The following is a 144,179-nucleotide window of genomic DNA, read 5'->3' on the forward strand; positions in this document are numbered from 1 at the left end:
ATTCTAAAACCACAAAAAAGCTGAGAACGTTGCACCCTATCTGGTAAACTATTCTCAGTTGAAAATTTAATACCCCGCTGGAACAAATAGCGAAAGCCCTGCTGATTTTAACACAGTTAGGATTTCATCCCACTAAACAAATTTCCTAATGGAAGTCATGCACTTCAAACAGTTGCACAGTAAAGCCATATATATTTAGTTTCAGAAAGGTATTTTGTAATTCATGCATGACTGATGCTTTACAAAAAAAATTTAAAATTAATGTCACTGTTCTGTGGAACCTGTACAAAACATGGTAGTTGGCCTTAAGATCATGCTATTTGTAAAAATACCCTATTTTTAAATTCAGTGGCTGCTAGAGCAAGGAATTATTTTTCTCTTATAATTTTTGATAAAAGCTAACAGCTTAACACTGCAACTAATATAATCAATGTCCAAAGACACATTTTAGAAAACTTCTGTATTATTTTCTCTTCCTCAGCACAAGAGTTCAATTCACTGTTACACTGTTGTCACCTACCAAGCCTGTGACAAAAGCAGTTTGGGAATCTATAGCTCTCAAATCCCAGCCCTGTGCATTAGCAGATAGAGCACGCTGTTTCCTTTTGTGCTCTGATGGAACGTAAGACTGAAGCCCTCTTACAGAAATTATTATTTCACTATAAATGAAGGAATATTACAAATGCTTCCCTGAAGGTGAACAACAAAGAGTAATATGTGAGAGCTTCTTTTGACAGTGGAAGCTCTGTATGAAATGACTTGTGTGCCCAGGAGTACTGCTTACACCTCTGTGGATATACAGATGACATCCTGGTGATACAGCCTTGGTCATTTACTCACTGACAAAACTCTTCATTACTGGAGCATGTTTGCCCTTATTTCTAAATGGTCTCCCTGGCAGAAGTTTGGAAAGAGGCAGAGGTGTACTGAAGTCCTTCAGTTTTCAGCCTAAGGCTAATGCATTCGTGCATTACCTCTGAACCGGCACAGTTAGAGGAGCAATTAATAGGATGCAATGAGAGGTTGTTTAGATTCAATCAGTGTTATAGCACAGAGGAGGAAAAGGAGACTCAGGTTGGTATATTACATACAGGCAAAAGGGCACACTGGACACACTGGGAACCGGGTTAAAATCTTCCAACTGTAGCCATAAAATATAAGCACGCACCAAATTCCTTCTTCTAAAAGAAGACGGAAAGCAGCTTGGAGGCCAAATTCAGTACAGAGTATGACAGGGTAGATTTCTTTCAGCTCTATGAAAGCACAAATCCAAACATTCACATTGAAAAGTCAAATTCAGAAATGCTGTATTTCAAACTGTTTTCACCAAACCAGAAAAAACGCAACCAACCCTTGACAGAGAGCTTTGCTCCTAATTTTCCATCTGCATTTCAGCTCAGAGTTTCAGGCATATCTATTCAATGTTAGGCAAATCATCATCAGAATACCTGAGTGGGATTTAAATGACAATGTGGGTGCAAGTCCCTCCAGTACAGGCAGGGGCTGTGTTATTTGCTTACTTGAGATGCCACATGCAGTGTACTACACAAATGTTCAGATCACAATTGTGTTGGTAGAGCCCCTGAGTGTAGCTCAAATACACTCAGCAGCTCTGCTGGGTTTCTTGATTTATCTGTCCTATATCAGGAAAACATACCATCAGTTCTAACATCAAGCAAACATGCCACTTACACATCCATGTATCCGTGTTTAATAAAAACCTATGGGTGCTCCCATACATAAAACTATGTAAGAAACTTTAGCTGTGTCTGTCTAAATAGGTGTGTCTATGATTTGTAAAAATCCTTGTGACACTGCCTAAAGTCCCAGGTTTGTGCTCTGGCACATCTGTGACAACAGATTAAAACTAGATGACCCAGGTGTCCTTCTGCACCTTCCTGACAGATGCTGCAAGCCAGTGAAATGGACCTAAATCAAAGTTGTGGGCTATAACCCCTTCAGCTGTCAAGTTTTAATCCATTGCCACAAATCTGCTGGATACCACAGAAGCAGTTATATTGTCCAAAAGCACTTTTGTCAGTATAGCTCATTTCACACATTGAACCACTGTAAACTATGCTAGCCCTAGCACTTTTTTGCTAGTATAACTCTGATTCCATTAGTAGGGTTTTATTGGAAAGTTATCCAGTAAAGCTATCTGTAAAGCCAGGTCTTTCATTAGGAATGAAACTGCTAACAAGTTTGACATTTAAATTACTATCACTAGCCAGCTGAGTTATCTTGCTAAAATGAATAGGCCATTTGGACCTCTGCAAGCTTTTTGCTCTCTCCCCTGTGATTCAAGCTGCTGACAGTTTTGTTTCAGGTTTTGTTTTTTGCAAGCAGAAGCCATAAAAACATCATATTTTTCAAAATTCAGAGTATTAAGCCATAGATTCAAAATGGTGCCTGACATGACGTGCTATCATTTTCAGGCCTTCTCCAAGCACTTACTGGCAACAGGGGAAAAACCCCTAGGTTACCTGGAAAGCTACCAGGCTCCTACTTTGCCCAAGAAAATACACTAAGAAGAATCTTGCTGTTAATGTTCAGGTTCTTTCCTATGTGACTTTAGGCAAATATTTTTATTTTCTTTGCTGCTGTTTTCCTCTCTGGTGAACATGTCTAGCTCTCTTCCTCTTACCAGCCTGCTGTGATGGACATTGCAGGTCACTGCATGAGTAGGGAGAGCAACATCCCTCTTTCAAATCCTTTAAGAAAACAAAATATAACAATTTACTCAAGAGATCAAGAGACTGCTACTGAAAACAAACCTGTAAATACATCAGTTGTGCTCCTTCTGGCTGCTGCTCTTATGAGTTGAATCGTTTTGGTTGTAAGCTGCAGAAGTCCTGTTATGACAGCCATAGGGACTCAGCTGAGATTTTGGTTACATGATGGAAAAGGCAACAATGCAGGTGTTGATGTGGATCAGAAAAAATGTACCACGGCAGCTCCTAAGAAAGAACTAAACTGTGCATTTGAAAGCCTGTGAAAGAAGCAAGCTGCCTACTGAAATAAAGACATTTGATCATCCAATAAACATGGCCCTGACTCATCCAAGTGTGCTTTGGGACAGCCCCAAGCTGTACTCAAGCCACGTGATGGTTGTGCTGCTTGTCAAAAACCAGGACAGCTCTATTTGCCTTGGGTTAACTGCCTCACATGTCCCTTGCCTACAAGTGATCTCATATAGCTGTTCATTAGGATGTCAACTTCGTACAAAAAAAAAAAAAATTATTATAGAAAGTAAAAACTCACGGGTTTAAGGATTTGATGGGAGGGAAGGTAAAATATACAGACTTCATGGGTAATCAATATCCTGGTTTCTTCAGAAAATTACTTATTAACTCAATAGACTGTGGATTAGAGTATAAAGGTAATTTCAGATTCTGAAAAGACTTTGAAAAACTAGTGGTTACTAAATGTAGGCAGCAGAATAGTGCTCTTGATTTTGTACATGAAAGGAGAATAAAAGACATGGAAGAAGGCTTGACATTCCTCTTCCATGGACTTTAACACAGACCAGAATTACAGGCCCATCTCACCTGCTTCATGCTTCAAAGAATTATGCCTGTGAATGGAGGCAACCCTGTCGCACATTCTTTCCTGTTTGCTTTCATCATCTGCAGTGTGCTCGTTCAGGAGCTGACTAATGCTGTGTAATTGATGAATATCCACACTCTGGAGCATCATGGTCTGGTAAGTAACAGCTGGGAAGAAAGAGATTCTTGTTAAATAAGTAGAACCAGAATTAGAAGGCAAGGATTTTAACTAAAGCTAGGTCTTCTGATGCATATTTCTGACAGCTCTTTCACTTGCTAAATGCTTCAAGATGTACAAAAATCTGCATTATTTAAGACAGCTGGTTCTCTTTGCCATCAAGTGTTTCTGAAGCTGCATTTTTACAGTTTGAAAGCTACTATGCTAACTTGGTGCCATATATTTGAAAATTACTTGCTAGAACAAACAAACTAAACCAAAAAATACACTATTTTCATTTGCTGCCTTTTTTTTTTTTTAGAGGACATTGCAAGGGTTCTTGAAGGATAGAGAAAAAGGTGGCAGGAGTATTTTCTAAGGGAGATAAACATAGACCAAATTTTTCAGAGTTATGAGAGCTGCAGAGAGTAAAATCACCCACAAGGCCAAGCATAAAGCAGAATAAGGTAGAAATGCAGAAAACAGGTCAGGCTTGCCATAGGGTCTCAAGGGAAAATGAGGAACACGATTAAGCTTTATCCTTTGGGTTCATGTAGCTGCCGCAGATTAGGTGTTTGCTGGGTTTCACCCACACATGGTCAGACAACATTTGGCAGTTTCACTTTGAGATGTCTTGTATTCAAATTTAGAGCCAAATATAGTGGCATTCTCATATCAGAGTCAAGATCTTGATGCTCAGGCCCAGCTCAGAGGGTGAAGAACTGGGGTAAAACAGTGCAAGCCCACAGGTACCAAATCAAAGGAAATAAAAACTCTTTTGCAGGTTTTCTTCTTTCTCTCTCTCTCTTTTTTTTTTTTTTTTTTTATTTTTTTTTTCTATTTCAAAGAGATGGCTCTTGATGTAATACCAAGATATTTGTGCTTATCTCTCTGGGCACAGTTCTCCACTCCCTCCTGCCTATTTCACTCCAGTGACTCTGCTTGCAGAGCTCTCCATACAGCATGTCTGGCTCTTACAGGCTTGATCAGCAGTAAGCATTTTGGTCACAGAGGTTCTGAAACACATGGGAGAAAAACACCATGACAAGTTTGGCTGTTTGTATGACAGGACTAATCCAAAAGATACATCTGATCACGTAACTCTGATAATCAGGCAAGTCTTAATCTCCTTGTCTTCCTTCTTCCACTACAATTTCCTCTCACTGAACAGAGACACTAACAAGGTGAGTGAGTATGTGGGTGGGTGGTGGTGTGGAAAAAGTGCTAGCTCAGCTTGCTAATGACTTGAACTGCTCGACTTCATGACAGATTTTGGCAGGTTTGAAGATCGTGATAACAGTAACTGGCCAATGTTGTATTGTTTCCGTCTAAGCTTTCTGGAACGCATTAAATTAACCTAACATTTTTAAAATATTGTTATTTTTTTCATGTAGTACTTGGAATGAAAAACAGAAGAAAAACTGTTCTTTCACTTTCTACCAAGCCAATTATATAAATAGTTTGTTAAGAAACACTGAGGACATAAATAACCTTTTGGTTTTGTCTACTTCCTTTACTTCCTTTTCATAGATTTGTGGAAAGCTAGGAGTTGAACATTCACTAACATATTTTTTCTTATCAAATAGAAAAGTCTTTTATCAACTTCATTGAATGTCCATTGATGGCAAATAATTACACTAAGAACAATGTAAATTGTTCTTAAATGAGAAACAGATCATTTCACTTTCAGGAAATAGGAGGCCATATTAATGTAAAGATGATACCAAAAACAATTGTGAGTGGAATAAAAACCTCTGTTTATTTACATACACAGCTTAGAACAAAATTTACTGTGCAGCAATTGTAAGGTACATTTTGTTTTTAAAAATACTTAATAGATGTTAAATTCATATCCTAAAGCAGTCTATGGTTAATTTCTTTTTTTCAAATTATTCAATTTAGGAAGCCACTTTAGAATAAGACTTTACGGACTTCAAAGAAAATAACTTGTTCCTTTTTCATGTACAAAGAGGAAGTAAATATAAAAACTAGCACTGGATATCCAAAGCTCCAGCCTTCCACCTGCTGAGATTTAGATCAGACTAAACCACCTTCTCTGCTTGTCTGGCTGTGTTTTCAGTGATAAGAGTTCTTAGAAAGGGGGCTATCACTGTGAGTTTTCAACAGTCACTTGTCCAGTTAAGAAAACCTCTCTTCAACATTCAGAAGCAGCAGACTTTATTATGACTAGTGAAATTATAATTCATTATCAAGTCCTCCAATAGAATCTATTCACCCAAAGAATCATAGAATAGTTTGGATTAGAAGGGCCCTAAAAAGATCACCTAGTCCAGTGCCCCCTGCTGTGAGCATAGACACCTCCCACTACATCAGGTTGCTCAGAGCCCTGTCAAACCTGACCACAAATGTTTCCAGTGATGGAGCATCCACCCCCTCTCAGGGCACCCTGCTCTAGTGTTTCACCCCCCATTTTGGAAAAAAAAATTGTCTTATATCTAGTCTATCTTCAGCATGACCCCCATTGGTGCCTCATGTGCTAAGGACCAGCCTAAGGCATTTGTTCAATACTGCATTTTGTTCCTAAGGAACAGTTCTTCTGGGAACAGGCAAAGTCACCAAGAATAAGTTACTCCTCCAGATTCAGTCATTTCATTGAGTCAGTTTTAAAGAAACCTGGGAATAAACCAGCATGGGTGGCTGAACCATCTGCTGTTGGGCCTAGAGGCAATCTTGAGCAACTGAGGCTATGAATTCTCAGCCAGAAACTGTTTACACCCCACTCCCTGCTGTCCAGAAAAACATTTCAGAGACTCTTTTAAGGTACTTAGATCAGAGGCTGCAAGCAGAGAAATAGCCACACCATAAATTTCAAAAGGTATCAAGTAGCTCAAATATTTATTAAGATTCTCAGGTGGGAATCATAAACTGTGTTGAGCATTATGAAAACATTGAAAGCAGTACTTGCAGTACTAAAAGTGACTAACTTTTAAGTTACCTTGGAAAAGCCTTTGTTAACTACAATGACTACAATATTGGCACACCCTTACATGGCAAGAAAGTAAATACTCATTTGACAATCCACTGAATAACTCACAGTATCTCTGCTAGCAAGAGCAATAGCACTCCAATGTCCACCTGGGATTTTACTCACAAATACAAAGTTGGAATTAAGTGTTGATAAAAATAGAATGTCAAATACTGTCAAAAAGATGATTTTTGTGTAGTCCCAGTGAAAAAATATTTGCTTGGTTTTGATCAAGTGCTGCTTTTTCTCATGTCACCATTAAAGCAAGAAATTCTCAAGAAATATAAAAGTATACATTTCAGACAAACCCTTCCCAAACTAACAGTTCAAGGTCTCACAGAAATCTCTATATATATTGTACTTACTCTGCCATTTTTGTTCTTACTGCTTCTTCCCTTTAATTTTTTTCAAACTTTCGTTCTTGAAGTAACTTTTCATACTAACATATCCTCTGCCCATCATTCACCACCTGCCTTCCTAAAACAATTGAGAAGATTTATGTCTAATTTGCTGAAATCCTGTTTTAATTATTTTCCAATGAGGAGTATAAAAATAAATTTTAAAAAAGCAAAAGATTATTTTTACTTTTTTTTAATTTTATTTTTTTATTTTTAATTTAAAGAATGTGGGTTCAGTTTGGGGGTTTTTTTAATTCCCCAGGTCACTACAACTTTTGTTGCCACAGACTCTGGGACTGTGACAGCAGTTTTAAAAAGCATCTTCTAAACAAGATAAAATCATGCCATACAGCAAACTGAAATAAAGCAATGAATCACATCTCCCATGGGTATAAATCTGCAAAATTTCTTTCGGGCTAGTTGTTTTATACTGATCTTCTGAGTAAGTGGTGGTGGGAAGGGCTTAATCCCCTTTTACATCATTCTTCCCTTCTCCTGCTACTCTCCTATCCTCTTATCATCTCTTTTTGACTGGTAAGACTTAAAGTCAGAAATATTTTCAGGAAGTTTTCATAATGCTGGTGACACTTCAAACATGCTAGAGGGAGCCGAGAGAGAGAGATTAGCTAAGTAACTATATTTGGATGCATTAGCTTAAAAAGCAATTAGCTCCTGTAACAGGAGACCCAACAGATTGGTGCCTAGCAAGAGTATATATGACTAATTCTGTGTGACTGTGTCAAGAAGAGCAGTTTGCCCACCAGAGAAGCTACCATGTTGCTATAAAAGCAACTCACTTTGAATTCACATTTTTGAGCTTGCAGCTGCTCTCAACATTTAGGGATATTTTTTTCGTTTTCTGCTTCCTTTTTTCTATAATTATTTTTGACAACTCCATCCCTCCTACTCAGCCCAGTGCAAAGCAATGCAGTGGAAAAAGCATTGTACTTCCACCAAGTAAATGAGTAGTTGTATATTCTCTTGTCTGTCTAACCCTTCTCCTCTTCCTCCTCCACCAGGAAGCCCCAGATCCAAGATATAATAGAGGCCAAAACCAGAAGATTCACTCTCATAGAAAAAAACCCAATAGAACTCTATTCACTCCAGTGGCAGCAACATCTGGCTTTGCGTTAAAGCTTTTCTCACATCCTACCCACCCCTAGAGTCTACCTGGTGTAAATATACTTTGGACTGTAATATTGGCTGAAAGCAGAATTATTTTGCATGTGGTCCAAACTAGGCCACATCTGAGCTTACTTTACAATGGTACTTTTTCTCATGCAATTGCTTCTTGATTTGATTGTATCTGATGCTGTGGTAAGCCTGAGAAATCACCAAAGGCCTCGACAGTTTGTTCTTTTAGGTTTCCTGACCTCTGGTCCTTGGGAGGAGGGAGATGGAGGATGAGTGAAATCCTGCACAGCTTCGGGTTGCACAGCTCAGCAGCAGCCCAACCACCCACAGCTGTTAAGTTAAACATCTTTATCTTCCTTCTCAGTGGGCCACGTTACTTATGTCTGGAGTCACACATTTTGTATCAGCTTTACATTACCTTTCTTGAGACAGCCTTAGAACACAAATCCATGACTTTCCACCTAACTGAGGCTGGAGAAAATTACACAACTCCTCTTCTTCAGCTTCCCTTTCAGTAATGCTATCAAATATTTTCAAGTCTTCAGTTCAAGCAAGTGGAAAACACTTGAGGCAAGGCATAAGCTCCTGATTATTAAGTTTCCCTGTAACACAGTAGATAGGTTTCTCACAAGCTTAATTGTATTTTTTTTTTTTTAAGTAGTACAGGAAAACTCCTGCTGTAACCTGACACATATTAAGGGAGTGCAGGAATTGATAAACAATACAAAGACTAAAGATCAATTGCTTTGAGAACAACTGATGAGATCATTTACTTATGAAATAGCAGCCTTGACAACGAGGATCGGGTGTCCCTGAGCTAGTTCCTGAAGTGTAACCATACCAGGTAATTAATATCAGCCCTGAGAGAGGCTAACATTTCTGTTCAAATCACATTTCTTTCTTCTATCTGTGAGCTTTTCTGCAGGCTCGAGGCACAGTGGAGCAGAACAACAGGGACTGCAGTCACTATACAGGCTTCATTGTCTGCAGAACATGCTCCTACCTAGTAGTAAAAAAGGCAACAAAGAGACTGCTAGAGGGTCACTAAGAAATAAAATAAAATAAAATAAAATAAAATAAAATAAAATAAAAAATAGAAAAAGTAGAAAAAGAATCCAGAGCTGAAGCACTGGATTTGCTTGCTATTGCTATTATGATTTGGCTCAGAAAACAGAGCACTTTCCAGGGCCGTTTCCAGCCTTCGCAAGAGACTATGCTCTCTGGAACACAGACCAGAGCCGGCTGAGTGGGCTTGCCATGCCCTGTCACACTATTCACAGCAACTTTGCCTTTTTTAGCCTTTACTTTTCTGAAAGGAAGGGTAAAAAGAAGTGTCCTAAACACTTCAAAAATATAGGAAATGCCAACCCAAAACAGCAAAAGTAATTAAAACCTAAGGCCAGCTTAAAAATCATGTTGGAAGTCATACAGCTGCAGCCTTCAAAGGCTTACTTTTTTCTGGAGAGGGGTGGAGAAGAGAGCTTTGATTTAAAAACCACCACCACCACCACAATGGATCATTTGATCTTTTAGTTCCTCCTGTTTTATTTTAATTATTGTTTCAAAGTAATGATTTAAAGTCAATCCAGCTTTATTATAGGTTCATTGCAGGATTAAGAGAGATTTGAAACCAAGCCCAACACCGTCAGCAGAGACAAGCTCAAAATGGCCACTCAGCAAATAAAAGGCGTAACACGCTTGGAGTTTTTTGAGCAATCGGCCAATAAAATCAGGCAGCATTTACAAATATTGTGTAATTTTTTTTTCCCGTGGCAATGAAAATCTTTTAAATTCCCAGTTAATAGGTTTTGTGCCACTTGTGAAACATTTCTTTTCTTTTTCTTAAGAGATCATTCATTCATTTTATGTTATTAATAAATAGAATCCTGCGTATTTCTTCAGTGCTGTCATTACCCAAGCTAAATGCAACGTGTTAGCAACATCATACCATCTGATTCCACTCTTTTTCCAGATTTTCAGGTTCATAAACATCACAATTTTCTAGTTAAAGAGAGTATCAAGGCTCTAAAATATTCATGACTGCACACTCCTCTACATGGACCATATACAGGACACAGAAGGAGCAAGGCTTGTGAACACAATGAGCTTATTTTAAATCTTGCAGAAGCAAACACCTTTCTAATTCTTCCAGATAGATTGCATCCAGTTGACAGCCTGCCTTGGTGGTATTAGAACTTTGTCTAGGAACTTATTATTATTTAATATGGATTAGGTGCCAACCCATTTATTTCACTCCCCATTAAAAGAGCAGTAAATCTGAGATCTTTTATGAAAAAGCCCTGTGTTTTGTTTGTCACAGGTATGAAAAATGCCCCTTTCTCCCTTCCAGAGGTAATGCTATCTAAGTCACAACACTGAACTCCTCAGATCACATCTATAGTACAACTTCTGTTCAGTGCTTCTGGATTGCTGGTTTTGAGAAGACAGGGGAGAGGCAAGTCGAAAATTTACATGTGGTGTAACACCTCGGAAAGCACTATCCCCTTTCCACCATTTCTTCAATGGATGTGTGGGAAAAGAAGAATTGCCCTGTGTGAGACCTGGATCCAATGGTAAGGGAGGCAGGGTATTATGAGGAAAGAGTGTGTAGCACAACAGAGTGGGCACTGGGGCTGCTGAGCAGGATGTCCAGGATGTGCCAGCACAGCTCATAATTCCTCTGCTTCGTTTGGCACAGCTACTTCCCTCTGGTTCAAATGGACAACATTTCACAGCTGTGGATATATTTCCCTTATTCACTTTTCCCCTGAGAGTGTGTCTACAGAGGCTGTCAGGGGCCCCGTTACATTAGTGCTGCTACTAAAGCAAGACAGTACTTACAGAAATGTATTTCAATCCTGAGTCCTGCAGACATGCTTTGGCTACTTTTGTCCACTTAATGAGAATATAATCTAGGGCCCAGCTGGTGTAAATCAGCATAGAAGCAATGAGCCTAAGGAAACAGTGCCAATTTACCTCAGTGAGGATCTGGCCCAGGGGATTCATAATGGATGGAGTTGTCTAGTCAAGAAGAGGCTGGAACAGCTCGAGATGGCTGCATTTCTCCCCCACTTTCACAGTTCAGACAGCTTCTGCCAAATGGTATGAGCAGCTGGACATCTCTTTCAAATCTATATTTAATTCCCTAAAGCTGCACTGAAATGAAGAATCCTACTCACAAGAAAAGAAAAAAAAAATCAATATTTTGCACTGCTTTAGCTTCAAATTTTAATGAACAAGGAGGGCACTGCTGTAGTCTAGGAAGAAATCATATAATCAGAGTCTCAAGGCTGAGGAAAACAAGAAACAAAAAGCATTTTAAAGTATTTCTCTTTTTTTATTGCTTATGATGTAAATGTATTTATTAAACAAATCTGACACCTTTTTTGCTCAAGACTGAGCAGTAGTAGAAAAAAATTGCCATCTGAGAATTGAAATGATTGTGCAAATTAAATGAGACGATATGAGTTATTGTCATTCATGATATTGCCATCCATAGACAGAGATATTATAAAAATAACTGCTTGAATTGGGATTGGACTATTATTAAGATTAATCTTTCCACTTGCATTTTCTCTTTCACCAAAAAGTTAAACAAATTTCAAATCAGTGAATTACTATAGCTATGAATGGAAAATAGAAGTCATTTCAATTCTGATAGAAATTTCCTTTTTCACCTTGCTAATTTAAGCAGAAGAAAGTCTTCTTCAATACTGTTTGGTGCTAAAAATTAATCAAATATAGCTGAGATGCTTGTCAACATAGGGAATGGAATATAGGAAAGAAATAAAGATGTCAGGTAGTGTTATTGATTTTGCTGGGACTATCTAAATTGTATGAGGGTATATTACATTATGGAGTGGAACAGAATTCATGTAATGTAGTGTCTTAGATTATATTTATAAATTCTAGTCTTAAGAATCTGCTTTGAGGTCTCTCAAGTTGAATTCTCACTCTTGTTAAAAAAGGCATCGTAATGGTATGGCCCCCTGGATTTTGTTTACAGACTTGAAAAAACCAAGCTGAAACCCTCAGGTTTCACTCAACTGGATTAAAGAAGGATGTAGATATTTCTGAAATTTTTGTTAGCATCAAGTACAGCATTCCATCAGATTGACATCTGAGCTTTTCTAATGGGTCACATTTTAAAATTAGCATCTCTACCTCTTTTTAATTTTCATTGATAGTCTAAATCAGAATAAGAAATTTGACACCCTACATAACACAGATGTAAGCTTCCACCAGAGACTATAAAAAACATTCACACTTATTTTACAGATGGATCAAACCCTAAAAGCCCAAATAACCCATCAGCCAAAGATAAGATTATATAAATCTCAATTCCTCTTTTTGACATTTTAAAGCTTGAAAGTGGTATTTTTCCTCTTAAACCAGTAGTTCATCTCTAGAAATAAACAGGAAAATAGTTTTTCAGAGAAAGAGGCTCTATTTCTCAATCAGATGCAACTACACTGATATTTTCTGCAGTGAAACAACATCACTTCAAATTTCACCAGTAAATAAACTGCAAGTGCTTTCTGTTGTTTGGAAATAACTTTCACTAAAAGCTATGATATATAGGGTACCCATACCTTATATACAGCACATATTTGAGCAAATGTGCCTGGGCATGTCTTTTAGAACTTGTATTTTCTTGGTATACAAGGGATTCCTAAGACTGCCAGAGCTGGTGTGGCTTTGAAAGGTAAAACTGCCTAAGTATCAGGCAATGAGAAACAAGATTACCTGCTTGACACAGCTTCAAGGATGATGTGCATGCTCTGTTCCAAATCAAACTTCAAAAGAATACCATAATCAAACAAACTGCACATACAAGGTATCCAAGGACAGCACAATAAAGGCTATTTTACAGGGACAGAAGGAAAGGACTGGGAAGCAATATAGTCAACCCTCATGGGCAAAAGGATGTAAACTCATAAAGGAACTGAAAATTGAGGCATCCAAGTGAATTTAAACAAGGTAAAAAAAGGGAGGTGAGTTTCTAATTAATCGCGTAAGTGAAAATTTTATATACCTCCAGACCCATATGGACCAATCAGCTGTTCTTCTAAATGTTTTCTTCACAATTTAGAAAAAAGAGGAAAGTCAGCTATGAGTGACTTGTGTAATAATCCAGTAACTCCGAATTCTGAAGATATCCCACTTTTGGTGACTGCTCACACTAATAGTCTTTTTCCATTACTGTGAGTGGGATAAGATCCATGATAGAGATCTAGAGGACCTAGCCTTGCCAAGCAAGCATTATTCTTTATGAGTCCATTTTGGGGAGAAAAAAAAAAAAAAAAAAACAAAAAAAAAAATCAATCTAGAAAGCAGCATCAGTACAACTGCATCCAAAACCTATTTTGATTTTGGTTGAGTCTAAGAAAATCCAGTTTGGAGGAGCGTTGGGTATTCCCTGTGTATAAGTGAGGTTGTTGTCAGCATGACTAAACATGTTAGTTTTCCAAACCTAAGCATCTTAGTCAAACCAGATAAAACAATACCAAGAGTCTGAAAACTGCCCTTTCAAAAGGAAGAGGTGTGGGTGGGTGGGGGTCAGGTGTGTTTGATGCAGGCCAGATACAGCACAGGAATGTGCAATATCCTGCTTCCTTCAACACCATCAAAGAGCTAGAGATGGTCTCCCTGCTCACAGCTTCAATTCTTCCAGCCAAAAATTCTCCACAGAGGGGACCTCTCTCAGGGGACTGCTCCAAGGCTGTGTTTGGTCATCTGTGCATCTGCTTTTCTTTATGTTCTCCCTTGGGGGATATGTTGTTGTTGTTGTTGCTGTTGTTGCAATTTTCTCTCTAACTCCATATTCCACCACTCAACAGCCCTGTGCCAGTCTACCCCGTACATAGTCCTGAAAAGTGTTGGACACATTTTTAGTTTGGAGACCAGTTCCATGCCATAAAGCAATTTAAATTTTAGTGCTCACTGTGGTATTTATATTTACTTACTTCTGTGTGCTGAAGCCTTGATGCTGCTGGGGGTGGGGATGTACAGGGCATTTTTGGCAAGCACTTGCACAGGCCCCTCCCAGACTGCAGGGTGCTGAGCAGGCACGGCAGCTCCCTCAGATCCCTGGGAGCTACCCCTGCAACCAGCATGAAGCTCCCTGACCAACTCTAACTGCATTCAGAGCAGTCACAAAGATTGCACCTTATGATATGATCCTCTAAGGATATGATCCTTAGAGTTCTGCAGCTTAACACTCTACCTGTAAAGCAGCAGTCATACACCTCAACCTTCCAAAGGTTGTGGGATAGTATCTTAAATAATGTTTGTGAAGTACACAGAAATGTTATTATCAGCAGCAGAGCCCATGCAGAAATTAATAATTGTTTACCCAGAATAGGCTTAGATCTGAATGTACAGCAAACAAAGGGCATTGAACAGTGAAGGCTAGTGATAAAGGAAAAAAAATATGGCCACTTCCTCACCATTTCATGCATGGAGGCATGAGGAGCAAAGTACCAAGTGATTAATAATTGAAACATCTGCTATGTCGTATATGTGCAGGGATAAATTCTAGACTGAATACAGACTATGTTCTTAAAATTCTTATCTGTTCTTTTTTCTTAAATTATCTTACTTCCACAGTATATAGATTTTGCAAATATTGCATTAAATGCAATGCAAATAATACTTGCAAAATATATTTTGCAAATTCAACTGCTTACTAATGGGGTATGATGAATTTCACCACCCAGACTGTCACCCAGTCCAAAACTTGCAGACACCCTTTTGCAGGAAAGTCTTACAAGTGCCAGATAGTTGTGTTCCATTTCCTACATTTGCATAGTTAAGACTGAACATAACCATTTGATAATCTCAATAAAAATAGAAGAGCCCATTGTAGAAGAGAAACAGCAAGAAAACGTCAGTGTCTGAGGGAGAAATTAGGGGAGAACACTGCAGGAGGATGGGGGATACAAAATAAGCAAACCCTAAAGTCAATCTTTTTTCTCTTCCTCTGCCAGCTGCATGCCAGCTCTAATGAGAGCTACAGCTAAGTAGTCCTGCCAGCCCTCCAGGTTGGAGACAGCTATGATGACAAGGAATGTGAGGAATGAAGCACTGCTGCTGCTGTTACATCTGTTTTAAAATCTGACATCAGCCTCTCTTCAAAGCTAACTAACCCAGCAATTTTTGCAGCTATTAACAGAACACACTTGGTATTATTGAACTCAAGGTGCAGGAAAAATCAGACCCAAATCCATCCAGTTTCACAGCTGGATTGTTTTTATTTTACCCCTTAAGATTTTGCTGTCCATACCTTTTGATAAAGGTGGTTGGTTGTTTTTTTTTTTAATTAAGTCCAGGTCATTAAAAAGGGTAGAAAACAATAACTGTGAGCACAGTCTCCAAAAATGTTAGAAAATTCAAAAATTTTGGCCTCTATAAAAGATATCAAAAAGTAAAAAGAATGAACACAAAAGTGGGAAATGAATGGCTGCAACTGGGAGTCCCCAGCTCAGTATGCCTGTCGCTAGCAGCGCATTATGCCACAACAAAAAAAATCAGCAAACTGGAAATTCCTCCTGCTGTGCACAAATGAAGCCAGAAATGACTGTCCCTGCTGCCTGTACAGAAAACATCAACTTCTATGTGATGCTTCACAAGCTGAGTATGTTTGGGTATCTCTAGATGACAGAGAATGAGCAGCAATTTTCATGATTTAGCAGCACACTTTCGCAGCACACTTTCATTTCCATTTGACAGGATGTGGATCCTGTTAAAAGATCTTTTTGAAACCACAGGAGGATCTGAGATAGCCAAGGGGAAAATAATAATAGTATTTTTTTTTTTTTTTTTAAGTTCCAGACAGAAAATGACTGAATGCCACTCACTGATTTACTGCAAAAAACTAAGGCAAATTACTGTTTTTATAATGCTTTTTTCCCCACCAGTTGTTCATGTTTTACCCAGGGCTTTTCAGAGGCAGAATGCTGCCTTTCTGGTCAGCAATTCTACAACTTCCTAATGTGTACATTTGTGTGAACAACTGTTATTAACATAACTGCAAAATATCACATCTCTTCTTATAATGTTATTATGTATATGTCTCTTCTTATGATGTAATTAGGCATTAGGCATGATAAGAGTATTATTAATGAAAATTTATTGCCTTCCAGTATAGTTGCCTCAAGTAAGGTTATTGAACTCTCATATTAGCTGATTGTGTAAAGTGCAACAGCAAGCTTTATGTTTTCTATAGGATGCACAAAGGGTTAAACACAAAATTTAGACCATTGAGCAGAAACCACTACTGCAACGTTACCCACTCTGTGGCTTAGTGTCAGACCATAATCTAGAAGAGAAATTTCAAAGACTTTTTCCTTGATCTAATTAGAAAGTAGAGAGTTTTTAACCATCTGGCAAGATTTTTTCCCTGAATAAATTTCAAATGGAACCAAAAGAATGGTTGACTGTAGAAACAAATGGAGATATCACCACTTTTTTAGAGCAAGTTAGACGATGTATCTTAAGTGAGGGGCTACAGGAAAAGCTTAAACAGAGCAAACAAAAAAAAAAATCCAGTTAAAAATTAGCAGGATTAACATGATAGTAACCCCAAAATTATAAAGGAACTCAAGCAAACTGCTTAAAAAAAAAAAAAAAAAAAAAAAGAAGTTTGTAATCTCTCTTCTGTTAGTCCTTTCATCTGAGGAGTGAGAGGTAGAAAACAGGATGTCAATTTTTTTAGGAATTTTCACAAGGGAGCTGCAGACTTCTAACTGTGGCCATATCTATGGTGGGAAAATTAGAAATTATAGTAAATAACAGAATTAGTAGACATGTGGATAAAGAGTATGTATTTGGGGGAAAATAACAGGAGTTTTCATATGGTTCTGCCCAGCAAATATATGGGAGTTCTTCAAAGGGCCAACAAGTACATTCAGCTAATATAAACTACCTGGCTTTCCAAAGGTGTGCTTTTTACAGTGTCCTTTAGCACATTTTCAGAAAACTAATTAGTGGGGGCATTGCATGGTGAATACCTTCTGAAAGTCAGGAAACAAAGAATAAAAATAGAACAGAACAAGATCATTAAGATTGAGAAAAATCTTATGTCAATGCTGCTCCATACAGTGATAATCAACCAGAGAGAACGTGAGCAACAAGTTGAAAACTTCTGCTGATGATATGGACTAGGAATAGTCCATAGGAAATGGGAGTGAAAGAGTGCAGAGGTGCTTTGCACACTGCATAATAAACATATAGTTTTAGTCCAGTAGAGAAAAATGTAAAGGAATGTAAAGAAATGCTCAAGGGCAAGAAAAATACTAAATTTGTATATATATAAATCATGGGCTCTGAGCTGATTATTAAGAACAAAACTGAGAACAAAACATTCCACTGTGAGGAATCAGAGGTCCCTACATATTAAGCTCTGTAATTCTGTCTCTGCATTTTAAAAAGGACACAGCAGAACCAGAATGAAAGCATGAAAAAGATAATTAGAAATGTGAAAGGGCTTCAATAGAGGTGATGACTAAGTAGAGTAAGACTCTCATCTGGCTCAGAGGGAATCCTGGGGAATTAAGATAAGGGTCTCTAAAACCATAGACAGCAGGAAGAGGAAACATAGAGATCAACCATTCATATTTTCTTTTAACTTAAGTACTAAATGTCATTGAAAACATTGAACAAGCACACTTAAGACAGAGGGAGTGCTTCACTTAGGTGTTGTTAACTGGAATTAATTGGAATTCCTTGACAGAACAGTTTGTGGACCCAGAGTTTACTGGTCTTGAAGAGAATATTAGTCAAGTTCATACAAGGGAATTCCCTCAAGAATTACTATCTGTACAGAAACCACATCTAGCTCATGTCTTTTTCAGGATATTCAAGGGGGAAGGTTCCTTTCCCCCTGACACCAGGTCAGACAACCTGGAAGTTGATAATGAACAGATTTGTCTGAGAGGTCTCTCCAGAGACCAGCACCAGCCAAAAAACAATGCCTTTGGGGAAGAGCAGGAGAATAGAGGGATTTTGAGATATATAATACTCTAGGACTGAGGCAAGGATATTAGAAACCTAGATTTATTATAGAATAAGCTGAAAAAATTAATGAACTCTGGCAATACTAGAATTTTCTATGAAGTCAAGGGAAGATCAGACAAGTCCCTGGAGAAACACCACTACAGGCTTGTCCTGTCCTTATATTCTTAGCAGTAGATATCTTTCAGTGGATATAGCAAATGGAGTTAGACACAACTTTGGTCTGACTAGCTACAGGTATTTTGTTTGATCTGAATTCTGTTTTCATAGCATCCTGCAGGCAGGCAGTGGCACAGCTTAAAGCACATCTCCCTACTCCTGAGACTTGGACTGCTGGGCTCAGGGCCAGCTTAGACAGAGCACAGCTGCTGACTTTGAAAGCTGCTGTGAAGAAAATTAGAAGAAGCTCCAGCAGACACTGCCTCTCCTTCCCTTGGGAGCTGCTTGTAGCTGTGTTGTTGCCCTTCACCTCTGCCTGAGCAGAGATTGCAGCCGTGTTACACCATGCCTGCACCAGGCCATGTACGTCACTGGTCAGAGTTCCTGCTCTGGCCCACAGCTGACTGCTCACTGCATTCCAGGACCTGTCTTGTCACTGTGGCTTCACATGGTGACCGCTGGCCCCCAGCTCTGCCATCCTTTTCTCTGCTTAGCTTGCTGGGCATGGTGGATCTGCCCCCAGCCAGGGATGGCACAGCCCCCGCAGCCTGGAGGCATCTACCATGCCCTGCCCATAGCCCATGGGCCCTGCTGGACCCCAACACAGAGCAGCAGTGCAGAAGTTTGGTCAGTATCTCCTGTTAATATCTAGCCTGGATCAGAAGAACATATCAATAAAACTGGAGGAATTTGAACAGCCAGGAAAACTGCAATGGCATCTTTCAACCTTAAAAGAAATATCTTCTAGCATTCTGTCACAATTCAGAAGAGCTTCATTTATGTAAAGATATCTACTGTGAAATTCCATTGATTGTATAATACAATATTTCCTTTTGGAATTGGCAGCTAAAATATATAAAGCCTTTTATTGTAGGAGACTTGTGTCCAAAGTTAGTATAGAGGAAAAGTGGAAAGAAGGCTAAATACAGGCTGTTCTCTTTTTCTTTGCAGTGCTTTTAAAAAAATGTTCCTCATTCCTGTGCATTTCTTCCTCCAGAAGCACTGTGAGAAATAACTGGAACTATCTGCTCTAGTAGGATAGCAAAATTGCAAAGCTCTGGCTCCGAACACAAGTGTAAAAGTACATTGAAAGCCAAGAAAAAAAGAGAGAAAGGGGAAAAAACCCTCAACTGACTTTTTTTTTTTTTTTTTTGCTTGGTTCATAGCAGTACATATCCCACTAAATAATTTAATGGATTTAATTTTAAAATACTACAATTTTCAAAATGTTGGATCCTTCCTTCTGGTTTGCATACTGGTAGAGTTCATTTATTTGATTTTTTCCATACTTAGGAAAATTTGAATTTTCCTTTTTAGTTTTATCGTGGGAATCTTAACTCATTTAGTCAGCTGACTCCAGGAACCAAGGTTTTAAAAGTAGAACAAACATCGACCAATTAGCAAGAAAGCTCTAAGAGCTGGCAACAATTACAATTGTGAGGACTCTTGGTTTTAGCTCTTAAAGTTTTAAAGTCTGGAATCAGTATAGTTCCCTCATCCATAGTATGATGGAAACAGTAGAAGACTTTTGATACTGTCTCCCAAAACTTATCATTTTCAAACCAGGATAAAATAGTGCAAAAAAAAAAAAAAAAAAAAAAAGTTGCAAAATACCTGTTATGTGCACATGTACTTTAATCCTGATCAGACTTTTCACATTTCTTACTTTCCCCACCCCATTTGCTCTTTTGTTTAATTTTCTTTTACCATTAGGTTTTTTTCATGCCTTGGTAAAACATGTTGCTAGCATTCAGCCAGTGAATCTAGAGTTCAAGGATTTTTCTTTACCGACAATTTAAAGCATTAATTCTATGAAGTCAGGTCTACATATATTATAAAGATTAGAAGTTAAAAATAGATGTGAACAGTTTCCACTTCCCCTAAAAAAGTCTTTTGTGTTCAAGAAAGAAAAAAAAAAGAGTGACTATTAAGAAGAGAATTAGAGAAAAAGACAAAGTTCAGAATAGGCTTAATTTTAATACCTGGTATCACTAGAATTAATTCCACACGAATCCTATCAAAACCAGAATGAGATTTCAGGTAAAGCTTTGTGAAATAAAATTATGTATGTAATTATGATAAATTACACAAAAGGAAAAACAAAGGTTTGTATTAGTAAACCTTGCTCCTTCAGGCATTCCTGCAGATCAGAACTAAGACATGTCTGGGCTCAGGAGAAGCTGCTGCTGCTAACTCAGATGAGTAACACAAGTTCCTTTCCAGTTACATTTAGATGAGAGTTCACCTTTAGTAGCAACTTTCTGGTTTGCCTTTTGTCTTCTGTTGGTAAGTGATATTTGGCTCTTTCCTTCATCCTGCCTCTTGAGTTCAAGTGAGAAGGATAGGCTCAACCTCTCATGAGTATAACTGTGAAAAGTGTTTAGGAACTAAGGTTTCCTTGTCATTGCCCTGCAAGGAAAAATTCAGATACCTGATTTTCCATTTACAATGCCAAAACCTAAACATTATGCCCTCATATAGTCTCTCTACTCACTATCTTTTAAACCACATATTAACAAGACTAAAAGTTTCTTTCCAAAGAAGCCTTGGAGCATTTTGGCTGGCTCACACAGGGGTTGATTTCTTCACATGTAACAGAAATACCATAGTAATCAATCCACTAAGGGAGAAAAATTAAATATTCCCCCAGCTATTCAACTTCTAAAGGATTCCAGCAGTTTCTGAATTTAATTACTGACAAGTTTAGATATGCTGGGAGATTCCAGGGCTGATTTTATGCACTTTCCCTTGAACCTCTCTTGTCAGACTTTCTCACAGTTCTTCATAAATGAAGGCCCCAATTGTTTAAACTAAATTGGAACACTGTGTTTATGTCCATACAGTGTAATACTAAACATAAACAAAATCACATGAAAATTCTTGGTATGAGAAAAGAAGGCGTATCCCCAGTGTAACTGTTTTATCAAAGAGCACGTAATTTATCTTAACATCCAGAAAACAATATTGCTATTTAAATCCAAACAAATTATACTGCAATGTAAAAGAACATACAGATTTATTCTCAATAAAGCAAGTGAGAACTGATTTTTTCCACCAAGTATTCAGACAAGTGACTGTGATACAAATATGTTCAACACTAATCCAAAATTTAAGACCACTGCTGAGGTTCAATTGCACAGAGCAGAGACCATTGAGGAAACTTGCACAAAGTCAGCTATACCAGTGCATGTATTTTCCAAGCTGGGTGGTGTTTGTGTGTACACAGGACCTTTGAATTTGAAATAAGAGTTCCCAGCTACACAGACCTGGCAGCTCTTGGCTTATGAGTACTGTAGCCTGAAGTCAAATAAATTGTTCAAAGACAAAGTGTAGCTGCACATTCATGCTCAGTTGCAAAGGTCACATGTTTGAGATGCAGACATCCAAGAAAAAGAGTGAACAAGAGTCTGTGGTTGGAAGGAAAGTTCTTGAAAATATTTTGTCTTTACATTCATAGCAGAACACTCTGAGTAGAGTCATTTCCCTTTTATTGTTATTAAAACCACTTTGTAATGAAACACCTGAAGTTTCTTAAAATTAAAAAGTAAGATTATTAAAATATTCTCTTTACCAGAAAAAATTTACATTTCTCTTCACTCTTTCCAATATCATTACAGAGCAGTCCTCTTTATTCTTTTCCTTGTACTTAAGTAAAAATGCTGAGCAGGGGAAGATCACATACTCATACTCAACTGTAAAAAGCTGCAAAAATCAAAGACTGATTTCCTGATCCCTTCTCCATTCATCCTTCCACTTTTACTAAAGCTGTGGTCCACACAGCACCAGCAATTACATTTGTGGTCCACTGGTTGAAATTCCAACAAGTGGCAATGACACTCAGGAATCATAGAAAGGTTGGGGTTGGATGTATTTATCTTAGATATGTGTTAACTTGCTCTGTCTGGTTAATAAATTGTCAGCAATCATATTATTACCAGTGAGTTATTGAAAAATACTAGGAATAAGTGCAAAAATTTATGTAGCTTGAACACAGGAGGATTTAAAGGTGTTGCCCTTTGCTAATGCCTATAGTGACAGTTTCATTACCAAGGACAAGAGGTCTAAATGGATGTCTTTCAATGTCACTTGTGTCTTGAACCAAACCATAATTAAACAGGCACTTTCAACTCTGAAGAATCAATGAAGCATGTAACCATGTCTGTATTTTGGTGCATTTTTACAAGATGCTTGATGTACCTACTATGGGGTTATTACAAGGAAACAAATAACTGAACACAAAAGGAATTTTTGTTGCAAGAGTAAAACTCAAATCCTTTGCACTTCCTACATTCCCATACATGAGAGCTCACAAATTGTTGCTGTACTTCCAAAGACCTACATTTTCAGCCTATGACACTGTGTCTTACCCTCAGTACACAAATACACCCATGAATCTATTTGGAGGCATTGGAAACACGCTTACACATGTGTAAGCATGTTTCAGATTTAATGAGCAGTGAAATATTACGTGACGATAACACTTCAGCACAGTTTAGAAACTGGTATGGGGAATGTACATGCACTGCAAGGGTAGTGCTATACTTATTAATTGAAACAAAAATAAACAGCTTCAATATGTACTTCCCCCCACAAAAATACCTCACTGATGGCCTTACTTAATGTTGTGTAAGAACACCATATTTAGAAAACAGCAAGTAGCAGAGGACTATTCTGCTGAGGCAGGTCCTCTCAGGAACTAAAATAGATGTAAAAGGAATTTATTTTAGCTAGATCTTACCTTGCATCAGAACTCATTCTCTGTTAGCAGGAAACAAAGATTAAGTTTCAGTTTCTTTGTGAAGTCAAATTGCCCTCAGCATGAAGATCTGAGCAGGAGAGCCAACTCAAACTGGATGGAAAATCAACCATTTCACCAGTAACTGCTTGCTAGCTGGATTCTCAGACACATCCTAAGATGAGTTTAATTTTTCAACAGCATTAAAATTCAACCAGTATATGGCATGACCTCTCTTCACTATGATGTGCTAATGAGGCAAGAAAAAGTAGGAGCTTCTCCCCACAGACCCTCATCACACAGATTCCTTGGCTAGGTTTGAGGCCACCAAGTGCCCTCTCATAAAAAGAACTTTAAACAGGTGTTATCATCATGAGGATAGAGCCAGACCAGAAGATGAAGTAACTTCACTTGAAATACATTAATTTTGTATAAAGGAGGTGTTAAATTGAAAGAACCAAAGCTGATGCAGGTCACTGAGGTGAGAGTGGAAAAATACCACAGGATAAAAGAAATCCATTTGTTAAAGTTAGGTACTGATGAATGGAAAGAAAAAATACTGTATAGATGAAAAAATGCACAATCAAATGAAAGAGTTAACAAAACATTTGAAACAGGGAACTATGAAAGCATTTCCTATGGGGGATAGCTGGGGAGGATATTACTCTAATTCAGAGAAACATGATTATGTTCTCTTCTTCATTTTTTTCAACCCAGCATAAAAAAACCACTGGATGTTTGTATTGTCTTTGTATGTAGATAGAGGAAACCCTAATGAAAAATAAGGGAACCGATTAGTATATTCTTTAGGGGGAATCCAAATTACCATGGCTACATGGTTCAGTATATACAGCAAGGAACAAGGTGGAATTGTTTCCTTAAACTAAAGGGTTTGGAACTCTGCATGATCTCAGTTTTGAAGCTGCAACTAGGAGACATGATCTAGCATTTTAACTACACTCAGTAGCTATTTTCTTTAGTAGATGGCTTCTCATGGATTGTCACATAGGAGGAACCAGACAAGAGCTGAGCACAGTACAGCCTAAGAAATAGTGCATTGGGATTTTATTGTAAAACCTCTATATTCAAGCTTACAGCAATAAAATAAAATTATAAAGCTGTTGGATGAAAATGAGGTGGAACTCTCCAGTAGGCACGTACTGCAGGAGATCTTAGCTAAAGAACTGGGAATGGGCATTTCCAAAGATTACAGAAAAAGAGGTGTTTGTACACACAGCAACTAAGGTTTCCTTTTGTAACACAAAAGCAAGAAACAGAGACAGGAAGGAAATCACAGGGAATAGCTTGAGTAATAGCCAAATTGCAGATTCAGGTCTGTGTAAATGTCAAGGTAGAGGAAAGAAAGCATGGACATCTCAGATGGAGGGGAAAAGAATCAATTCTTCAATCAAACAAAATTATGTAAGAAAGAGGGAAAAAGAGAAAGGAACTAGCACTTTGAATAAGAGTTTTCCTCCCAAAAGTTATTCTTTCCACCTAAAGTAATGTAAAAATAAAACTCAGAGTCCTAGCACTGCTGGTAGATACAACAAACTGCAAACATTAGCTGAAAGAGAAAAAGTGTAATATAACTAAAACGAAAGGCACAGGAAGAATATTCAGAGAAAAATGTGGTCAGATGGAGAACAATCGCAGATTAAAATTTTGTAATCTTTTTATCTTTCTGTTCCCAGATGAAAAACATTGACCAAAACATTAGAACAAAGAAGAAGGAAGAAACACTAACAAATACTCTTTCTTCCATTTTCACTGAAAGTAATAAAGACTAAAGAATATTAAATTACTGCCAAAGGCAGGAGTTAATGCAAATAGGAGAACTATTTTTAAAGGAACATAAATAATATTAGAAAGGAGCACAGTGTGAAGCTTCTTAGGTGTCAGAGACAGGGAGTGCAGTAGATTCATTAATTTCCTGGGTTCCTTTTAATCTATGCTTATAAAACACTATTTTAAAGCTTCCAATTCTGGAAGTTTTAAAATTCTAATTCTAACTTTTCCAGTTCTGAACTCTTTTGCATACAGAATTTTTCAGATGCCAGGAAAAAAACTAACCTCAAAAATCATGGCATCATCTTTCATAAGAAACTTTTATTTTACCATGACCAGAAAAACGAAGCCTTACTGCAAGGTAAGGGAAAGAGAAATTAGTGATTATAAAGTGAGTATGTATCGTGTGACTGTGGTGACTCTGGTGCTGCCTTCAGTAATAAACAGGACACATAGAAACAGCCATTCCTACAAGATCAGGCTATGTGTGCTGCACAGAAACATCATCCAGACAAATTCTTTCAGAGTGCTGGCGTGGGAGTGCCATGCTCACTGTATCTTTGTGATTCTGTATCCTTGTCCAATATATAGCTGCTGGCATGTTGAGGCAAAATCCAAATATGGAAAAAGAGTTAAAGGGGAAGTACTAGAAATAAAATTTAAAATGAAGGCAGAAGGTCTCTTGTACTAGATCTGCCTTTTAGACTTTTCAGGGTTTAGCTTTCAGCACAGCTCAGAAGCTGTAGGACACTGGAAAATCCTTCTCAGGTCCATTCAAACCATGATCAACAAATATGATCATGAAGAATATGATGCAACTTATGTTGCTTATCAGTAACCATGGTTGATATCAGAGCCAGACTACACAAATAGTTTTGAAGTCTAATTTGAGTAATAGATTTTTGACAATGAATTCTTTGGATTAATGAACTATTTGGATTAGTGAAGGTTAAGGCATTCATTCAGTATGCCTAAGGTTTCATCATTTTTACATAGGTGTATGCAGAGTATAGCTTTTTGTTCCCTTAATTGTTATTTCACTATGTGATCCAAATGGTTTCCTTGCAGTGATCCACTGGGTGATCCACTAGGTTTCCAAATGATATTGAAAGATTTAGAAAATGAGGGTGAGTTTTCACACTACCTGCAGAACTGAAGAAGGAGGTTGACAACCTGAGATGAACATTTGGGCAATCTACACATTTGACCTAAATTAGAAGCTCTTTCTGACAGCTGGAAGAAAGTCTGTGAAGAAGCTGAAAGTGTTTCATTTCAAAACATTTGAAATATAAGTGGAAAACCCCCTATGTTTTCTTGAATAGGAATTTACATATGTATTTTTTTATTTACAAGTATAGGCTTAGAAATTGCCCAAGAACTAGGAACACAGGAGATGCTTAAATCAGGACTCGAGGCTTCTGAGAAACAAAGAACGACAAGAATAATCTGGAAAACTTGTGGGGGTTTTTGGGTGGGTTTTTTTGGGGGGGGGTTTTGTTTGGTGTTTTTTTTTTTTTTTTCTTTTTTTCTCCCTGAAATTACTAATTACTACAGGTAGATTTTGGGGGCTTTTTAACCTAACAATCCCCTTTAGTTTTTGAAAGACATTCTGCTTGCTTGCCCTTTTTTGAAAATTCAGGTCAAGACCAATGAAGAAGACTGTATAGATGGTTACATTTACTTTGGAAAAAACAGATGTCGTTAACAAGAAATTGCACAGAAAATCCTACTGTGAAGTGGGCACTTTCACAATCTTGGTTATTTACAGATTTCCTCAGTGAAGAAACCAGATTGAGGCCCACCATAGGTTTCCTAACATGATGCATTTCTGTGATTTGAGAAGGCTGACCCTGACACCACTGGAATGGCTGTATTGCAGAAACAAGCCATGCCCAATTAATGACCCAGGCCTGGCAATTTTTAAGGCAAAAGATTAAAGGATGTAATTCTTTCCTGGGAAAAGGGAGTACAAACTCTTTTGTCAATTAATGTGAGGAATAATTGAACTTAAAAGCCTAGAAATTAGTTATAGAATCACTGACTGCCAAGTTTAATTACGGGTGGAACAAACATTATGTGCTGGGAAAGAGGAGTTTCCTTTTCTGCTGCCTCTCCTTTCATACAGGCACCAATCAATGAAATGAGAATGACACACAGTTTTTCTACATTTGCCTTTTTGTCAGTAAAAGGTAACATATTCATACATCATATGGAACAAACACGGGGTAGAGATTTTCCACTCTAAACAAAAATTCTTAAATCTTTTGTTAGCACCTACAAAAGTTTAAATGAAGATGCTCTGAAAAGTTCTTTTCCCAGAAAGGGCACACAGTGGTTACTGCTACTACCATCCAGTGAAAGACTGAATTGTGTCTCCACATGAAACTGCTCCGTGCACACTACATCTCTTCCCCTGCTTCTCCTCAGCAAGAGAAGGAATGTATTAAACTTTCTCCAGCATTTCTGGTGAAGAATGCTCATTTACATGCAGGTGTCCCATCCTGACCTATTTTACCTGACCTTGCCATCCCAATAAGGGTTATTCCAATGCCCAATAACTGTTGCACCTTGGAAATTCTGAAGATGAAATAGGATCAATGGTCTTTTCTGAGCGTTATATAATAAAGAAAGAAATTGTCAATGAGTCATGTCTGACTGACCATAATTTGATATTACACAGATATAAAGATGGTACTGTTTGGGCATTAATAGCAATTGAGCATCCCCAGGAAAATGCAACCTACTATGGGAAAGTAAGGATCACAGGACTTCAGTCTCTTTTTCATCTCTGGCTGATATGTTCCAAGTCATATGGCTTTGTAAATTCTTACTGATCTCCATCAACATGTCTCTTTGATGTTTAAAGTCTCAGCTGGAGTCACATTTGTAAGCCAATAGCTCCTTTCAAAATATTTATGTCCTTTGACTCAAAGTTCAAAACAGGGCAAGATTCACTTTGCATAATCACTTTGAGCAAGCACAGTGTTTCTTTTACAACAATTTGAGGGACAGGCATGTGTATTTTAAGACACTATACCTCATGCAAATTTTGGCACCCGTGCCAAAGAACTATAACCTTTCAGTGAAATAAAAATGTGCTCAGTTCTCTTCACAGTGAGCCAGTTTTGCCCTACTGAAATCAGCTTCAGTGATCTGTAAGTTTTCCATGACAAGAATCAGACTATAACAACATTCTGAAAATGGTAATCATGTTTACATACTTTACTGTGGCACCAATCCATACAAAAACTACCTATGAAAAAATACAGTGGACAGAGATGATGATTAGGTCAGTAAGGTTCATTAGCCTTAATCTCACAGAATTTAATAAATAATTACATCCTTCTCCAGAATTTTTTAAGCCATATGTACTTTCTCTAGTAGGAAACAAAATGGTGGATTTCAGTTTCTAGAGCTCTCTGCAGAATATAGATTTTACATATAGCACCAGGGGATTTGCTTTGCAAGACTTTTAGATTTATGATTCCAGTGCCCTTCTGCTTCCTAGGTATTCTTGGCAAGATGCTGAAGCCCCCAACAGGATGTCAGTACTTTGACTAGATGATCCAGAGAGGGTGTGAGACAGATAGAGAGGAGGAGTAGTGCCTTCATTTCTCATCTATTTGCATAGCTCATTCTGTCTGGGCTGCAGGGCTCAAACCAGCTGCTACACGAGAGATGGCAATTGCCACATAGGAAGACACACTCCAAATCATTCCTTAACCCACATTCCAGATACCCCTGCTCTCAAAGCCAGAGTCAAACAGAGGATTATATTGGTGTCAGTTTCAACCTCTTTGCAGCTGAGCCCAAGAGGTGCTGCTGTCTTCCCTCTCTCATTTGCATTCTCCCATCTGTTCATGCTTCATTTCCTGACAGCCCTCACAAATTATTACACTCCTTTCTCAGTCCTCCTCCATCTCCTTCCTTCTCCCATTACAGCCTCTGTCACTGTCTTCTCACTTGCCCTTGCCTTTCCAGACTGCCACAATTCTTCCTCCTTCCCCAGCTTCAACCACCACAAGTCCTTCCCTCCCTTGCTCTGCCTTGCCTCTCCCCACCAGCAGCTGTGCCAGGGCCCAAAGCTTCCTGAACCTGCTGAATTTATGACAAATCTGTACAAATACAGCAAAAATGTGGTGGTCTATAAGCCTTTTGTGACAGTATATGGCTGTTTCATCTCTCACCAAGCATACATATAACCTTGAAAACAAGTGCTATAGATAAAGGATGTGTCATTTAAATGAGATGTAATTTTTATTTTATATTTAAGTTATTTTTTTCATGCATTGCAAAACAAAAGAAATATTTAGGTATTCTCCCAGCCCCAGAAATCTTGCAGAAAATTCTGGTGAATTTCTGGCTAGGCTATTTGAGGAACATGGGAATTTACCAATTATCTTTCAATGTTTTCAGTTTTTTACATTGGAGAACAGTCTACCACACACAAAAAATTTAATGGAACACGGCTTCTTCATAAAATAAATACCTCCACATTATCCTCCCTATATGAAATCCATTAAAAGGCAAGCAGAAAATGCCTAGGCATTTTAGATGATTCAGCAGAGAACATCATGACCACTGAGGTGCCAGAGCAGGTCCAGGTGTACTACAAAGACTGCTTTACATTGAAACTACAAACTACTCTTGTAAGGGGCTACCTTAGAAGACTGCCCAGTTTATTGAGGATTTACCCTGCCAAACTACAAGCTGAACTGATAAATACAATGCTGTGGTTCTTACATCCTATGTACTTTCATCCAACTGCAGCAATACACAAAAAAATTCCACTTTTCAGGACCTGCTTCTGCTTCTCTCCTGTTGCGTCCACATTCCTAGATTCAAGACACAAATTCACTGTGAAGCCAATGGGCAATTTTGTCCATAAGGTAAAGTGCCAGAAGAGAATTTCATGAGGATGTACAAGATCTATTTGACTTGCACATCTCTCTGTCATTCTCTAGCAAAGAGAAATCAATTCTGCGAGGAAAATTAAAATTTAGGAAGAATTGCTGTCATGAAAATTGCCCCTGCTTTATTTCAGAAGGGCTTGTTTTTATCTTGTGAATGATCATATGAGAAGGGCCAGTGGATTGATGCTCTGTGGAACAGATTGCAAAAATACAGAAAAGAAAAGTCTCTGCTTAAGAAATTTCTTCCCTCTGTGATCTGAAGCCTGGTCTGCAGGGGCCTAAAGATTCTTAGGAAAAGTTAATCATCTTAAGATATAGGGATCCACTCCATACCAGGATTTTTACTGCTCACTGAAGAAGGTTGAAAATCACTGCTCTAGAACCCTTTACAAGCAGGTTTTGTCTGCATGGTTGCATTCTGCCAGAACAGCTACGTAAGAGGAATTAACCACGTTTTCACAGCTTGTTTCTCTGTACTGCCCTATAGCTATGTGTCACTATTCTTACCTAAATTTACCACTAGAAAACCCTGGTTTCAGATAGGGTCCAATGAGAGTGTGCAGAACCCACCCACACAGAACTCCAGAAAGTTTGCTGGGATTTCCCACACTGAATCAGGAACAGAAAATGTGTGTGATGTGCACAGCTGGTTGTATTTATACTCCTCTGACCAATCACACATTTGGGGATTTTGGTGTTACAGAAGTTACTCAACTCTCTTTGCTTTATATTAGGTGTCAAGGAAGAAAATTGTACTGGGTTGTAGAAATAAGATGGCATAAGCATCTACACTGAAAGCACTGAAACAGATCCATTGTCATAGGACAGCCTTGAATTAGGCCCTCAAAAAGTAATTCTATTTTGACATATTGAATTTTTGCTTTGATTCCAAGTGAGGAAAAGGGGACTAACATGTATGACATAATTTGACTATGAATACCCAAAAAAGAATTTCTTCTGGCTATTTAATTTGTATACAGTCTTGCATAGGTTTATTTTTATATCTGTGACATCTTTATTTGCTGCTGCCTCTTCCTAAAAACAATAAGCCCTTCCTGTTCTTTTGCAGACCATTGTAAGTAAACAATTCTCCTTTTGGTTTTAAAATTATATTTTGCACAAGAAACATTTGTCCTACATAACAGCCAGTAAATTAAAGAGGACTTTAAATGGGAGATACATCTGCTTATAATATATTGCAAAAAAGTTTATGACTTCCTACATAGTGACTTCTCTACTATTTTACTGTTATGTGTCACAAGCCATTCTGGAGTGATTGAAAAATCAGAAACTTCTCAAGTGCCATATTGTCAAAGAAAATTACAGCAGGCATTTGATGGTGTATGTAGATTTGGACCTTCCCCACTTCCCAAGCTCTTCTTCCACATTGGTTTATGGACAGATTTTCAAAAGAACTCAAACACGGTAGTAGACCACCTTGAAGACCTGACCCAAAACCCATAAAAATCTCGGAAGCTTAAAAAACTAAACATCAGAAACCTAGAAATCCTGTCTGTATCTAGTACCTGACCTAATATTCTTGGCTATCTCTTTTTTGGAAGTTTTCACAATCACTTGAAAATCTCAAGGAAAATGTTGAAACTGTTTCTGCACAAGTCTTACTCCAACTATGTGAAATCCTTATAGTAGTTGGAGAAAATCAAATAGATTTAGTCAAATTTTTAGCCAAATAGCTGTTTGTGAATTACAACTCTTTAGAATGTTTCTCTTTCCTGCATCCCCACCACCACCCACCCAGTCTCATTCTTCTATTCTTCCACTTGCATCACTCTTCAGCTAAAGCTACTTACTGATCCTTCTCATTTTCAGCCCACATTTCAGTAATTTTAAGTCCTATACTCATGTATTTTCTCAGATTTTAACAACTATCATTACAGTCTTTAATTTTCATCTATTAGGCACGAAAGGGACAATTCTGCTTGGTTGAATATGGTGAGAAAGAACTATTTGCTCTTCACCTTCCATTCTCCTTTCTGCCCATGTGGAAGTGGACAGACATCTCTGATCCATGCTTTGTGCTTGTTACAAATGCTGTCCCATTTTTTTTCCAGTTTGAATACCTGCAGGTTTCCTGTGCATGAAGAAATATGAACGCAGCCCTGTGCTTAGAAGAGAAGCAGAGTGTTATGAGACCACTGGAGATCAGTTTTGTTCTGAATTAGAAAAGCTTGATAGAGAGACAGCCTTTGAGCAGAGACAAGACACAGACAGGTTGAGAGAGCCAAGCAGGTTGTTGATCTACAGAAGTAACTATCAGAATGACTTTGTGAAGCACACAGAGCAAACAGAACTGCAAGGCTGGGAACAGAGAAATCAGGCAGTGAGCCTGAACGAGAAGACAAGATGCTCTCTGGTGAATTCCACAGGTTTGTGCTCAGGGGCTGTCAGCACAGATGCAGACCAAAGGTGACAACACAGATACTAGCCATGGAAACCTGACTTTCTAGTGCTGCTATCAAAATCACAGTGGGTTTTTGCTGACTACTGGAAAGTAGCTTCTGAAAGAGCCATGCTCTCTAATGCCAGCCAGTCTGAGCAGGGGGTGAGTCCTGACAACATATCAAAATTACCAAACATACCAAACTTAACAAAAGGAATTCAAACTTACTGCTTTATAACTATCTGTGACCTTACAGCACAAAAATCCAGCTTAACATATCTGTCATGGCTTATCACAACATACTCTGTGAAAACATACCAAGAATATGACAATAGTCAGTCAGCACTGGTATTTTCTCAAGAACCTCTTTCAAATATTAGTTAGGTGGGAAAGGGGAAAGGAGAGCTGCAATAAACTGATACATTTGAATTTCTTATTTTATTTTTGCTGTCTTTAAATACACTCATCAGCTTTTTGCTTCTTCCAGTTTTGTCCTTAACTGCAACTTCCCTGGTACAAGTTTATCACATACTGTGGTGTGGAGTCTAAAAGTTTTGCAGAATTAAAAGTCACAAACACATGCAAGCCCAGAGCACACAAGTTAAAACTAGAGGGTTATATGGGGGGGAAAAAGTGAAAATTGAAGAGATTTACGAGAAGGACGCACACTGTTTGAACAGCTCTTAGCCCTTTTCTGTTCATAGTTTCTGAAGGTGCAGCAAACTGCATGTGGTTTACTGACATAAAAGTAGAATTTTCACATCCATGTCACAGCTTAAAGAAAATAATGGTCCAGCTTCAATTCTATTGAATCCAACTTCATTTTGCCATAGAAGCCAACAGACTGACAAGAGGAACAGACCCCTGCCCAGGTGAGTTAGTAGATCTATTTAGACTTCTACTATATAAGTAACTCAGACTGAGCTTAGCCTCAGGCACTGAGCTGGCAAGTGGCACAATGTGAGTCACTTTCAAATGGCTAGTCTTTCCCTTCCCAACACACAGCTGAATACCCTCATCCATACTACTTGTCAGGAAAAGACCTCAGCATATGGTCCTCCCCAAACTGTGCCTTGGGTCAAACAAGGACGTGGACAAAGTTATGCATTGCCAAAGTCCAGTGCCTGGGCTCAGCACTGTTTAGGGAGTGAGCATGTGGCCTGGTACTGCTTTTACAGAAGAGCAACAGGAACCCACTGAAATGTGACACAAGGGAGGCAATACAAGAATTGGTAAAAAATATTCGCCTCAATTTTAAGAAAAACAGCTGTGAGACCAGGGATGTTATTTCCATTATTTGTTCCTGTGACAAGCTGCTGTCATCATCCTCCCACATGTACCAAGTTTCCAAAATAGAAAAAAAACAAACCAATCATAAATGCAAAAAGTTGTCACATACCTTGCAGAGAGTGTATTTTTCCTATAAAATTTTTTTTGCCCGATACAACAAACTTCTTTCCTCAAAGAGATTTTGTTGCTTTTCCCCTGTTAAATGAAAGTAAGGTGGAGCCAAATGGAAGAAGTGAGCAAACAAAAAATAATGAAAAACCTATTCAGGTCATTTATCCTTCAGACTTCTACAAAGTCCAAAATAAAGTTGTTATTTGTCATTGAATATCTGCATGCAGTAGGCCACTTACTTTCACATAGCATGGGGCTCTTGAATGTTGAAAGCAACAATTGCCAAAACTTTCCCCATTAATTTCAACTGATGAAAAGGAGTTTGAAGTTGTGGATGTTCCATCTCTGGAAGTATTCAAGACCACATGAATGGGGCCCTGAGCAACCTGGCCTACAGGAAGGTGCCCCTATTCATGGCAGGGAAGTGGAAACTAGACAATCTTAAAGGTCCCTTCCAATCTAAACCATTCTATGATTCTATTCTTTGACTATCAAATGGATTGTATCAAGGAGAGAAAACCACCCTGGGATAAGTCTGGAATGAACTTGTAAAGCCTGTACACTACTGTAAAACCTAGGCAATCTATACAATGGTGTTATCTAAGAGGTAAACTCTTTGCTTTAAGCAGCTGAGGATTTCAAGGGGAACAGAACAGAGGGAATAGTGCAGGGGACAAGCTTCAAGATTTCTCCTGGTTTAGGCAGCACCTTTTTATATGTGACTTCTCAGTCAGAGTCAATGCTCAGGAAATGTTCTCATGTTCTCACTCCATTTCATATACAGTGAATCTGGCTTCAATTTGTATCCTCACTTAGGTTTAGGCAGTAGTGTTACTAAACAAAACAGTGATCTTCTCTTTCAAAATTCCATTTAGGAGCAGAAACTATGAAAGAAAAGGTAATGGCTTTTCTTTCAGGAAAATATACTTTGTAAATTTGCATTTAAAAATTGATTGGGCTACAAGCCTGCTGGTGCTGGGGGAATCATCCAATTTTTCATATGTATAGTAGAGGTTACCTACTGTTCAACAGGCAAAACTGCTGTTCCACTTTTTCCAGAGATAAAGCAACACCTTCTTTTCCACACCAACTCCATCACATGTGCTAGATCCCAAGGAAGGAACAGGAATCTGTATGAGTCCTACACTAATGAACAAAATATAAGATAAGTAGATACGGCAAGAAAAGGTGTCAGGAGGAGGAGCAAAAAGGTGGCTAAAAGCAGAAAACCTCAAGCCTGCAGAAAGATGTCCTTAGGGACAGGTGAGACAGACTTGATAAGTGTAGGGCATGGAGCTGATGGGGCAAAGATACCACAATACAAAACAGTGAGAGATTCAGAACAGAGCCAAGGGGATAAGGAACAAGTGCTAGAGGCCAGACACAGAGTGAAGAGATGGACAGGACAGAAAGGTGAGAGTAACATTGTCAGAACAGCATAGAGTTCTGCCTCAGGATAAAATGCTCAACTTTGTGAGAGTGTTGAAGACCTTACATGTGAAGGAAGGAAAAAAAAACCATTAATGCAGACCTGTTTTGACTATCTTTGCTTGTGCTTATGGACAATTACAGGAAATTTGAAGGGATCTTACAGACAACAAAAATAATAAGTTGAGGGACAATATACTCCAGTGCCTCAGCACATAAGCATTTAAAGAGAGAATTCACAGAACTACTCAAATAAAGGAAAACATCAGATTTTGTCATGACTCTAGAAAGTAGGGAAAGGAAAAAAACACAAGAGGAGCAGATTGGTACAGTTGTTAGGGGTGAAGGGTGTCTTATACTTCAGTGACATCCCACTACATCAGCAGCAGGCAGGGATAAATCTCAATGCCCCTGAGCAATTTTAATTCATTAAAAAATCCTGTTACTGGATTAATCCTGAAAGACTCTTTTTTTGCATAAATCAAGAACCATCAATGCAGAACAATGGGTCAGAGTTTTGGCAAACTACACAAAGATGACTGATTCATGCAATTACCAAACTGTACAGGCTGAACTAATTGGTGATAGAATAATGGCAGGACAAAAATTCAGGCACTCAAATGAATGCTTAGAGATCCCATTAACTTTACAGAGAATCAGAGATGTGGACAGTTAGTGAACAAACCCATATTCAAATAGAGAACACAAACAAAGCAATCACAAAGGTATTTAAGAAGGCAGAGAAAGGAAAGCATGAAAATTTACTGAAAATTCAGCAAAGAAAGACATACAAATACAAAGCAGAAGAGATGAAGAAAATCCAAAGACCAATCGTTATTGAGGGGAAAAAAAGATAATTATGAATTTCCCTTTTTATGGGACCACGTTCAAAAATTCTGACAAGTCATTATGCAAAGGATGGCAGACAAGGAAAAAATGCCCCCATAATGAAAAAGAAATCAGTGACTCAGAGATCTTTGCATGTACATGACATCAGTGAAGTGCAAAAGAGGAAAATAATAAATGGACTCTGAAGTTCAGACTAACACCAGATGCAAAGACAGGGCAGCAGAACAGAGTAAGAAAGAACAGTGGGCATCAATGTGTGTGAAAGGTACAAAGACCTCTTCAGAAGTGTATGTAAAGAGAGAGAAAAATAGCAGAACGAAATTTTTGAATCTCTGATAATATAACAATACCATGAGGCCCAGCATATTAAGATAGAATATCAAGTTAGAAGTAGATAAAGTGAAAGTTCTGGTAGTACAGATATTAGGAAGACATTTAGCAAAAATAAGAGAGTTATGAACCCTGCACATTAAACATAAATTAAAGATGATGTATTGAAAAACCAATGAACACCAATGAAAACCACATTCTATGTGGCTAACACTCTACTGTATCCATGCAATGAAGGAGTGGACCTTTGAGGCAAGGCAGGAACTGAGATACTTAGCGACAATAAATTATCAAGCACCCATTCTTAAGACAATAAAAAAGTTAATATCACTTTTTATGTGTTTCCAGATCACACATTAAATAGCGAAATTTCAGGAAGTGGCACATGATAGATATGAGAAAGCCAAGCACATATACTAAAAATCATAAGAAAGAAAATAGTTAAAAGAATAATCACTCACAATTAAAGAATTTATTCTATACTAAAGCAAAACTCTTCATAATAAAATCAGTACAGGTTACCAAATGAGAACAGATGTCTATTTTGCAGTTTCCACCATAGAAAATAACTAGTGCATGTTACATAGTGCATAAATTCTGCTCTTTCACTTGGAAGCTCAGAAAGCACACAGGAATGAGCAGGAGTCAGTGGTGTACCACAGGGCAGAAAGATCATGCTAGAGCAGAGGAGTCTCTGTCTCTGAGCATCCCAGTCTCCGAGAGGAAAGCAATGGAGCCAATATGAGGAGACTGTGGGGAACACACAACCTCCAAACCTGGTGGTGGGAATACTTGGAGGAAAAAAGATAGTGCTGAATATAGCCAGAGATCAAAATAATTCATTTTTATTTATAAAATGAAACATTAAATCATGCCATTTATCATTTTCTCCTACATGACAGTCATCTGTGATTACACACCCAGACAGCAGTCTTTGGATCCACATTTGCAGTGGAGGGACATGGAAAAGGCATGGCCCAGGGAACAACAGCAGCCAGTTTGAGAGCTGGCATCCCTGTGAGGGGGGCTGTGGCAACCCCACAAGCAATGGGAGCTGAGAGGGGATGTGGTTCTGTCCCTGAAGGCAAGGGTAACCCAGGTTCTAGTTCAAAGACCCCTTGGGGCAGATTAGAGTGAAATGACACTGAATGATTGGTATTTATAAATAATATATAGATGTGCATATACAGGGTTTACCTTGCCCAGCCATGAGCCATGGCCCTGATGAGCCACCCTTGGGTCCATGCCCCAGGCTATGGTCTTGGGCCATACCAGTCCTCAGGGAGGTCCACAATGCCAGGGCTGTGGCTGCCCCAGTGCCTCCAGATTCCTGTCTGGGGAGGTGAGACAGGCCCTGCCTGCCTCTCTGCTGTCACCACCTGGGGAGCCCCTGCCACTCCCAACACTCATATCCAGGGAGCCACCACTGGCAAGGTGCTTGGGCCAGCATTCAGGCAAAAGAAAATCTTATAGGTCCTGCATCCAAGTACCCACCAGGTTTTCCATGGTGGCAAGTCAAGCAGAGTGAGGACAGAGCCTGGAGCCCTCAAACACTGTAGCCCCACTGCTGAGCTGCCATCCTTGACAACCCCATTTATGAGGGGTGGGAACAGAGCAGAAGGGCAGTTTTAAATATATGGAGGTGCACTGTAAGCCCTATTTTATTTACCACTGTCAGTGAAAACCCATTATCTGCCACTCAGGTGGGGAAAGTTCAAGCTGTGTGTTGAAGGAGAGTGAACTATTCAAGTAAAGTCTCAATACCCGTGACTACAGATCATTTTTAAGGACTGGTGCCTGTTACTCAGCTGCAATGTTAGGAATTTGATGCATGGTACACAACACAAGTATGTGCTTACCAAGTTATGCAAAGCAGCCTTACACCACAAAATAAATAGCAACTAAGTCAGAGCATGAGATCTTCTGCCAGCTAGTACTTTCTGTCCTTCCATAACACAGAAATATAAAATGTAACGCTAAGGGACTGTTCTACCATGCTGCCACAGCAAGGGGATAGAAGGAGTTTAGTAACAAATCCTCCAGAGCAAACATGAATGCACCTTCGTATTTGTTGTGCTGGACACTTGCAGAGCAACCTCACTTGTCTCTCCTAACAGCAGGATTTCACACAAGCCAAATGTATTTTACCCCTATGTTCTCATATCATAATATCCTCACTAATGATAGTAGAAAATCTTCTGAGAATCAGGACCACTCTGAAAATAGGCAAGAGAGAAGGACCATACAGAAGCCAAAAGTGGAATTCTTCTTCCTTAATTGTGGACATACAGAAGTTACATGTCCTCTAAACTACTTGCTTACTATGCTCTTAGAGTTATAGACAATTATCTCTGGATGAGGTAACTCTCCTGGAGGCCCCTATTTCTTCCAAGTGATTTCAGGGGGAACCTTAGAGCAAGTTTAGAGTACAGAGTGGCCTTTTTCCAAAATAAAGAATCAGCAAAATCCAATTTTCCCAATGCCAGTCAGAAGAAAAAGCCAATTAAAATTCATTATCTACTTCCAAATAAAAGGTGAAAAAACAAAAAGCTACAAAATCACAGAATGACCAAGGTTGGAAGGGACCTCTGGAGGTGACCTGGTCCAGCTCCTTGCTCAAGCAGGTTGCCCAGGATCACGTGGTCTTGTAACATCTCCAAGGATGGAGACTCCCTCCCCTCTGGGAAACCAGTGCCATTGCTCAGTCACCCTCACGGTAAAAAAGTATTTCCTGACTTTCAGGTGAAAACATCATATGGCATCTTTCTTGTATTCCAAGAGATAATCATAAAAAACATGGGCCAACCCCTTTGTGACAAACTCCCTGTAACAAATAATGGCCTCGATGAAACAAGGTAGTATTTGATCAAGTCTCATTTTTTTTTCTTCACTGCCTACTGCACCAATGTATCACAGCTGATTGTTTGAAATGCTTGAGGCAACTTGTGGAGTTCATGGGGAGTTCATGCCATAGTAATTTATAAGACTGATTATGAAAGAAATTCTGCACCGAGCAAGAAGAGGTTGAGTAAAACAGGACAAATGGCCTGATTAAAGACAACAAGCAAAACCAGAGCAAACTCTCAGGGAAGGGAAAGAGACCACATTTACTGTACATGCTCTGTAAGAGAACGAATTTGATAGCAAGTGAAGGTAGATCACTTTAAAAGGAAAAGCAGTATATTTATATTCACAAAGTCTCCTATATGAGGCAACCCAGTATTAAATTCATATTTTCACTGGCAAACAAGACTGCAACATGACAGAGAAGAATAGTAGGAAAAGAGAATAGTAGGATTTAAGGTGTTTCTCTGAGATTCACTTTCATTTAGTCTTTAGCAATAAGAAAAAATATCTTCAGAAAGTCACGATTAAGAAAGGGATCCAGATCTGCAAACTAATAAAACACTCTCAATACCTTGGAAACTGTCATCACTGTAGGACTACTGGTAGATGACTTCTCAGAAAATATATTTCCAAACAAGTCACCAAGCTTGATGGAATACTTTCACTTAATTTTGTATAGAAATGAGATATTTCTGAAAATAGGCTTGTAAATTCCAGATATTACTTTTTTTCCCATTATCAAATAACCCTGCATTTAGGAGTGCACAGATACACTCCTGAAACACTTCTGCCTTACAGGTCCATCTTGACAGCCTATAAAGCAGGAGCACATGGCTTAGCATGTGGCTTTGAAACGATCATCTTGAGTGATCAGCTTGAGGTAGAGATCAGATCAGTACTGGAACAGCTCTTCTTTTGCTGTTTAAAAGTCCTTGTCAAAAAGCAGCTGACAGTTGTTAGCTTATAACTTTTTTAAAAAAACCAAACATCTAAGCACAAAAACTGGATATCAAAGAACTCCCGCAACAGAAAATGGGCCCACAATTTGAGGAGGACAACAAAACTGATGGAAGGAACATCTTCTGAGAAGCAGCCAAGGACTTTGGGTTTGTGTTGTTTGAATAGAAAGAGGGAGGCTGAGTGGTGAATTCATTGATCTCTACAGCTTCCTGAGGATAGGGAGAGAAGGGTGCTGAGCTCTTCTCCCTGGTATCTAGGGATAGGACATATGGGAAAGGTCAAAGCCATGCCAGAGGAGGTTTGTACTGGACATAAGGAAGCATTTTTACAGAGAGGGTGGTCAAGCCCAGAAGCAGACTTCCTAGAGAGGTGGTTGATGCCCCAAGCCTGTATATGTTGAAGAGGGTTTTGGCCAATGCCTTTAATAATATGCTTTAACTTTTGATCAGCCCTGAAATGGTCAAGCAGCCGGACAAGATGAGCATTACAGATCACTCACAATCTAAAATACAGCTGGACAAGATGAGCATTACAGATCACTCACAAGCTAAAATATTTTATTATGTTCTATTCTTTTCTAAAAAAAGCATTCTTCAGACAGTCCACCAGTCTGATGTGAATAGAACATGAGACAGAAAGCAATAGATGACAAAATAATATTAACATGCCCAGCACAAGATGAAGCAAGTACAAAGCAGTAGCCAGTCCTCAAAAGAAAGACTTGGTATCTTTTGCAGCATATTGCTAAATAAACAAAGGCTTTGTACCAAGACACAGAGGATATGATTTCCCCCAAAAAACCTATTAAATTCTCATGGTTTAGTAATGGTATTCCCCAATTTAGTGTTCTTCCCCAGTTTAGCATTCCCCTGAAAACACTCCAAACCATGTGCTGCTCATTAACTTCCCCCTCCCTCTCCCTCTCTCTCTGCAAAGGGCTGAAGAGGAGAAATGGAGGGGCAAAAGTTAAATCTCACTTGTGGAGACAGGAAAAATTTACTAGAAATGAGATAAGAAATTAACAGTAACAACAATATTAATGACAGAATGTACAAGAGAGGTGAACAATTTACGCATAAGAGCTCAACATGCAGAATCTGGCACTACCCTGACCACTCACCCTTGTGGGCTGGGTTAATAGACCCAGACCCAAGAAGAACACCATGTATTCTGTGGAGTGGCACAAGGTTGATCATAAATCTTAATCTAGTTGGACATGACAGTTCTGTAGTAGAATTTTAACACAAAGAATCTGTACCTTTCAGCTCAGCATTCCCTGAAATTTTGCCAAATGTGGAAGCAAAAACAAAATAAAATAAAATATGAATGAAGTAGGACAGAAGATATCCATAGGAAAATCTCACTCTCAGTTCAATGACAAAAGTGGAAGCAAAGTGTGGAGATGCTGAAGACCGACTAGTGTAATGAGAAAAGAGCTTTTAATGGAGATAAAAAAGGCAATTTAAATGTTTACAGTCACAGCATTTTGTTTTTTGTTGCTGCATGAGAAGCCAGTATTTGTTCAAATAGCAGGGATAAGCCAATTCCACAGCTTCAAAGAAGTACAAGTGAGCAAATTCAAATAATACCATAGAAACAACTCTATGATCACCTCAGTTAAAGAAAATTGGATCCTCCTGGATCACTACGTGAACACTCAAAGTATTGACGCAGAAATCCTAAAACTGATAGAACTGGGTTTAATGCTTTGCTTTCATTTTCTTTTTCCCTGTAGTCATTATCTAATTACAGATGGGATTAGTGTGTTTTCCCACCTTTCTACACTGCACTTTCACTTCCTGCCAGAATTCCCAGTAGTTGATGCAAACTTGCTTCAGCACTGAATTGTTATCAGTTACAGCCTGGTGCAATTCTGGTTTAAGTTCATAACAATCTAATATACTTTTGCAACACCAATCAACATCACTATTCAATGTGAAGGGTGAAAGGGAAAATGTCAAGGTTATTGTTTCTGGCAAAAAAAATGAACTTAAATATTTTTTTAAGTTTTTAATCTCTCTCAAGATTAAATGAGCTCATATATGCTGGTGAGGAGGTGTGCAACATCAGAAATTCAGGGGTTCAAAACTGGAGGCAATCTGCAGGGGTCAGCAAAGAACAAATGTCAGACAATCACATCTAAACACAAGTAGACTACAGCCAACTTCTGTGTCATTAATGGAATTTGCCTTTCACCTGCATGCCTCAGTGATCACAGCACTTTCTCTTTCCTCCTGTAGGAACCATGATAAGATGAGGTAGCTCAGTCACTCCTGCCTAACTGAAGAGTCTGCCAAAAGGAGACTTGACCAGGGCTGACACATGCAGCCAATGTGCCATCTCAGAGCAGATGACTCAACTGAACAGACACTCATGATTGATTGGGTGCTTTATATACCAAAGTCAACAAAAGGCAAGATCAATGAGAAAATAAAACAAAACCTGAGATCAGCTAAAAGCTCTACTTCATGACAAAACATGACAAAACCCAGAAGTCTTAAGATGTGCATCCAGCCTGGAAAGAAAGCCTGTTGCTCATTCAGCATAACCACTGAATTTTGAAATAGACTTAAATTGATTGTACGTGTCCACATCATGGTCCATAAATTTCCTGGCTTGAAGCGGGTCTCCCCATTCTATATAGGTATCTCTTTATTAGTAGCACTATAGAGTGTGTCTATTGTCTCTGCATTGCAAATCAAAACCTCATGTTTACAGTGCCACTACGAGGTTAAAATCATTGACTTCTGAAACCCACGTCTTTCATTCAAATTAGTGATTCTCTCTACTCAATAGGTCAAAAAAGTCTTACTCACAAAGAAAATTCAGATACCTGAAGAGAGGGATGCAGGCGTTCTCTAAATTAAATGACACTGATTTCATTTCTTGTCATGACTACGGGAATTTAAAAGTGCCCTTAGAAGAAGAGTCTTAAGATTACTCTCCTTTGTATAGTTTTGTAAGCATTTACTGCATAGCTGTGGCTGCTACTTAGAAATATTCTTTCACCAATAGATATTTTTACTTACAATCAAGTCAAGAACCAAAAATATAGGATTTTTTATAAAAGCCCAATTACACATATTAAAACCATTAGAAAGCATTCTTAGAAATTGAATATACATTAATTAGAAGTTTGGGGATTCAGTTTTATTTTACTTTCTTGGCATTTTTAAAACTGATTTAGGAACATCAAAAACCTTACCAAAATCTATCAATTAACTTGATAATAAAATGAAGAATAAAATAAATAAAAATGAAGAAAGGAAAATTAATATATATGCTATTTGGACACTTAGCTAGTAGTTATTATATTCCCTCCTGTAAAAAAAAGTTTAACATTCTATTAATAATGCAGAGGGATTTTTTTCACTTTCAAAATTTAAGTGATCCTATGACTGCTACACTGTGTTAGACACACACATTTCCAGCTCCAATAGAATGATAGAATCTAGGAGAGCAGGATGATAACATTCAAGGATCCAAGATTTTGTTCAAGCAGGTCCAAAGAAAGTCCTCTATTGCACATTTTCCCTTTCTTTGAGCAAATTTTTAAAAGCCAAAAAAATGAAGATGACATTTACAAGAAACAGTAACAGGCATTTGCAAAACAAACAAAAATTACTGTTGTTAAAATAAAAGAGACTTTACATTATAGATTTGCATTTCTAAGATATCAGACTATATTGTGCAGGATTTGTTACTGTCTTGATCCAGCTTTTATAATCGTGTGGTCTGGGATCCTCATGATATCCCAATACTTACAGAAATCTCGTAACATATGCCCAAATGGAATCCACAGCCCCTAAAATTTATTGCTTCCTTCCATATTAAATTATTTTACCTGAGCTGGTTTTTGGTGGTCTGGTGGCCTTTTGAGAGAAGTTCCTGCAGAAAAAAATCCAGCAAAAGCACACATTCTCATATGAAGTACAGTAACAATGTACAAAATATTTCTTTCTTAGAAGCAGGAAGCACTAGCAGAGGCAACATTTCACCTGAGATTCCAGCTGCTTGAAGGACTGTTCATGGTGAATGCAAGTTTAATTTCTTACAGAACTGTTCTCTCTTCTTTTTCCCCAACTCTTCCCAAGGTACGACCACAAACTGAAATTTCTCCTATTTCTTCCAAGTGGGGACACGACGGGAATCAGAGCACGAGTTTTGGAGAATATGGATTATTACCTGCCTGTCAACAACCAGCTGCCCTTGGTGTTTTGACTGTGCAAGCTCATGCTCTCAAAATATGAAATTCAAACTCTTTTCTATATTCCCATTAATTCCTACCACAAATAGGTGAAAGAGTTTGTTTTCAACTCCTCTTTGTGTCCTGTAGCAAATCTCTGTGACTTAGATTAGTAATGATTCTTCTGCTCAGAGAAATTATTTCCCTCTTTTCAGACCACCTGTGTCATCTGGAAACAAAGCCAGTGACTAAATACAGACTATAAGTAACCAAAATGGGTATTTTTCAAAGGAGCTGGTGGACCAAAACAGTTTTATAGTGTTTGAGATTAAAAAGAGATAGAAAACATAAGAAGTACATTTTCCCCCTAAATATTTCTATTATGTAGTCAAAATTCAAGACAAAACATTTTCCTTGAATCTCTATGAGCATTGTCTGAGTATTACTTCAGAATAAAGAAAGAATTTGCAAATTTCATTCATTTTTAGTAATAGAAGTAAGGTTCTGTTCCTGCTGGCTCACATGGTACATCTGCAAAGGTATTGGAGGAGAGACTAAATCAAGCTCAATCCACCCTGTTAGTTATTAATTTAAAAATTAAAGAAATACTGACATACAGAAGGACAAAAAAAATTAAATCTCAGCTAACAGGACACTGAAATCTTTGTCAGTCTGCTTGAGCAACTGAAGACCACTAGAAATACTTTTATTTTTTTTTTTCTTAATATTTTCCACTTGGAAAAGATAGTAACAGTTAAATACCTCCAACATATTTGGAAAACAAAATTTGCACTGCAGTTCCATATATTAAAACTTTACATAGGAAGCATAATCCAACCAATGTAATTTTACAAGGAGGACAAGTACGTTGGAAAGCAAAACAAATTCTTAAATAAATTTTGGAATGAAATAGTGGTTTTACTTCAGCCGTTTCAAGGCATCTGCATTTTGATCAATCAGTGTTTCTGAGGGCTCAGCTGAGAAGACAGAAATACATTCCAGAAGTTCTAATGGGAACCTGGCAGAAGTGAAAAGCTGTTGACCCATAAACACAATTGAAACAACTACGATTGGCCAGCATTAATATGAAAATAAATAAAATAAAATAAAACAGATTTTTGCATAATTTAAATCAAATTTGGCAGAGAAGATTGTAGTTTTCATCGTGGAACATAATACTTGGAACCAGGTGAAATTTTCTTTCTCAGGCTGAGTGGGAGATGGGATCAGTGTTTAAACTGACCATTAATTCAAAGAGAGTTCTTCCAAATCACAGACAATCATGAAATCGAGGCCTACTTTGAATTCATGGGAAAATACTTCATCACAGAAAACCTAGAAAATATGACTATGTAGAACAGCACCAAATACCACAAACACAATTAAATTTCTTGTTCTGTTTATCAATGTCCTCTAAGGAAATAACAGCAACAACTGTTGGAACTGTTGCAGAGAGATGGAAAAAACACCCAGAATAATTATTTGGATAGTTCAGGTGTTTCTTTTCTCTTTGTCAAAAACAAGTACTTAAGCATTTTTCAGGCTGATACAGTATTCTAATTTTAGCAGCATTATTTCCCCATCAGAGTGTGAACATATTGATGAGAATATATTAAACACAAAATATACTTCATGTTCCACTATCCACTTAGGAGTAAAAAATCTAAGCTAACTTCAAAGAACTACTACATATTATGGTGTTTTGGAAATTGCATCCCATCAAAATGCTTAACTGTTAGCAGAGAAGACTCTTGAGTACCATATTTGACTTTAATCTGTTGCAAGAGATACACTAATTTCATTAGAAAGACTGCTGCCTGTAGATATGGCTAATAAAAATGAGTTTACATCTGATAAGGCTGTTGAATGTAGAACTTTATCCCACCTATACCTTGCTTGCATTAAATTTATAGATATGTGCATATATGTACCTCTGCACAGATCTATTGACTTGTATATGAAACGTGTATATTCACATATGCATCTGTTCACACATGAACTGGGGGCCAAAAATTCCTCCCATTCTGTTTTCTTAACATGCAACAAATATTAAATAATCCAGAGGGGACAAAAAGAAGAAGTTACAGAAATCTGAAAATATAAATATGTATTAGTCTGGAGATTTTCCTCTCTGCAAAGCCAGGACTGAAGTATTTTTTTCTATCCTTTCTACAATAAGAATTTCTAACAATTGCTTACATGTCTTCCAACTTTTACCTGTTTATATTGAAGCGTTTCTCATGCTTATTTTTCAGAAGTAAATAAGTGATTCTCTCAGAAATTAAACAATATGGTTGAACCACCACGGCAGAGCTTTTTAAGGATATTTCTTACAGGTCCTCTGTTCTTTTGTTCATCTTCACCTGGATCACCTCCAATAATGTTATTTTTCTGTTCCGAATGTCTATTCAAACTAGTTGATAGGTCCTGAATGTTTCCATTTGTATCTCTTCAGTGGTTTGAAAGCTAAACCTATAAAACTCTATCCTCTCTGCTCAGATGTCTACAAAGCCTGAGAGACAAATAGGACTTTCCCTGGAATTGCATCTGCCACAGCATAGTACCTGCTGCAGTGGCAGAATGACTCAGTGGCTGCTCTAAAAAGACCCAGGAAACAGAGCAATGGAAAAAGAAGCAGGCTATCTTAGAGCAAATAAGAAAAACAGGAACTGAGATGTAAAACTAGAAGAGTTGCTGGAGGTGTGTGAGACAGTGTGATAAGAAAGTCAACAAGGAGCTGCAGAGCTGAGAGATAAAAGCCAGATTATCCCTCAGCACTGAATATTTTCTGTGACACTCAATATACCACTGAGCCAAACATTATTCCCGCTACAGATGATCAATGTACAGAGTCTTTTAAATGTCTATTTGCAAACTGATTTTCTCCACTCCCAGGCTCTGAACTGAAGAAGTGCAAAGTACTTTGTAACTAGTGTGGGCTATAAGAACTGTGTTCTGAGCAGAGGAGCTGCTTTCAGGGAAGTAGTTGCCTAACTTCCACGACTTCATTTGTCTGGGAACTAAAAATCTAAGCATCCTTTTTTTGAGGTTTTCTTGGTTGTTTTGCTGTTTCTTTTTTTAAGTCGTAGTTGTAGTTCCAAAAAAATAAGGTCTTGCCCCCAGTTCCATCTGTCAAATGGCCCAGACTTTATAACTAGGACTGGTCTCCAGGTGTGCCTTATATTATCCTCAATCTTTTTCACAAATCTTGTTAGTAAATAATTTGTTTCAGAAAGTGTTAAAATGCAACCAGAAGGGAGAGATGAAGATCTTGATCACACAAGGTTTTCTGAATCAGCAGTGAGATCATTTGAATACACAATACAGGCTACCACCCTGAAAGTCTTTACTGTTACAATGTGTTGTTTTGCTATTTCACAGTATGGAAGACACATTGTATTATATTCACCAGCTGCTTTGATTTGAGAAATGTATGCTATAACCACAGTATCAGTTTACTCATTTTTGTAACAATTCTCTATTTCACATGCTTTACAATCTGATGTGATTGGATATGCTAGAAGAAAATATTCCTTTCTACTTGTCATTTTTGTTGTATCACTTCAGTTAAAAGAAGAAGAAGAAAAAAAAAAAAAAAAAAAAAAAAAAAAAAAAAAAAAAAAGAGGGGAACCTTGTTCTGACTTAGCCCACATCTGCTGACCTTTATGCTATATATAATTTTTTTAAAAGAATACCCCAAAAAAAACCCCACCTAAAGTGGAAATTTTCTCTGTGACTTCATCACATCCACAAAAAGTCCATAGAAGAATGGCGAATATGAAGAATTAATTATGTATATAATTATCACTTCATCAGCTGATACTGTAATCCTGGCAGGAGGGAAGAGGAAAAGAATAAATCACTGGGAAGTTTCAGCTGGCAGCCTTTCCTTACAGAAAAGAGACTCTAGCTTCCACCACCAGCCCATTGCCCAGAGCCTAAGCCATACAAGTGAACACCTTTGTCATACGCCACCCTCATTCCCTGGACCCCCAGAGTCAGTTGTCTTGTAGTAAACAGCTGTTCTGAGAAGAACTCCAGGCAGGTAGCTTATAAAAAAAGCACTGACTTTAGCAAATTGTTTCAGCTAAAGTAAAAAAAACTTTATTTAATTGATTTTGGGGTTTGCTTTTATCTCTGTATACTAGAGACCTATCTAACTATAATAAAGAGCTATCTAATTATATCACTGCAGTCAGAAGAACACAATAAATCTAATATCAGGAAGCACTATAGCAAAAGCCTCTACAGCTTTCTCAACCCCTTCCTGAAACAGTATTCAATCGACTAAAGCATTATTGTGACTTACCCTTCAAAGTAAAAATACTTCCTCTTTTAATCTCAGTAAAAAAATGTGAGCTTCATTATGAAACAATTAGCGATTGAGTTAAAGATGGAAGCTGCCAGCTGAAAAAATGTACAAGGATTGCAATGGGCTTTACTGAATAAAGTAACAGCTTTTGAGTGATGGTGTGAGATATTTGGAGGTTCTGATGCTGATACTGCATTTAATGACTATGCACTTCCCTACAGATTCTCCTAATTTAAATCTGAGCACATTTACATATTCCTAATTTCCCCTTTATCCTGAGCCATTTGCCTCTGACAAGGTGTTTGACACCATCCATATCCCTCCTTCTCAGCCCTACCTATTCCTATTGTTATGTGTCTAATTTCAGACATCTAAATATTTCCTCTGTTGTGTATTAATCATCCAGTAGAAAGGACTCAAAGTGGTCTAATTAATCCAGAATATCAAAGCTATCACATCAGAGAGACACACCATAATTTGTCATTTTTCATATGATAGTTCCTGGAGATAAAATAATTTGTTTAGAAGATCTTATGTGGATATTCCTCTCTATTTCCAAAGTCATAGTGTTCACATAAAACTGATGTCGCTTCATACCCACTTTTATACTTTTTCCTTATTATTATAATATTGTTGATACATGTTTCCATGTGCTTGTGAAGAGGTTAGCTCTGATTGTTTGAAGGCTTCACTTAATTGATTTTCTGATACATAGCTAAATTCTCTTCTGGCTCAAACTAGAACAGCAGCACTGCATTTAATCCAGGCATTTAGAGGGCATTTTCAGCAGAGTTTATTGGTCAAATTCAGCTTTCAGTTGCCATAAACTGAGAGAGACTTAATTGATTTCTGCTAATGTATTTTAGAGTTGCACTTGTACATTTGGGGACCAAATTTAGGCCAAGGACAGTAAGGACTGCGGCCACAAAACAAATGTGAGAGAGAAGTAGAATTTAAATTCAGCAGTTTAGGAGCAGGTAATAAGAAGAACAAGGCAACACCAGGCTGGGTAACCGACCTGTCAAAAAAGCAACCACATATAGGTTGACCCCAGCTCTAAATTTCTAGCACTACCCAGTGTATTAAGCTGTTGGAGAGCATTTTGTGTTGTACCTGCAGCACAGGTATATCCCAGGTTATAAGATTATTAAAAAGCCCCCACTGATTGACCAGTCACCTACTGCTGATAACATTTTTTCAAATTAACTCCAAACACTTTGTTACCACAGTTCCATTTCTAAAAGACAGCTTACCACTTTCCCATGGTGTCATTTACAAAACAGCATGAAAACAACAGCCTCCAGGTGCTGTGAATTTCAAGCTGTTCCTTGTGAGATAAGTGCCATCAAGATTCCCTCATTTAGTTTTGGCAATCCCATATTTAACCATGTTGTTGAGTGTGCTGAAAGAAAAATCTTAAGGGTTTTTTTTTCAGTGTTCATGTGAGTGTTGCTAGAGAGATTACAGAGTGATTATTTTTCAAATTTCCTTTGAAGTACACTTGTTATTTGGTCTCTTTTCTTACACAAGAGCTGTTTCTTGGTTGCATTTTAACCTCAGCTGACAGCAGGGGGGGGCCTTCCAAAGTTGCACACCAAGTGTGCAGAATTTCTAAGACTGAGATACTTTGAAGCTGGTTTCAGATTCTAAAGGGTACTGCAGTATGGTCAAAACAAGGAAAGATAATCCTGTGCTTGAAAAACATGCTCAAATATAGTTTTATAGATACAGACCCTGTGTTTAAAGTGACATGTTTTAAATTCACAATCAGCTTTTGGGATCCCACTCTGCATTAATTTCTGTTTTCTTCTTGAATTAAAAAGATACAAGTATCAATGAGCCATGTAGAATCAAAAACCTATGCTTTTCCATTCATAATCATAACAATGATCTTACCAAAATCTCAACACGATGCCCACTCAGTTTACTGGAGACTGATTACAGTTTTTTGACTTTGGCTGGATTCCAGGTACCCACCAGAGTCACTCCATCACCTGCCTCTACAACTGGACAGGGAAGAGAAAATATAGCAAAAGACTCGCGAGCTGGGAGAAAGGGAAATCACTCACCAATTACTGCCATGGGTAAATCAAACTTCACTTGGGGAAATTAATTGAATTTATTTCCAATCAAAATCAGTGCAGGATAACAAGAAATACAACAAATCTTAAAAATACCTTCCTCCAACTCCTCCCTTCTTTCCAGGCTCTGCCACCTCCACCCCAGCAGCACAAGCAAGACAGAGAATGGAAGTTAGGGTCAGTTCATCATGTTTTTTCTGCTGCTGCTCAGAGAAGGAAGTCCTCTCCTCATTCCAGTGTGGGGTCCTTCCCACAGGAGACAGCTCTTCATGGACTGGTTCAGCATGGGTCCCTCTCCATGGGTCAGCAGGTCCCTGCCAGGACCTTGCTCAAGCACAGGCTTCCCACGGGGTCACAGCCTCCTCTTAGGCATCCACCCACTCTAGCATGAGTGCCCTCCATGGGCTGCAGGTGGATCTCTGCACCTCTGTTGGCCTCTAAGGGCTGCAGGGGCACATCTACTTCACCATGGGCTGCATCATGGGCTGCAGGGGAATCTGAGCTCCAGTGCCTGAAGCACCTCCTCCCCCTCCTTCTGCACTGACCTTTGTGCCGCAGAGTTGTCCCTTTACATATTCTCACTCCTCCCTGGCTACAATCTCTTCTTCAGAACAACCTGTCTTTTCATTCTTTAATATGCTACCACCAAGGTGCATCTGCTGTTGTTGATTGACTTGGCCTTGGCCAGGGACAGGTCTGTCCTGGAGCCAGCTGGCATTGACTCTGTCAGACATGGAGGAGCTTCCTGGAAGCTTCTCACACAAACCACCCCTGTAGCCATCCCTGCCAAAATCCAACACACTGATGGAGAGTAACAGTGGACACAGAAGACTCTGTGAAACCATCTGCCTTTGGGTCAGGAAAAAGGGACGCCTTTTGGGAGCAGAGAATGGGGAATAAGCCAAGACCTAAAGGCAATCCCATTACTGGCCATGCCCTTGATGAGGGGGCATGTGGCACCTCAGAAGGACTGGGCTATGACAGAGGTCCCATCAATGTCCCAGTGATCATCTAATAAATGCAGGTGGGTAGCTTGAGACAAGTAAGGGATCATCCCATGAAATCATAACAATTCAAAATAATCACCTGTGAAATAGCTCAGGAAAGAGCTTAAATGAGGTCCTGAGCGATCAGAATCATGGGAAAAACCCCAAGGCAGGTTAGACAGGCACAGTCAGGGCTAACAGTGCCCTCAGATGTCAAACAGCAGCAAAAATAATGAATGTTTTGGACATTATGCTTATGCTACGATTTTTGTGTTTGGTTGTGTTACTTAAGTCAGACTTTAGTCCTCCATTCCAGGTCCAAATATTATTTTCATGCACAAATCCAAAGTTCTAAAAGCTGCCATTCGCAGATATTTGAGAGGTGTTTAATCTACAGGCAGATCAAGTAAGAACAGATGCAGTTTAGTCCATAAACTAAAAACACATCAAAAGTTTACCCCTTTATACAGTATAGACTCTTACAACTGCCTGTAACAGTGCCATCTCTTGCACCTTAAACTTAGTATGTGAAATGAAAATTACTTGATCACAAAAAGTCTGCTTCTAGCAGATAGAAAACTGTCCTGAACCTCATGTTTCTGAGCCAGTGAGACTGTTGAAACCCAATAAAAGCTATCTCAGCTAAAGAGCTGCCATTGAGAGCTTCCTCATTCCTTCTTTATACACTGTGCCCAGTTGAAGCATCATTTCCAAAAAGTGCTCCAATTAGGTTTGGTAATGTTTCAAAGTCACATTTCTGTGGGATGAGGAAGTCCAGCATAATGACTCTGAAACAGACACAGCACATCCATTGAGCTATGAATGCTGCTTCCTCTCCTGCTTTTCTTTGACCACTATTCATTTATTCAGTAAAAAATACACTAGTAACTAGTATTAGCAACTGCTATGCTTTCAGAATTTGTCACTCCATGGTTCCAGAGATGAAAATCCCCTTTCTTCTTTTACACTGGGTACGAAACCTTCTGGTGTCTGTTTCCTGGTGAGTTGAGGTTGTTCTGTAAAGCCCAGATACATCTGAGAAGTTGTTTCAGTGGCTTCAGCCACTGCACATTGAGATGGTGGTTGCCATACTCTCTTGTACATGAAGGACACAGAAGTAGCTGCCCTGCTTATGTCCAAACCATCATATATCACCCATAGATATCTGCAAACTATTTTGTTTTCTGTATAAATGTCCACATGTCACTTACCCTTGATCTGGTACACAACTTCCACTGACTGTGTGTGGCTTTATGTGTTTAGCCTAATGATTTTATTATATATTTATTGTATCAGTTATTTATTAGTATTTATATTTTTTCCTGGGTGAACTGTTATCCTTAGTTTTATTCAGCCTCTTTAAATAAATGTAATTCAAATTTTTCTGTGCATCGAGCAGTGGTGATTCGTCAGCACCAGTGTAAGTCATTGTGGTTCCCCAGAAAGCGAACAGCAGGGGAGTTATGCATCTATTCCGAGGCTTTCTCAGTCTCATACTGTACATGAAACTTCCTAACCAATTTAAAAACACAGGACTGGGATTTAGAGTAACATAATCACACTTCTCTTTTTACCAGAGGCATGAAAAAAGGACAAAGGACAGAGCAGAGAGAAAATATGGGTGCATGAAGCCAGCCTTGTCTTAAGCTGCCATGGTTAAATTCACAAGTATGAACTAAAATCCAGTGCTCTTCCTAAATGAAATCTGATTAAATCAACTTGATTAAAATTCCTGATTTGGAAATTGTTTGAGGTAAAAGAAAGCAAGGCAGTGAACACAGCCTGGAGGAATGTTTCATCCTCACAGTGGTCTGGCAGGTTGCTTCCTGGGGATAGAAGACATAAGCCAGAACTACAGTACAGGCCTGTGAAATGGAAAATGGAAGGGAGAAACTAGATAACTTCATAGAAAGCTTCAATCTTACAATAGAGTTGTTTTAAGCAAGCAGTGTCCTGCACAGAGACTCTGTGTGTGCTTATTTCAGCTTCCAAGGCTTCTCTGCTGCCCGCCACAGGAGATCTGTATGAGCACGATTGCTAAAGGCTGTAATTTAAAACCCAGAACAATGCATTAATAAATCTGACAAAGAACACAATGAGCACAAGTCAGACTTGGGAACTACAGCAAATGCTGGAAAGCTGATGTGGCTACAAAAACTTTGTCTCATGACTGCCTGGATTGCTTTTACATGAGTCACCCGACCTCAGAATGTGGTCCTGCAAGGGCTGAGCTTTCCGATTTCCCTTATTAGGGGTTTATTGTTTCTCAGGTTTCACGCTGCAGGGCTGTCATTCCAGAAAATGACAATGGATCTGATGGAAGCGTCCCCCAAGGGTGGCTAGTGATTCCCTCTGAGCACTGTGATAAAATTGCATAAATATTTTGGTTACTAGATGAGCAGGATGCTAATGTGGTGACTACACTTACAGAGCCCTCTAATGTGGTAGCAAGAAAACCTAGAATATATTTGTGATCCTGTTTTCACTACATATTAAACCTGTCTGCATCAGAACAGTAAAATATGTCCACAGAACCAAATCACAGTAAAATGGCTGAACTAAAACCAGAAAAACAATATACTGACTTAAGAATCCCAATTTATTGAGGGACTTGAAAAGATCACACTTGCTAATAACTGACAAAAAACATCCCTTCAGAATATCAATTCTACCACTGAACTCAAATCCTATCTTACTCAAGTGCTGTGTCGTCAGACTGCAGATTTCAGCCTCTATCATGAGGTTTGAATTCTGAAGCCTGCCTAGATCCAGATCTGGGAATTCAATTCTAATCTATCTCGACATATTACCAACTTCATACCTAACTTTTCTCCCCACAGAGCCCAAGACTATATTTTCTTTAATGTCAGAAATGAAATGTTCTCTTCGAAAATTTCAATCTTATTTCAATAGTTTCTAGCTGCTCAAATCCACAAGGCTGCATTTTAAGCCTAATTTAATTTCTATAGGTATTTAAGAAGTTCTTCTACTCTTATTTTTAAAATAAAAACTATAATCCATTTCTCACTTGCAAATAGATCTCCTGCAGGTGAAGCAGGCTTTGGCATGCAAATGACTACAATCCAGAGGCCAAAATTTTTATTAAATGCTGTTTCACTTTTTTTCCCCATTTCTGGAGCAGATAAACTACAAATCAAATCTTTAATCTGAGTGATTGATATGCCAACTTACACCTTCTTTGCTTTGATCTTTCAGTCCTACCACAGAGCAAATTTGGCCTCATATTTAAAACTTGGAAAATCCCATGGTTTTAACGTCTGCTTTTTCTCACTTCCCATTCTAAAAGAGTGGACTTTTTTGTGGTTCCTTTGAGAAGTGTAGCCCAACATCTCCCTTGAACTTCATTTTCTCTGTGTATTTAGACAACTAAAGACCATCCTTCAAGATTTCTCTTATTATTACTTTGCAGCAAGTCACATAGTAGAGGTCTTTATAAATTCAAAAAATTGAGCATGCATTCAAAAAAATTGCAAGTGTGCATGACTTTTAAGTACCTGCTAAAGTCTCATTAAGTTCATGCCTGAAGTAAAATCCACCTAAGTATTTTGCTGAACAGAGCCCTTTTGGATCAGATCCAATGCACATTGCAGCCAGTCAAAAATTCCCATTGACTTCAGTGGGCTCCCAGCCGATTCCTGGGAGGTATTGTGTGTGTGAAGTTCAGCACTTCTGCCAAACTTCAGTTCTTGCTCTGACATGTGTTCTTTAGCTTTTTTATACAGTCTCCTCTCAGCAGAAAAATGTAAAATGTTAAGGCCTCCCTGAAAGGTCAGAGGAATTTTTTCAACACCACTTTAAATGCACTCTGCTCAAAACTGAAGCGTTTAAAAACCATTCCTTTCATCCTATGGGAAAAATAAAAGTAAATAATTTCAGGTCTAATATATAATTTTAGGTCTGATAAATGTCACTGCAGCTTTATAATTTTGAGGTTACATTAGTATTTTTATACAAATATTCAGGATATTCATTACAAATACCATATACACGTATAAACATAAAATGCAAACTCACATTATTGTACATAATCACAATTTTCAAATGGTTTAAATAGTTAACAAAATATTTTTTTTTTCAGAATTACAACTTTCATACATTTATATTCTCTGGGAAATTTTAAAATAGAAACATTTTCAGTTCAGATTAAGACCAAAATTCTAACGGTTCAATTTTCCATAGAAGAGTAATCTGGGTTTTCTCTGTTGACACCTTCTAGAGTACTTCAGATGATATAACCTTCTATACTACTTCTCCTGCAGCCTTTTACTAGTAAACATGGAAATCTACTTTTCAACATCCTCCTTTATTAAAAATACTTCTTCATTATGTATACAACCAGTAGCAGAATACCAAACTCAACTTGCACAAATGTACCTTCCAAGAGCACAATGCACCAGACATTAATCTTAAATGGGAGCTCACCATTAATCATAGTGTAGCTCAGACTTGGAGATTTGTACTGTGACTATTCTGTTAATTAGTGAGTACACATGGCACTTTCACTTGGCTTGCCTGTTTGAAGCAACTCAGAAACACTAATAAATTCCTTTTAAAATAGCCTTGCAGTTAAATAAATGTACTTTGTATACAATGTGACAAGCTAAGCTAAATTCAACAGAGGAGAACTCTGGTTTCTGGGAACTGTGTTAATTTTGTAGCAGCTTCATTAAATATAAAAATTGAGGCTAAAATCTTAAGTCTTAAGTCTTTATTGGACCAATGAATGTCTGAAGTCTAATAAGCTGTACTGGTCCAGTGCAGCTGGAGAACCTGTCTATTGAATATGAAATTGAATAAAAAGAAAGAAAGAAAGAAAGAAAGAAAGAAAGAAAGAAAGAAAGAAAGAAAGAAAGAAAGAAAGAAAGAAAGAAAGAAAGAAAGAAAGAAAGAAAAAGAAAGAAAGAAAGTCTTTATTTACACAGTGAGCTGTATGTGAAAGGTGAAAGGTCTCAACTTTTTCCAAGGAAATTTAAGTCTCTCTTTCTGTGCCTGGCTAGTCACTGTGGTGGCTTTGGATTGGCTTTTCACCATAGCAAAGATGCAAAGTGTGTTTGTCCTGTAAGGAGAAAAATTTAAATCACTGTCACTCTCCTTCAAACATTTTTTGTCCTCCACCTTCTCTGCCTGCCTGTTATTTATAGCAGTGACTTTTCCAAGTTGAAGAGAAAGTCAGAGAAAATGGTAATTTGAAAAATCAGCTGTTGATACAACTTTGAGCTTGTCTTCTCCCACACCAAAATCAGAGGTGGTGTAATTAATTCTTGCAGTGTTTTGCACAAGCCAATGCCTTGTTCTGCAAGGACCTTTTCCTTCACTCATTACTAGTCAAAGCAAAAATTCCCTCACTTTCATTCAGCGCAAGATTAGGAAATATATTCTCTTTTCTTTTTTTTTTTTTTTTTTTTTTTTTAATATGTGAAGCAGTGCTTGGTAGGACAAACACAGATAAAGCAGAGAGGTTAGTGGAACAAGTAAGTGCAGTGACTTCTTTTACTCAATAACAAAAACAACAGATTAATTGGGAACTTTGTTCCCTAAAGAGGAGGTCATAATCTTTCTGTCAAGATTTCAAAGTGTTTAAAAAACAACTAACCAATCAAACAAAAAATCCAAACCAAACCCAAAGAGAAATAAAAAAGCCTTTAAAGCAAATAAATCAGCTCACCACTGTAGACCCTGCAGCATGGGGAAAGTGGGACACTGGTATGTAAGGGGAGAAGTGTAGATATTTTTTTTTAGATCATACTTGATGGATTCTTTAAAAGAAACAATGGTCAGGAGAGCTACAGAGTAAAGCAAAAGTCTACAACAGAGACTCTATACTTACAATATGTAAGCAGTGTCCATCTGCAGAAGATCATAGAACTATTGCCAAGGGAGAAGTGCCAAAAACTGCTGAGTCTATAAGTAAAGAGAGAAAATGAATAGGAGAAAGCAGAGGAAGCCTCCACCCTTCATGCTTTCCTGACTTCTTAAGTTTAGGTAGTGTTTTAAATCCTCTCACTGACTGTTTCCCTGGTGCTTCTCTGGCAACTTACCTCTCTCACAGACTAGTTGAACCAACAGACAGTAATTTATACTTCTGTAATTCACATAATGACTCTTCATCGTCCCAGGATAATCCGAAACATTTTCTTTCTTAGTGGAGCATTAGCTTATGTTATACAGATATCTACATAAAGGCAGCTTAGTAAAATACTCAGTTGGAACAGCATTGTACACAGAGGTTTAATAAATCTCTATACTTTCAGATAATTTAATAGAGTTGGTATTATTACAAATACATGAAAGCATAAGCCCTTAAGCTTTGTGTCTCACCAGCATTATTTCTCGCCGTTTTATCAGCAGCTACACCAATGGTACAGCAGAGCAGTCACATCACCTTTTTTCCCCCTGAGATGACACTGCCTAGTCAGAGTAAAATATTTGGCTGCAAGTCCCCTGGACTCTGAGAGGCAGGGGAGGTGAAAGGAAAAGTGAACTACATGAGTAACTAGAACATGCCTGATTCCAGAATACCAGTTAATAATGAAAACCATAGATATCTTCTCCGGGACAAGGCTGTGTTGTTTTCAGTTTGATTTTCCAAAATCTGAGGGAATTAGGCTGTCATTCTCTAATGCACACTACATCTTTACCTGCTGCATTACTGCTAGGCAGCTGAAGCCCAAACTAGGTGTGACTGCTTTAGACTCATTTCAAGCCTTGTTTTAGAGTGAGACTATTTTTTTTAACTTTCAGTGTTATTTTTTGCTTCATTAAGAGTAGAGAATACATTTGAGAACATCTTCAGAATGCTTTGGACTCTAAAATCTTAAAAATAGATATGATCTAAATATAATTAATATAATATTAATAAAGAAGCTGCTGAGTTCTGCACAATAAAAATGAATAAGAATAAAAATATTTTCTCTTACTAAATTTCCACTGTCTGCTCCAAGCCTTCAGCGCCTCTTGGGAGCTGCTCTGATCCTACTCCTAGGCAGTTGCTTTAAAACCAAGCAAATCAAGGCAAGAAAGTTTTGAAAAATTGTTTGGTCTTTGTCCCAAGGTAGAAAAATATCTCATTAAACATAAATTCATGATAAAGTGGGGATATCTGTGATTGTCTGGGTTACCAGCCATAGCATGTGGCTACACTTCACTGTACAAAATGACTGGGCCCACTGCAACAGCAATATGTAATGGGTATACACACACTGCCATTCTTCTTCCCCAGAGAAATCAACATATGAAACATACCTCGTAGTCCAGGAGTGGAAAATGCAAAAGTACATGTTCTACAATTCCATTTGTTTAACAAATAGAAACAGCATCACTTTTGAACAGTTAGTGCAGGTAATGAGCATTATAAGCCTTTGCAATCATTGTGATACCAAATACTTTACGCTTAGGAGGAGTTTGGAATACTTCCCTAAAAGTAAATTATGAGAACTAGAAATATTGAAATTTTCCAGAGGGGGGAAAAATAATTAAACCACAGTGTTATTTCATGTCTCTTAGATCTTTGTTAACCACATCAGGAAGAGAAAAAGGAGCTGTCTTCTCTTCATTAACCATGTTTAGCCTTGATACAATGGCTCAAGGAACGCGGCTCTCCCCTTAGTTATTCAGTAACTTCTCACGATGATTCCAATTGTACAGTCTGTAAGAAACTCATATTTCTTATTTGTAAAAGATAAAGCTGTTCAATAAAGATTAGGGACTTTGTGGGAGTAGTATAAATAGGGACAAGCAAGTATGAAAGCACTTCACGCCTGCCTGTATCTGCAAAGTGATAAAACAGTGGAGAAAACCTACATGGTAACAGCGTAAGCCATCCACTGTTTCAGATACCAGGTGAGAGGAATCTTTGGGAACCACCCATGAATAAACAGTACAGACCTTCCGGAAGGGCAAACCTGATTATTAAGCAAATCCAGTTTTTCTTATGGAAAAATACATCTTGCCTACATGCAGGTGCGCCTGTTGAACAATTTTTTCCTTTTTTAAAAAATTTAATTCTAGAAGCTTTAATGATTATTTTAACAGTAAAATTTTTCTGACAGCATAATTTTCCTGACTAAAATCATGGGATGTTGAATGTGTAGTCTGGTTCATAAGTTCACTGAAATTTGGAAGAATTTTGACAAACTAAGATGGGAAGCATGGGGGACACGTGAAATCTGTGGTAGTCTCCAAAAATCTTCATATAAAATCCAGAAGTTTCTGCAGATATTTTGCTCTGAAGCTTTGGTGTTGATAGATGCCAGAAGTCAAGGCAAAGCTCAGAGGAAGAAGAACCCATGGAGTTTTCAACTGGAAAGAGTTTGAAACAATCCTCAAAATTGCTAGTTCCTGGGTTTTAAATGGACTGAATTACTCTGACACATATGGCTGAGTCACTTTGGAGCATATTCTTGTGCCCAAACGTGGCTGTGTGGAGATGCACAAGGACTCAAGAGAGTCTGACCTAGCTTCAGTTTCTAATCTGGTTGCTCCCTCCCCACAACAAAAAGGAAAGGCTTAGAAAATAATTTTCTCTTCAGGATAAAAAGAGGGAATTTAAAATGTTGTGGTTTCCCCTGTGCCTTTCCCAACCCTGAATTGACTCAGTGCTAGTATATCTATGCACAGGGCGGCACAAAGGGAAAAGCACAGAACAGCAATGATTGCTCAGCAGTCAGCACTGTACATGAGGCAGGGATTTTCCAGGTCATTTTTATCCAGTTCATCACTACAATTTGCTGGTACAATTCTGCCCAATCAGCAAAAGTACTTCTTAAAAGAAAGCCTCGCCCAGTTCTGCACAGGCAGCAGTCTAAGAGTTTGCAGGGTTACTGGCACTTTTCACCAGAGATCCATTGTGAATTGCACTTTTAAATAAAGCACACGAAGATTAGAAAATTCTCACTACTGCTGGACATATTCATATCCCCAAGGGGATTTATAACGACTGATGATTTTGCCCAGTTGAAACAGCAACATTGTCCTTGCCTATAGCAGGCTGAGACATGCAGTGAAGTGAAGAATGTGTGTGGAGGCTTGTGACCAAAACACATGCTGTTGTTTCTTCTTTGAGGAGTGATTAATGTACACAGAAAAAAAAAGTAAACAGTTTTGCCTATTGATGGCCTGGTGGAGAAAAGAATGACTGGAATGAAACTATGTAAGGGGGGGCAGTGGGGAAGTGAAGTAAAATTGAGAAATATTTCATTGCAGGCACTCAGACAACACTTTAAAAATCCACGTAAGAGTACCTTGTACTTCCCTGAGTCCTGCTGAAGGCAATGTAGAATGAATTATTATTCCATGAAAGCAGATACAGTCTAACTTTTATTCAGATGAAGGAAAATAATGGGACAACCTTTGGTAATCACAGAACCATAGAAAACTTGAAAGACTTTGACTTTCAAAGTCTTCTAAGGACTTTCCATTCCCCTGCCCTAAGGGAGAAACAATCATATGCATGTAAATCCTGTCAAAGAGTTCTTCTTGCCCTCCTTAAGCTCCCTCAAGGTGGTTCCACGGCCTCCCCAGATAATTTACTGTCCTCCAAGCCAAGTGTCTTCAGCAGGAGCTGGTGCAGATACATCCCAGGAGGAAAGAAGAGCAGCTGGAGAGCAGACAGAGTCAGGGAGCCTTGGTGAGCTAAAGGTGGGCAGCTCTTCTTATCCTTGTGGTCAGTCCAGGCCTGGCAGCACACAGGACTTCCAGAGAAGCTGCTCATAAAATGGCCTCACTGGGTTAATAGGATGATTTTTTTTTTAAGAAACACACTAAAACACTACACATCTGCCTATATAGTGATAGAACAGGGGAGAAAATCCATGTGGTACCAGATTAAAGCATATGATGGTTTCAGGTACCAGGTGAGCTGGTACATTTTTGTTTTGTACATGGTTCAAGGTTGTACATGAAGCCTTTTCAGAAGCACAGGAGCTCTCTGGAAGGCATGTGATGTGTATCATGTTCCTTTTAAACAGGTTCTTTGGCCACTTCAGGAAAATCTGACTTATTAAATAAAGTATGTACTGGGGAAAAGAAAGAGATCCTTGGTGGAAAGGTTAGCCTGAAAGAGGAAGTAAATATCAACATGGGAGGGCTGGAGTGAAAGGAAAATTAAGAGCAGTGTGTGACTTTCTCTGTGCCTTCTCATGTTTTCTTTTTTTACATGGTGTGGTTAACCTGCAACCCATGCTATCTAGACCAGACTGCCAGCTCATGTATTGCCTCCAAGTTCATTTGAAGAGTTGCTCTGAAAATCATTATCCTTGCCTTTCACACTGATTGCAAACTTCTGTTGACATTCCCTGATGACTGAGTCCTTCCCAGATGATTGTCTGACCTTGTAATGCCTTTTCAGTCAGCTTTTCTATCTACACATACCCTGTCACTGACTTGCTACAGATAGTTTGATTCTTACTTTCAATGTCATCAAAACTAATTCTGGGATTTTAAAACTGGACAGCAAGGTATAAAATCAATGGAAACAGCCATTCACATAAAAATTGCTCCCTTCAAAAATCCATATCTATGGTGAAGTATTATGAGTAGAATTGGCTGCAATTGGATCTGCCTAACAGTAGCATTGGATCTGACAGAATCTCATGACACCATTGCTAAAACAGTAAATTCACTGAATATTAGTTCAGATCATTGTATGGAATTGTCTCCACGGCTTCCATCCCATTCTCTCATCTTTATTGTAAACTGCCAGTATTCAGGGCTTTAAAGAGGAACTTGAACTTCACTGACATCACAGTCCATTTCCTTTTACACTCCTATATCCTGCTGTAGAAAGATTTTGCTCATGATGCTGAAAAATTTTATGGGGTACACCAAAACATATTTTATTGCATTTGTCATCTAAAATCAGTCTCAGGAATACAAACATCACACAAAAAAATCTCTTTAAAGACATTTCAAATGTGATCTCTCCTCTAAAAATGATTGGAACAGTGGAAATGCCTTTCTGCCAAACTAGATGCTCCTCCAATCATTACCAGTTTTGCTTTTGCCTAACCATGATATTTGTTCTTGCGGTAGCTACATTTTTATACTCAGCTTCCTCCCTCCCAATACTGCATGGGACCCCATTCCTAAGGTGCTGCTCTTCTCAGGACACAGCCTTTGTCTTTATCAACTTAGTTCTGCCATGAAGTTGAATATCACTTTTATGTTTATAGCAGCTGTCAGGCTTTCAAAACCTTCCATTCTCTCCTCATCTTGATCAAGGAACTGAATAGCTTTTTTCCCAAGTTTTCAAACTTTCAGCTGAGAGAAGCACCCTCCAGCTCAGCATGGTAGAATATATCAACCACCTTTATTTTGGGGGGACTTGGAAGAGGGGGACACATCACACATTACTCTCTGAAATATTTTCCCAGTCCCTGCCAATGGTATGGACATTTCAGAGCCAGAGGTCATGAGCACAGGTACCACAGAAGTGGTCTGTACAGGTACCCAGTACCACAGAGCTAGTCTGAATATTTAAGGTCCATCTGATAGTTTGGGTCATCACCTGTTTAGGTCTCCATTAATGCAGGCATCTTGGTCCTAGCATTTAAATAAGAATAATTGTTATAAAATTGGGTCAGGTATAGCTAGAAAAGTGGCAGTGCAGTGAGAAGTCTGGTCCAACGTTTGTGTTATGCACCTAAGCTAGAACACCAAGATGCAGTGAAAGGCAAAATTCAGGCCCAAGATAAGTGCAGTGTGACACACCAGTTTAAATTTAACACTACCCAGGAAGTATAAACCACTTCTCACCACTAGCATTTATTTTTATCTTCATTTAATTTTCACATGTGTATGTAATCCTTATGTTGTCCCCTATGACTACCAGAAACACTCTGAATCATTCGCTAAAACTGACTACCTAAAGTCTTAAATAAATCCTTTAAATGTGCCATTTCAGAACTTGCATTACTTTCCTAATTAGTATTCATACACTGCTTCAATTCAAATCCAAATCTGTCTGTTATTAGCTTATCACTAAAGTTAACAGATTATTTCACTCGTATCTGACCATTCAGTGCTACATAATATAATGTGACATTCTATTGCCAATGCGCTTTTTTTAGTCTGTATGAAATAATTGAAATAAAATTATTTTCATACAGTTCAGTGAACCTAAATCAATAATTTTGTCAGCTGATTATCTGCCCTCTCATGTTCCAGGTTTTCTTTACTTAGCCTGCAATGTGTGGTCAGACATCATTAGATTGTCCACTTCCCATCCATCAACAGTTATATTATAAAAGTATGATTTTATGAGTATGTCCTTGAAAAACTATCAATAAACTATCAGAAAACTATTCAGAATTTTTTCCGGCTAAAATGGTGGAAAATATTTCTGGGTAGTTTTAGAGCTTCTTTTACTGGGAAATGTTACTCAAGTTTTAATGAGATTGAAATTTTGGTTTGCAATGTAGTCATTAATAGATACTGTTGTTTTCCTTTTGAAAAATAATGCTAGCTTAGCAATGTTTTCTTTTATTTAAAAATAAAAAAAATTAAGTGCAGCTGACAAAGTTCAGATAATTGGACAGAGCAACAGAGCTTAAACCAACAATGTATTCAGCATACTGACATGTGATATCTTTTGAAATCTCCATAGGGTCTTTTAGCTTACAGTCAGCTGCTGCAGAATCCTGGACTGTTGCAGAATAAAGGCTTTGCTCTTTTAGGCATGTACCAATTTCCAATAACAAAATTATTTTTTTCAGCTTCTCCTTTCCACCAGATCAATTAATATTCTACTTGGTAAACATAGAAGTTTTTGCCACCTCAGTCCAGAATCCTGCAAGTAATGCCAGAGCCCTATAAAAAAAAATAAAATCGGGAAAAATGTGATTTGTGAAGTGTCAGTAGGGTCTGTCATTACTGCACACTATTCTCATTAAGACATAAAAAACCTATCACTGGTAGAAAGCCAATAAAAAGAGGATGGAGAAAATGGATGCTAAATGAGAGCCACTGGAATAGACAGAACAAAAGACCAGCAGCTGTTCTCCTGCCACACTGGGTACCTCTAGTAGCCCTGCTTCTCAGGGGTGTGTGTAGCCTGTGATTAAAACACCTGCTATTCAAGTTTAAGGCTTAAAGTACTAATTGTAAAGTTTTAAAGACCGTTTTGTGGCTAGGAAACTTACAGTCTTGCTGCTATGTGATTTGCCCTGTTCCCAAAGTGAAAAGACCAGCTAGGGGCAGAGCTTGTTTCTGAACACGATGGAAATTAATAAAGTTTTAAAAAAACATTCTGTTAATTTTGTACCTCCTAATGTGAACAGCTCTGTTTCTGTCCTTGAATTGAATACAATTTGTTTGATTCTCAAGAGAGACTGAATGTCAAACTTTACCAAGTGTTAATCTAAAATTACTGGCCAGCTGAACCAGCAGTGATGTTTAGCAAGCTATGCATTTTGCAGCACCTGATGACATTACAAAAAATGGACTGATAGGACTCCTAAGGAGGATTTGACACTAACCTCAGCAGAAATATCCTATAAAGCCTTTAAATTTTTGCTTAGTAAGTGAAACAAACTTGTAACTCCATCAAATCTGCATCTCACTTGATTGAACATCCTCAAAAAAGTCATCTTCATCAAGCCAAGACATCAAGAAATTAAGTTAGCCTCCTGATGCAATAGGAGGCTCAAAGAGATATCAGACCTAAATTATGGAAGAAAGACAAGTTAACATAGAGACAGTATATTTAAACAGCCATGAGAGTAAGAGCTGGAATCAATATTATTGCCTAAAAGAGAGACAAGAATCCTAATAAGTTGAAAAGACTTGGTAGCCCTGTGGTGGCCAGCTAACATACAACAGTGTTGTCTCCAGGAAACAAAAGGATTGTGTCATGTGTTGTGTGTCCCAACTCCTGTGGCCATGTTGCAAAATATCCAGTCCTTTCATCTCTTCCCTGACAACAACAACAACAAAAGAAAAAAAAAATCCTTCTGCTTACCTAACTCTATAGCCAGATCTTGACTCCACCATGATAAATGCAGCGAGCAAAGCTCTGGCAGTCATAAGGAAGACACTTTTTCGTAGCAGTGAAGGAAACCACAGGTACATCACTGTTCCTTTTTGCTGGCTATGTTTTTCCCATGGCTGGAGTACCATGGTTTCTAAATCTGACAGCTTAACAGCTGATATGCATTCATGTTGCATGAAATGTGGTAGGGAGGTTAAATATAAAACAGGATGTAAAAATTATATATATATATATATATATATATATATATATATATATAATGAAATGAAAGGCAGAAAGTCAATCAAATCGCAGTCAAGATAAATGTCAAGAGTTATTGCTGAATAAAAACAGCAAACCACCTGATTGGCATCTCAAGAATCTTTGAAAAGAACCTTAAATACTATGAATTACATGCAACAAAACAGCAATGAAAGCACAGCAGATGTACTAAAGAAATGTATTGTAAGAAAATGCTTTTTTGCAGCAGTGGCAACAAATCTGAGGCATTACTTTGAGATACTCCCCTATTTTGTCAAATAAGGATAAATTCACAGAAATGTGGTGCAGTGATAAGAAGCTCCTGAAGGAAGACTGAGGACTTTATGCACCCACTGATCAGTACACTTACACAAACCTGGAGTTCATGGTGATCTGGAAAAGGCAGTGGTCAGGTGAGACAGAGACCAGACAGACCTCCTAATTAGATGCTGGGACAAAGGAAGCGCCAGCCGAAATTCAGAAGCCACTTGCAGTTTAGATACTGGCAGCCACACAGACGTGCCTGGAAATGCTGTCACAGAGGACACTAACACATCCTGTAATGTTTTGTTGTACTGTTTCTTCAAGGAGGTGTCTATCCTGTACAGACACAGAAGTGTATGGAATCAACTACAGGGCAAGTAGTAGGCATTGCTTCTAGGAAGCCATTTCATTATTAATAATTTAACATAACTTTAGGGTTTTTTCCATCCCCAAAATGCTATAAAAATAGTAGTAGGAACAGTTTGATCACAGTTAAAAAAAAGAGAAGAGAAGAGAAGAGAAGAGAAGAGAAGAGAAGAGAAGAGAAAAGAAAAGAAAAGAAAAGAAAAGAAAAGAAAAGAAAAGAAAAGAAAAGAAAAGAAAAGAAAAGAAAAGAAAAGAAAAGAAAAGAAAAGAAAAGAAAAGAAAAGAAAAGAAAAGAGAAAAGAAAGAGAAAAGTAGGGTGAAGGTAAAGTTGATGTACATTTAAAGGCATTTGAGCTTCTCTTTGCTGTACAAGTGCAAGCAGAATATAACCAAAGTCAATGGCACTGACCTTTCAATTGTTGAAGGGAAAGCAGCAGATTCTTGACAGTTTCCAGGGCAAAACAAGGGAGACCTTGCAAACATGTCTCTGTGGGGGCTCTAAACAATAGCAAAGGTTCTTTCCCAGGGTTGAATTTCTGTATTCCTTTGGCACACTTTCACAAATGGGTTGGGTCCTTTGAGGTTATCTGCAATGTGCTTATGCTCAGAGCATTAACATGCCCATTAGCTCTGTACCCTCAGCATACTTTTACTGTCATTAAAGAGTGATTATAAAGCAGAAAAAAAGAGTACCTTAGAGATGAGACCCTGGACTGAAAAGCAAGCCTCTAGGCTCTCACCTCTTCTCATGGCTCTTCAGGCAAGCAACATGCATCACATTTCTATTAACTATATATGTTTAGTTCATAAGCTCTTTGAACAGAGATTATTTCTTTTCTTGTGTGTGTAGGTATAGAATAGCTGCATTTTGGAGCAGTGGCCTCGGCTAGAATGCCCTTAACCATCAGTTATACACTAAGAAATTTAGTAACTATGAAAAAAACTATTTTGCAGGCCACTCTAGTAATAAAAGTATTTAAAACATCATGCAGCAACATTCCTTTTTTATCTTTTGAGACTACCGAAGACTTTTAAGCACACTGATCTTTGGCTGGGCTGACTCTCAGTTTCCCAAACACAAGTGCAAATGCCTTTGACCATATGCTATTATTTCCAGCCATGTGGGGCACACCATTTCTTTGCAGTATTAACACTGCTGGGACGAAACTGAAATCAACAAGAAGGTTGTGAGAACCTCAGCAAATGTGTTAAGACTTTGCTGTTCTCAGCTGCAGAGGCTGCTGGGTTTGGATACAGCTCTGGAGCACAGGGGTATTTTTAATTACACCAAAGAATTAAAGTAAGACTGCATTCAGCTTCACATTAAGGATGCAAAAGCTTCATGATGGTGCAAGATTCATGGAGGTGAATGACCTGATCTAAACCCAACTGAAATATTCCTGCCTTTTCCAGTAAGCTTCTCCCAGGTGCACAGCTGCATAACAGTATTGCCAGCATGGTATAGGAAGTTTGTACTTCTGAAAAAAAAATAGGATTAGTATTATGCAAGTTTGTAGAGTGAATCATCCTCACTGCATGGAGAGAAAGTGTTTGAAATAATTTATACCATTTTAAAACACCATTTTCCTTATTTACTAAATACAAGCCTGCTCATCCCTTTGGTATGTGTACCAGCTGTGTTTCTATTTACCACTGCCCACTTCTTTCAGAATTTCTGCTCTGCCTAAAAGTTTACTAATAGGCAGGCAAAACATGCTGTTTTAACTGGTTTTGTGAATCCTGGGCTCTGCACTGAAATCTTTGTCCATATCCACCAATGACACCACTCAGCAGAAAGTGCAATTACTCAGCTGTTCTGTTGAATAAAAAAAAACAAATAGGCAAAAGTAGTGAAAAATGTTTATGCTGGGCTAAACTCTACTCAGCTACACAATGTTATCCATATTTGAAATACACAGGACTGGCCTTTTGTGCCAGCAGTGGTTAATCTCCTACGCAATAGTAATGGGGAAAAGAACCAAGTGTATCAGCACTAGAAATACTTTAATAGGACTAGGATTAAATATAATTGCCTCATTTTAAAAGATCAGTTTATCAAATCCACTGTCTTAGTCCCAATTAAAAGTCAGCATGCCTGTGGCTCTTCAAAATAGCAAGAGAGCATTTTCTTTTCACATGTTAAGGCAGGCAAAAGCCATTTCTACTTTGACTGGGATAAAACATATTTGACATGTGCTTGGCCACTTCTTCCAACCTCACCTAAGAACACTTGTGGCTGTTGGAGAGTGACTATTTATAGGACAGTAAACAGCCCCAGATGTAATACTTCTCTAAGAACCTCCTTTGCCTAATTCTCAAGGGGTGAAAGCAAAGATTTAATCAGTCTTTACACTTATATATTTTTTAAATTATTTAACTTTTATTACTGTTGCACCATTTATACAATTACATATAATTTCAATGCATCCATTGTACATTTTGTTTTTTCATTTGTTTTCCAATGAGTGTGTGTTGGTGTCTGTGACACAGAATGGAAGAGAAACTGGAACTGCAATGAACGCAGACTTTTTCATTTCCACTGACCAATAAACAGAACTACAGGTGCACCCAACCACGGACATGCATTAACTCGTCATGAGAAATCTAGGTAGGCTAAGTAGGATGAGAATGCTTTTAACTCCCAAAAAATATTTGGAGAGGAAGAATTGGAGGATTGGCATTGAGAAATATGTGGACAGCTAAGTGGGTTTTGTCTGAAAGTTGGCATTCATCCACTGCATAAAAAAAAATCAAAATAAGAAAGGCTGTAAATAAAAAAAAAAAAACCACAGAAAATACTGCTTTCATAAAGATCTGATTGCCTTGGCACAAACCTAGTGGGCAGAATCAAACGCATCACTCCCAAACCCCATTACAGAACAAAAAGAAGATTTTGATACACTGGTGGAGTGCATTTACAGCAGTTCAGATACAAAAGATGTGCTGTACTTTCAGACATCCATTTATTTATTTATTTATTTATTTTAATCCAGGACTTGTGTCAAGTTGGCAGAAAGTATATTAGATATTTCCCCACAAAAATACTATTTGGATTCTCCCCCCTCCCTCCCTCCCAACTTGATGGGACATCCTTTTCATTTTTTCTCTCTTTTGTTTGGTTTTTTTTTCTCCTTCTTTTCTGGGCAATACATATTTGCTATTTCAGATCTGAAACGAGTTAGTATAGCTGAAAAAATAAAAAAAAGACACAGGTTGTTTTAAGTGGTTGTTTCAACAGGCTGTCCATTTTAATCTTGCACCGCTATGGTTTGATCCGAATTAGCCGCTGGAACTTCAGAAGGTTTCGCTTCCTCTGGAGGGGCTGCAGGGTCCGAGGCCTTAGCAGTGGAACTAGGTGCTGCTGTTGCCGCGGGCTCCTTGGAAGAAGGCGCAGCCTCGTTGCTGCTAGGTTTTGAGTCTGAAGCTGTGGCCACTTCACTTTTAGTTTCTTGGGCTGCAGGCGTCGCGGGAGCCTCAGTCTTTTTGGCTTCCCCTTCCTCTTTGCTCTTGTCATCTGCTTTACTGGGAGCTGTGGCTTCTGAAGGCTGGGAAGCTTTTGCATCGGTGCTAGGCTCAGAGGGTTTGGGTGCTTCGCTACTGGCAGCAGGAGCAGAGGCAGCAGTCGGCTCCTCTTGCTTGGGTGCCTGTTCGGTGTTCTTCTGTGGCTCTACTTTTGCATCGACAACAGCCTCTGACTTCTCAGGTTCTGTTTTCTGGGTTTCTTCCTGGGTCACTGTTTTCTCCTTCTCCCCTTCTTTTTCTTCTGTCTTATTGGCAGTGACCTGAGTATCCTTTTCTCCCTTCTCCTCCTTGTTGTTCTCCTTCACTTCTGTGGTCTCTGTGGTTTTCTGGGCATCCTCAGTCTCCTTTGGAGTCTCCTCTTCCTCAGTTGCTGCTCCTTCAGCCTTCTTGTCTTTGTCTTTAGCTTTTTCATCATTGACACTGTATCCCTTCTTCTTCTTGCTCAGTTTGCCTCCCATGTTGGAGCTCTGTAACAGAGAAGAGAAAGGGTTGGTTACCCAAAGCCCAGTATTCATCACTGAGAGAATCAACAGAGTGCAAAGGAAAAACTGACTCTGCTCCTGAAAAGGAGACCATATGAAGTTAGGTAAGATGTTGTCAACTGAATGCACCAATGCTGCAAGAGCACCACTGCCACTGAGCTTATATCCTGCTCAGCCCTGCAGAATTTCAGTCAGCAAACACCCTTCTGCCACATCCCCTTACAAACAGTCCTCCAAACACCTCTAACCCCGGTTACAGCTCAGAGGGAAGGAAGGGGACAGAGTAGCAAGAAATAGCAAGATGATTGAGGACTAACATGCAACCACAATCTTTTGTGGCCTGAGAAAGAGTGGAAGTAGAAAAAGGACATATTTATATTTAGATTGGGAATGAATGAATTTGACTGTCAGTCATAGCATCCACCCCTGGTTAACACGAAGTCCACCATCCCTTTAGCAAAGTCTCTGGACCACAGTTTAATTAAGGTTTGGAGAAATGAAAGGAAGACTAGAGTTAGTGAGAAGGCTAATGCAGGAGACTGCATCTACTCCCTACATCTCACAGCCTGCTACCTTCACAGCCGGTTTCCCTTGAATATACAGGCTCTGTAGAGGGCTGATGGTCCCAGGGACCAGGAGCATGTGCTTCCCTCACCCAGAGGGATGTGGGCACCCACATCTGGCTGCCTCAGAAGCAGGAACAGCTCCCACACACATAGTCCCACCCAGCCTTGCAGCTTCCACCAGGATCACCTGCCTAAAGCCCTCATTCCCACACTCAGCAGGACAGGAGACACAGAGCCTGAAGCAAGATTGTGATCACACCATAAGACAAAAGAAACAAATACAGGTACTTCTGACCACAAGCTTACATGTGGCATGTGACATGATGCAATAAAAAATGGGAGAAGAGAGAGGCATATTTGTAGCCTCTGCTCCCAGATTTCAAGCATGACAAGCATCAGGTACACTACTTAGCTATTTAGAAGAAGTTGATCACGTGTGTAACCATATCAGTATTTATATAGCCTTTATGTGGGAGTCTTAACTAAGAATATACAAAATCTTTCACAGTACTTCCAAGCAAACTTTGTCTACGAAAACAGAAGGAGACACAGATATATTGGGCCATTAATGAAAACAAAAACCTCTATGAATGGAGAAAAAAAATTACATTTCTACTATTAAAGGAAATATTTAATTCATGATTAATGAAAGGTTAAGAAAAAATATTTCTATGTTTCCTATTATTTTAAAATAGGAGAAGGTTATATTTTTCAAAGAAGTGTCAAACAAATGTTTAATGTAAGAACTACTCAAAGGGAGATGAATCATTCTAATTTTCTGTTTTGCACAGGTAGATATAATTATAGGCTGTATATTTTTCACACACTTGCTAAAACTGTGAATACAAATCAGTAAAAATTCATAGGATTGCTCATAGCAAGCTGAATATAAAGTAATATTACATCCAACTAAGAACTAGCTGCCTCTCAGTTGATTATCTGCTACCACAGACAGAAGCCCCAGGCAGAGCCCAACAGCCAAGTATCCACATGTCTTGGGTAAAATTGAGATATTGTGGTCAGCAGAGATCTTTCTGCCTTCAGCTTCAAAAAGAGTAAGAATTTGCAAATACTGTTGAAATGTTATCACACAGGCCTGCAAAATGGTAATGTGATGTTACTGAAACACTGCTTTATTGTCTGAAATTTTACGGGAACAGCAATAAAAGGATTAACTTCCAGAGAGTCACAGCTGAGCAATCTAATCTCTACCTTCATGGCAGAGTTATCAGGTTTTTTAGGTATTTAGGGCAGGCTGTGGACATTAGTTTGTAATCTGACAAATGTATAGCCTTCTTGATTACTCCAAATATTGCCCTGATTATTGTTCATGTGCAGTTACAACCAAATACTTTGAAAGGGCTTTTGTAAGTCAGTCGGATTGGAGATTTCTACTGAAGCCATGCGTGTATCCCAGTTTGTAATCCCTAATTAAGCTTTATTTGTTTTCCAGCAAAGCCTAGGTACAGTGAGCCTAATTTCATTTGTTGTGTCTGCTCTCTTGTTCAAGATTTTGCGATTTCATGGATAGTAGTAACACACCACAACTTACATTTCCTTCCACAACAATCTCTTGACCTCAGATACAGTTGGATACAGAATGTCTATGCCAAAGGACCTTTAAAAAGTAGAGAAGCATGCATATGAGAAATGTGCTCCCAAACTACAAAGAAGCATGCTCTGTCTTTGCTTGGAGGTACACTGTGAAATCTCTGTATCTCAATTGGCATCACAGCCAGCTGGCTCAAGATACTGGAGCAGAAGACAGGGAAGAGGTTCAGAGACTACCATTATGGTCTATTGGCAAATATTTACCCTTACAAAAGGACTGCCATCTTCCAGCATAGCTTCAACTACTTTATAACAGAATAAATTCACTCTTCGGGACACTGAATCTCATATCTCCCTGTTAAAAAGATGCCTAGATCATTGTGATAACAGCTGTGCCAGCCTATGATACAACAGCAGAGCAATCATTGGGGTCATCACCCAGGTGATGACATTGTAACATTATAATGTTACAATGTTCCTTTTTCCCTAAATCTGATTTATAAACATTCCTCCTGTCCCCAGACTTCTGATAACACATCTGGACCTCCCTGTAACCTTTTTCAGAAACAGCCCCACATGCTCCACTTCTTAAAAAAGATGTTGGTCTCATCCCTGTGCAAGCCTGAAGCACAGATTTGAACCATCCAGTGTAGAGTCCAAAGGTGTGGCAGACACAAAGAAGGCCTTAAAAATTATTTTAAAATTACAACCAGCTATACCTGCAAGAAGACCAGCATGTGAACCACTACACCTAAGCATCTCTGTGATTGTGCTGGATATTGTTGTGGGGATAATCCTGCTTGGTACTAAATGAAAGTGAATGTCAGTGAAATGTCTCCCGAGTGAAGCAAAGTGCAAAAAGTCATTGAGATGCGAATTCATACAGTGTTAAATCCACTCTGTGTTACTACCTACTACTTAAAAGAGTACAGACATCTTTCCCATCCCCTCACCAAAGGACTAAATTATGAAAAAATAAGGGGAATGCACCCTATGTCCCAGCAAGACTGGGGTCCTGGTTTCACTGCTCAGCCTCTTCCACTACCCCTGCCCCTCCCTAACCCCATAATCATCACATTCACCTTTTGAATGACACACTCAGGACCAGAGTTTGCCTACAACTATTGACCACTGTTTACAGGTCGAACCCCAATATTTCTTCAGTTATTTGTACTTCCACTGGCAGGTACAGGTTTTGAGCTAGCTTGAGCAACTGGCAGCTGAACATAACGCTCTTTTGTAGCAAGTACATTCCAAACGAAGATCCTTGAAAATTTTGGTGCTGAGCACCATTCCTATAAAATGGTACAACATTTAATGGCTGTGCCTTCTTACTGCTGGAAAGAAAAGGGTCTAGAGAGAGATAGTCCAGAAGCTGATTTTATATAAGAAGTTGCAATGTACCAGTAATTTTCAGGGAACTTTGGTGAAGAATTCTGCCAAGCAGTACTTCAGAAGAGTGAGGTAAAATATAACACTTGGAAGTTACAATAGACTTTGTCTGCTTCCCAGGCTGCTCAGTATTCTTTGTATCGCTCTTCTTATGGAAAAAGAAACCAATCTAGAGATCACTGTGTCTCACTGTTGAAGATCTGATCCTTGCAACAAGAGCAAGGATTTCTTCAGTTTCTAGAAGCTGTTACACATTTTGCCCATCCTGAAGTTTCCATTCTCCTGCAGGAAGCAGGAACAGAACAGAGAGCTTGCATAGTTATCTTTCTTATTGTATAATAGAAATAATCTCTGGAGTGGATTATTTAGGATAAAAAATATCAGGTGTACAGGTCTCTTGGAGAATGTTAAGCACTTTGAAATTTGCATATTAGTGATAGTCAGTACTAAAAGATTCACGGTCCATAAAGACCATAATGCAAGAGGAAGAAGAACTCATGAAGCATTTCAAATTTCCCATCTGAAGATTCATAGACATGAGTCCCTGGAACATGAGCAACACACCTTTGTACAGTTTGTAAAAAGAATTATTATTTGGAAGTTTATACTTCAAAATTGTGCTTCTATATTGAATAAGTCTCTTACTCCTACTATCTCTTTTATCAGTAAAGGCTTGTCTGCCTGATTAGTTTTATGTGCTTATAAACTTCTAAACATTTCCCTTAGTATAGGCTTTTACGTGCCATTTAAGAGTCTGACTATTACAAGAACAGGCTTGCTATCCCCCTCCCTCACAGTACTGCGAGCAGGGCAGCAGGAAAAGACAAACACACACAGATTGCACCTGATGTTACCTCGGTCTGATTGCCAAAGCTAAACTTCCAAAGCTCCTGTTTGACTGCATGCAAAGCCTGGGGAGCTCAGTCCGTCGCCAGAAAAACCAGTTCAGGAAGACAATAGGAACCTTCTGAAATTCCACTGCCTCCAGCGCAGGGCAGGCACCTGCGGTGGGTCAGGCCAAAGTAGCCCTTGCACAAGCCTGTTCCCAGGCATGAGTTATCTCACACTGCCTGCAGACAAGGGCTGTAAAATGCACATCCCTCGTAAGGCAGAGTTTCAACACTCCAAATCAAATGAAATACCGATCCCAGAACCTGCCCTACCCCCCAGGTGCTGAAAAGAAATAGAAAGATTTTGAAGAAACCATTACATCTCTGTACCTCATTGATTCACCCTAGACTTTCATTAAAATAAAAAAAATAAATTAAAAAAAAAAAAAAGGCAAAGGTTTTAATTAAGGGAAACATATGGAAACTGAAAGAAACAAGGGATATGTAAATGCTGGTTTTGAAATATTTTCTGACATTTTTATTTTAAAAACCCACCCAAAACTTACTACTTCTCAAAATATGCAATAGAAATTCATGCTCTCACTACACGTATGCTCACACACTCAGAGATATTTCTATCCTGGCCAGGTCAATCAGTTTTCCAGGTTAATGTTACAAAATGTCTGTTTGCATACCCTTAGATAGAATCACACTTGCCAGCCCTGCCTTTTTGCAACAAAGCTTTTCTGTTCTTTCTCCATTATCTTCACTCATCTTCCTTTTCATCTGATTTTACTAGGAATTAACAGAACAGAAATGCTAGGTGTCATTCAAGTTCAAGCCTCTTCAAACCTCAGAATCAGTGGCCTTTTTCTTTTCTTTTCTTTTCTTTTCTTTTCTTTTCTTTTCTTTTCTTTTCTTTTCTTTTCTTTTCTTTTCTTTTCTTTTCTTTTCCTTTTCTTCTTCTCTTCTCTTCTCTTCTCTTCTCTTCTCTTCTCTTCTCTTCTCTTCTCTTCTCTTCTCTTCTCTTCTCTTCTCTCTTCTCTCGTCTTTTCTTTCTTTTTTTCTTTTTTCTTTTCTTTTTTCTCCTTTCCCTTCCCTTCCCTTCCCTTCCCTTCCCATGCTCTTGTTCTATGTTGTGCTTCAGGGCAGTGCTGGGAACCAGCTCCCCTGCAGTCAGGCAGGCTGGTGAGACAGAGGCAGAAGGCAACACACCCTTGCCCACCTCTCCCTTCTGAGGAGATGCTGGGCTGGCACAAAGCTGCACCAGGGGAGGCCAAGCATATGGTGGAAATCTGCACCTGTGGGGCTCTGAGCGTCCCACCTCATATGAGCACACCTGCACAGGCCCCAGAGCAGCAAGGCGCTCAGACATGGAGTGCAAACAAAAACATTTGAGCTGGTTGCTCCCTAGCACCATACAATCTTGTGTGGTTTTTTGCTGTGAGACACAATAACAAACTAGGAACATCTCCTCTTGGCACTTGTGCTGTTTTCTTCATAGGCCACAGATAATTTTTAATGCCTCCCTCAACATGTGCATCTCCTTTCCTTCTTTCAAAGCCTGGTGAATATCAAGAGTTAGAAAAGGGGTATAGAGTAACAGTGAATGCTTAAAACACAGAAATTATGCTCACTTGATTTCCTAACCTTAATCTTAAAAGAAGCCAATTCCAATTTTGGGACCTACCTCTTCTCTCTTAAAATGCAGATAATAAAGGAATTCTAAGAAGTAATACTGCCCAGTTCAAGTGCTTAATTCTCAGCCAGATTTCAGTTCTAGTTTTCTCTGGCGAGCAGTGGAATATATTTAATGCAAATTTCTTTAAAAAAAAAAAAAAAGGAACTTCAATTTTTATATTACTTTAAATTTAGCAGGTATATGTACACGTACACCACACAAAAATAGGAAGCATGATTTTTAACATAAGCCATTTGTTATTAATATATCTAAATTATTATTGTTGATATTAGGCTTTGATTATAAGAGTTATAATAATTTAAGCACACAGAAGGTTGATATAAAATTATCTCCATCCATTTAGGGACACATACATGGAAAAACTGCTTAATTTGAGAAGTATAACTGCTACTAATACAGAAAGTTATCAGAAAAGTTAACAACCACATAACAATTTTTTGAAAGCAAATTTAAAAATTGTACCTGAGATACTGCTAGTATTTTATGTGATTGTGGTCAGAGGGGTGAATTAATTAATCAATTAGGAACTAAATTTTCCAAGAACAGATGACGAGTGATGTTCAGCAGTTTCATAACAGGTAAATGTTTTGCCAGAATTATCAATTCATAGAGCATCAACCTGAAACCACAAGTACTTCACACATGTAATCATCATTGCACCCCATGTGTAAAAAAGGCAGCTAGGTAGGCAGAATTCCTGAATAAAAGTAAAATTTGTCCATTATTTGATCAAAGAGTGATGAACATTTGATGGGCTACTTTGAAAGCCAATGCTGGAGACTCTGGACTTGCATCCTCCTCACTTGGAGGCCCCTACAGATGAAGAACCTGGATGCACAAGAGTGACTGAAGATCTGCTACTCAGCCTGACTGTGGTCAGACACCAGCACTGCCTTTGCTGTAGGAGGGTCTGTGGGAACCAGCAGAAGACAGCACAGCCTTATGCAGCCTGTGTGTGTGTCACTCCATGTGAGAGCCACTTGAGTGAAGTACTGCCCTGCATGCTGCAGCCACTCTGGAGGAGGAGGTTCCCAAATATAATACACCTCATTTCCAAAGTACACAAGTAGCCTCTCCAGCCACAGAGCCATCTTGCAGAAAACATGAGCTGAAAACATAGGCCATTCTTGCCTTCCTGAGTCAATGAGCAGCACGGAAGAAATGCTCTACCGTGCACAAATTCCCTACTCACCCCAGGCAAGGCTGGGCTTTGTGGGCAGAGATAAGGTCTTTTATTAGACCACCTAACAGGGATAGAGATAACAGCACCCCTATTCTCCTCAGACAACTGTCTACAATTGATACATTTTTGTGTTTTCTTCCTTATTTTCTTATTGCTGATTTCAAAGCAGAATTGCAGTGTTTTGCCACATGTGGGCCTTTTTCAGTGATCCAACATTTTGCCCAGCAGTGCAGATACAACTTCCAGCATGTTCAGTTTCATCCCTGGCAGCAAATCCAAGGCTGTTTTGCATTGTGTATAACAAAAACAAGTCATATTAAAAACTAAGCAAAACAGAAGCAGCATAAAATATTTTATTTTTACAGTGCAGTGGATTGTTGCTCAGCTTTGCATTCAGTTCATCTGATGCTCTGATTCCTTAAATTAAAAATGCTGCCATCAATTTCTATTTATTTGCCTCATCTGCTCCATTCTGTCTCTACCAGTTTTCTTACAGATTCAAGACCTATTCAAAGCATTTCTCCTATATTCAGATTAACTGCATATGTTCTTTTTTGTTGAATAATAAAAGCAGCTTGCAGACATGCTCGTGCAGGCACACACATGCAGCCAAAAGTCAGCCTGCCCCAGAGTGAGATCTTAATCACACTATTGTTAGGCACACGGTTGGAAGAGGAAACTCTGCTGTAAACACCTGCTTTGCAGAGACTGAAATTAACCTTACAAGAATACCTCTTGTAGAAACAGCTTGCAGGATTCAAATAACTGGGAAGACTAAGCCAAGACATCTAAGCATATGCTGTCTCCTTCTTCTTTCTAAATTGCCACATCATTTTGGGGTTTGCGCATGTCTCCTCAACTGCCAGTTTAATAAATGTTTTGTATTAGCCAGTTTTCTAACCTGTATCCTAGAATCAAGTTCCTTAGTAGGAAATTATGCAAATTTCAGAAGTGGTTATTACCCACATCTTTGAAGCTGGTTAGGTCCCAGGACATGCAACACTGAGGGAGAGGTGAGATTCCACACATATTATTCCAATTATGGCCAGCCACTTTTTGCCTCCCTCAAATACCTAAGACACCACCACCATGTATAATTACAAAAACACACAAGGTGATAAAAGCCCAGATAATGGGATGATTTCCTTTTAAATCGTGTTATGCTTGAAGTCTGTCCCTCCTGTGCAATCCCTACCATGGATCTCAACACCACAAATATGCCTGGCTTGTAGACTCAGGAACAGTTCTTCCTTTGGGTGCCTCCAGAGGCTACATTAAAAATGCAACTGGCATTGCTAGCCAGCAATGAAAACATTATCCTCCTCCACACTGCAGTCCAACTGAGAGGCAGCAGTGAGAAGACCTCATTCCTGGAGGGACTTCACACTGGAAAAGGGAAGAAAGCTTAACACCTATAGCTTCTATTTTTCTACCCTCTTTGTGAACAAACAGTTTGGGGAACATGAAGGGAGTTGAAACTCATGTTTTCTATACTAAAAAAAGAAATTATCATATGATCCTATTTGATATGTTTTCTTCAATAGCAAAAGTTCAGGTGCTATTTGTATAAATAGTAAACTTACCTGTTATTTCTTAAAATACTCATGGAGAGCCACATTCACATTTTGAATAAAGCTTTTGGGTATTTAACTAAGGAACTCTCACTAGAGAAAGTTATTTATGGGCATCTACATTTACATTTTATTTGTCTAACATTCCACACTCAAAAACACCTCTATTACTTAAATGCCCATTTAAATGGACAAACTAGTTTTAATAAAACTTGAAAGAGTCCTTAGAATATAAATTACAGTATGCTGTAAGAAATAGATGCATTAGCTTTGAAATCTAGGAACTACCGGTTTTGCTTTGAAAATGGATTCTCCAAGTCATTGCTAAATTCTTCCTCATTTTTGTTCTCCATCTCATGGTGTTGCTCACTGAAAAAAGCAATGGCTATAAAAAAAAATTCTTAAAAACTGGCTGCAAGAAAGCAGTTCCTATACCTAGGAACAGAACTTCTAATAGATAGCTCAGACCTAGGATGGGTCATGGCAATCCTTAGCCTATGCAATTTCCTTCTGTTTGCATGACACCCTCACCACAAGGAATGAAATCTCATTTAAAATTATAAACCAAATCCAGTTCTCAGTTTTGCTTTTCATTTTTAAATATGAGGCACATGGACTGAAACATATGACTCCACAATTGCACCACAGAAAGAAGGAAAATGGAACCAAGACCAGCCTCCACTGAATTAATGCAGCACCTGCTGCTGCTGTGCCTATCATGGTGTTCATGAGAGCACTGCAAGCTCTTCCGTCCAAATCACATAGCATTTAGTTTACCCAGCAAAACAAAAACATAGCCATTTAAATTAAGTATTTATTGTTGACTCGTTTCTTCCATAACATAACTATTTAATTATTTTAAGATTTAGTGTCTAGTTAACATATTCTGTCTGCTTCTATCTGTTCTAGCTCTATATTAAGCTGCAGGAATAGCTTTTCTTTCTTTTTCCTCAAAAGGAAATAATTGCACATCCACTTGATGCTCCAGGATGTACCACATTTTTGGGTTTAGACATTAGAAGAGGTTGGCTGATTTTAAAAGAACACTGACAGCTCTTTTCTCCCAAAGAACATGCATCTTCTTCAGTCACTGATGATGTGCCCACCCTCCCAAAAACCTCAGCCCTGAACACAGCAACAGCATTCCTTACAAATTAAGGCATATGCAAGAATCACAGGATAAAACCAATTTCATCCTCCAGTTAATACACAATTGTTAATGACAATTAAATTAGTAATTGAAACATTATCCCAAAAATACCTATAGGTCTAACATGGCAGTAGAAAGCTGAGCATGCTTACGTCTTTGGGGTAATGTTACACATCATGCCTCTGGTGGAATTTAACCTCCTGCAAGCAAGCAGCACAAAGCCTACTCACCACCTCAGCAGCACTTACAGGGTATTTTACACCAACTCCCTGAAGAGCTGCTGCATTTCTCCTTGAAATAAAAACTTCTGACTTTCAGTCCTGTGTATAAAGTTTCATTTTAAACAAAAATGTTGTACTGAAGTCAACGTATTCAAGTCAAGTCATGCCTTGCATAACATCAAAACTACCTATAATTAAACCTGTGAGACTTTGGGCTGAATTACAAGTATTTCTCATGTTGCTAAGAAAAATTCTTCCTCGTGATCACAGTATCAGTGTCAGCAGCTTATCAGCTCTCAGCTTCTCACAGCTCTGTTGTAATAACGTCTTCTAGTAAAGATGTGCTCAAAAGAAATCAGGAAAATGGGCGACTGAATGCTGAACACCTTGGAAAACTTTCTGTATTTGTGTTCCTGAGTGCTCATTTGTGCCATATATATTTTCTACCAGACTGCAGCTTGGTTTGTTATATTACGTTTTTCACTTCGGTCTCTCTCACTTCCTGGTTCTCACACTAGCACAATATGTGGGTTTTTTTAAACCAGAATACATTAAGACAAAAGAAAATCTCATATTCCAGACTTTCTTTTTGATCTTATTTAGAATGCATGTTTAATACTGCATTTTGACTTTTTTTCTTTTCCCATCTCTTTTTTTAAACAACACTTTACATTCAAGCTGGTTTACCATTTTCACTTTAGTCACTTGGGGAGGTTTATCAAAGTAACATGGAACAGATACTCAAAAATCACTGAAAGAAAAGAGCATTAATCAGACAATTTTTATTTGTGCCTCATTGCTCTCCATCTTTTCCACCACTGCTCATTTGCACTCCTCTAATGTTAAAAATACCAAGACATCTTATGCAATCATCAATTAATTCTTGCAATATTCTCCAAATTTTGAGAAATGAGAGCTATGTTTCCTGATGCAGATGGAGAACCATAGGTATGTATCAAGGAGCATTGTCAGTGGAGCCTTTTACACTCCTTCATAAGGTAAAGCATATTCTGTGTGTGCCAGAGGGTTAAGAGGAAAGAACCACAGTTTGCTTTTTTATTTCAGTGCTGCAAGTCAACAGTGGGAACTGCAGAATAAAACCAACATCTGTTAGAGAGTTTCACCTCCTGATCCAACAGGATAATGGTCAGCTTTAAAAAATTCACTTTAAAAACTTAAAGTGTTTCTAATCATCCCACAGTAAGAGCCATGGCAGGCAGTAAGCTATACCATGTCACATTTTTAAGCCATTACATATCAGCTTGGATTCAAGACTCCCAGGCCTAGACTGATTGCTTAAATTTCTTTCTGAAATCTTCACTGACTGTACTTTCTCTTTTCTTTTTGCTTGTTTTGGTTCAGGTTATATTGGGATGTCTGATCAGCTCTGCCAGAGGGAAGGTTACGTAAGACCGGAGGCTAACAAGTCCATTTGGCAAGATATGAAGTGAGCAGCCAGTGCTATCCATGAATTGCACTAAGAGATTTATGTTCAGACCAGGAGAGGCAGAAATCCAATTTAATAATTACTCAGCCAGAACCATTCCAAACTAGCAACTACCCAAAAAGAAGAACAAACATTGCAGCAGCAATGAAAACTAGAAATCAGGAAATATCATCAGATGCATATCTCCTCTCAATAAAATAACTTGGTTTATGTTTCCATTTAAGTATCAGTAGGAAATATGTCCATAAGAGCTATCAAATGAAGGCAAAAATAACTTTGCAGGGATGGCTGTGGAGTTGGATGCAGTCCCTTTTCCACCCCCTCACCCGAGCACTAACTTGCATTTTATGTCAATGAATTTAGTTAATATCTAATATGGCCACAATTCCATTTTAGCAGTTCAGAATCCATACCAATTGTCTTTGATGATACAGTTTTTACATAGATCTGCATCAAGGCTATATGTAGGCCAGTTTGCAGTTTCGGTCACGTCACACCATATAACAGAAAAAAGAGCTTACTTTCCAATGCCCACATGCTATTTATAGAGAATTCTTAAAGTCATTCCTTCAGTTTAAGAAGATTTCAGCCCATGGCTATGTGACAAATTATTTATTCTAACCAAAGAAGGTAAGCAGACATCAATATAAAATATAACTGAGCTATTTCAGGATTTAAATGAGAGAAGTCTATCAAAGCAACGGAGACTTCAGAAATATGGAAAATTAGTTTTCATTTTTCAAGACAGAGACATAAATAAAAAGAAAAATACCATTAGAAAGGTTCTTCTAGCTGCTTCAGCACTAATATATTTTTGTAGTGGCCTATGTTTCAAACCAGCACTGCAGTTCCATTTCTCTGTCCCCCATACTAGCAGATACATAGAGCCTCTGTGCCCCAGGAAGCCCATGTTGTAGGAGTAAGAGGATATAAATTCATTTTAATTCCATTAACTAGACACAGCTGCTACAACTCCCAACAGTAACTGGCTTTTCCAGAGGCCTTTTATAATCAGTTCTCTGGGCTGGTGAGGCAGCAGTGGTCGGACTGGCCAACACCTCAATTTGGGGATTTTTCCCTTTCTGCTCTAGCAGGTCAGGAGGTGAGTCAGGGCCCCTGCATTCCTCTGTGAGATCTCATCAAGAAATGTGAACTGAGTTAGTTCCTCTGCCCTGCTGCCTCAGCTCTGGCTCCCAGAGTTTGGCAATTCATTTGCTTGGGCGTTGGGGAGAGGGAGCTGCACTTCATAAACATTAAGATGTTGGCTGTCAGGAGCCAAGAGGAATTTAGCTCTGCAGAAATCATGTTCACAATTCTGCTAACTGCAGTTTTCTGGGTAATCCCCCCAATATGCACAAGCTGAGCACCAAATTCACACATCCCAAACACAGAAGCTGGGTTGAAATATGATTCAAGTGCACAGAAGTCTCTTAGCCATATTTGGAAATATTACTTTCAAAGGTCTCATGCTATCTCAAAAAAATGCTAAATGAGCCAGTTTCAAGAAATACATCACAAGAAACACCTAACTATTTTAAGAATATTTGCAACCCCAAATATATTAATTTAGGTTTCTTACCTACCACAAACTCTTACTTTCTGTATTTATTTTTAATCACAGGTAACTGGTAAGCAATAATACAGGTAAGATTATTCTAAGACTTACACATAAACCAAGATAAAATCTTTTTTATTTCCAGAAATGGCCAGCTTCCCTGTCCACTTTCAGCTCAGCAATTTTTCACTATAAGTGGAAAAATCTTCTATTCAAGTATTTACTAGCTTTTGCAACAAGGTGATTAAAAAAAAATTCTTTTAAAATTCCACTCTGTGTGAGTCTAAATGAGTCTAAAAAGTTTAGATTCTTTTATGTTGACAATGACTGCAAACTGCTCATGTCACAACCTGCTCCTCACAGAATCTGACATGAGCCACTTCATTCCAAAACAGAAATTAGATACAGAAGGAATTACTCTCCTTACTCAGGACAACTTAGGTAAAATAACAACCACCTCATCACATTTCCCTTAAAATCACAACATGCTGATTTACAGTAGAAGCATCTGATTCTCAAGGTGAAATAGACATCAAAGAGCAGTGGGACAATATTCCTTGGTTTAAGCCTCTGGGACCTGTCATAGTACAAAAGTGTACCATGGTAAAAATGACAGATGAGATTTCCCTCTCAAAGCAGACACATACCACTGCACTAAAAGTGTAACATATCACAAAGTCATAAGACTACCTCTCTCCCTCCTTCTACTTTCAGGGATCCACAGCAGCCTGGGATCAGAGGAGGCAAGAACCCAAAACCTACTCAATTTTCCTACTTGCTCTTGCATGGAAGGCCATCTGATTTGCAGCCCAACTTCCCCATTTGCAAAATGGGATAATATCCCTTTTCATCCTCAGAAAAGTTCTGGCAGCTGATGCCAACAGGCACTGTAAGGGCTTGGAGATATTTCTCGGTGTTTTAAAAAGCAAGCCCATCCCATATAATTCCTTCCTCTCAATTCTCTGTTAGAGAAGGCTGTTTTTCTGCATATTGGCACTGTACTGAATTGCTCTCTCTGAAGCTTCCCACTGTATATATGAGAACAGCATAATAAGCAAGTCACTCATGGTTTTTACAGTCCTATGTCAATACTGCAATAGGCAGTTGTAAAACATCTCTAACCAATTTCAAGTATTGCTGAAAAATCCTTCTGGAACCAAGCTCCTTCACATTTATGCCTCTAGGTTGAGAACATCTGTACATGGACATTTTGATTTATAGTTCCAAATATGCACATTTTGCTCAGTTTCGGTTGACTTGCCGAGAAGGATTTTTTCTCAAGCTAAGAAAGCTCAGGTGTATCCAGCTGGATGGAGATGAAGCTGCTGCTTGGCAGCCATCTTAAGGCTTTATTGAAGACAGATGTAAGAAAACAAAGTCATTTTTTCTTAAACAGAAAATTCTGAATGTTTGAAAAACAATCATAACAACCATAATAACCTTTTTAATCTGCTTTCATTAGGTTTCAGGGCATTGGACACATTCTGTTCACTGCTATATTTATTTTATCAATTAGATTCATGTCTCTGTTAAAATGACATCCCTTTTCGGAGTGATTATTCAAATTTGAACAGATGTAAGAGGAAGTTCTAAATTGGTTCACTAACTTTCCAGGACCTTTTTAAAGATTACACGAGTTTGAAAATTCTGAGTTATATTTGTCACATTTGTCACAGAAGCTTCCTTTCCTACCCACAGATCTGAGCTGTAGAGATTACATTATTACAGTCATAGAAAGTAATGAAAATCGGAAGTGTCTTCTTTTAAAGTGTGGTTAAGCATCAAGTAGACACAGCAACATGGCACTGCTGGAGATGATAATTCAACAGAGCAGGATATGAAAGATCATCTGAAAGAAATGGCAGAAATTAGGGATTTGAAGGGTGACAAATTTAGGTACATTCCCCTCTATCATGGCACTCACACTAGTTTCTATTCTGGAATTTCAGAAGACTTGGTAAGTAAATCAATATCAGCAGTACAAATTTGACCAGGTCAGTATAAAGGGAATGAAGAATAGCCCCACAGCTCTCAGTTCTTAGTACCTGCAGCAAGGGACAGTCAGACAGACAAAGGACTGCAGGTCAGGCTCAGAGTCACAGACTGAACTTGTGAACTGCTAACTTTGTACATTTTGATTTGTTTTGTTTTGTTTTGTTTTTTTTTCATTATGAGTAGATTATGCGGCACTGAGGGACATGGCTTAGTGCTGAACTTTGCAGTGCTGAGTTAAGGGTTGGACTCAATGATCTTAGAGGTCTTTTCCAGCTTATGTTTCTACGAGTCTGTGTTTCTACAGGTTGTGTCAGAACATTTACATTACATAAACACAAGTCTTTTGAAAACATACTTTCCATGTAAAAAGTTCAAAAGTTACAAAAGAAAGAAAAAATCAAGGGGCTTTTTTTTCTTTAAAACTAAAAGAAAACTACTTTCATTATCATGTTTGTCAGAGACCAGTCAGGAAAATATTCATGTGTGCCAAAAAACATTAGAGATTCTATTCTAGCCTGAGAAAGAAGAGAGCTTAGAGTAAATAAATAATATGGGATCATAACCAAATGGCACTCAGCTTCAAATTAACTCAGTTTCTATGACCTCTTGTATTTGTAAGTTGACAGCTCATCATTTTATCATAAACTCAAAGCATTTGGATTTTTTTCAAAGCATCAGCTCTAGTACTGCTTACAAAAATACTCTAGATTTCACTTCTAATCTTGGATTAAGCAAGAAAAGTCTTGAAAGATTCCTAAACCATAAGGCAATTTTCATCTCATGCTTTCTTACAACATCAGTCATTTTAAATGTGTACGCCTGGGAATATTGCATGCTTGCAAGGAAGGTATGTGAAACATTCATTTTAGAAATGGATGTCAATTTATTTCAATCATTCAAACCTGTTAGGTGGGTATTGAGATAAGTTCAAGGAACACAAGAGTCCTTTAAATTTATTTTTAAATTTGTGCAAGTGTTCTTAGAATGCCTTGTTCTGGCAATTTAACTGTATGTAGTCAGAAGCCAAGATGTGCAGCACCATTTAAAATAAACCTAATAAAGGACTGTATAAGTCCACAGAGAAAACCAAAGAATTGTAGATGGAAGGTAGAGAACTGAGTCTCTGGTGACTAGTATGTCAGGAGTACAGAGATAGGAGTCTGTCAAAGTCTGCACAGGTAGAGGAAGAAGATACCTCTGGCATTTTTCCATCTCGAACCTACACATAAAATCCAAAATTGCCCTAAAAAAATTAAACTAATTTTATAAAGTCAAGACAAAATTTGTCATCTAGGACAATCCATGCCATTAACTCTCCAGCTACTGAGCATTCTGACATAAATTCCTTTGCTTGTTTGCACATAACTGATATTTTGATTTTTGGTGCTCTTGACTGGTTTTCCAGCTGGAACACTACAATGATCATTGGATTTTATTTATTTTATTAATAAAATTCAATTAATCCACAAATTAAAACATGGGAATTTTACCTGGCCATTTCAACTTTTGGTCTATAAGGCCATTTCAACTGTTTTGACTACTTGAAAATTAACATCCTTTTTGTATCTCATTCTTATTTTTAGCAACTGGCAAATAACTATTTGCTATCAGTCAAGATTAAAAGAGCAGTTCTAAAACTTGTTCAGGGTAATGTGGTAATTCAGATACAAATCAGTGTGCCATTTCAGTGAATTGCTGAAGAGATGGGGTCTTCCCCACATATTTTTAAGTTCCAGGTTTTATTTGCATGAGTTACATTTTCAAAATTCAGTTGAGTGGTCTTGAGAGCTTTTCCTTATGATCTTTTCCTCAAAGATAATTATAGATAACAGTGCAAAGCAAGAACTCAGTCTTTTAAAATTGCTAACATCATTAAGAATAGTTTTACGGTTTGACTCAGTTACAAAATAGTGCTTAGAAATGTTAAACAAAAGTAATCTGCAATGAATTTCTGCAATTCAGTACTCAAATAAGTATTAAAAATCTAATTTTTATATTTAGGAAGGTGGAATTTAACTGGTATCTTTGATCACATCTCCAGCATTTACTCGTACAGTTCTCTTTCAGTAAAAAAACCAATGAGATAGAAAGATTCCAGCACTGTTTGCCTGTTCTATGAATGAAGTTGGAAGCTGGAGCAAAGAATACTTAACCAGAGGCTCTGAAGCCTGTTGGCTTCATTGAACCTAAAATTCAACAATTTTTTTTCAAAAATGAAATGTTTCATATGCAGCCCAACTGCATGACATCTACAGTTACTCCAGTGCAGTGCTCAGTTGCCAGAAATATGTTCATACTAGCAAGCAGCAGCTGGAAAACATTAGTCTCAATGGTAAACCTGGGTGAATATCAGTATCTGCAAGCTAATAGCCAGAGAAAAGAAACGTGCAGCTATACACGACCACCTGCCCATACAGATTGAAAGCAATAAAGTCTCTTCTCAACTGAGCATCACTCTCCCCAGATCACTGTAATGAGTTTCAAACAGTGTTTAGGAAGTTACTGGGAGCAAATTTTTTACATTTGCAAGATACACCAGCATTTCTCCACTGTAAATTGCTGAGATTTTCAGCGTCCCCTTGACTATCATGTCAGCATTTTGCTGAGTAGCAGAATGCGCCATGGAGCCTATGAAAACTCAGCACGTGGAATTAAGCGATGTGGAACAAAAGACTCAATGCTCAGCTGCAAAAACATTCAACAATTAATTAAATATTTAGCTACAGAAGGATGAAATTAAAAGCCTGAGTTTCCATTAGCCCCCTGTTACTCTATCATGGACTTATGTCCAAGAAAATATAAAGGGGCTTGTCGTCCCTCATGTGACATGATCAACCACTTTATAGCTCTGATAATAAGTAGACAGAAGAGGAGAGCAACAGGAGAATAACTTTGTGCACATAGCAATTTTTTGTATTAAAAAAGAGAGACATTAGAGCCTGATTGCAATTAAATATGGCTGGAAACAAAGTCTGGAGTTTGCGAAGAGGTAATAGGATCTGAGAAAAGAGTGGGGTTTTTTCCCTTTCCCTTGGTACTGGAAAGGTAGAGGGGAAAAAAAAATAGCAAATGTTAAAGGTTACCACTCTCCATTCCCATTCAGATGTGAGGACTTCATTGAGCTGGGCAGTCTGCACTTACTTTTAACAAGCGGTTACCCACAGAAAATAGGAATGTATCATTTATTTTCCCTTTAACACCTCATATGGAAACCTTGCAGCTCTGAAAGCATCCACTGCTGCTCCACTGCTGATCTTGCTCAGGTTTGAGAAACCAGCAGCACTCCAGGGCTCTGGGCAAATTTAAGCACTATGGGATGAATAAACAATCACAGCCTGAAACAATGATGTCTACATGAAGACACTTCCTTAGAATTATAGTATGAACACCTCCAAGCCATACTTTCATTCTTGGAGCATGATATTGCTGGGATATAACATTTTTTAAATAGTTGTTTCATTCCAGGCTATATATTAACTCTTTTCTACAGCAGTGTTTTAGATCTCAAAATTATTAAGGTATTAGGACACTAATCTGGACATTACAAGCATAGTTGCCAAGGAAAGCTCTTATGTAGAATCTGCAAGTTAAAGGTACAGAGGAAAGTTAAACCGCAGATTTAAACTAAGACTACTAGCCAGAACATAAGGTACTGAAGCATGAGTTATGATTGTAATTCACAAAACTAAGTTATTCGATGATATTGTCCATACTGAGCATGGTCTAATAGGAAATGTTTAGCACACAATGCCAGGAAAAGGTCCTTATGCTTTTCTGATAATTCAAATGTTGCATAAGTATTTGACAAATGGCAGACATCTCTGAAGCCCCCAGGATTAACAGTCATCTTAGGATGCCACTGATTACCTTTGAGGTCAATATGTGTAAATGTTAAAGACTGAAACTGCTTTTACATCCAAAAGAGTTTGCAAAAGAAGGAGAAAGGACAAAAGGGTGACCCTTTCCCCTCAGAATATTTCTGAAGAAAGGATGTCTGTTATCTGCTTTTAAGTGGATATTGGAAAATGGCAGGTCACCTCCTTCTCACTGTCTTTCCTCTGTTTTTTACCATATTCTTCACTGCAGACATATCCAGCAAGTTATTCTAGCATGCAAGGCAGTTTGGACTGTCACACAGAGAAGGCAAGATATCTTCTCTTCTAACCAAAAAACCCAAATCAGCTTGTATACAGGGTCAGTATGGTCCATCTCATTCTCTAATACCATGACAGAGCACCTCAGCTTCCAGCTGTCCTGTGTATGTCCAGCACAGGATGTGCGCCATTTTCCTTTTCCTGACACCATTTAATATCTTCCTGCTTCCTCTGCACTGGCATGTAGCAAAAGACCCCATGAAAATCTGGAATTGCCAGAAGTAATGCACGCTTCTACTCTGAGAGGGAGGAGAGGAGAGGGACAAAAAAGAGACTAGAAAGCTGATATATAAGAAATCTATCCTTCACATGTTCAAAAAGAGCAAGAATATGCTAACACAAGGTGAGCCTTTATCTGTTTTTCCATGGGATCTTTGCAAACAAAAAGTCTCCTCACCCTTCTATGTAGATGTTAGATACACTAGCTGTTGTACATAGGTGTAAGATGATGCCCTGGACTAGATAAGAAAGGTACAGCATTAGCAAAACACCACAACAAAACAGCAGACCAGCAAAGAAGAAAAGCTCTCTCAGACCAGTAGTAGCAACTCTAGCAATGGAGCTTGGCATCTGTTTGGACACAAGGCTGGCTTGCCCAGCTGCCTGGTGTCATCAGGGAAGTGCCAGTTTGAATGCACAAGGCTAAGCCCAGCAAGGCATCAACTGAAATCTAAGCAAAGTGTGCAGAGAAAAGTGCTCTACATAACCCATTCTTGGTAAACGGCTCTTCAGGGCACTTGGGTTGAGATGTAGGGCTGGCCCAGGAACCTGAGCAATCTACATTGGCCATAACATTCAGCAGAAAAGAGACATGAAATTGTTAAATGGTTTGACAAAATCCTTACTTCCAGTTTAATCTAGAGCAGATAGAAAATAGTAGAGGTAACTTAGCAACATAATTTTTTTTATTATTATTTTAAGAGATAGATTAAATTGGAGGCAATAATCTACATCTCTAAAACTACTTTTATAATTGTTCACATTGCTATAGTTGCATAAACTTCATTTATATGCTGGAAGTGACTTCTGTGCATGTTTTCTGTGACAAGCAAGGATAATAAACAACACTTCTGTTCTTAACTGTCACCTTATGCTGTATGTCACATTTTGGTCTGTACAGTACCTTTCGTAATTTACCCTCCCCTTTTACTTGCAGCGCCCCTTCACTTTTATAAAACACAGCTGTCAAGATCTTCAGTAACAAAGAAATTCCCAAATTCTCTCACTCTCAAGCATCTTCCTGTCTATGACACTGCTTACAACATCAGAGTGGTATTGTGTGGAACAAGGCTGCCTTAAGAGTGTAGCTGCCACTATCTATTGGCACAGGACACTTTAAAATGAGAATGTAGTAAGAGACAGAGTTCAAGAATTGTGCACCCAGTCCAGCTGGAGAACATACAAACATCTTACAACTGTCTCATTAAATGAGTTCAGGGAAAGGGCATTGCTAAAAATGAACAACAAATGTCTTGATTTACAGATCTACAGAGCATTTGCTGCAGTACATTAAACAGCAACAGAAGTTGTTTTTAATTCGGCCTCTTTCTCTGAGAAGCACAAAATGACACCACATCACTGCTGCTAAGGAAGAGCCCAGAAACAACATGTACAGTGTAAGTCATCTCTGCTACCTTTTATTTAAAGCCCATACCAGTGGAAGGTGATGACAGCAGAATGCTTATGTATAAAATATAGCTGCAGTTACTAAAATCAGAACCTTCAATCCTTGCCCTCCCTTCCTGATCACTGCCTGTCCAGCAGCCAGGACATGCTCTCAATGACCACTAAGTTTCACATAAGCAATAGGATAGAAATCAGAGATTGCACATTCATATTTTCACAGTAGGGACATACAAATCATAATACTAATTTACCATTTAGCAGCAATAACCAGCTGGTCCATAGCAGTTGTACTGGTTGTTGAATCAAAGCAGTTTGCTGTCTGCAGTGTGCAAGACCTCTGTGAAAGAGTTCTGCGTTGAGGCAATTGCTTCTCAACTGCTACTCCACTCTTCCCAAAAATGCCTAAGCAACTTCCCACACATGTTTTATTTCCCTGTTACTGCAAAAGGCCATGCAGCACAGGGCACATAGCCCAGATCCCACTTGGATGGATGAGAACCATTGTCAAATGCATCTGCCATGGTGAAACCAGGTCAATATGTTCGTGGCTAATTTAAAAGTCAGCTGCTTGGATTTGGGATTTTGGGAGCAGGGCAGCAGCTTATTTCTTTTAGGCACAGCATTAGTTAACTTTTTGCAGCTAAGCAGACTATCAGAAAAAGACTCACAGGATTATAAGGATCATGTATCCATGGTGATTTTAATAAGAAATCTTACTTGCAGTAGAATAGATAGAAGCAAGAAACAGAATCAGGCTTCACGGATGATTTATTTTAGTTCATCTCCTAGGAAGTAGAATGTTAGTGGTCTGATTTGAAGCCAAAAATTGTAAGACTGGATCAAGTTCCTGAGGTTCAAACTCAACTATATTCCGCTCTCAAAAACCAGGACACTGTGGCTGTCTTTATCTTGAATATGCCAGTGCTCTTTGGTAAATTGCTTGTAAGGTACTAAGCCAAGTTTTGACAGAGTCATACTGTGAAAATTAATTTCATCAACATAAGTATCTTACTTTAACTGCCCTGTTTCTTTTCCTGGAGCTTTCTGACAGAGTAATATTTATGGTACTTCTGTTCCTTCCCAAGGCCACCAACATTTAAGAGCACTCAGGTAAAGTAGCCTAAAATAGATATACCTAAGTTTGTTAATTCTTCAGCCAGGAAAGAGAGGGAGTTTTGCTGGATATGTCAGGATGCTGTGTAGGAAAAAAAAAAAGGCGCTAAACAGTTACAAGTTTCATTTTTATTTATCTTTAAAATACAGTATTATAACTCCTTTCAGCTGATTGCAACATTTTCTGAAATAAGTTCATTGTTACTGTTTATTTTGACATGCTTGTCTATCAAGCATTTTCAAAATGCTCACTACCACCATATTCCTCAAGACCCAGCAGTACCAGAACATTTGAACTTGCAATATCCATGGGATTCTGTGACTGAACGGTTCAGCCACAGGTGTGTCCTGAGCAGTGAAGCTATTTGGGATGCCATTCTATGCCCATTTGGTTTCCCATGTTGTCTACAGGTATATTGTACTCATTGTCCTTGCTCAGTCAAATAAGTAGAATTTGATAGCAAGACTTGTAAGAATACAGAAAAAATAGACCTGCTTGCAGACCTGTTCACATTGAGACTGACTCTGTAGGAGGGAGATGCCATGGTTAGAATTTTAGGCTTTAATGAGCTAAGACTGGAATAGAAATTATGTTAAGACATCTGAGAAAAGGACTCTGACAAATGGCAAACCAGCACTGAAATGTTTGCATTCCTTTTGCAAGGTCCAATAGCTCTGTTCCCATAGCTACTGTATGTTGAGATGGATGATGTAGCTACAGCAACAGAGCCAACATCCATGTTCAGTGTAAAATTCCTAAGTCATTACTTAATCCTTCTTTTACCTCCCTGCAAACTTCTTAAACAGGGGAAAAAATAGGATTATCTTGTTCTTTGAATGAATTAAAACTTTGCTAAAAATACTAGAATTAAAAGATCCGCTGCAGAAAACTGGTTGCTAGAACATGCCTCCCTGACACAAATTGCCTCATCCCATGATTCCCCTCTCCACACTGACTGAAGACCATTTTTTTTTTGCTAAAAGAGAGCAGACACTGCCTTCCTCAATGGGTGATGTTTGGCAGTCTGCAGCTCCTCCAGGTCCCACTATATTCAACTGCAGCACACAATCACTTATAAGCCAATCCTTCCATTGGGTGTATTTGATTGTTTCTTATCTCCCACCACCCACTATGATTTTGAAGATAAACTTCTACTCAGAAATTACATGGTTTTTCATAGGAATTATTTGCTTCCACTTCACAGTGCTAGTTCCCAGCATAAAAAGGGAAATATTACATCAAGCATAGAAAGTGTTGTTTAAAGCACAGTCTTTTCATCTTCAGCATGATGTTTGCCATGTGATTGCCAACTGGATAACGTTTGGCAAGCCAAGGGCATATTTTGTTATATGTATGTACAACTAAACAGAAAATAGTTTGAAGTTTAATCCAGTAAAATGATTTCTACTTTAATACTCCAATTCAAGCCTCCACAAAAAAAAAGGGGGTCTCATGTATGGAGATTTATAGTCAGTCCTTAAGAAGAATAGACAGCACAAGCCTTGATTTCCTAAGGGATCCTGTAAAAAATATGCCTTACCATTGTAAAATGCCAATGTGAAAATACGAGCAAAAGCCAGCACCCTGAGCTCTACCTAATTTTGTTTCAATGTCCTATTTAAAACCAGGGTTTTTTCTAAGCTACATAATCTTAGTCAAGTGGTCAGTCTTTTCTAGAACTCTAAAAGGATCAAGCAACACTTAAACCCTGATTTAGCATAAATTAATCTGTAACTGTTGATTAGAAGAGCACTAAAGCAGTTTTATATTAAAGTCAATGTTAGAATATTCTGAATTAGAAAAAAAAATCCCCACTGTTTAGAAATAATCTCACAAGAGTCCATAAGGCAGCAGATTCTCAGTGTAAATATTTAAACTTTTAATAAGAAGATGTTTAGGCAAGCTCATAAATCCATGTGTGGCATAACTACCCAACATCTACACTGATGTTTCTAATTTTGGTTTGTGTGGACAGAAGGAAGGCTCAAGTAAATACTGTAGACCATTTTTTCCATACCCTGTCTTTCTGCCAGAATTGCTAAGCTCTTCAGAGACATTCAGTTAATGTCAGAATAAGTTTTTTCCTGTCTGAAAAGGTACAGCACAGGTAGGTTGTATGCAAAGTTATTCCTTCAGCAAGTGTTATTAGTCAACAGTTTTCCATTAAAAAATAAGTGGAAAAAATAACACAAAGACAGTCCAAGTTTCAGCATTTTCGGGAGAGAAGACAGATGACCACACTATTTCTCAGGTTCTGAGAAATGACCATTTTGTAGATGGGGTTGGTGTGCTTTTTTCCCTCCTCCCCAGCATTACAACATATCTTTCCCACACCCCGAGGCACAGCTTCTGAAAGAGGAAAGTTTCACAACAGGCGCCAGCATACCACACACCAGCCTGGGACGGCAGAAATGGTGCAGGAAGTGAAACTACCGTAAGTTCACAAGTTTTCTAATATACAGCTGAATATAGATACCATCTAGCTGGAAGGAAAGAAAAAATGTAGAGTTGACTGGGTTCATGCAATGCAATGAGACAGAAAAACTCAGAGCAAAGAATTCATGGAGTTTTAAAGTGCTTCTCAGGTGGCCAAACTAGTTGATATTCTGCATGTATTATGTTTTCTGAAGATAGTTTAAAAATAATATCTCCCTTTTTTGTTGTTACTGTTTTCTTGAACCATATGAGCTTTGGGCAATCTAACAAAATGAGAACCTTGTAGGTCACCAGGTCATCACTAACCCTGGTGTGGTAATACCTTTGAAGTTCTGCAGCAAAACTCATTTAAACATCTGAGGGCAGCTATCAGGTTGCACTGGCAGAGTTCTCAATATCTACAAATTTAGGATGATTGCAGGCTCTGAACTAAACAGCAGAACTGCAGATAGGATGCTCCATACAAGATCTGCATACAAGCAGGCATTCAGGCATGATTGGAATTTCAACCAGAACCAGGAAAGGCTTCCTACGGCACAGAGGTATTTGCCACCACCCTGAAAGAAACAGTTCCGAGGCCAAAAGAAAGAGTAGGAGATCATCAACATCTTTCAACATTTGAGATTCTACCTGCATACCACAGTAGTGTGAAACATGTCTGGTACAAGCCTAAGCAAGGAGAAAAGAGGATTCAGAGGGCATTTTGCCGCTCCCAGACCCAAACCCAAACAGGCTTTCACCTCAATTTTAACATCAGATTCTGTAAGAATCAATGGTCTGGATGACCAGGACTCCTTCAAGCTGTGTCTATTGTATAAAACCAATAACTACACATTATAAGGAACTGGGTCTACCTCATCTGGATTTGGTTTGCTTTATTGCCTTAAAAATAATTTGACACAAAGAATCCCCATAGGACAGAAGGCAAGCCACAGTTCCAGAGAAAGCTCAGGTTCCTTCCTGCACACAAGCCACTGCAAGGGGATAGACAGGAACGCCAAACGAATATAACCTTTTCAATATAGTGAGAAATCTAGCAAAAGTGAAGTGCAAAACTGCAAAATAATTTGCTGTGGGATTGTCCTGGACATGTTAAGAGAAAGAAGTGATAACTTCTTTCTGAAAGAAAGATGGAAATAACTGCAATAAGTTGGATTTCAATGCCAGAATATCAGTATGAAGACTAACAACAGGGAATAAATTGTAAACTGTCAGCATCCTCAAAACTCAAGATACTAGTTTTGTGTAATATAAAACAAATTTAGAAAAGTAAGTCCTCCAAATTCAAGAGAACTTAAAGTGCCACTCTCTCATAGAGGCACCAGCCTTATATTAAAACAACAATACCACAACAAAAGCAGTTGTGGTATTTATTCCACTGTATACAATAAAAATGCCAGATCCAGGAAAACATTTCTTCTATTCTTCGTTAAATTTATTCCTTAAATTTTACACACTCATTCCTTGCATGGTTTGAAGGTGTCCCACCTATCTGAATTACACATTCTGGTGTGTTCAGCATTAAGCAGGACTTTCTCAGAGGAGTGCAGTGGACTTTTACTGCAGCAACAGAGACTCAGCACAATGATCTGAATGAAAAAGAAAGTAACACCTCCCAGTCAACACTATGACTTCCATCCTGCATTTATTTAAAGAAATGCAGTAACTTACTCTAGTCCAGCTGTAGTAGAAGAAAGGTGTTTTACACACAAGAACATCAGAGCCACAGCATTATTTGATAAATATTTTCAAAGCTTCTCAAGCAAGCAATTCTCATCCTTTGATCAGTGTGTCAAAAATAAAGCTTACATAAATGGAAATGAAAATTCAAGTATAAACAGCAGGTGATCTGCACCCATCCAGTAAAACTAGCAAGAGAATTAATCATTATTCTGGTAAGGAGTCTGCAAGTGAGAGAGGCAGTAGGGACGATCATCCCAGAGGCCATCCCAGTAGTTGTGACGCAGCTCTAAAAAATTTTGCATTTTTAAGTGATTCAGCCTTCTTGTGTTTTCAAAAAAGAAAAGTAAAAATTTAAAAGTACAACAGTGATGTGCACAATAATTAACTAGTATTATTTAATCAGCCATGCTGTCATGACAAAAAAAAATTATTCAGACATCTCCATTTTATATATTCTTTTTTTTTTATGTGCACCAACAGATTAGAATAGAAAGTCTTTAAAGAGTCAAATGGACACAAATAGAAGCTGTTTACAGTGAATGGTCTGAAGTGACTGCAGGAAAACTCGTTATTACTCAGTGTTGACAGTGGTAGCCATGAGGTGTTCCAGGAATGGAAAGGAAAAGAATTAGGAAGTGCTAAAGTGGTAAAGTCATTCATGTATAAGAATGCATTCCAAAAAGCAAGATGAAAAAGTGAAATTGTTCATTGGAGAGTGAAAAACATCCTAATGACAGTGGGAAAAGGTAACAGATCTAGAAACTGTCAAGAGATGGCTGGTCTGATACACTTTTTATGCTTAATCAGTATTTGCAAGGTAAAATCTAGAGAGCTTCATGCAGCAGAGAAGGGCTGAGCAAATTTAGGTCTCCCCATAGGTCTGTGAAACTGTGTTATGTAAGTTCTTTCCATTCTATATACCTCAATTATTCACTACTTCCAACATACCAAGCCCACAGGAAATTTTCTCTGTATCCAAATGAATGTAGTTGCCAGCTACAAGTATTTTCTCCAGCAAAGGAAGTAATCCAGATATAGAGACTTTAGCTTTGAGATACTCATTTGCACCTCCCACTTGTTGGGGGAGGTTGTGGGGGTATAGACTATCACAGAGAATTTCTTAACCCATGAAAGGATTTCAACTCAGTGCAGCTGAAGATGTGGCTGATGGTCAAGGAGGAACAAAAGGAGCTCCTTGTTCACAGATATGCTGCTCTGGTGCAGTAAGTGTGTCCCTCCTGGGCTCCACCATTCCTATAGCCCACAGTGGAAAAGCTGATCCCACAAAATTTAAGACATGTAAGAGAGGATTTTAAATAAACCAAAAGTAAGGAAGAACGAGTATTTTTTGTGATGCTGCAAATACACAAAAGAATGACTGCCAGCTGGCAGGCTGGTGACCACACAGCCTGCCAGAATAAACTATCCTGTGCCCTGGCGCAAGGTTTTGGCAAGCTTTGCAATGTCTATTGGAAGTATATTTCCCGTGAGCCTTGGCAGCACCAGGCAGTCTCTCACCTAATCTGCATCCAGGCAGGAGTGAGCACAGGGAGAGGGGGTGAAGGAGAACAGATGAGCACAAAGGGAAGCCCATGGTCAGTCAGGGCTCTGGGACTACTTGAAGCATGTGAGAGGAAAAGAAGTAGAGCTTAGGTGGGAACTGACTCCAAGTAAAGCCCTAAGATCCAAAGATATGCAAGATTTGGGAGAAGGTTGAGGAAATGGCACAAGAGGGATTCATAACATCAGAGATGCCTGTGCCAATAGTTCACCAGAGTGGGTTCAGCACAATAAAGCAATGTATTTGAAAGGAGCTGTTTCTGTGAGAAGGAATTGGACAATTGTGACAAATTGTAAGGGCAATGTCCACAGAGCAGAAACACAGAAGCCCCAGACAGGGGAAAATTACCCTGTTAAGGGATAAGAAGAGATGAAGTTCTAGCCTGAGAGTCCCTAGGTGAGTACAATCTTACCTACCCTCTTTTGGTTTGGAAACTGGGAGGTGGAGAGGCTCAAGGGGAAAGAAGATAAAAGAGAAGTAAATTATTCAAGGTAGCAAGGCAATTCTTGATTTATACAAGCAAATTTTGGCCTATGAGAACAAATGCTTGTGGCCTGCTTGCTGCCTTACAAAGATTCACAAGGTCCTGGAAACAGCTAGATTGTGTCTGGCATTGAACTCCATGGTTAAAACCATGGAGTTTTGTAAAACCAAGCTTCTCTCTACCAAGCCTTTCTCATCTGTGCTTTTTTCTTTCCCATTATCTGACCTAATGAAGAATTGTCCATTATGCTGGTCCAGTTCCAAAGCAGTTGTCCAAGAGGAACAGAGGTGAAACAATCTCCAGTATAGCAAAAAACCACACATATTGGCAGACAGCAATGGATTAAATACAAGCAAAGAGTTCATCTGTTTTTCCATTCACTCTAGTATTTAATTCTATTAAGGTTATTTTAAACAAAGAGCTCTCACTCATTACTGCAGGGAAATATTTTTTTGAAGTAATTCCAGGATATTTTCACTGTGCTGCTTTTTTTCTTTTTTTCACTCTAATGGCAAATCCTCACATACACAAACACACAAACATCTCAATTTTAAGAAAACATGTCAATTCTTTTATGTCCTCAAGGACTTGGCAAACAGGAAGACTTTTCAAGCAGAGGAATCGCCAGGCAGAAGCTTTTAGGTTTATGCACACAAAGGCCAGTGACATAAGCCACATACACACTGTATCACAACTGCCTGCTACTGAATTTTCACAGTGGGTCAGCAACTTGATTACATAAATAGTGGAAAATAAGAGATCAAACAATTCCCAACATAGGCAATCTATTAATAAAATAAAGTCTTGTTGTGTATGAAAAATCAGGAACTGGCAAAAGATAATCTAGGAAGGTTCTGGGCTTAAAGGACAGCACAAACCCAAATTTAAAGTTACTAGCTCCAATAAAGTTGGCTTAAATCAATTTTCATTATCTAAAACTTTTTTGAAATATGTTCAGCTTCACGTAACACTTGGTATTTAGGATTCTGGCTTTTACAAAGAGGAAAGACAGTAACTTAAAGAACTTGTTTCTGACTCACACTTCTGATCTTTACTTTGCTTCAAAGAAACCCTCAGATCATTTTTATTGCTGTCATATCTGAGTTATGATAAATATGTCCAAAAATGGTCAGCTAAATATCTTCAGTGGGTAATTAGGAGTATTGACGAGCGTGACTTTCTCCAGCAATGGTAGATGGCAAGGCTTCTCATTTAGGCATTGAAGTTTGCTTCTTAAATACTTGGCAAGAACTACAACATGTTTTCAATTTTTGTAAAACCTACAGAACAGAGCAAAATCTTTTATGTAACAATGATGTGTTTCAGCGCACTAGGCCTTTGGTGCAAGAACCTTCACAGATGATGAATCAAGGCTTCAAAATACCATCTAACCCAGGTATGTAACTGAATTCAAATACCTGCTAACCACAGCTAAGTTACAATCCTCTTCTGAGACCTAGGTCACACTGAAAGCATAAAAAGAAGCAACAAAAAGGTAGGAGTTAAAACATCTTCTAAAACAGTTAGTTGAATATCTTAACCAGATGGTTTGTAATGATTTATTGCTTAGTCTAGCAATGATTTATTGCTAGCCTTCAACAAAAAAACAGGGTTTCATTTGTGGTCTAGGAAATGAAATTTCAGATGTCAATACATAGCTATCTTCAGATGTAGTAACATGACACACTTTTCCTAGAAGCATGGTAAGGGAACTGTAAATTGCCACCACAGTTTGTCAGAGTGAATCCTTAAATAGCACCTGCAAGATACCCTGTGCAGTCTTGAAGTGCTCCACAATTCTTGAGGTAGCAGCCAGTTGAAAAACAAACAAACTCTCATCTTTGCTTGATTCTTGATGTGCATGATATCCTTCTTTAGGATGCTTTATGTGCTGCTTTGTGCAAAAAAAATGGGCTATTTGTCTGAAATAGACATTCTCTGTAGAGTGAAAAGAGTTTTCATTTTGAATTTTCTTTTAAGATGATGCACGGAAATTATTTCTGAAGCAGTACAAGTTACATGTACAGTTGAAATGGAAAATAGAAACATTGTTCCAAGAGAAAGAGGAAACAGCCTCAGAATATACTTAATGAATTTTCCATGCATTGCTTCATCTGACCAGTTGCATTACTCACACCATACAACATGCACTGCACCTTCTCACCTCCCAAAACTGCACACGATTGGGAGTTTCTTTTAGACAAAAAGAAAATTAAACCCATGTAAAGAAATTGCAAGCCCCTGTAAGCAGGTGATTAATGAGTTTTATCAATCACACTCGTAGCAGTGCTAAATTGGAGAAGATCTTGCTCTTAGCTTAAACAGATATTAGTGAGGGATTTGTCTTTGACATTCAGAGTTATTTTTTTATTTCTCTGCTGGTGTACTTCATAGCAGAAGTATCTGTACAAAAATTGTACTTGTTAGCTGGGACAACGCACACAAGCCAGTTGTTGAGGCCAACACACCCCTGAAGCAATGCTTCAGCGCTAGACTGCGGAAGTAGCAGAGCAACCCAAATGAACCCAGAATTTCAAGGCAGAGCTCTTTATATTCCTCTAATTGGGTGGACACATCAATCCTTGTTAGAGCACCTCAGTGATTCATTTGTTGTTTACTGAGGCATGTGCTGGAAGAGTCCACTGGCATGCCTTTAAGGGTCACAGAGAAGCCTCTTCCATTGAAATTAAAAATCTAGTTGTCTTTAGCAGCTTTTTAATAAACAGGATTTCCATTTGACCCACATTAAAAGCTTGCTTTGTTGAGATTTAGAAAGAAATGTTTGTCTTCGCAAAAGAGCAGAGGGAGCCATTAATATTCAGATTAGATTTTTTCAGTGATTATGTATTATTAGCACTTGAGTTTCAGATGAAAATTCATATAGCTTCTTCCTTCGTCTCAAGAAGTTCTTCACAAAAAGTCACCTTTCTTCCTCTCAGAGGCAACAGCTTTTACACCTACTGGAGTCTTCTTAACAAACAGCTTTTCAATCAGACATGCTAATGCAGGTGAGGAGCTGGAGAGCTGCAAGGCCCCATCAGGCACAGGCTCGCACAAGACCGCCTGCAGCGCCAAGGCACGCTGCCTGCCTCCAACACCAGCTGCACCAGGTGCTGGTGGCCATGTGGCTACCCAAAGCACAGCCTCCACTAATATTTTGTGCATCTGCAGCGCTACTTGCAAGCTTTCTGCAGATTGCTGAGCCCTTTGCTGCCGTGCAGCTCTAGTACATACCTTGAGCTAACTCAAAATCACGAGTGCATCACAAAGACCTCCCAGCAGCATCAGCAGTGTAGATGTGCAAAAAAATTCACAGGCAGAAGGAAAAGGAAGCAGGTTTTGATGCAGCAGCACAGTTGTGCAGCTTGCCCAGCAGGACCACTGGGTAATCTCTCAGGCACTGCTCCTCACACTCCCAAGTGCTTGGAAGATTCCCCAACAAGAAGCCACGTGGCATTGCCCAGGGGTGGTCAGGTCAGAAAGATTTGTGAGAACATAACTTTCCAAGTCAAAAACTGGTGGTTTTTTTCAGTCTGTTCTCCTTGACTGCTTTTAGTATTTATATCAGGGATGATGTGCCAGCCATACATTTGTCATCTAAGTTACATTACAGTTTCGAGAAGCTTCATTCTTTCACTCAATGTGAGTTTGCTTTAAAGAAGCAAAAACACTAGAAAACAGGGGTCAGTGTCATGCTGCCTTTACCAGAGGGAACACTGATGTGCTTTAACCTGCATTTATGCTGACTATCTGTGCTGAAGGGATGGTATTGGACCCATTAACACTTGTAGGATGGATTCAATCTCTGTAGTGCCATCCAAATATAGAAGCGTGCCAATGGATCTCCATCATTACTGTCATCTCTCATGTTGCCATTTGGTAATTACTCAGCTTTTTAAAACTGAAGAGGGTTTGTTAGATTTTACAAGCATTTCTGAAAAGCATGTGCAAAAAAAATGTTTTTATAATGAAAGATAAAACTGGTATGATTACCACTGATTTTTATAGGTTACTTTTGTTCAATTTAATTCAATTGAAAAGAATGGAACAAGGACACTTACTCCAGGCAAAGCAATACTGAAACTGATACTGAAACATGCAGTTGGAAGGCACACAGAAGTATAACATACTGGTGTCCATGCTAGTGGGAAAGCAGTAGGGCAAAATGCATGTGAAATTCTACAGGAGGTAGTTAAAATTCTCAGAAGGATAAAATTAGCTCCCACAGAGCTTCCTCATGAATGTGGCTATGGTGCTGCTGTGAACAGAGCCAACTCCTGCACTTCTAAAGCTACCAAATGCATGATGGACAGACTCCCACTTTTATGGCTGCAATATAAACAAGCAGAAAGCTGTAGATCTGATGGATGAGGCTGGTCCAACTACTCTCCACTTCCAGATAAAATCAGAAAATGCATTTACTTGCAGTTGGTTTCTCAAAAATCCCATCAATAGGCCTTTCTTTTTACTGCATTGCCTCAGGACATGGTAGAAAAGACTTCTCCGGGAGTTTCATAGGCAGGAAGTGTCCAATGAGTTACTGCATGAAAAGACAATATGATTGCTGGGCTCACATCATAAAACACAGCTTTACACAAGAATAGCACACTTACCTTGCTGTCCTGACAAACTGTCTCATGTTTGGCTAACAGAGCTAACTTCCCCTCCCTTGAGCAAGTGGTACCGTTTTCCTGCAGCCAAATGGCTGACACAGGAGACATAAATACAAAACCCCTGTACAAAACGAAGTGCAGATTTACAGCTGTTTCATAAATACACTAAGTGAGAAATCATAAATTACACTGAGCAGCTTTCCACAGGATAAGACATTTCAGAAAAAGCGCTAAGTTCCTGTTTATGATAAAAAGGATTTCTTAAACGAGCACTGGTGTAGCAATTTGTTATGTGCAACATGTTTTGATTGCTGCTTTACTGAACTAATTCTATCAAGTACAGCTTGTAGTCTGAACGACCTGTTTTGTAGTGAGAATCGAGAATTACAGATGAAACTGTCAAGCTAAAATACCCTTTACCTTTTGAAGCAAGCTCTAGGTGACTCTTATATTAAACAAAAAACCCAAACAAAAACCCCTCAACTCCTTTGAAGAGATCATAAATATGTATTTGTAATTAAAATAGAGGCCCCTTGATTAAAACTTGTGGAAATCCCCCAAACTCCCTCCAACCAGCATTAAGCAAACACTAAGAAACTTGAAAGTATGAACCCAAGTTTCCAGTTCAACATAACAGTTTTATAATAACAACCTACTCACTATTTTAATTACTCAAATCAAAAGACAACATGAAATGAGAATTTAGTGTGCCTTCTGCAACTCTACTGCAATGCCAGGATCACAATATCCATTGAGTAGTCTGGCTCCTGGCCAAGACACCAAAATGTCTAATGGTCAGAGGCATCCCTTTACTCACCATACCACTTTACTCACACCTGAGTTTTACACAACAGTCTTCACTCAGATGTAAACAAAAGGATTGCATGATAAACCATAAGGGTTATTGCTTGCTTTAACAGGAAACTATTTAAAAAGACAAAAACAAAACAAAACAAAACAAAAAAACCCAAACCAATCAACCAACAACAATTAAAAAAAAAAAAAAAGAAAAAGAAAAACACCACTAAGATTTTTGAGTCAGTCTTCATTTACACAAAATAATGGATATAGGAGATGCAGATGGTCAAGATGGTCATTAAAGGTCACAGTCTGAATAACTCAGTTCTGATTTCCCACACTGGAACTCCCTTGCAAGACATACAGTGGTCTTTGGGCATATTTAGCCCTTCATGACTGAAGTAATTCACTTGCTATATTTTAAAACAAATGCATTTTATTGGAAGATTTCATAATTTGGTTTAAAGCACAATTATTTTTTAAATTTCATAATGTGATGTTTCCATGTTCTAGTCATTAGATGAATCATCTTACAAATGTGGGTTTAGATGAAAAGCATGCTTAGATGAATAACATTAAAAATTTTACAATATTGAAATGAAGGTGTATTTAGGTGATACAGCTAAGCCAAATGAAGTAGCTTGCTGTCAGGTGGGACAGCCACTGCCAGCTCCTCTTCCCTTGCAGCTGGTCTGGCTCTTAGCTGAGCCTTGTGTGAGGTGATTCAGTTCACTGAGCTGTGAGGAAAGGAGCCCAGCCAGAAGAAAAACAAAACAAACAGGGGAGAGCATGAAGCCAGTCCACCCCATGGAGCTGCTGGTTCAGGTCAGCTGTCATACCCGCACCCTTGGAGTGGAAGTATCTAACACCATAGATGGGATTAGTTCTCAAATAAGGGGAAAAAAAAATCACAGATATTGTAATGTAAATTTATATTTTTCACACTATGTTTTTTGTCTTTAATGTAAGGTAATGGGACCAGCTCTGTGATTCATGCCAGGCATTTAATTGGCAATTGGGGACTTGAACATCTTCCCAGTAACTCCTACAAATAAAATACTGCAAAACAGCATAAGGAGTACATATTTAATTATGAATTCAAACAAAGACATTTTCTTTATACTAGAACTACATGGTAAAAACCTGTTACAGTCCTCCAAAAGATTGGTATTTATGGCATTTTTATATAAGCTTTCACAGTCCAACAGGTGAAAATTTAGCTGCTCTTTGCTTAAAGAGGGTCACTTTTTCTGTAAAAGAGCATGTTTCAATTCCCCCCTGCCGATTTTTGACTTGAACCTGAGCTTTCAACACCTCAGTGAGGGCTCAGACCAGAGACATTCTCTTGCCAGCTGATACTTTGTATAGCATAGAGTAGACAGCTCTATCAGCAGAGGCTGAGCCTGACCCAACCAAAACAAGGTAACAGTCTGCTGACTGTTTTATAGGAGACAAGACTAATACCCCAGCTGAAGTCAGCAAGAGCAAAGGATGCAAACCCTTGACTGTCCATGTTGTATATGTCTTTCATTAATTAACACTAATTAGTCCATAGGCTTTGTGTCACATTGCATGGTTTAGGTCTTAAACCTAGAAGTTCTTATGAATTGTACTCTTTATTTAGTGGCTAGTTACCTGACAGTAGAAAATGGAAATCTTTTTATTATCACAGAACAGTTTGAGTCTGAAGAGACCTTAAAGATGATCTAGTTCCAAGCTCCCTGCCATGGGCAAGGGCACCTTCTACTAAACCAAGGGCTGGGGCATCCACAGCTTCTATGGGCAGCCTGTTCCAGTGCCTCACCTCCCTCACAGCAAAGAATTTCTTCCTAATATCTAATCTAAATCTACCCTTTTCGTTTAAAGCCATTCCCCCTTGTCCTATCCCTACATGTCCTTCTAAAAAGCCCCTCTCCTGCTTTTTTATAGGCCACTTCGGGTATAGAAAGGCTGGTCTAAGGTCTCCCTGTAGCCTTCTCTTCTCCAGCCTGAACAACCCCAGCCTTCTCAGCTTGTCCTCATAGCAGAGGATGTTGCAGATAGTAGTCTCAAAAACATACTCTCGTCCCGAAATACAAACTTGAGTGTTGTTTTTAAAATTCATGTTTATTTTTCTTAGCCTGTCTGTTCGGTAGAAAAGATTTCTGTAAAAATGACTCATTGTGTCAACCGTATCTGACTGATACCTGTGAGATATTTCTCTATGACAAATCAGACCAGCTCTGAGTTTAAGCACCGGCATGCACACAGCACTTAAAAACAAAAACTTTTTTCTAGGATTTATCAACCTGTAAATAAAGTTCCAACATGTCATTTTCAGTCCTTCATCTTGCTTACCTGTTCCTTTCCCTGCAGAGCTCCATAAGGCAGGTGATGAAACGGGCTTGATTGGATTACTAGTGAACAGTTTTAACAAAACCAGATTAACCACCAAAACACAGCTGAAGGAAGCTCTGATGCAGGATGCTGACTCAAGGATAAGCAGTGAAAGCCCCACAACCACTCTAACCCACAGCCCTCATTCAGTAGCTCCCACGCAGCGATGTCCTGCAGAGAAGAGGGCACTGCCTGTGCATACACTACTACACACTTCCTACCTACCACAGTACATGCTACTGCATAGTAGTACACACTTGCAGAACCCTGTTTATCCAGGGCACACTCCTTTTCCTCATTGCCATAATTTCTAGCTGTGCTCTTTCTCATGTACAGGCCCATGAACTGGAAAAAAACAATTCCATTTTGCAGTACTTCGTGTCAGTTTATAAGAGCTTATTAATATTAATAAGACCTAATGCCTGGGATTTTGTTTCCAACTAAAATAATTCTAACCTAAGGCATGTTTTTTTCTGACCCATCTTCTCAACATGGAAACTGCACTGCTGCACACACTTACCTTGCATAGGTTAAAAAGATAATGCTTCTTCCTCTTCAGGCAGTAGAAAACTTGCCTTCAACATCGATACTATTCAAATTAACCTACCGCTGGTTTCTCAAAGGAAGCAAGGAGAAACGCAGAAAAGCAGATGGATGACAGAACACTGGGATTAATATTCTGGTAAATGCTTTTGTATTACGATTGCAAACACAAGCAAGTATATTTATATCCATATCTATATATAAATTATATTTATATCTATATAGCTATATAGCTATCTATCTATCTATCTATCTGAACATCAATCCCAATCAGTGCTGCCCACTCAACCATCCAAATTACAGTAAAATTCTAGTGGCTCACAGCTCTGACTTTATTAGTGCAACTCAATTAGATTCAAATCAGATACTCACTGATCAACATGAATACAACCAGAATCAAGCCCACCACTCTAGTTCTGCTCCTAAATATGCCTCCTTCTTGGAAAGGTTTGCTTTAAAAAGTGCCAACACACTGCTGTGCACGACTTGACCTCCATACATTGCTAAATAATCTAACAATTAGCAGCTAAATGAAGGTGAGCATTCCCTTATCTCTAATAATACCAAGACACAGGCAACTAGCCAAGAATCTGGTATATTAAACAGAAAAACAGAGGCAAAATCTGCAAGTGCTTCTTGAGAGCATACTATTTCCAGCAAGCACATATGGAAACTAAATACCTCTTAAGTTGCCCTCAGGTAGGAAAAATTGATTGATTAATTGATTGATTGATTGATTTCAAACACACAGTCCAAAGCAGCATGGATAGCCCCTGGTATTAAACCAGGAACTTCAAAGGCAGCTGCCCACCTGCACACAAAAGATAAACTGCACAAAGATATTTGTTCAGCTAAATATTGTGTTTATTCAAAAGCATTTATGAATACACCAAGGATTTCTTTAGAAATTATATAAATTTCCAAGCTATTGTTATTATACCATTAAGTTTCAGTCACCATATGTTGAAAACATGTGAAGAGCCTTCTCCACTCATCTGTGGAACAAACCAGAAAACGTTTCTGCAGCCTACAGATTAAGCAGCAAAAGACATCCTAGTGTTATCAGAAGTACACAACTGACCCAGATACAGTTACAAAATTTCATTCTGGGCTTGAAGAGTAAAATTTTCAAACATACAAACATGATTACTTATCACTGTCTTGAAATAAAATTTGGGAACTGAAAAGCCTCAATCATTTTTGTAAGCTTTATTCCCCTTCTTGCACATCAGCTCTAATTTGAAGAATAGCCTCAAACTTAAAGCCCATTTAAAGAATTCTGTCAAAAGTACTATGAGAAATCTCCATTTAACAACCTACACTGTTCAGCATCAACAAACTAAATAGCTTCTTCCCAGCTCTAGAAAAGCCCTATTTGTGTGTTTATTTCTAGTATATACCATGCCAATAAAGCATATTAGCAGAGGGGTCACCTTTGGATCTCAATATTAACAGACCTCAGACACACTGCCAATAAATCAGTACACTTGGGAAGGATTTTGTTTCAACTGAACTTATTTCGCTGCATTCACGAACTGGTTCACTCCAAAGGTTCCCCATGTCTCTGATCACACAAACCACAAGACTGAAAGACACCTCAAGAGAAGTTATTTCCTCTCCTTGCTCCAAGGCAGAATGAGTCACATTTAAGTAATCTCCCAATGGTTATTTCTTACCTAGTCTTAAAATAATCATTCGCTTCTTTACACTGCACAAAATCAATGTTCATTTCTCCCTTTCACAGGTCCTGTTTGATCACTCTTATTGTTTACATGTGCATCCACTTGAACAGTAGCTCTCTTTTATGTGGCATATGACCCATGCAAGTAATATCTTTAAATGTTCAAAGCATGATATATAAAAAAGGAAATTCTTCAATGTCCACTTTAGGATAGTTAAAGGGCAATTTATTCTATTCTGTTTCTAAACACTTAACACAACTAAGGAATGGACCTCTGTTATCCTTGTCTTCCCTTTCTTGTCAACAAAGTCTTCTTTATGGTAACTCTGACCACATATTCCCAACAACTACCACATACTGTCTTTATAAGAAATTATTCCACAGTCAAGGAATTTTTACTATGATTTATTCATTAAAAATTATTTAAATAATTTTAAATCAGCTTAACTGATCATCTGTCACCTGTTACAAAGCAAAGAGTCACTCTTTTCCTCATGCAGTCCAAAGTTATCTACATGAACAGTGTAAATCTCATTTCTTGTGTACAACTCAAGTTAACTTGCTAGACCTTAGTGACAGAACACAGAAAGATGACTCTTTGTCATGAAAGGCTTTAAGGTGATTGTAAGCTATGAGGCATATTGCTAAGATTAAAAAATATTCCATTGTGTTAGTTAAGATGAACTCTCTGTATTTTTTTTTATTTCATATGAATATATTCCTGGCTGTGGCTCTGTAACTTTGAGATATAGTCTCTTAGGAACCGTGAGCAGATTTAACCACAAATAGCTAAATGCGCCTAGATACATGAAGTTTTATTTAACTATCTCCTTAGCTAATTAGATCAGGGGACCAGGATCACATGGCTAGATTAATTAAGATAAAACAGGGCATTTGTAATAATTAACTCATCTCTTTGGTCTTCTTTCCAGAACAGGGAGTCAATGAACATCACTAGTGCAGCAGCCAATGACTTCCAACCACTGACACAGTCTCACCAAAGCCACTGCAAGACAGCCCAGAAGGCTCCCTTGGACAGTCTGATTTTATTTGTTTGTTTCAAAAAGACCAGAGGAGCTCCTTCCCAAGTGGAATCCCTAAGGCTGATCAGAGGTGAGGTTTCCAAAGACAGCAGGGTGAGACAGGCAAGAGAGTCAAGCCAGGAACTAGAAGCTTAGAAAAAAACCCATAAAATGCTGAGGACCAGGTAGTAGACCCACATTCAAATTCCCAGGGTGTTGAAAAGGAAGTTCGGCACTAGGGAGGACTCTGGTTTTTCAATTCCAATGCACAAAACTTCCGTGTACTTGAAGCAAGCATTAGTATTCAAAACTTGAAAGGGCTTGTAGGCGGACATCAGGCTGCGAATAAACCTTATATTTATCTATTATTTTGGCTCTATCAACACTGTAAGTTTTCTCTGTCTACGGAGTCAGTTAACTGAGATGACTAGCTGCAATTCTAATGAAAATAATGTCCTTTGAGGAGGTTTTTTTGGGAGCACAATGTACAGCAGATGATCTAAATCAATACCTTTCAATTCCCTGGCCCCCTACGTGGGCACCCTCCACAGAGACCAAAAGCTATTTTGTGTCTTTACCCTGTAGATACAAACTTGTCCCTCAGAATAAAAGACATAGATATCTGTCATCATGAACTCACTTGGTCCTCACCTTGATGGCATCGCATTCAATGTCCACAGCAATCACGTTGTCATCTCCATCATTTATAGATGTTATGCTTTATTTAGACACAATCAAAATCTAGAGCAATTAGAAGTGGATCCAAAGAATGTCTCTCTATAAAAGAAGCCCTGACCAGTATGACTGTGACAGCTACTGGCCTTTATGCAATATGCAACCCAGCACAGCCACAGCTTGACAGACAAGCTTTGTCTTTCATAATAGCAAATGTTTCCCGTAAAGCTGTGTTCTGGAAGGTTTTTCAACTCACTAATGCAGTCTAATTATGAGCTTGCAGCAATTTAATTTTCTACAGGAATCAAACAAATCTAGTTCTTCTTGAAAATAAGACTGACAATTCAAGCTATCACAGCAGGTTTGGGTTTGCTGGTGGTTTTTTTTTTTTTTTTTTTTCATTTAGTCAAGAGTCACTTTTGTTTAAAACTAAAACAATGCGTAAAAAGGAAAAATCCTCTCCCCTTTCAGTCAGCAGAGGAAATCACATTAATATTTTTTCAGCTGGTAAGAAGTTTAAAACTGTTGAATGCTTTCATCTGGCAGAGCTCCAAGTTTTCCATATTGTTACAGGATTTGCATGAAACTTTGTTTAAGACCAAGTTCTCATGTTGATATGATCTCATTTTAGTGAACATCTAGATTTGGGAGCCATATGTATGCAAACCACTGGGGTCTGTTAGCATGAGTTATAGAGTTTAAAATTAAAGTTTTACAAGACGTGGTTCTGGACTCATACCCCTGTTCATTACATATGAATGCCAGCACACAATTAAGCTGATGACATAGATCTTCCTGTGTTCTGCATGTCTGCTAATGCACACACTGCATGTTACTGTGTGATTATCAAGGTGTTCCCTGAAATAGGCTGAGTTAGTTCATGGCTGAAAATACGGACTTCTAGAAAGGATAAGCAAGGGAAATGGCTACATAGCCACCATGCTAATTTAATTTAAATGCAGATAAGTGAGCTACAGTAACATGGCAAGGAAGGGCACAGAGACAAAGCTAGATGAAAAATTAGCTTGAAGACAACAAAACTTTTTTAAATGGGATACATTTACAAATATGGACAGAGAAAATACGATGCATCCCAACAGGTTAGAATACTGTTTCTAACAAGAACAAATAGCTTCTTCAGTCAGAAGAAAATGTGCCAAAGGATTTGTTTTTTTAAGTAGAAAGGAAATGAAAGCTACTGAGATAAATATTTCTCAGCCTGTAAATTTACTCTCATTGTTCCACAGAAATCTCCTGGACAGATATTTTCTTCTGAACCATGAATCTGTCAGTGCAGAACTTCCTTCGCTCTCTATCACCTTTGTGTTTCAGATGGTAAGGCACTTGGATGTTCCTCACAGGGTCAATGGCTGTGGGAGAGCACGCAGTGCCAGCCCATTTCCCTCAACACCATACTCCATATATCAACTCCAACTCAGAACACACATGGCAAGTATTTAAAGACACAATATTTATCCGGCTTCGAGCATTTGTTGTCTGTTAACTGATATGTTTGCTCATCTCCATAAAGTCTTGGTAACAGTGACGTTCCAAGAGGTGTTTGCAAAAACACCTGTAGGAGACTTGCAGTCCAGTTTGAACCCTTGGTAACAGAAGGTACCTCCACACTGAAGGCCACTTTCAATACATCGTGGCCAAGTGGGATTGTCAATCCAGTGTGCTGTTCAGTCAGGAAATGAGACACCATAAGGAGTGCCACATTCCTATTCCTAGCAGCACCAATAATTTCTTCATGAATCTGTCAGTCACTGACTCATCCACAGAAGAAGATGACAGCTGAACTTTTAGTGACCTAATAATCATTCTAGTGCTTATAAAAAAACCCCATAATATTAGTTTTATTGAGCTCTGTTGAGGCTTCTACTCACTATTACATGAACAGGAAAAGAGTGCACTCCGGTGAAATATCATATTTCAGTGCACATGGCAGCCCTTACTTAGCTTGGCTCTAAAAGCTAATTCATTAAGGTAATGTCATCTGTTCAAGGCAACTGGAGGGAAAGGATGGGCCACTATGCAGAAAGCTGAACGTTCCTCTAGATATCACTAGGGAAACTACCACTGAATAAATCATCAAAATGCAGAATACTAGTCGAACATCAGATGGCTACAAGCAGCTTAAAAGGTTTCTGCTAGTACCTCTTCAGCAGAGGATGGTGTTCTTCGACATGAATATCTCTGAGGGTAGGAAATGAGAAAAGGGAACAGCATACAGAAGCAGAGAATGAATAAATTCCTCTCACTAAAATTTTCCCCTGTGAGTAGTACAAGATCTTTCAGAAAAAAAAAGATATCTTTAAGGACAACTTGTCACTCTCCTTGAACTCTCACATCCTACATGCAACATTCTAGAGCTATCAGAAAGCTCTTAGCTATGGTTGTTGGAGTTACATAGAGTATGTGTGGACTGCAAACAAGGGTTTCCACATTCCCACATTTGCTTCATTCTGCTAATTTAAGCATTTGAATTACAGGCTCGGAGGCTATCCTGAGCACTCAGGTACCCTACAGAAGCCTCACATGCTCCTAGTGAAAGCTGCAAGCGAAATAAAGTTACCAACCAACAGTACTGTCCTACAGCTCAAGTAACGTGTGGAATGGAAAAGCCTGGAGAATCTGGTCTGATTTTTAATTCATCCTCTGGAGAACTCCCATCTGTCTTGCTTTGCAAGGCCTGTAGATCTGAAAAGCAAAGCAATGGCCAACAAACATCTTTCACCCTCTCTTCAGTGACACCAGCTGTTCCCAGTGCAGACTATACATTCACTGGAGCAGGATTTATATGCAGGGCTGAGTGAAGCTGCTGGATGAAAATGAGCCCCACTCTCTCAGCATATCTAGTTAGGAAGTGTTGAATACAGCAGCTACCACATCTTCCCCATTTGCTTCAGTTTTTATGGGGACAGCAAGAAACCCATAAGAACTGTCTTCACCAGCTCAGATCTCACTGAATTTGCCTCCTCCCACCAGATCTGCACAATTAGCAGCAAAAGTCAATTATGCACTTACCAGCACTGGCCAAAATAGAGCAACTTTGCGCTACTGGAAGCTTTGCGTATGAAAGGGAAATGTAGAAATAATCTGAACACCTCATCCAGTGTGACAGGCTTCACCCTGTCCTTTTTCAGACTCTTAATTTTATACCACCTCTACCCTGTTTTTGTTTTTGTTTTCATTCTCCACTAATGACGCGCTTCACTGCCTTGAGGAAGGATGATTACAGGAAGCTGATGTAGCAATTCTCTGGCTCCAGTCTATCTCAGACAAGCACATACCACAGAATTTCTCATGGTGTAACTCTTCCATGTTGACTATGTTTGTAATTGGGTTTTCACCGTTTTCTACATCCTGATTTGTACATGTTTGGCATGTGTTTTTCTAAGGTAGAAAGAGAAGAAACTTGCATCAGTTCTATAATTTTTGATCATTCTTTGTTTTGTCTAACTTTGCTTCATTTCTTCTCCATAGTTCAGCAATCATCTTAAATTTGTCTAGCAGATGCATATCTACAGGATCCTGCTATGTGTCCATCTACTTCATCCTAAAATAATTAATCACATCAAGATGAAATTATGAATATGAGCCCCTCCATCACCAACCAACCACACACACACACACACAAAAAAAAATAGTAATAGCAGCAAGTTCAAAAACTATAATCAGGCTCTGCTCTTCTGCAGGGGTTATGTTCTGCATCCATTGAGTATTAAAACACTATTGAAACAGGAGCTAGCAAGAAGCCCTGATTTCTCTGCTTGTACAGAACTAGCTTCCATTTGCCATGCAAAGTCATGGTGGCATAGATTTCTGTCTTTAAAATTAGTCCTTGGGAAACTTTGTCATTACAGATACTAGGCTTTTGCCTAAAGGAAAAGGTTATGCTTCAACAGTGCATTCATATCCTCCTCATGCCAAGGCACGAGTGGTATTACAATCACCATCATGATATTATCCATCAAGATTGGTAGCTAAGGCCCACTCCTACTATACATTCAGTGTTGTATTCTTTGTAAGGACAGTAAGTCTCTAATCAAACTGAAGATCCTGCCATTAGTCGTATGGTTTACATAAAGCACCAGGTCATGCTGTTCTGAACAACTGCTAAGGCAGTGTACACAAAATAAAATCTTTTGAAAAGGCATTCAAATTCCTAAAAGTTAAAAAAAAAATCCCTGGATCAGCAGATCATAATCATACGTGGCACCACTTACCAGGCTAAAATCTAAACTATGCAACATGTGACTAAAAAGCATGTGGCTTTTCCAATGCTATCACACTGCTGGGGGACTTGGCAGTATATACACAACAAGTCAGGCAACTATACAGACTGCTTCATTCCTATTCTCCAGAAGACAATACCAAACACATCAAAAGAGATCAGTCTATGATTTATATCCTAAGACAGAAGGTTTTTATTAATAAAACTGTTTCCTCAGAGTTAAACTCCATTAACCGTACTTAAGACGGAATTACTACACATCTTGCTCCCAGGCAAAACCTGACCATTCAACATGTGTTACAAATCAGTATCTCTTCACATTTATTGGTGTGCAGAAGAAAGTCAAAGGATTTATTTTCAGATTCTGGCAAGTCAGGAATCTTTCATGTTTAAGGATTGCTATCGATCTATTTCTATCTTAAACTTATAAATTTTCATGCCAAATAATCAATAGATACATTTTTATATTAACCACATTTCTCCATCTTGAAGTAAGAAGCTTAGGTGGCATCACTTTTAGGGAAGAGAACTGTGAGATACAAGATATTGTAAGGAAGACTTCAAAGTCCTTTCCATTCTGCATGAGGTTCCTCCCCTTCTTCCCCCTGCATATTTTTTTAATCTTGAAAGCATTTCCTACTAATGCATGAAACCCCCATTATGCTGCATATGGTTTCTGTTATCAAGTCTATAACGCTTTCAGAATTTCTTTGATTTCTCTCGTTGTTACCTCATTCTTTTCATTCCTGATTGACACAGAAGAAACAATCCAAGGCATTCCTAAGTATCTTTCTTTGGCTATGAATCAGTCTCCATACTCCTGTAGTGTACCTCAAAATGGCCTGCCTTTACTACCCTTGTATGGATGAAAATAAACCCTTGAATATTGGTTGCTTATTATACTCTTCATTAGGTATTTGAAGATCATCCAGTTTTCTTACTTGAAGAACTAGATTTTACCCAGTAACTTAACATTGCATCCATGGATACTATGCTTACACCTACACACCTAAATCAAGACCTGGGATTTGTGCACAAATATGTACAAAAAAATGCAGAATACCCTTTATACAGATGTGATTAAAAAAAAAAAATAAAAATAAACCTCCAAAATTCTTGTTTTCAAAATTAGTGCAAGATCAGCTTTCCATGGCAGATTTCCAAATATTAACTAGCTCAATGGTAGCCAAGTGTCTGAAAATGTAACCACACAGAACTCTCCCAAAATTTAATGGGAAGGTCCGCCTCTACACTGCAACCAGCTTTTTTTTCCTACCCTGCTCAGTGCGTCCCATTGGGCCATGGGTGGGTGCTGGCACAAGGGAAGAATTTACCATAATTTACCATTGTTCAGGAGGAAGCTGCCGTGTACGAAGGAGGTTCTGCTAAAGGACTTCATGGTTCACTGCATGGGACAAAGCTACCAGTGGAACACAGCACAAACAGAAGAAGCTTCACTTGGAAAACACAATTTATTCCACAGACTTGATTTTGAAAGATCAGAACACTTAAGGACTGGAGACAGCTCTAGACATGGCTCAGAAATTATGGAGGTTGCATACCCTGTAGTCTTATGGTAAGGATATGTGCCAAAGGTGTTCCACTCTGAAATAAATCAACTTTGTATCACCACGTTGTTTCAGACGGTGTTGATTTCAAATGCAAAGGTGTATGGAAGAGGGTGGGGGAGAGAGAAAAAATTTCACCAGATCATTGCTTGAGGCAATAACTTGAACAGTGATTTTACTATTTTTACCTTTTTAATGTTGATTTTAACTAGGTATTATATACTCAGGTTCAAATCAACAGAAAAATACTGCATGATTGCATTTGGGGAGCTACATACAATTTCCCTGTATTACACAACATACATGAAGCATACAAGAATAGGCAGAGCCACCATGAATTTCCCAACGTTTTGTGTTTATTCTGTCCACAGATCACAGTTGGTGCTCCCTTGCTACACTGAAACAGCCAGACAAAAAGAAAATACCCACCGCATGCAATTCACTAGCGAGGGAGATTACAAAACAAAGCTTCTCCCTCACATGAAGTTCTGTGAGACAATGAGTAGACAGCAAGTGCAAAAGCCTTTGGCCACGTCTTTGCTTCTTCTTTTTTCCTCACCCCTAAAGGTTGCCTACAATCCTCAGAAACACCCTGAATACAAAAGGATTGTGTGGGACCAGGTATCCCCCCTGGAGAGAGCAGTAGCAGCAGATGCTGCATCTTCCCTCAGTATGGCACTCCCACTCCAGACTCTCCCTGCCCTAATGGGGAACGTCTACGCAGGGGAAAAATCCCTTCAGTGTTTGAAGCCTGGCCGCCAGTTTAGGTGGTGCCTGGCAAGCATCTGGCAAGCAGAGAGGGGACATTTGGACATATTTTAGGGCTCTGATGGATTCTTCAGAGGAGATCTTAATTGGAAACACTGGGAATATCAAGTAATTGCCATGCAAGGGGCCTTGGGGTGTATGTTTTCCAGTGAATGTTCATCGCCCTCGAGGGGAAGCAATAAAACCCACTGCCATCGCCTGTTGAGAAGCCCACCGGCAATATTCCTTTGTCAGCTTTAACTCCAGCCTGACTAACAAACCAGTTGTCTTCTGCTGAGAAACTGTCATTAGCTTACAAATTTATCCATTTCAAACGGGCTTAAGCACGCTCCCTCTAAAGAGAGAGATATATCCGAATTTTGGACAAGAGCTGGGAAAGGACAGCGGTGCAGAAGGAACAGGCACCAACGCCGGCATCGAGACGCAACAATTCGAACAAAAGAGATCTCAAGATGTCGCACTAACACGCACGCACGCACTCCTCCTCTCGATAGATCGCTTCCATAGATTGCTTCCCTGGGCGGAGGGGGATGCTCCGGGAGCGGGCAGAGCACGCGGTGTCTCCTGACGGAGCCGGCCGGGAGCAGGTCCTGCGGTGTCCCTGCTCCAGGGGCTGCCCCTGCGGCTCCTACGCTCAGCCCTCTGCCCAAAGGGACCAGGAACGACCCCGGGCTGCCGCAGAGGGACCCCCAGCCCCACCGCCCCCGCGGCCGCCCAGAGCCCGGGCGGTGTCGGGGCCGGGGCGGGGCAGCTCTGGGGCACCGCAGGCTCCCTTGCCGCCCACCGAGACCCGCTGCGGGCGGGGAGGGCCTTTCCCCTTCCTAAATGCCAAATTTCGTGTCGGTGAGACAGACGGGGGGCTGACAGGGGCGGGGGCGCACGGGTCCGCTCCATCACGGTGCACGGTGACAGAGGCCAAAGCTGAGGCAGGCGCAGCGGGGCAGGAGGGGTCCCGGGGCATCGCTGGGTCCCCCCACGAACCCGCTGGGGCCGGCGGGGGGCGGGGGGGGGGGCGCGCCCGGGGGTCGCGGCGCGGAGCCTTTGCTTTGTTCCGCCGCCGCCTGCGCGCATGCGCCGGGCACAGACAAAGGCGCGGGCGGGCGGCGGGGGCTTCCCGCATCCCCTCCATCCGCATCCCCTCCATCCGCATCCCCTCCATCCGCATCCCCTCCATCCGCATCCCCTCTACTCTGCATCCCTCCATCCGCATCCCCTCCATCCGCATCCCCTCCATCTGCATCCCCTCTACTCTGCATCCCCTCCAGCCGCATCCTCTTCATCCGCATCCCCTCCATCCGCATCCCCCTACACTCCGCATCCCCTCCAGCCGCATCCCCCCTCCACTCCGCAGCCTCCTCCGCCCCGCATCCCACCCACTCCGCATCCCCCCGCGGCGCCCGCCCGGGGTGGCAGAGGGCGGGGGTGTCCCGGGCTGTGCTGTGTCCGCCTCCTTCTCCCCCGCGGCAGGCGCCACGCCCAGCTGAGGCGCGGGGAAAGCGCCCTGCGGGAGCCGCGTTTGAAAGACACGCGTGTGCGTGGGGGAGAGGCGGCACGGCGGGGCGGGGGGGGAAAGAAAAAAGGTCGAGGGGAATCGTAGCTTTCTTTAGCGGAGGGAAAACGGAAAGCCAGAGAGAGGGCTGACGGGGACCTGTGGGAAGCGGGGGGCGGCGGTCGGTGAATATTCATGGACCGGGGGCAGCGGCGCTCCCTGTCCTGTCCGACGGCGGGTCCGTGCCCCCGCTGGGGCAGCCGCGCCCCCGGGCCCCGCCGTGTCCTGCCGTGTCCTGCCCCGCCGGGAGCGGCGCTTCCAACCCGCCGGCTCGTCCAGGCGCACGCGTGACCGCGGGGCAGCGCCGCTTCCCCCGGGGACAGTCGCGTTGTCGCCGGCCACAATGGGCGAGCGCCGCTCCCCCGCCGCTCGCCCGCCCCGCCGCCCCCGCAGCCCGCGGAGCCCCCGCCATCCCCCCGCAGCCCCGCCGCCCCCCGCCCAGCCCCCTGCCATCTTCCCGGCGCCGGGCGTGCTCTTCTCCCAGCGCTTCCTTTCATGGAGAGCTCGGGGCATCTGCCTTTTTTCCCCTTTTTTTTTTCTTTTTGTTTTAAATTATTGTTACAAATTAAGCAGACTCCCTTTGGAAAGAGGCTAAAAGCATCGAAAAGAAATTGGGCATAAACCACTATTCTTCCCACCACACCCACCGCTACCCCCACCCTTCCCCGGGAGAGCCTTCCCGGGCATTTAAACCTCACGGAATCGCCCTCGGTCCGTTCTGTGCCTCGGTCCCGCTCCCAAGTGTTCCCCTCTCGAGGAATCGAGCTCCTCGCAGCGATATTCCTAAAATGTGCCCGGGCGGGCGCCCCCCGGGCTGCTCCGCTCCCCCTGCTCTCCCCGATCCACACGCCCATCTCCTCTCCCCGCAGCCGAGACACAACGGGAGGGGAAATGATAAAAACGGCAAAACTCTCGCTGTGTAAACGCCATAAGTGAGACACACCGCGTCTTACCTTGATGTGTTTTTCCTGTGTCCCTGCCGGTGTGTTTGTGTGCTGGGGTGTCACAAAGAGAGTCCCAGGTGGCCCGGAGCCGCCTCGCCTGGCCCGGAGCGCTGTGGCTCTCGCCCGCTCGCTCGCCGGGACCGGAGTGCCTGGTGCCTGCCGGAGCACTGCTACCGCGGCTGCTGCCTCTGCATTTCTCACTCTCTCCCCCTCCCTCTTTCCCTCCCTCCCCCCTTCCCTGTGACAGTCTGTGGGCAGTTCAAAAGCCACAGGCTTTATTTATTTATTTCCGGGGGATGCGCCGCGCGGCGCTGGCGCGTAGGGGGCGCACGGAGCCCGCGGTTAAATATCGGCCGGGCGGGGGGCGCACCGCGGGGCCGCCGAGGCACCTTGCAGCATCACCCCCCCCCCCCCAACACACACCCCTCAAAAGAAAGGGCAGGGCGCTGCCGGGCTCCCTGCCCCGAGCAGAGCGGGGCGCACGCCGAGGTGCGGGGCGCTCCCCAACGCGGAGGGGCTGACCGTGCACCGTGGGGCGGAGGGCCCGTCCCCGGCCGAGCCGGGATGCTGCGCGGCGGAGGGAGCAGCCTACACCTGCAGCCCTCTCGGGGAGCGGGAAAGCCGCTCGGCACGGCGGAGAGGGGCCCCGCGGGCTGAAGAGACTAACAATTCCCGGGTCTGGATGCTCTTGGCGCGCTTAAGGAGAGGGTCTGCCGGTTAAACACAAAGGCAGCAAAATAGAGGAAAGCAACACATTTCTCAGGAGAATGGATCTCTCCCGGGCGCTCCTGCAGCTGAAGAGCTGGCCTGAACGTCGCTGGGGCTCCGGGACTGGTTTCCCTCCAGCTCTGCCCCCGTTCCAAAGCATCCCTGAGGCCGCCACGGCACAACGAGGGCGCTGCCCTCGCTTTCCCGCCGCCCTCCTCCCACAGCCCGGCTGTGGCGGGCCCGCTGTGCCCTGCCCGGGATCCCGGCGGCGGCGGGCGGTGCGCGGGGCTGGGGCGCCCTCTGCTCCCCGGGCCGGGCCGGGCCGGGCCGGGCTGGGCTGGGCCGGGGGACCGGCCTCGGGACCCGCAGCCCGGAGCGGAGCCGCTGGAACGGAGCGCGGTGGTGACACGTCCTGGGGAAATATCTGGCTCAAGGGGCGCGATCCGGCAGCGCCGGGGCTTCAGAGCCAGCAGCAGCATCTTTCAGCGAGAACAATGGAAGCTGTTTCCCATTTATCTGGGGACAAGGACCGAGGGAGAGACGCGTAGTAGGGAGCCTCGGGATAAGGTTAAGTCCGGTTTGCGTTTTCGATGGATGTGGAGGGAAAGGGGAGCAGGCATGGGAGAGGGAGGGCGCCGCCGCCAGGGTGTTCTGAGGGCCGGGGGGTGCGGTGTGATGCGCCATGAGAGGAGTCGCTCTTCCCGGACATTCCCGTGAAGGAAAACTACGGGGCAATAAAATGCATTTGGGTTTGTGTTTCACACACCGCGCCCTGCGACCTGTAGCTGTGCCGAGCATCCCTCCAGCCGCTGCCGGGCCGGGGACCGGTCCCAAACGCCAGAGGAAAGGCTCAGGGGCGACCTGGCAGCGGCGGGAGCCCCCGCTGTTCCCCCGCCGTCACACAAAAGCCCCGGGCGTGAAGGGGGGAAAGGAGGAGCACGGACACAGCCGGTTCACCGGGCAGGAACAATTCCTTATATTTTCGTGAAAGCGTTCGCAAGCCAATCTTGTCCTCCTATTTTTATTTTATGGGGTTTAATTTCCCTAGTTCTCCTTCGTGTCTCCGCGTTTTCCCGGTGGTTTAACCCTCGCTGTGCTGGGGCCGGGGCGCGGAGCTCTCCGTGCCACACCTGCCCGATGCAGCATCCCGCCCTCCCGGGGCTGCGGGGCGGGCTGGCTGAGCCCTGCCGCACCTGGGGGAGGGACACGGGGGGGAAGGGCAGGCGGGACCCTTCCCCGGCGCCCCCGGCCGCGGTATCTCCGCGCTCAGGGGGGTCAGGGCTCGAAGGGGCTCGGGGGGGCGCGGCTGCACCGCGCGGGTGAGGCGTGCGGCAGTCAGCATTAATCCGGTAATCGAGGAAAAAGAAGAAAGGGAGGGGGACACGCCCTGACACGTCCCGGCCGTCGGAGAAGGAGGCAGCTGCTCCCCGCCGAGGTGAGGCGCGTCCCGCCCCGCGCTGCCCCGCGTAGCCCGGGGGAGCAGGACCCGCCCGCTCGCCCGCAGCATCCCTGTAGGGGCGGCGGCTAAGCCCGGCGGTGCCCTGCTGCAAGGTCAAGGGAGAAAATCCCTCTCCTCCATTTCTAAGTCAGGAGTGTTTGTGAGGCAGGGCTGGAGAGAAGTGGGTCCAAAATTTAGCCGTGGAGAAAAGCAGAGACGGGCAGATACAGCGGCATGTCCGCAGAAGGGCTCAGTGAGGGGCCGAGGGCCTGGGCCGGGCTGGAATCAGTCCTGGACCGTGGGTGGGGCTCAGAGGGAGCCCCAGGTTAGGCTGGGCCGGGACCACCAAGGCTAACAGTGCCCATGACATTCAGACTGTCGAGAGTGTCTTGTAACATTGCCCAACTACCACACTAATTAGTGTGAAGCAATATCAGAGGAAAAGAAAGGGGCTGTTTTTTAAGCTTGTGTTTAAATGTGGGCTTAGGCAATGAATGCTCACCTGCATGAAATCAAGCACTATCAGACTTTGTAGCTGAATTACAAGTTCCATAGGGTTCACAATATATCTCAGAAAGAAAATTGTTCTGAGTCATTTCCTTGGAAAAGCCTGTACAACTAAAAATGGCACAGAAATACTATCTGTAATCATTGGTACTATCAGTTTGTGAGGGGTTTTGATCCTTTTACTGTTTTCAGCAGCTAGAGGGCTGAGAGGATAACCATAGTTTACCACCTAGTATTCTTTTGACTACACACCTACATGATAAATTATGTATCTCAGAACACCAAATTCAAAATTCATCAAATGCTCATTTCATTTACTTAGCTGCATCAAGGTGAGATACATACCTGAATGTCTTTTCCAGAAGGAAACAAATCCAATCCTAAAGACTCTTTCCTCATCTTTAATTTTTATAGTTTGTTCTTCTGATTAATAATCAAGTCTTTGTTCTGTGATCATATTAGATCTGACAAGAGCCACAAGCCACCTCTCTTAGCTTAGCATTTCCACAAGTCCAAAATACTCACAAAGCCAAAATACCTCCCATCTCCTTCCACCCCTCTGCTTCTATCCCTGTCACTCACAATTCCATTTTTGTGTCTGATCACTCTTTGGACTTTTTCTCCAGAAAGAGCTAGGATCAGTAAGGAATACTTATGCTGGGGTAGCGGGGGAGATTTCCATTTCACTCCATGGGATAAGAGAGATGACCAGCGAACAAGATAAAACAAAACAAAAACCAAACCCAAGTTAAAACCTTCACCTGTGCCCTCTTTCAGCCGTATAAATAAAACACCGCCTTCCTCGCACTTACAATCACAAACAGAACCAAGTCCAGGCTTCTTGCAGCTCAGAGGGCTTTCCAAACCTGCCAGCTCCGGCTGCAGCTGCAGGAACAGCCGGGCCCCCCCGGCCTCCAGCTGCCGCCCTGTGCTCTGCTATTCCCGAGTTTACACCACGAGAGGGAGCGTTTTGTTCAGTTTATGGGCAGGACCTGCTTTTCCCGGTATGCAGGCGAAGAGAACAACCGCAGTTTCCCGTATGTAGCGATTCTCCCAAGCCCATTTACCCCATAAGCATTTTCGTAATAATGGGTTTTTTCTTTCACCATGCTATGCAAATTTTAAGTATTTCTTAATATTATTATTCACATAAGGTAAATTTTATAGTGACTATCTAAACTGTAATTACAGTTTAATTCCCTGTTGATTCTCTTGGTTAGAGAGTAATTTATTCTGGGGCAAATGCAAGATGCTGGTGTAAATATATCTAAACATATCTACAATTTTCTATTTGCAGTGGATATCATTCTCCTCTCTTATATAACTACTAGCTACCTAAATTACAAAAATTGACTGCAATGGCATAGGCAGACACAAAGTGTTTCATTAATTTGCAGGCAAAGCACATAAAATTAAGAGATTTGATCAAATCCCAAAATAACAACTTTGATAGGTCACCACTGGAACACCTCAATCCAAATTTAAGTCTTGACATAAAGACAGATGGAAGCCTCTGATAACAATTTTAATCTGGACAACCCAAAGTCCTATGGTGGTAGGCATATCTGAGTTTAGTTTTACCAGACTGGTTCTGTTTGTACCATAAGAAGTGGTGCTTCGTGCCTATAGTAAATGTAGGGGGATATGTGGGTTGTGAACCCTGCTTTACCCCAACATTTCTGGCTTCAGCTCAGTCTATAACACAAAGCACATGTGCCTCTCAGGAGGTCCTGCACTAGCCATCAATTTTAAAAGGCTTCTCTGCTCCACTGAAGTCTGCAAGCAAGTTTTTCCAAAGATGGATATATTTGCTGTTCTGACAGTACAATTATCTGAGTTATTTCTGTCTCTTACCCCAGTTATCCTAAAGAGTTAGAGTTACTTGTGTGCAAAAGAAGCAAATGTGTTCAACTACCATAAGCTTCCCTTGTGATTTATTTATTCATGCCAAGCTTCTCCTTGATTGTCTTTAGGTTAGATCTCAGACTCTTTGCTCCATTTTCACTGGCAAGTTTCACCAAAGAAATAGCTGAATAAGGTATTCACTGTTTGGCTTCTATGGCCACAAAAATGTCTTTCAGTTAACAGCTGGAGTGACCATATCAGTATCTTGATAGTGATCAGAATTGGCTTCTCTTGTAGTATTTTATTCTGTTCTCATTCAGCTACAAGAATGTCAGTAATGCAGGAGCAAATGCACACCTGACTGGATGATCAAACTGATATGACAGCTGCCTACAATGTACCTCCTAAAAGCCAGGAGAAGTAAGTGCACAGAAAAGAGTGTCAAATACACTCAGAGAAGCAGAACATAATTCTCTGTTCCAGTACTTGGTGTTCTGATCTCTGCAATGAAAGATGCTTACATACTTTACTTATTGAACTAAAACATTATTCTGTTTGAAACACAAGTTTTTGGATTCCTAGCTTGGGATAGAACTCCAGCACCATGACACCAAGATACTGTTAGCCCTGACTGCCCCTGCCAAGCCTCCCCTGGGACTTCTCCCACCCCTGCCCATGACCTAGTACCCCATTCCAGCTCAGCCCAAGCCATCAGTCCCTGGCCCAGGCTACACCACTCTTGTCCTTGATCTCATCCCTGTCTCTGACCCAATCTCCTACTTCTTCTGACCAAAGCTTCTGGATGGACCCTGGGTCTAGTTTTTCTCCTTATCTTGCCCCTCTCTCAGCTCCTGGTTCCTCCTCCCTTGTGGATTAGCCCTGTGCTTGCTGCTCTGCAATATCCAGTTTGTCACAGGGGCGTGCTGGCACCTCAATTAGCTGTATAAAGACAGCACAACATGCAGTTCCTTGAGGGAACTCCATCTCAGGCCATTTGGTTTACCTGGCATACTGCTCCTTGGTGAGGCACTCGTGGTCTTGGTACCACAGCTCAGCTTTTGAATTCAGCCTGAGTCACATGGGGCCACTCGAGGATCACCTACATCTGTACTTTTGCAAACACAATCTTATAATTAAAACTCTCCTAGCAGTGCCTGTATTACCCCAGAGTCAAAGCAGAGAAAGAAAAATATGGACAAATTTTTCTGATGGGGGCAAATATTCCTCAGAGGCAGCTGTTGTTGCCACTGTTGACATCTGTTGACACCACTCCCATCCTGGAAGCTGACTGTGGGAAACCCCGGGGACTTATTGTAGGAAATAAATTTATAGGCTCATTTGGTTTTCTTTCTACTGTCTTCCTACTGCTTATAAACTTATTTTGTGTACCTTGCCTGTCCTTTCCCACCCTCTCACAATGAAGTGCATCTCTAGATCAGGAGCTGACTGAAATGAGGTGTTTTTGGGAATCTGAAGTGGGCATGGAAAAGAGTTTAAACCTCCATAAATGAGAGCAGCTCTAGTCCTATACCTATACAGCCACCTTTCTCAGTCCCCTTTATTCCTTCTTGGAGGCACTAGATTTAAAGCTGTTTCTTTATTGTGCTATTTGTGCCAAGAGCAATCTGAAAATGGCTTGTGAAAAGTCAGACAACTAGAGTTGAGGAGGCTAAAGCTAAAAAAAATTGTAAATGCTGAGATTGAAGTGGCTCCCCCAGAAAAAGGGTCAAATTGTACTTATGCCTCTAACCCATTATTCCTTGACTAACAGCAACTCCATAGAATTGTGGAGAACACTCCTGTGTGCAAAAAACCACTCCTTTGCTTCCAATCAAGAGCCAGTTGTGGAGATTTATCTGAAATCAAAGTATTAGCAGTAGATGGTCACACAAAGGACCCAGTGCTTCAGACTACCAAAAGCAAGTGTGAGCAGCTACGTGGTAAGTTCTGCACCTCACACCTAGAGGAGCTGTCTTTTCATACCAGAGATGGGTACATTCCCAGAGCATGGGCCTTACATTCAGCCACAGGATTCTCCATGTTGAAGCAAGACAGGCTGTCTGCTTCCTGAATGCTTCTTTGAAATGCTACACTGCACCGATATTTTTATTTTCGCATTTTTACATGCCAAGTTTAGTTATAAGAGAGGATGGGTGAAAGTGCTTGAGCTTTAAATAAGCCTTGTAATGTGCACTACCAGCTGTTTGTAGCTGAATGACAGAGGGTCTGTAGCCAGGCTGTACCTTTTGCCTTTATTGGGTGAATCTTGTGGATGCTACAAATGAAAGAACATATGGGGATTCCTGACATATGGTAGGATCAAGGTTGTCACAGTACGTAAATCTAATGCTTCCTTACACACACAAAAGAGTTCAAGCTTTACTGAAAAACTTCTGAAGGAAAAAGATGAAGGCCAGTGAGATCTGTGGAGATGCAGAGGCTGATAACTGATTGTACCCCAGCACAGAAGTATCAGACATTGCCTGCTTTATCAGCCACAGTTTGTTGACCAGTGTAACTGGAAAACTTGATGTAGTAGAAGCAGATGCTGCTTTTGCTTGCCCAGCAGCTCCTATTTGTTTAGGGATTGGTAGCAGCCCTGATCACGGGCACGGCTGCTCTTGCCACCACACTGCCATTCTGTCCTCCACTGAAGATAAGTTAATTTCAAGAACAACCACTCAGACCATGCAAACAGCACCTCCAGCTTCTATTTAGTGAATTAAAAAACTGATAACTTTCCAATGAGATGAGGAGAGCATCATCTTTTCTCATCTAAAGCACTAGAAGAGGCCTCACTGCTGGTAGGCCTGACACAAAACTCAGAGGACAAGCCACCTGTTGGAATGGAAAGTTTTAATTTTCTGGAAGTATTTCCCAAGTGTTGGTCCTGGAATACCATCATTTCCAAGATGATAAAAGTCCCAAGCATCTTCCAGAAGAGCTGTGACCAGCAGTCCATGGTGTGACCTTACATTCTTGTCTTCCTCAACATGGGATTTTTGTGAAGAGGAATATGGTTTTACTTCTGGTCAGTCAAGTTCACAGATTCCAGCTTGCATTGACCCCATCTGCTCTTTGGTCTTAAGCAAACTTGTGTGTTTTAATTCATCAGTCAGGATAACGAGGCTAATACCACACCTGGAGGTAAGTGCCCAGTTTAGTAAATGTCCCTTGGGTTCCATGAGCTTCATAGTCTTGATGCTGAGCTGTTAACAAGCAAAGGTTACTACTCAAATCACTGAAGGGTTTTTGCTCCAAATATGGTAGCCACTGCATTAGCAGGAAGGCTTTCAGGCAGCTATTTGTTTAAACTGAGAAAGTGAACTAGGAAATGAGAGCAAAAAACAGTGGCCAGTGAACAATGAACTATTAGATTTTAAGAGATATTTTAGCTCTTCTTTGTACTCTCCTTCTCCACTTGTTTCCCCTTCCTACCCTTACAAACCAGAACTTTGCTCTTGGCAGAGGTAGGGGTTTATACCATTTTTCACCAATGCAAAGGGAATGTAATGGATCTACAGGAATTCATAATGTAAGTAAAATCGGGTCAAAATTGGCTGAAAATCAAGTCACAGCCATCTTGCTTTTCAGTCTCCCATCTGTGCAGTCTGTCCTGTCAGTGTGGGGCCACTTTTCCCAGTCATACACACCCATGTTCTGTAGATCCTAACCAAGGCAAACAGAGCAGTAAGGCTGGGTGCTGGCCAGGCTCCTCGACGGTGTGAGGATCATAAACAGCATAAGCATGGCTGGTACCCCTGTAGTGGGAATAAAAGAACCTAAGAGGCAACAAGGCCAGATTTAGTGGGGCTATATCCCTCTGTTGTGCTGGGAGCTGTGCTGTTGGCTCAGTCACCTCCTACTGCTTGTCCCAACATAGCCAGATGACTGAAATTATGCACCAGGGAGGAAATACTGCTGCCAGAACTGCACCTAGAGCAGATGATTTCCTCATTGCAGAAGAGAAGAAGGGTATTGGAGGGGTTATCAGGTCAGTTCAGGAAGAAGCTAACCTATACACAGTTTTTGGCATGGAAGTTGCCGATACTAAGAATAAAAATCCTTATTGTTGCACGTAAAAAGAAAAGCTGACCACAGCATTTTGGGCCAGTCATATTCTGAGAGAATATTGGTTTTCAAGAATAGCTGTAACAGGCTTACTTTTGAGGATTTCATGGGGAATTTGCAGTGAAGTGTAATGAATGCATAGGCATGTGCATATTCTGGAGCTCCAATGTTGTTCAGTCTACAGTCTACATATAGTTTTCTTGTTCTGCCACTTCTACTCAGTGTCTGTTTATTTTGTGCGCTGAAGTTGGTCACATAACAAAGCAAATCCTCTTATGTTCTTTCTTTGCATATTATTTTTTAAAATCTTGTTTTTAAGAAAAAGTATATCCTGGCCTAACTAATTAGGCCTCTGAGTGCAGGTGAAATTCAATAGCAGAGGACAAAATATAAGCTTTACCATGTTGCTTTCTCAAACACATTTTTCTATCTATAGAAGCAAATACTTGCTAGCCTTTTCTATAGCATTTTGGAAATTTTGAGGTTTTGAAATTATTTGCAAAAATTGCCAGTTACAGAATAGGCCTTTCTCATGGAGGAACAAGCCTGTAGCCAGCAATTTATTTTACAGCCATGAAGCAATTTAGTCACAAAAGCCACAAGATGCCCCAACCAGACAACTAAATAGGAAGCTTGAAGGAAGGATGATTTTTTGCTCCTGTTCTGTGTAACCATTGACATTTGTAAAGCTGCTTTCAGCACAAAATGCAAAGGCACTGGAAGCTGGTACAGCTCATTCCCAATACCATACAATGAATGACAGATGCTGAAGTTTTGCTTCCACTTCCAGCCTTCTGCTGAAGATAGAACAAGATTTACCTCAGTAAATAGCAGGAATGTTGAGTTCACTGCAAGGTCCTTGGCCTGTAAGGAATCATGGGAAGAATATACTACGAGCTCCTGCACTGTTATGGAACAAAGGCTGAACCAGACTGTTTTTTCCACAGTATACTAAAGTTGATATTGTAAACAAAAATCACGTGTCAGCAGTTTGATTACAGGTTGCTTTCCATTTGATTGCTTAATTATCAGTTTCTGGATTTATGTACAATCCAATTTTATTGATTACCAAGACCTTTAAAAAAAAAAATGCTTGTATATAATATTTCCTCTTCTCTCTCCAAACAAACAACTCTAAAAAAATCTGCTTTGAGATAAAGGGGGGGAGAAAGGCCATAAACTGAAATGAATTCCTTACCAATAAGTTTTCCCTGACAACCAGAATTGTATATCCTTCCCTGATACTCAGCCCAGTAGCAAAATAAACTCTTTGAAATGCCAGATTTTGAGACTGGAGACACATCACAGCATATTGCAAGACCTTTTCTGAGGAGTTATATAGTTCCATTTTCCACTTAAATCAGGGCAATCATTAATGCTATGTTAGGCCTGTCATGGTGTCATTTGGAGAAGTATTGAAAATCTCTGAAGTTCAATAATCTACACCATCTTTCATATCTTCTTCCAGTGTTGCATTACCATCTTAGTGAATAATGTTTTCCTAATGTCTTATTTGAACCTCCCAAGTCACAAATTGTGTCCCTTACTCTTGTCTGCTTTGTGCTTGGTGCTGTAAAAAGAGATCTGACTTTGTAATTTTCATTACTTCACTTTGTGTAGTTATAAGCTATAATCTCCCTCTTGTCTCTTTCTTACAAAACCAAAGCCCAGCTCCCTAAATTTTACTTCACAAGATATGTGTTCTATGTCCCTTGCTACCTTGATGACCTTCTGCAAGACCATCTCCCTCATGAAGTGTGTCCCAGAGCCTGACATGTTAGTCCAGCTGTGGTCTCCCAAGCAGCAGATTAAAGCAAGGAGTAACCTCTCTTGATCTGCTAGCCATGCACCCCTAAGAAAACCCTTAACCATTTGCTTTATTCATGATGGGAGCACACAGTTGTCACATGTTCAGCCTGGCATCCACTGTCACACCAAACAACGCCTGTAATCCCAGATCTTTATCAGTGAGGCTGCTGTTCTTCCAGGCAGTTCCCTGCTAGTACTGATACATTAGGTTATTCTGCCCCAAGTGTACTTGTCCTTACTGAGCCCATTTTTTCAGGTCCCTGTGAACCTGTGAAGAACTGTGAAATTCTGCCATTTAAGGTGTCAGTAGCTGCCCCTTAACTTAGCATCATCCACAATTTTGTGGAGGGTGTGTGCATCATCAAGACTGTGGATGAAACACTAGATAATATGGATTGTAGTGTTACCCTCTGAAGAACTGCACTAGTTAGCAGTCAGACCTCAAGCCATTGAATCCTTTGAGCCCAAATTTCTACTCTGGTCAAGTCCAAACATCCTAAGCTGCTGGGTGAGATTTGGGTTACAGTAGGAGATGTCAAATGCTTTACTAAAGTCAGATATGTTATAGTCATCAATCTCCCCTTGCCTTCATAGTCAGTCATTTTGTCAGAAAAGGTAATTGGCTAGCAAAGGAGGATTAACCCTTTGGAACTGTTGACTAGCCCTCATTTACTTCTAGTCCTTGGGTTTGGAAATGTCCAGAGGACACAGTCCTCAGCTACCTCTCCTGATTATTATTATTTTCTATGGACAGAGGCACCACAATCATATCAGCCATCTCTATCAGCATCCACCTCTTCCCATGAACTGAATATTTCCTCTAATGTGTTGTGCCCCCCTACACACCACCTCTTTCCAAATATATGCTAGTACACACAGGGCTTGGGAACAAGTTTTGTCTGTGAAGCAGAAAGGATTTATTACTTCAGTACTTCAGTCATTTCCATGTTTGTTACTAGATCCTCTCCTCATTCACCTACTGACCTACCTTTTCTCTGAGCTTCCTTTTCCAGCTAATATTCCTGCAACATCTTATATTGCCCTTTCTGACTGTGCCAGTTTTAGCTCCAGACTCACCTTCTGTTTTGGCCATCCTGATTTTGTGTCTGTAACATTTGTGTCCTAATGCATTGCTCAGCAATATTGTTACACACTTACTTCATTGTCTTTCTTTGTTACCACTTCTTGTGCAATCCTCTTTTTTTGTGTGTGTGTTTTAGTTCATTGAGAAACTCCTGACTTAGCCAAACAAGTACTCTGCCAGAATTCTCAGTCTTCCTGTCCAACAGGATGGTTTGTTCCTGAGCTCTCAAGAAGTTTTCTTTAAAAATTAGCCAGCTTTCCTGGGCATTTTTCCCCTTCATGGCTGCTTCCCAGGGCACTCTGCCTAGCAATTCCCTAAAAATAAGCTGAAGTCTGCTCCCCTGAAATGCAAAATCCTAACCCTGCTGCTTTCCTTCCCAGCCCTCCTTCAGATCCTGAGCTCAATCATGTTGTGGCTACTGCAGCCCAAGCTGCCAACCACGACTGCATTTTCCACTAGCTCTTCACAGTTTATGAACATTAGTCTGGTAGAGCTTAACCTGTTGTTGAGCCTCTAATGTTTCTATTGTGAAATTATCACCAATGCAGTTTAGGTATTTCCTGGAATGTTGCCATGTCATTGACATCTGGAAGGTTGAAAAGCACAAGGATGAGAGCACATAACCAAGAAACCTTTACTAATCATTTTAGAAAGCCTCATCTTCTATGTCTTCTTGTTCAGGTAGTTCTTACAGACCCAGTGAACCCTCCTCCTGGGCTCTTGACATAGGGACATGCTCAGTGAGCATGTCCTCCAGCTTAATGCTGAAACACTGGACAGTCTGCCTCTTAATAAGCCTCCCTTCTCTTCTTCCTTGCTTGTCCCCTCTTTTCCTCTGCTCATCCTTCCTACAAGCCATGCCTTTACTCCTGTCTGATCATGGTCTTTCAGTTACTGTTCAGCAGGGATTTGTGCAACAGAAGGGGGGGAATATATTCAAGTCGTCCAACGTTGAAGCCTGCTTTTTTAGCTAGCTGCCTGTTCACTTTGACAAGTTATGCAAAACCTGCTGTGTCAAATGCTCCATATTTTGGAGTGAATAGAATCCTACAACCTGTCCCTTTTACCCTTCTGCACTCAGGGGTAGATGATGTTGTGATCTGAAAGGAAACAACAGAGTTCTTCCCTGTGACGTCTCACAAGCACAGACAAGGTGTGAAATTAGTCACCAGACAAGCCCCAGAACTCAGATTCAGTTTTCTACCCACACCTGCATTTGCACCCTTGAAAATGCAAGAATGGTTAAAATAACAATGACTTTGCCTACACTGTGCTGTTACAGTTATGCTGCACATAACATTCAGGCTGAGGAAGAGAAGAAAGAGAACTTGCTCTCAACTTCAAAGTAGTCAGCACATTCTTTTTACTCAGGAAACTCTCATAAAAATGTAAATATATCCTATTTCCTATTGTATTCAATAGTGCCTATATACATACAGCAATACAGTTCACAGCAATCTTATAGAGCTTCAGCCAAGCTAAATGCTTTTGAAATGCTAATGAACACAGTGGAGCAATTCTTCATAACCCAAAACAGTGCCATGTACTCAATAAAAGGAAAGCATCATTAGGAAAGGCTGTCTGTCCCTCTTCACATGGGAAACAGTATACAGGTTTGGTCTGTAGAACTTTTGAGTGAAAATCCAGAGCCGCCTTCAAGTACTCACATTGATTTCATTATATGCCTGATTATTTATAAAGCAGCTATTTTAAAATGTGTTTCAGCTACAAATAAGGAAAATTATATTTGCAGTCCATGTAATAAGCTGTAAGTAAGACTGTATGTGGCTTGTGTATGCCTCTTGAATTTCTGATGCCAAAGAACTTTCCTTACCAATGGACTTAGGAATGCAGCATCCTAATGGAAAAGGTACAAATATATGTGTGAATAGCAGACACCCCCTGAAATATTAAGAACCACTAATGTCAATGAAAAGGCATTTTAGATTACTTTGGATTTGTTGCCTCAGTCTTAGGGTGAATGCCAGTTGTGGAGAATTCATGTTTTCTGCATTTGCTATTTGCTGACAAGATAAAGAACCTTCTGGACTTCAGGTTACAGGACAGTCTTGACAGAGCCACTGTTGATGCTCTTTGTGAAGGAAGGTATGGAAAATAAAATGTTTGCAAACAAAAATACAAAATCTAAGCTTTTTTCCCCCCATCCTCTTCACAGTTTTGAACCTATCAGGCAGTTTTTTCTAATGGTGGCAAAAGAAATCTCACATGAAAAGCTAGCATTTCTTCATTTCTAGAGGGACTCCAGTTTTGCTCCACTTTAGGAAAAGGTTTTAATATCAGCTTGCACCTCAAGAACATCAGAAAGTATTGATATGAGCATCCCAAATGGTTTGGGTTTAGGAAAATGTTTGGGCACATCTTTAGACAGACAATTGAGTCAGAAGGCAAGAAGTCATTAAAGGCACATTAAAAAGGTTTCTCTTAAAGCCCATGTACATAGCAAGTCAGCGTCTCACATAAATGAGACCAGATGTGCTGTGCAGATGTTGGATGGTCTGATTCTACTGCACACGTGCTTTGCAGTTGCTGTGCGCACATGTGTATGTGTGTGTGTGTGTGTGTGTGTGTGTGTGTGGTAGACACTGGACATCAGCCACAGGGATCTGGAAAACAAACTTCCACTTGTTACAGTAACTCCAATTGCTCACAAAGTTCCTTGTTTCCTTTCACAAAGATATTTCTCTTGATACTTGAAATCTAGCAAGGGCAGCAGGAGGATCACTTCCTTCAAACACTGTGAAGCTCTGTAGTGCAGAATTCTCACAGCTTCACAATCGGCTCCTGCCTTTTAGAAGGGATCACAGAGCACCAAACTTGTGTGCTACAAATATCACCCACTGCTGTCAAAGGAGTTCAAGACAATGTACTTTTAAGTCCAGGATGGTGGATAGTCTTCCTAGAATCTTGGCCTTCTGCAGTGTGTGAACCCTCTCCAGTAGTGCCTTAAGTAATATAGATGATTTGTCATGTGTCTGGTCCCTGCTTTGAAAAATCAGGAATGGCTTTCAAACTGCTTCCCTGAGAATAAGCTGAGAAGCACTGTTTGCTGCAGCAGCGTGTTCTGCTCCATTAGAAACTGGGGATCTACCCAGCTGATTTAGTGTTGGTGACAAATACCCTTGGAGATAGTAGATCAGTGTTATTCAATGCAGCAGGCATTGCTAGAGATGGCATTATCAGAAAGCTTCATGTTTCTGCACATCTACCAGTCCAAAAATCAAGCAGGATCCCCTTAGGGCTGGTTTTGATCAGAGGGGAAAGACTCATTCCAACTATTTATAATTTGAGTGAACTTTCGAAGGAGTAGAATGTTTAATTCATCCTTCAGTTCTACAGAAATAGCAGATTTAATAAGAATCAGGCTCTCAGAGCATGAAAATAGACATTTTTTAACAATTAAAATTATTTAGTCTTTCCTAAAATGATTGCTGGCACTGCTATGGGAAGTGCATTTTATGCTACAGGAACATGGTGTTTATAGTCAGTCTTTCAACATCTTTATAATTTCAACCCAGCTAACAACCACCAGAACTAAACAAGATCTGAGCAAGGTCATACCAATGATTTCATTAATAGTGCACGGGTCTATTTGGGAAGTGCAAAATATCTGAGATTTCTCAATTGCATTTAAAAATTGGAACACAGAGTGTTATTTTTGTTGACATTTGTTGGGCTTCTAGTGAACAAATAGGCTAGAAGGATACTAACAGGAAATTCTGTTCACAAGATAAGCAGCTGCTATCCCCCAAAGCTTCAAAAGTTCATGAGAGCCAAAACAATTTCTTTATGTGCCTGAGTTAATGAATAGTCAGCATTCCACACCAGCCAAAGGAAATGCTTTGGGGACAGTTTTTACAGAGGCAATCAAATCTTGCATTTGTGTGAAGAAGGACAGAGCTTGCCGTTTGTTTGTGAAATAACAGTTTCAAAGGTTATGCTTTCACCACAAAAATCTTGAACTGTTGTCGTTCCAAAATGCTTGAGAACCAGCCTATTTTGTAACTTACTGTTTAGTTTCTGGAAAGAGTCTTAGTCCAGGACATGTCATTGTTTTCTCTTGGAAATCCTCATGATTTTAAAGCAGCTTTCTTGAAAAGTGTTCTAGTCTGGCTTATGACCATTCATAAGCAGCTAGCAGATAATTGCTTCAGTCTTTTGGTCTTTCATTTGTGGCCCATAGATGCTACAGCTTTCAAGTAAACCCTAAAAGCAAAGAATAAAAAAGCATATCAGTGGCAGACTGCATGATCCTTTAGTGAGATCTTAAAATGGGTATGTCTTCAGCAAATTTCTCCAGGCTGTGTGGTAAGACATCTTCAGTTGATATAGATGACATAACCTCATTTATTACTTCTCTGCGTATTTATATCAGTCAAAGCTTCAGACCTTGTGAGTCACTGTTAACTTGAAATTCTATGTTTCTTTGGAAATATTTCCTCGTGGAACACTGGTGTTGTTTTTTTATACATAAAACATGTTCGAGGACTGTCCTTGATTGCAAAGTGATAAATTTAACTTTAGACAGTATCATTTCATATGAAATTGTGAAATAAAGATGAAGTGGAACAAGTTAATGCAGGTCCTGCATGATCTATTTGTAGATGGGTGGTGACATTTTAGAGCCCTGAATTCCTTCCAATGGAAAAAACATGCTGCAAGGAGCTTGGCATTTGTGAAATCTTAATCCAAAAGGTAATAAGCCATCCTCATTGCATGGAGATTGACATAATAACTTCAAACCTTTCACAAGCCAAATGACAGAAAACATGGTAGGCCTTCAGTCAAATTGCTCTTTAGCTCTTTTCAACATACAAGAAAAGAAATTATAAAATTTGTGTTCTTCTAAAGTTTGGTAATCTGACAATGGGATCTGACAGCCTAGACAATAAAAATATGTACATAATGCAGCATTAATTGCTTTCACAAACAGTATCGTTAATAAACTGAGAATTTTCTCAAGGCTTAAGGAATGAGGGAACAGACGACCACACAGCTGCTCTGACCATGTTGCATTCAGGCTGCTTCTGGGCCATGGCCATTCCAAATTCACAGTCATTCAAATAGCTGGCTTGGACCAGAACAGATCCAGTAGGTCCAATCATTTTCTCTGGTTTCCCTATCAGTAATGCAGCCTCAGAAGTTACAGGTGTAACTCATTTGGAAATGACACTGTGAAAAAGGAATAAAAAAATTTTCAGAAACACCTTGTTTTCGACATGTCAAATTATACTTTTTTCCCCTCTGTATGTAGTTTTCTTAATGATGTCCAGAGTGCACAGAAGTAGAAACGAGTTGTGGAATTCAAATAAATTTTTCCTGTCTGCACAGTTGAAAATATATTTTCTCTGTAAAATGTTGAATAGTTTACAGTTTTATTTTCTCCTTCTCTGTTGCTTTTTTTTCCCTTTCTTTTAAATATAAAATGTTCTTTTCAAAACAGAAATAGATGTTTCAGTTGTGTTTAAGCTTGAATGTTTGAATTTTATTGGAAGAGAGGATGTTCTTTGCATTTTGTTGTGTTTATGTGCATGTGCATTTCATTATTGTGTATTTATATAGAAAACCTTGTAGAAAATTTCAGTAATTAAAATTCATTGCATTGCTTTATAAATATTTAAATGTCTGGTCTACAGGAAGCTTGAATTTCACCTGGATCACATTTTAAATTAGCCATCTATATTTTTGAATAAGCACACTTCAAGACTGAACCACTGCACTAGATCATACCTCACTGAGCTTGGACAGAAATTACACCTTTTACTTCATGCCTTTTTTCCTGATCTGGGCTTTTGTGCTGCTTTCACTGCTTTCCTCCGAGTCACTACTTGGGTAAACTGAAGTTGCTGCCTTCCTGTTGCTAAAAGCAGCCCACTAGGTTTAGCTGAATGCTAGCACATGACATCTTCTTACAGTATTCTCACTGGATTAACTCCATAGGTTCTTGTGCTTTTATTTGTAATATCGTTTTCATTTGCATCACTACGTAAATAGTGTTGAGGGGTTTTGTCTGTATTAGCAGAAGAGATGAACTTCCCAAAGGCTCCTGTGGAAGTGATAAGACTCCCATTTTGTTCAAAGGGAAAATCCAGTCTGGCCTGTCTCTGGGGCCCAAACACAAAACTGAGCCTATCACACTTGGCTGAGGTGCTGTCTGAGGCTGCCTGTCACTGCTGTTCCAGAAAATGCTCAAATTCAGCTTTCCAAGCTGTCGTTCAAATTCATCCAAACAGCTGCCAAGAAGCTTTTTTAAGCAATGGCAAGTCTGAGATTTGCTGAGACAGAAGGGGAAGGCAGCTGGTTTTAGTCATCAGAGATCATCTGAATGTGCCCAGGTTTTGCCTGCTAGGTGTAGAGAGACAAACCACCACAGGAGCAGGGAGCAGTGGCTTGTACAGAGACATTAGTGCTTGTTTTGCTGTCCCTGGGCGCAGTTACCTGAGTTCAGTCCATTTCCTTCACACAGGGAATCCAGAATATTTTGAAGTGATGTGCTTCAGCCTACACTGAAACACTCAGAGATGAGTCAGCTTTCCCTCCTACTTAGTTATTCCTTCTCAAAAGCCAGTCTGGCATTTTGTAGGGTAAATTTTCACTTCAGTATGGCATCATCCATGTCCCTACTCCATGGACAGTCACTGAGCTGAGCCGTGCCGCATCCTCAACCCCCATTTTTCAGCCAACCTTGGTAAATACAGTTACTAGAGGATGCCACTTGCTCCAGCTCATCAATAAACCTTGTGAATATCAACATTCTGCATCCACTTCTTAAGTCAACATTCAAAGATTTCTTTTACCCCTTCTCTAGTTCTAAGTGCTTGTTTACACACTAAAAACACTGTCTGATGTTTTGATGTTTGCAGACCACTTTCACTTGCAACTTTGAAATTCTTTCTTGTGTTATCCATACAAATGTGTGGTGCCCATTCATGTGGAATTAGAATAGGAGAGCAGTTGTAGCTGTGAGGTTCTTTGTGATGTAGTTAGAAATCCAGCTGCTCTCCTGCCTCCCTAACCCTTTTCCCGTTGCTCATAATTCAAATTCCTTTTGGCTTCAATTCTCCACACTCAACCTCAGCCTAAAAGTGATTACATTGGACATCTGAACAAAATCTGTTGAGACATTTTTGAGTGATTCAAGTGTGAAAAACCTCTGCCAAATGCCCTGACCATGTGTAAACAGAGGGAAAATTTAGAGCCTTTTTTTCAATAATAATTTGTAGAGGTCACGAAAGAAAATTTCTCAAGTCTTTTCAGAAGGGGAGATTTAGAATGGGAAATTCTGTCACCTTGTATACAGCAGCAGCTTCCTAACCCAGCCCCATATCTCCTACTTTTCCCCAGTTCTACAGCCACACACTGACATTTTACCCATAAGTGCACATGGGCACACAAGTAAAGGGCTTCATTCCATCTGTGCTGTCTGTGCTGACAGCAGCATATTTCAGGTTTCCTCTCTGCTTGATGGAAGTTTACCACTGTGCTAAAAAGGGAAACCCAAAGCAACACAATGCTTTCTGCTCCAACTGAACTTTGTTCATCCAAACAAAGTGTCTGAAGGGAAGACAGGGCAAGGACACTACCTGGCAAAGCCTCCCTCTCAAGGACTATCTAGAGCTGTACCCCTGGAGATCAAGTGGAGATTCTTGATGGCTAAAGACAGGAAAAATTATTTGTATCTCAAAAACAAGAAATGCCAAAAGGTCAACCCAAAGAACTACAGGCTAATCTGTCCCACTTTAATGGTCTCTGGGGGAGTAATTAAGCATGCATTTTCTCAGTGTGAATTAGGCCTGACCCACCTGATTGTCTGATGTGATCAGGGTCTCTGTTTCTGGACAAAGGTGAGGAACTGCATGTCACTTATCTTGACTTCACTAAGGTTTTCAGCACAGTCTTGCATAATATTCTTGTATCCAAGTTAGAATGTTATGGTTTGGATGAATGGGCAACTATCCATCCAAAAGATCTATTCATGAGGCTCATAAGGGTAGAGGTTAGTGGGTTGAATTTTATCTGGAAGCCAGTAACAAATGAAAGATTCTGGATCTTTTCCTCCAACCTGTCCTGCTTCACAGCTTCATCAATGGCCTGACTGCACTTTGATCTAGCTGGGAAATAACACCAAATTGGGAGCAATTTTTGACACATTCAAGGTTTAGAATTTAGGGGTGTCATCCATAGGGGTCTAGACAGGTTGGAGGAATGGGACAAGAGGAACCAGCTGAATTCATCAAGGACTAATACCAAGTGCTGTCCCTGGACAGGAAAGACAACCTGGAGCCAGGACACAGGGTGATGCCTGCCTGACTGGGAGCAGCTCTGCAAGAAGGGGCCTGGCACCTTGACTGGCACAAGCTGGGTGGACAGCCAGCTGCACCCTGAGCTGTATCAATGGTCAGGACATTGAGGGGAGGGTTTATCCTTCTCAGCATGTCTTAAAGCACATCTCAAACACTGCACCCACTTTTGGTTTCCTAATTCAAGAACATTAACAAACTGGAGCAAGTTCAGTGGAGGACACCAAGCTGCCCAGGGTCTTGCCTTGTAGGGGAAACTGAGGGTCCAGGGCTTGTTCAGCCTGGAGGAGAGATGACTTCGAGGGGATCTAGCAGTAGCCTGCAATGAGGGAATCAAGCAAATGGATCCAGTCTCTTCAAAGCCGAGTGTGAGAGAACATGCACAATGAGCATATTATGAAAGAAGAGATGTTCAGGATGGAAAATGGACCAATTTAAAAAAAAAAAAATAAAAAATTTGAACACAGTTAAGCACTGAAACAGGTTTCCCAGAGAGGATATAGTGTCTCTCTCCATCCCTGGAGAATTTCAGGACTACACTAAATAAAGCCTTGTACAATTTGGTCTGATCTTAAAGATGACCCTGCTTCTAACAGAAGATGGAAATACAGATCTCCTGAGATCCTCCCAGCCTGAATTATCCTATGATCCTGTGTTGTATTAAAGAGTAAATGTAGTCTGTTCTTCTAAGTCTGATGATACAAATCTGTTCTGCAGCCTGAGGGTACCAGTTCTGTGGCCAATATTGTGTCAGGAGGCAGAGGAAGAAACCATGAGAACACTGCAGAGCAGTGTGTGCTCAGCACCTGCCTTTGCCTTTAGTCCCTCCTACAATCCCATATGCAGGGTTTGGAGCATTTTTCAATTTTATGTTTGAAAATCATTGCAGAAAATTATTTTGTAATCTGCTAACAAGCTCTGTTAATTCCACGTGTAAGAATAAGGTCCAGTTACTGAGAACCTGAGGTATACATATTGATATTTGTTTCAAGAAGAGTAATGTGTTGTTGCTAATAAATTATTTCTAAGACATCTTCCCCTCAAGATCAGAAGGCCCAAAGCAGATTTAGTCAAATTCAGTGATACAGCTCTCCCTTTTCTTCCTAAAGTCAGCAGGTAACCACATTAGTCTAAGAATCAAAATGGGACTTCTAGGATATGAAACATTAACTATCATAAAACATGAGGCCCACTGTTATTCTTATTTGAATATAAAAAAAATTAATATGTGAGCAAATGATCATTTTCCAGACTCATTCAGAAGCTAAGTTAAGTAACTGGGTTTTCCCATCCACTGCCAGCTGGCACCAAATCAGACTTAATGTGCAGTAGTGGGAGTAAGGCTGGTAGGTTTTAGTCATATTTCAGTCATGACAATAGATCAGCTTCTATTAGAGAAGCAGTGGACAGAGTTGTAAAGAAGGTTAATTCCCAGGCATATAAAGTGGAAATGGATAATGAAAGACAATAATAATGAAGGGTTGCGAGAGAGTAAAAGGAAACCAAAGTTGCTGGATGAGCTAGTGAATGTCATATCAGAGATAGTTAGAGCCTAACATGGATGAATGTCTGTAAACAACAATGTAAAGAAAAGCTATGATCAAAAGGTAGCATGATAAGATCTTTTCCAAAAGCTTGAGTCCCAAACTGGAGACTAAGTAAGAATTTAGGTGGCTAACCAAGAAGACTAAGCACTTAAGAATTTAGGAATAGTGTAGGATCAATGGTCTCATCTTCAAAATGCAGTCTGCAAAAAAATTATATCATCAAGAGATATATTTGCATGTAGAGATAACATAACACACTTAGCAGAAAGCCACATACAGCCTGCAGTAAGTTTTACTAGTCTCATGCAGTCCAAATATTATTGACTTATAGTGGTGGTATATGATGTAATGATTATGAGGTATTAGTCCTACCTACTTTTCCATAACCCAAGAACTTCACAAGACAATTTACAGAGTGATAAAATCTCTGTAGCTGTGAATTGTTTTCTCTTAGTTCTTTTTGAGTTATCCTGTACTTAAACATAAGAATTTTTTTATAAGAACAAGAAAAATGAAAAAATTACCTGAATGCACCAGCAAGTGAAATACATGATGTATATTTGCATCTGACTATTAAAAGAGGCTTACTCTTAAGTGAACTTGCTTTGTCCTATAGGTCTTGCACATTATCAGTAGAGCCATGATGTATTAACTGTGAACACAAAGATACCACAAAATAATACAACTGATGGAACAAAACCCTAACAAGTAAGACTATATTGCTTTGGAGTGTGTTCTTGTCAGACCTGTTTAAATACTTTAAAAGGAATTTTGACTTGGAAAGTGAGACCTGCATGCATGATTTGAAGTCTGAAACCATGGCTAGGAATGAGAAGAGTAGATTCAGTCTGTTTAGTGAATTTAAGACTACAGAACTTAATCACTGTCCTGTGATATATAAATGAACTTCAGTGTAACAGGACTTGTAAACCAAATTGCAAGAAGAGTAATTGGATATATTTTGCTTAGTGTCAGAATACATACTGATCATTTTCTGGTGTTGTTCCTGACCCTGGTTTTGTTATGTTTTCTTCAGTTTTGTAGCCCTGGAATGAGACTGAGCTAGAAACAGTTCCACAAGAAATCTGTTTCACCTGAAATCATCAAAAACAGTCCCTAAACTTGTAAATATGTATGGCTTCAGGTACCACAAGAGGGAACAAGAAGGGAGTGAATGCTGCAGAGCTCCTGTCCTTTATTGTTTAGCTTCATTTAAAGAATTTATTTATCACCCATGTAAATGTGATATTATAAGAAAAATGTTTCCTCCTGGGCATAAAGCCTTAAGGCAACTTACTGGCAAGAAAAATTAGAACTAAGCTTAGATTTTTGAAAGGAAAATGGCTAGCATTAAAAAATAAATAAATAAAAATAAAGAACTTGTGGACATTACTGGAATGCATGACACTCTACCCAGTTTATGTTAAGGCCTGTAGAATAGGTATTGACAGACCCAGTGCATAAAATGTATGGCTGATGCATGGAATCCCTTGTACAAATACTGTAAAAGGGAGAATAACAGTTCATGTCATCTGGATGGATAAAGCATTCCCCAAAAGCTGAAGTGCTCCTCTTTAAATTGCTTATGTCGCTTTGCTCTCCCTGTTTTTCTCTAAATGGCAAAGTTGGTTTTGTCCGTAACACAGAAGGCTGAACTCCCTTGTTCACCAGGAGGGAAAAGAAGCTCACAGTTCTGGCTGAGATGGGTGGCCTACACTACAGTCTGTGCAGAAGGTGGCTTCAGATCAGGTTTTCAGTTGCCCACAGGTTCCTCAGTTAAGTGATATATCAGTGAGACCCACAGACAACTAAGTGCATTAGCAAGGTTGTTTGAATTGAGCTCATGCTATTCCTGTGCTCCTCACATCCTCTTACACCAGTTTGTTTCCAGATGCAGAGTTGAAGCACAGGGATGCTCAGCCTGGTAAATGTGGAGTGGTCTTAAGGCTAAAGTCATTTTAGGTGTGAAGGAATAAATAAATATGTCCTTATTCACATGTTGGTTTACATGAGCATTTTCTTAAAGTAAAGACAAATCAATGTAGGCTTTATAGAAAGTGGGTATATAATTTTGAAGGCCATCAAATGAAAGGATAATTTATATTTAATAAGTGTTTTCCTATAAAATATGTTTACTTGTCTAGAAGTGTTGTGGGTGCCAAAAACTCATATTTAAAAGAGAACTGACTCTTCAGGAAAACGGAAGAACTGAAAGGACTGAAGGCAGGCCATGCACTTCCCTTAAACTATTACAATGATTGACTCAAATGGCTTGTTAGTTTAAGAGACTTCTAGCAGGAACTGGAGCATGCCATATATTGTTTATGTTTTAAGAAAACATGGGCTATGTTGATTTACTGCTCTCTAGGTTTCTTCTTTAAGCAAAAATACAGACTCCAGACGAATTCCATACAAGAAAAAGAGGGAAAAAAAAAGGAAAAAAAAAAAAAAAAAGGAAACACAAAATAAACAAACCCACACAAAATTCATAATTCTAGAGTTAGAGGACATTATACTCAGGCAAGTAGCAGCATTCAGTTTCCTAGTTTCACCATCTGCTTTTCAACTTCATTCTCTATGTGCTAAGCTAAAAGTTTTAGAAGGGCAGAGGGTCACCATTACTTCAAATAATTGGTATTTTAAATATGTCAGAAATACCATGAGTGCTGGCAGGAAGCCATTAGCTACAGACAAGGAAGCAAAATTTGTCTTCTCAGATTTATAATGAAAAGTCCATGCATTACACTCAATCCCCACAAAAGAAGAATCTTTAGGATCAGTTCAGTTCCCCAGAGTTTTACATTTTCATCAGACTATTCCTCTGCCTTGTGTATTTTAAATAGCTGCTTGTGCAAGAGAATTCTTAACCTAGGAGAACAGAGCTCGCACTGCATGAGCTCTGGGTTCACATTTTTGAGAACAAACATGAACCTAAATCCTTACATTCAAATAGCATTGGCACTGGGTTTTTATTTTGGTTTGGTTTTTCCTTAAATTCTGTTAATCTTGTCATTCTCCCAGTTAGTAGCACAATTTTTTTCTTTAGTTTCATGACCACAAAGTCTTCAATTCTGTCTGATTGTTAAGATACAATCTTAAAACCTTTAGCCACTATATCACAGAGTACACTAAGCCTCTGAAGTCAAATATGCCATACTAAGATACTTTTCCACAAAGAGCTTGGAATTCAAAGGGAAATCAAACTAGGTCTTTCAAAATGCAGTGCAGGCCAAGTGAGCCCAGTTAAGGAGAGACGTGCAACAGCAGGTCTTGGTTAACAAATATATTTCTTCATTCAGGCACTTCTGAGCAGCCTCTAATATAGCTTGACTGAAGAAAATACAAATTCCTGCATCCATTTAGT

At 39.8% G+C, this 144,179-nt stretch overlaps 1 protein-coding gene across 4 annotated transcripts; it reads right to left on the bottom strand.

Moving 5' to 3' along the window:
* Window positions 1-69,578: 69,578 nt before the first annotated feature.
* Window positions 69,579-119,642, bottom strand: BASP1 (brain abundant membrane attached signal protein 1). Of its 4 annotated transcripts, none has more exons than XM_083876397.1 (2): window positions 119,498-119,642; window positions 69,579-70,475 (listed from the first exon to the last, which is right to left on the bottom strand). In XM_083876397.1, exon 2 carries the CDS (start codon window positions 70,464-70,466, stop codon window positions 69,735-69,737), a length of 732 nt encoding a protein of 243 aa, XP_083732523.1. In that variant the 5' UTR covers window positions 70,467-70,475; window positions 119,498-119,642; the 3' UTR covers window positions 69,579-69,734. The 4 variants fall into 4 exon arrangements, with proteins under 4 accessions (XP_083732523.1, XP_083732526.1, XP_083732524.1 ...); XM_083876400.1 differs by lacking the exon at window positions 119,498-119,642 and adding an exon at window positions 119,243-119,261; XM_083876398.1 differs by lacking the exon at window positions 119,498-119,642 and adding an exon at window positions 119,238-119,256.
* Window positions 119,643-144,179: the final 24,537 nt, after the last annotated feature.

Source organism: Zosterops lateralis (genome assembly GCF_965231275.1).
Source record: "Zosterops lateralis genome assembly, chromosome: 1".
Taxonomy (NCBI): Eukaryota; Metazoa; Chordata; class Aves; order Passeriformes; family Zosteropidae; genus Zosterops; species Zosterops lateralis.

Bases quoted from the DNA above. Each gene is read 5' to 3' on its own strand.
- BASP1 (XM_083876397.1), bottom strand. From the start codon at position 70,466: ATGGGAGGCAAACTGAGCAAGAAGAAGAAGGGATACAGTGTCAATGAT.